The sequence below is a fragment of the Hypanus sabinus genome, chromosome 16, assembly GCF_030144855.1.
Source record: "Hypanus sabinus isolate sHypSab1 chromosome 16, sHypSab1.hap1, whole genome shotgun sequence".
NCBI lineage: Eukaryota > Metazoa > Chordata > Chondrichthyes > Myliobatiformes > Dasyatidae > Hypanus > Hypanus sabinus.
Window position 1 is genome coordinate 25475358 of NC_082721.1, and position 124454 is coordinate 25599811.

At 45.5% G+C, this 124454-nt stretch overlaps 1 protein-coding gene and 3 long non-coding RNA genes across 6 annotated transcripts; 3 read left to right on the top strand and 1 right to left on the bottom strand.

The window, feature by feature from the left end:
• The first annotated feature begins 33387 nt into the window (after window positions 1-33387).
• Window positions 33388-36142, top strand: LOC132406109 (uncharacterized). 2 transcript variants are annotated; one of them, XR_009516061.1, is made up of 3 exons: window positions 33388-33456; window positions 35551-35719; window positions 35886-36142. It is a non-coding gene; the product is annotated as an uncharacterized LOC132406109 (long non-coding RNA). The 2 variants fall into 2 exon arrangements; XR_009516060.1 differs by having other exon boundaries at window positions 33420-33484.
• A 4170-nt stretch (window positions 36143-40312) lies between these two features.
• LOC132406110 (uncharacterized) lies at window positions 40313-43083 on the top strand. Its single transcript, XR_009516062.1, has 3 exons — window positions 40313-40425; window positions 42492-42660; window positions 42827-43083. It is a non-coding gene; the product is annotated as an uncharacterized LOC132406110 (long non-coding RNA).
• A 14649-nt stretch (window positions 43084-57732) lies between these two features.
• LOC132406112 (uncharacterized) lies at window positions 57733-82924 on the bottom strand. The gene is made up of 3 exons (XR_009516063.1): window positions 82702-82924; window positions 78653-78828; window positions 57733-61216 (listed from the first exon to the last, which is right to left on the bottom strand). It is a non-coding gene; the product is annotated as an uncharacterized LOC132406112 (long non-coding RNA).
• Window positions 80201-98449, top strand: LOC132406111 (protein S100-A1-like). Of its 2 annotated transcripts, none has more exons than XM_059991336.1 (3): window positions 80201-82354; window positions 83378-83540; window positions 98200-98449. In XM_059991336.1, exons 2-3 carry the CDS (start codon window positions 83400-83402, stop codon window positions 98359-98361), a joined length of 303 nt encoding a protein of 100 aa, XP_059847319.1. In that variant the 5' UTR covers window positions 80201-82354; window positions 83378-83399; the 3' UTR covers window positions 98362-98449. The 2 variants fall into 2 exon arrangements, with proteins under 2 accessions (XP_059847319.1, XP_059847320.1); XM_059991337.1 differs by lacking the exon at window positions 80201-82354 and adding an exon at window positions 83055-83145.
• Window positions 98450-124454: the final 26005 nt, after the last annotated feature.

Sequence of the window (124454 nt, forward strand, 5' to 3'; positions counted from 1 at the left end):
GTGCACCATGATCTCAATGTGCACCACGATCTCAATGTGCACACGATCACAATGTGCACCACGATCTCAATGTGCACCACGATCTCAATGTGCACCACGATCACAATGTGCACCACGATCACAATGTGCACCACGATCTCAATGTGCACCATGATCTCAATGTGCATCACGATCTCAATGTGCACCACGATCACAATGTGCACCACGATCTCAATGTGCACCACGATCTCAATGTGCACCACGATCACAATGTGCACCATGATCTCAATGTGCACCATGATCTCAATGTGCATCACAATCTCAATGTGCACCATGATCTCAATGTGCACCACAATCTCAATGTGCACCACAATCTCAATGTGCACCATGATCACAATGTGCACCACGATCTCAGTGCACCACGATCTGAATGTGCACCACAATCTCAATGTGCACCATGATCTGAATGTGCACCACGATCTCAATGTGCACCACGATCACAATGTGCACCACGATCTGAATGTGCACCGCGATCTCAATGTGCACCACGATCACAATGTGCACCATGATCTCAATGCGCACCACGATCTCAATGTGCACCATGATCTCAATGTGCACCATGATCTCAATGTGCATCACGATCTCAATGTGCACCACGATCACAATGTGCACCACGATCTCAATGTGCACCATGATTTCAATGTGCACCACGATCTCAATGTGCACCATGATCTGAAAGTGCACCATGATCTGAATGAGCACCATGATCTCAATGTGCACCACGATCTCAATGTGCACCATGATCTGAATGTGCACCACAATCTCAATGTGCACCACAATCTCAATGTGCACCATGATCTGAATGTGCACCACGATCTCAATGTGCACCACGATCACAACGTGCACCATGATCTCAGTGCACCACGATCTGAATGTGCACCACAATCTCAATGTGCACCACGATCTCAATGTGCACCACGATCACAATGTGCACCATGATCTCAATGTGCACCATGATCTCAATGTGCACCACGATCACAATGTGCACCATGATCACAATGTGCACCACGATCTCAGTGCACCACGATCTGAATGTGCACCACAATCTCAATGTGCACCATGATCTGAATGTGCACCACGATCTCAATGTGCTCCACGATCACAATGTGCACCATGATCTCAATGTGCACCATGATCTGAATGTGTACCACGATCTGAATGTGCACCACGATCTCAATGTGCACCACGATCACAATGTGCACCATGATCTGAATGTGCACCACGATCTCAATGTGCACCACGATCACAATGTGCACCATGATCTCAATGTGCACCATGATCTCAATGTGCACCACAATCACAATGTGCACCATGATCACAATGTGCACCACGATCTCAGTGCACCACGATCTGAATGTGCACCACAATCTCAATGTGCACCATGATCTGAATGTGCACCACGATCTCAATGTGCACCACGATCACAATGTGCACCACGATCTCAATGTGCACCACGATCTCAATGTGCACCACGATTACAATGTGCACCATCTGAATGTGCACCATGATCACAATGTGCACCACGATCTCAGTGCACCACGATCTCAATGTGCACCACGATCACAATGTGCACTATGATCTCAATGTGCACCATGATCTCAACGTGCACCACGATCACAATGTGCACCATAATCTCAATGTGCACCACGATCTCAATGTGCACCACAATCACAATGTGCACCATGATCTCAATGTGCACCACGATCTCAATGTGCACCACGATCACAATGTGCACCATGATCTCAATGTGCACCACGATCTCAATGTGCACCACGATCACAACGTGCACCATGATCTCAGTGCACCACGATCTGAATGTGCACCACAATCTCAATGTGCACCACGATCTCAATGTGCACCACGATCACAATGTGCACCATGATCTCAATGTGCACCATGATCTCAATGTGCACCACGATCACAATGTGCACCATGATCACAATGTGCACCACGATCTCAGTGCACCACGATCTGAATGTGCACCACAATCTCAATGTGCACCATGATCTGAATGTGCACCACGATCTCAATGTGCTCCACGATCACAATGTGCACCATGATCTCAATGTGCACCATGATCTGAATGTGTACCACGATCTGAATGTGCACCACGATCTCAATGTGCACCACGATCACAATGTGCACCATGATCTCAATGTGCACCACGATCTCAATGTGCACCACTATCACCATGTGCAACATGATCTCAATGTGCACCATGATCTCAATGTGCACCACAATCACAATGTGCACCATGATCACAATGTGCACCACGATCTCAGTGCACCACGATCTGAATGTGCACCACAATCTCAATGTGCACCATGATCTGAATGTGCACCACGATCTCAATGTGCACCACGAACACAATGTGCACCACGATCTCAATGTGCACCACGATCTCAATGTGCACCACGATCACAATGTGCACCACGATCTCAATGTGCACCACGATCACAATGTGCACCAGGATCTCAATGTGCACCACGATCTCAATGTGCACCACGATCTCAATGTGCAACATGATCTCAATGTACACCACGATCTCAATGTGCACCACGATCACAATGTGCACCATGATCTCAATGTGCACCACGATCTCAATGTGCACCACGATCACAATGTGCACGACGATCACAATGTGCACCACAATCTCAATGTGCACCATGATCTGAATGTGCACCACGATCTCAATGTGCACCACGATCACAATGTGCACCATGATCTAAATGTGCACCACGATCTCAATGTGCACCACAATCACAATGTGCACCATGATCTCAATGTGCACCACGATCTCAATGTGCACCACGATCACAATGTGCAGCATGATCTCAATTTGCACCACAATCTCAATGTGCACCACGATCACAATGTGCACCATGATCTCAATGTGCACCATGATCTCAATGTGCACAACAATCACAATGTGCACCATGATCACAATGTGCACCACGATCTCAGTGCACCACGATCTGAATGTGCACCACAATCTCAATGTGCACCATGATCTGAATGTGCACCACGATCTCAATGTGCACCCCGATAACAATGTGCACCACGATCTCAATGTGCACCACGATCTCAATGTGCGCCACGATCTCAATGTGCACCACAATCACAATGTGCACCATGATCTCCATGTGCACCACGATCTCAATGTGCACCACGATCACAACGTGCACCATGATCTCAGTGCACTACGATCTGAATGTGCACCACAATCTCAATGTGCACCATGATCTGCATGTGCACCACGATCTCAATGTGCACCACGTTCACAATGTGCACCATGATCTCAATGTGAACCACGATCTCAATGTGCACCACAATCACATTGTGCACCATGATCTCAATGTGCACCACGATCTCAATGTGCACCACGATCACAATGTGCACCATGATCTCAATGTGCACCATGATCTCAATGTGCACCACGATCTCAATGTGCACCACGATCACAATGTGCACCATGATCTCAATGTGCACCATGATCTCAATGTGCACCACGATCTCAATGTGCACCATCATCTGAGTGTGCACCATGATCTGAATGTGCACCACGATCTCAATGTGCACCACGATCTCAATGTGCACCATGATCTGAGTGTGCACCATGAACTGAATGTGCACCACGATCTCAATGTGCACCACGATCACAATGTGCACCACGATCACAATGTGCACCATGATCTCAATGTGCACCATGATCTCAATGTGCATCACGATCTCAATGTGCACCACGATCACAATGTGCACCACGATCTCAATGTGCACCATGATTTCAATGTGCACCACGATCTCAATGTGCACCATGATCTGAAAGTGCACCATGATCTGAATGAGCACCATGATCTCAATGTGCACCACGATCTCAATGTGCACCATGATCTGAATGTGCACCACAATCTCAATGTGCACCACAATCTCAATGTGCACCATGATCTGAATGTGCACCGCGATCACAACGTGCACCATGATCTCAGTGCAACACGATCTGAATGTGCACCACAATCTCAATGTGCACCACGATCTCAATGTGCACCACGATCACAATGTGCACCATGATCTCAATGTGCACCATGATCTCAATGTGCACCACGATCACAATGTGCACCATGATCACAATGTGCACCACGATCTCAGTGCACCACGATCTGAATGTGCACCACAATCTCAATGTGCACCATGATCTGAATGTGCACCACGATCTCAATGTGCTCCACGATCACAATGTGCACCATGATCTCAATGTGCACCATGATCTGAATGTGTACCACGATCTGAATGTGCACCACGATCTCAATGTGCACCACGATCACAATGTGCACCATGATCTCAATGTGCACCACAATCTCAATGTGCACCACGATCACAATGTGCACCATGATCTCAATGTGCACCATGATCTCAATGTGCACCACAATCACAATGTGCACCACGATCTCAATGTGCACCACGATCTCAGTGCACCACGATCTGAATGTGCACCACAATCTCAATGTGCACCATGATCTGAATGTGCACCACGATCTCAATGTGCACCACGATCACAATGTGCACCACGATCTCAATGTGCACCACGATCTCAATGTGCACCACGATCACAATGTGCACCAGGATCTCAATGTGCACCACGATCTCAATGTGCACCACGATCACAATGTGCAACATGATCTGAATGTGCACCACGATCTCAATGTGCACCACGATCACAATGTGCACCATGATCTCAATGTGCACCACAATCTCAATGTGCACCACGATCACAATGTGCACCATGATCTCAATGTGCACCACGATCTCAGTGCACCACGATCTGAATGTGCACCACAATCTCAATGTGCACCATGATCTGAATGTGCACCATGATCTCAATGTGCACCAGGATCTGAATGTGTACCACGATCTGAATGTGCACCACGATCTCAATGTGCACCATGATCTCAATGTGAACCACGATCTCAATGTGCACCACAATCACATTGTGCACCATGATCTCAATGTGCACCACGATCTCAATGTGCACCACTATCACAATGTGCACCATGATCTCAATGTGCACCATGATCTCAATGTGCACCACGATCTCAATGTGCACCACGATCACAATGTGCACCATGATCTCAATGTGCACCATGATCTCAATGTGCACCACGATCTCAATGTGCACCATCATCTGAGTGTGCACCATGATCTGAATGTGCACCACGATCTCAATGTGCACCACGATCTCAATGTGCACCATGATCTGAGTGTGCACCATGAACTGAATGTGCACCACGATCTCAATGTGCACCACGATCACAATGTGCACCACGATCACAATGTGCACCATGATCTCAATGTGCACCATGATCTCAATGTGCATCACGATCTCAATGTGCACCACGATCACAATGTGCACCACGATCTCAATGTGCACCATGATTTCAATGTGCACCACGATCTCAATGTGCACCATGATCTGAAAGTGCACCATGATCTGAATGAGCACCATGATCTCAATGTGCACCATGATCTCAATGTGCACCACGATCACAATGTGCACCATGATCACAATGTGCACCACGATCTCAGTGCACCACGATCTGAATGTGCACCACAATCTCAATGTGCACCATGATCTGAATGTGCACCACGATCTCAATGTGCTCCACGATCACAATGTGCACCATGATCTCAATGTGCACCATGATCTGAATGTGTACCACGATCTGAATGTGCACCACGATCTCAATGTGCACCACGATCACAATGTGCACCATGATCTCAATGTGCACCACAATCTCAATGTGCACCACGATCACAATGTGCACCATGATCTCAATGTGCACCATGATCTCAATGTGCACCACAATCACAATGTGCACCACGATCTCAATGTGCACCACGATCTGAATGTGCACCACAATCTCAATGTGCACCATGATCTGAATGTGCACCACGATCTCAATGTGCACCACGATCACAATGTGCACCACGATCTCAATGTGCACCACAATCTCAATGTGCACCACGATCACAATGTGCACCATGATCTCAATGTGCACCACGATCTCAGTGCACCACGATCTGAATGTGCACCACAATCTCAATGTGCACCATGATCTGAATGTGCACCATGATCTCAATGTGCACCAGGATCTGAATGTGTACCACGATCTGAATGTGCACCACGATCTCAATGTGCACCATGATCTCAATGTGAACCACGATCTCAATGTGCACCACAATCACATTGTGCACCATGATCTCAATGTGCACCACGATCTCAATGTGCACCACTATCACAATGTGCACCATGATCTCAATGTGCACCATGATCTCAATGTGCACCACGATCTCAATGTGCACCACGATCACAATGTGCACCATGATCTCAATGTGCACCATGATCTCAATGTGCACCACGATCTCAATGTGCACCATCATCTGAGTGTGCACCATGATCTGAATGTGCACCACGATCTCAATGTGCACCACGATCTCAATGTGCACCATGATCTGAGTGTGCACCATGAACTGAATGTGCACCACGATCTCAATGTGCACCACGATCACAATGTGCACCACGATCACAATGTGCACCATGATCTCAATGTGCACCATGATCTCAATGTGCATCACGATCTCAATGTGCACCACGATCACAATGTGCACCACGATCTCAATGTGCACCATGATTTCAATGTGCACCACGATCTCAATGTGCACCATGATCTGAAAGTGCACCATGATCTGAATGAGCACCATGATCTCAATGTGCACCATGATCTCAATGTGCACCACGATCACAATGTGCACCATGATCACAATGTGCACCACGATCTCAGTGCACCACGATCTGAATGTGCACCACAATCTCAATGTGCACCATGATCTGAATGTGCACCACGATCTCAATGTGCTCCACGATCACAATGTGCACCATGATCTCAATGTGCACCATGATCTGAATGTGTACCACGATCTGAATGTGCACCACGATCTCAATGTGCACCACGATCACAATGTGCACCATGATCTCAATGTGCACCACAATCTCAATGTGCACCACGATCACAATGTGCACCATGATCTCAATGTGCACCATGATCTCAATGTGCACCACAATCACAATGTGCACCACGATCTCAATGTGCACCACGATCTCAGTGCACCACGATCTGAATGTGCACCACAATCTCAATGTGCACCATGATCTGAATGTGCACCACGATCTCAATGTGCACCACGATCACAATGTGCACCACGATCTCAATGTGCACCACGATCTCAATGTGCACCACGATCACAATGTGCACCACGATCTCAATGTGCACCACGATCACAATGTGCACCAGGATCTCAATGTGCACCACGATCTCAATGTGCACCACGATCACAATGTGCAACATGATCTCAATGTACACCACGATCTCAATGTGCACCACGATCACAATGTGCACCATGATCTCAATGTGCACCACGATCTCAATGTGCACCACGATCACAATGTGCACGACGATCACAATGTGCACCACAATCTCAATGTGCACCATGATCTGAATGTGCACCACGATCTCAATGTGCACCACGATCACAATGTGCACCATGATCTCAATGTGCACCACGATCTCAATGTGCACCACAATCACAATGTGCACCATGATCTCAATGTGCACCACGATCTCAATGTGCACCACGATCACAATGTGCAGCATGATCTCAATGTGCACCACGATCTCAATGTCCACCATGATCTGAATGTGCACCATGATCTCAATGTGCACCACGATCACAATGTGCACCATGATCTCAATGTGCACCACGATCTCAATGTGCACCACGATCACAATGTGCAGCATGATCTCAATGTGCACCACAATCTCAATGTGCACCACGATCACAATGTGCACCATGATCTCAATGTGCACCACGATCTCAGTGCACCACGATCTGAATGTGCACCACAATCTCAATGTGCACCATGATCTGAATGTGCACCATGATCTCAATGTGCACCAGGATCTGAATGTGTACCACGATCTGAATGTGCACCACGATCTCAATGTGCACCATGATCTCAATGTGAACCACGATCTCAATGTGCACCACAATCACATTGTGCACCATGATCTCAATGTGCACCACGATCTCAATGTGCACCACTATCACAATGTGCACCATGATCTCAATGTGCACCATGATCTCAATGTGCACCACGATCTCAATGTGCACCACGATCACAATGTGCACCATGATCTCAATGTGCACCATGATCTCAATGTGCACCACGATCTCAATGTGCACCATCATCTGAGTGTGCACCATGATCTGAATGTGCACCACGATCTCAATGTGCACCACGATCTCAATGTGCACCATGATCTGAGTGTGCACCATGAACTGAATGTGCACCACGATCTCAATGTGCACCACGATCACAATGTGCACCACGATCACAATGTGCACCATGATCTCAATGTGCACCATGATCTCAATGTGCATCACGATCTCAATGTGCACCACGATCACAATGTGCACCACGATCTCAATGTGCACCATGATTTCAATGTGCACCACGATCTCAATGTGCACCATGATCTGAAAGTGCACCATGATCTGAATGAGCACCATGATCTCAATGTGCACCACGATCTCAATGTGCACCATGATCTGAATGTGCACCACAATCTCAATGTGCACCACAATCTCAATGTGCACCATGATCTGAATGTGCACCACGATCACAACGTGCACCATGATCTCAGTGCAACACGATCTGAATGTGCACCACAATCTCAATGTGCACCACGATCTCAATGTGCACCACGATCACAATGTGCACCATGATCTCAATGTGCACCATGATCTCAATGTGCACCACAATCTCAATGTGCACCATGATCTGAATGTGCACCACGATCTCAATGTGCTCCACGATCACAATGTGCACCATGATCTCAATGTGCACCATGATCTGAATGTGTACCACGATCTGAATGTGCACCACGATCTCAATGTGCACCACGATCACAATGTGCACCATGATCTCAATGTGCACCACGATCTCAATGTGCACCACGATCACAATGTGCACCATGATCTCAATGTGCACCATGATCTCAATGTGCACCACAATCACAATGTGCACCACGATCTCAATGTGCACCACGATCTCAGTGCACCACGATCTGAATGTGCACCACAATCTCAATGTGCACCATGATCTGAATGTGCACCACGATCTCAATGTGCACCACGATCACAATGTGCACCACGATCTCAATGTGCACCACGATCACAATGTGCACCACGATCTCAATGTGCACCACGATCACAATGTGCACCAGGATCTCAATGTGCACCACGATCTCAATGTGCACCACGATCACAATGTGCAACATGATCTCAATGTACACCACGATCTCAATGTGCACCACGATCACAATGTGCACCATGATCTCAATGTGCACCACGATCTCAATGTGCACCACGATCACAATGTGCACGACGATCACAATGTGCACCACAATCTCAATGTGCACCATGATCTGAATGTGCACCACGATCTCAATGTGCACCACGATCACAATGTGCACCATGATCGCAATGTGCACCACGATCTCAATGTGCACCACAATCACAATGTGCACCATGATCTCAATGTGCACCACGATCTCAATGTGCACCACGATCACAATGTGCAGCATGATCTCAATGTGCACCACGATCTCAATGTCCACCATGATCTGAATGTGCACCATGATCTCAATGTGCACCACGATCACAATGTGCACCATGATCTCAATGTGCACCACAATCTCAATGTGCACCACGATCACAATGTGCAGCATGATCTCAATGTGCACCACAATCTCAATGTGCACCACGATCACAATGTGCACCATGATCTCAATGTGCACCACGATCTCAGTGCACCACGATCTGAATGTGCACCACAATCTCAATGTGCACCATGATCTGAATGTGCACCATGATCTCAATGTGCACCAGGATCTGAATGTGTACCACGATCTGAATGTGCACCACGATCTCAATGTGCACCACGATCACAATGTGCACCATGATCTCAATGTGCACCACGATCTCAATGTGCACCACGATCACAATGTGCACCATGATCTCAATGTGCACCATGATCTCAATGTGCACCACAATCACAATGTGCACCATGATCACAATGTGCACCACGATCTCAGTGCACCACGATCTGAATGTGCACCACAATCTCAATGTGCACCATGATCTGAATGTGCACCACGATCTCAATGTGCACCACGATCACAATGTGCACCACGATCTCAATGTGCACCACGATCTCAATGTGCACCACGATCACAATGTGCACCACGATCTCAATGTGCACCACGATCACAATGTGCACCAGGATCTCAATGTGCACCACGATCTCAATGTGCACCACGATCACAATGTGCAACATGATCTCAATGTACACCACGATCTCAATGTGCACCACGATCACAATGTGCACCATGATCTCAATGTGCACCACGATCTCAATGTGCACCACGATCACAATGTGCACGACGATCACAATGTGCACCACAATCTCAATGTGCACCATGATCTGAATGTGCACCACGATCTCAATGTGCACCACGATCACAATGTGCACCATGATCTCAATGTGCACCACGATCTCAATGTGCACCACAATCACAATGTGCACCATGATCTCAATGTGCACCACGATCTCAATGTGCACCACGATCACAATGTGCAGCATGATCTCAATGTGCACCACGATCTCAATGTCCACCATGATCTGAATGTGCACCATGCTCTCAATGTGCACCACGATCACAATGTGCACCACGATCTCAATGTGCACCACGATCTGAATGTGCACCAGAATCTCAATGTGCACCATGATCTGAATGTGCACCACGATCTCAATGTGCACCACAATCTCAATGTGCACCACGATCACAATGTGCACCATGATCTCAATGTGCACCACGATCTCAGTGCACCACGATCTGAATGTGCACCATGATCTCAATGTGCACCACAATCTCAATGTGCATCACGATCTGAATGTGCACCACAATCTCAATGTGCACCATGATCTCAATGTGCACCACGATCTCAATGTGCACCACGATCTCAATGTGCACCACGATCTCAATGTACACCATGATCTCAATGTGCACCATGATCTCAATGTACTCCATGATCTCAATGTGCACCATGATCTCAATGTGCACCACGATCACAATGTGCACCATGATCACAATGTGCGCCACGATCTCAGTGCACCACGATCTGAATGTGCACCACAATCTCAATGTGCACCATGATCTCAATGTGCTCCACGATCACAATGTGCACCATGATCTGAATGTGCACCATGATCTGAATGTGCACCACGATCTGAATTTGCTCCACGATCTCAATGTGCACCACGATCACAATGTGCACCATGATCTCAATGTGCACCACAATCTCAATGTGCACCACGATCGCAATGTGCACCATGATCTCAATGTGCACCATGATCTCAATGTGCACAACAATCACAATGTGCACCATGATCACAATGTGCACCACGATCTCAGTGCACCACGATCTGAATGTGCACCACAATCTCAATGTGCACCATGATCTGAATGTGCACCACGATCTCAATGTGCACCCCGATCACAATGTGCACCACGATCTCAATGTGCACCACGATCTCAATGTGCACCACTATCACAATGTGCACCATGATCTCAATGTGCGCCACGATCTCAATGTGCACCACAATCACAATGTGCACCATGATCACAATGTGCACCACGATCTCAGTGCACCACGATCTGAATGTGCACCACAATCTCAATGTGCACCGTGATCTGAATGTGCACCACGATCACAACGTGCACCATGATCTCAGTGCACCACGATCTGAATGTGCAACACAATCTCAATGTGCACCATGATCTGAATGTGCACCACGATCTCAATGTGCACCACGATCACAATGTGCACCATGATCTCAATGTGAACCACGATCTCAATGTGCACCACAATCAAAATGTGCACCATGATCTCAATGTGCACCACGATCTCAATGTGCACCACTATCACCATGTGCACCATGATCTCAATGTGCACCATGATCTCAATGTGCACCACGATCTCAATGTGCACCATGATCTGAGTGTGCACCATGATCTGAATGTGCACCACGATCTCAATGTGCGCCACGATCACAATGTGCACCACGATCACAATGTGCACCATGATCTCAATGTGCACCATGATCTCAATGTGCATCACGATCTCAATGTGCACCACGATCACAATGTGCACCATGATCTCAATGTGCACCACGATCTCAATGTGCACCACGATCACAATGTGCAGCATGATCTCAATGTGCACCACGATCTCAATGTCCACCATGATCTGAATGTGCACCATGATCTCAATGTGCACCACGATCACAATGTGCACCATGATCTCAATGTGCACCACGATCTCAATGTGCACCACGATCACAATGTGCAGCATGATCTCAATGTGCACCACAATCTCAATGTGCACCATGATCACAATGTGCACCATGATCTCAATGTGCACCACGATCTCAGTGCACCACGATCTGAATGTGCACCACAATCTCAATGTGCACCATGATCTGAATGTGCACCATGATCTCAATGTGCACCAGGATCTGAATGTGTACCACGATCTGAATGTGCACCACGATCTCAATGTGCACCACGATCACAATGTGCACCATGATCTCAAAGTGCACCACGATCTCAATGTGCACCACGATCACAATGTGCACCATGATCTCAATGTGCACCATGATCTCAATGTGCACCACAATCACAATGTGCACCATGATCACAATGTGCACCACGATCTCAGTGCACCACGATCTGAATGTGCACCACAATCTCAATGTGCACCATGATCTGAATGTGCACCACGATCTCAATGTGCACCACGATCACAATGTGCACCACGATCTCAATGTGCACCACGATCTCAATGTGCACCACGATCACAATGTGCACCACGATCTCAATGTGCACCACGATCACAATGTGCACCAGGATCTCAATGTGCACCACGATCTCAATGTGCACCACGATCACAATGTGCAACATGATCTCAATGTACACCACGATCTCAATGTGCACCACGATCACAATGTGCACCATGATCTCAATGTGCACCACGATCTCAATGTGCACCACGATCACAATGTGCACGACGATCACAATGTGCACCACAATCTCAATGTGCACCATGATCTGAATGTGCAACATGATCTCAATGTGCACCACGATCACAATGTGCACCATGATCTCAATGTGCACCACGATCTCAATGTGCACCACAATCACAATGTGCACCATGATCTCAATGTGCACCACGATCTCAATGTGCACCACGATCACAATGTGCAGCATGTTCTCAATGTGCACCACGATCTCAATGTCCACCATGATCTGAATGTGCACCATGATCTCAATGTGCACCACGATCACAATGTGCACCATGATCTCAATGTGCACCACGATCTCAATGTGCACCACAATCACAATGTGCACCATGATCTCAATGTGCACCACGATCTCAATGTGCACCACGATCACAATGTGCAGCATGATCTCAATGTGCACCACAATCTCAATGTGCACCACGATCACAATGTGCACCATGATCTCAATGTGCACCACGATCTCAGTGCACCACGATCTGAATGTGCACCAGAATCTCAATGTGCACCATGATCTGAATGTGCACCACGATCTCAATGAGCACCATGATCTCAATGTGCACCATGATCTCAATGTGCACCACAATCTCAATGTGCACCATGATCTGAATGTGCACCACAATCTCAATGTGCACCATGATCTCAATGTGCACCATGATCTCAATGTGCACCACGATTTCAATGTGCACCACGATCTCAATGTACACCATGATCTCAATGTGCACCATGATCTCAATGTACTCCATGATCTCAATGTGCACCATGATCTCAATGTGCACCACGATCACAATGTGCACCATGATCACAATGTGCACCACGATCTCAGTGCACCACGATCTGAATGTGCACCACAATCTCAATGTGCACCATGATCTCAATGTGCTCCACGATCACAATGTGCACCATGATCTGAATGTGCACCATGATCTGAATGTGCACCACGATCTGAATTTGCACCACGATCTCAATGCGCACCACGATCACAATGTGCACCATGATCTCAATGTGCACCACAATCTCAATGTGCACCACGATCACAATGTGCACCATGATCTCAATGTGCACCATGATCTCAATGTGCACAACAATCACAATGTGCACCATGATCACAATGTGCACCACGATCTCAGTGCACCACGATCTGAATGTGCACCACAATCTCAATGTGCACCATGATCTGAATGTGCACCACGATCTCAATGTGCACCCCGATCACAATGTGCACCACGATCTCAATGTGCACCACGATCTCAATGTGCACCACTATCACAATGTGCACCATGATCTCAATGTGCGCCACGATCTCAATGTGCACCACAATCACAATGTGCACCATGATCACAATGTGCACCACGATCTCAGTGCACCACGATCTGAATGTGCACCACAATCTCAATGTGCACCGTGATCTGAATGTGCACCACGATCACAACGTGCACCATGATCTCAGTGCACCACGATCTGAATGTGCAACACAATCTCAATGTGCACCATGATCTGAATGTGCACCACGATCTCAATGTGCACCACGATCACAATGTGCACCATGATCTCAATGTGAAACACGATCTCAATGTGCACCACAATCAAAATGTGCACCATGATCTCAATGTGCACCACGATCTCAATGTGCACCACTATCACCATGTGCACCATGATCTCAATGTGCACCATGATCTCAATGTGCACCACGATCTCAATGTGCACCATGATCTGAGTGTGCACCATGATCTGAATGTGCACCACGATCTCAATGTGCACCACGATCACAATGTGCACCACGATCACAATGTGCACCATGATCTCAATGTGCACCATGATCTCAATGTGCATCACGATCTCAATGTGCACCACGATCACAATGTGCACCATGATCTCAATGTGCACCACGATCTCAATGTGCACCACAATCACAATGTGCACCATGATCACAATGTGCACCACGATCTCAGTGCACCACGATCTGAATGTGCACCACAATCTCAATGTGCACCATGATCTGAACGTGCACCACGATCTCAATGTGCACCACGATCACAATGTGCCCCACGATCTGAATGTGCACCGCGATCTCAATGAGCACCACGATCACAATGTGCACCATGATCTCAATGTGCACCATGATCTCAATGTGCACCACGATCACAATGTGCACCATGATCTCAATGTGCACCACGATCTCAATGTGCACCACGATCACAATGTGCACCATGATCTCAATGTGCACCACGATATCAATGTGCACCGCGATCACAATGTGCACCATGATCTCAATGTGCACCACGATCTCAATGTGCACCACGATCACAACGTGCACCACGATCTCAGTGCACCACGATCTGAATGTGCACCACAATCTCAATGTGCACCATGATCTGAACGTGCACCACGATCTCAATGTGCACCACGATCACAATGTGCCCCACGATCTGAATGTGCACCGCGATCTCAATGAGCACCACGATCACAATGTGCACCATGATCTCAATGTGCACCATGATCTCAATGTGCACCACGATCACAATGTGCACCATGATCTCAATGTGCACCACGATCTCAATGTGCACCACGATCACAATGTGCACCATGATCTCAATGTGCACCACGATATCAATGTGCACCGCGATCACAATGTGCACCATGATCTCAATGTGCACCACGATCTCAATGTGCACCACGATCACAACGTGCACCATGATCTCAATGCACCACGATCTCAATGTGCACCACAATCACAATGTCCACCATGATCACAATGTGCACCACGATCTCAGTGCACCACGATCTGAATGTGCACCACAATCTCAATGTGAACCGTGATCTGAATGTGCACCACGATCACAACGTGCACCATGATCTCAGTGCACCACGATCTGAATGTGCAACACAATCTCAATGTGCACCATGATCTGAATGTGCACCACGATCTCAATGTGCACCACGATCACAATGTGCACCATGATCTCAATGTGAACCACGATCTCAATGTGCACCACAATCACAATGTGCACCATGATCTCAATGTGCACCACGATCTCAATGTGCACCACTATCACCATGTGCACCATGATCTCAATGTGCACCATGATCTCAATGTGCACCACGATCTCAATGTGCACCATGATCTGAGTGTGCACCATGATCTGAATGTGCACCACGATCTCAATGTGCACCACGATCACAATGTGCACCACGATCACAATGTGCACCATGATCTCAATGTGCACCATGATCTCAATGTGCATCACGATCTCAATGTGCACCACGATCACAATGTGCACCATGATCTCAATGTGCACCACGATCTCAATGTGCACCACAATCACAATGTGCACCATGATCACAATGTGCACCACGATCTCAGTGCACCACGATCTGAATGTGCACCACAATCTCAATGTGCACCATGATCTGAACGTGCACCACGATCTCAATGTGCATCACGATCATAATGTGCCCCACGATCTGAATGTGCACCGCGATCTCAATGTGCACCACCATCACAATGTGCGCCATTATCTCAATGTGCACCACGATCTCAAGGTGCACCACGATCACAATGTGCACCATGATCTCAATGTGCACCACGATCTCAATGTGCACCACGATCACAATGTGCACTATGATCTCAATGTGCACCACGATCTCAATGTGCACCACGATCACAATGTGCACCATGATCTCAATGTGCACCACGATCTCAATGTGCACCACGATCACAATGTGCACCATGATCTCAATGTGCACCACGATATTAATGTGCACCGCGATCACAATGTGCACCATGATCTCAATGTGCACCACGATCTCAATGTGCACCACGATCACAACGTGCACCATGATCTCAATGCACCACGATCTGAATGTGCACCACAATCTCAATGTGCACCATGATCTGAATGTGCACCATGATCTCAATGTGCACCATGATCTCAATGTGCACCACAATCACAATGTGCACCATGATCTCAATGTGCAACACGATCTCAATGTGCACCATGATCTCAATGTGCACCGTGATCTGAATGTGCACCATGATCTGAATGAGCACCATGATCTCAATGTGCACCACGATCTCAATGTGCACCATGATCTGAATTTGCACCACAATCTCAATGTGCACCACGATCTCAATGTGCACCATGATCTGAATGTGCACCACGATCTCAATGAGCACCATGATCTCAATGTGCACCATGATCTCAATGTGCACCACGATCTCAATGTGCACCACGATTTCAATGTGCACCATGATCTCAATGTGCACCACGATCTCAATGTGCACCATGATCTAAATGTGCACCATGATCTCAATGTGCACCACGATCACAATGTGCACCACGATCTCAATGTGCACCACGATCTCAATGTGCACCACGATCACAATGTGCACCATGATCTCAATGTGCACCACGATCTCAATGTACACCATGCTCTCAATGTGCACCACGATCTCAATGTGCACCACGATCACAATGTGCACCATGATCTCAATGTGCACCACGATCTCAATGTGCACCACAATCACAATGTGCACCATGATCTCAATGTGCACCACGATCTCAATGTGCACCACAATCACAATGTGCACCATGATCTGAATGTGCACCACGATCTCAATGTGCACCACGATCACAATGTGCACCATGATCTCAATGTGAACCACGATCTCAATGTGCACCACAATCACAATGTGCACCATGATCTCAATGTGCACCACGATCTCAATGTGCACCACGATCACATTGTGCACCATGATCTCAATGTGCACCATGATCTCAATCTGCACCACGATCTCAATGTGCACCATGATCTGAATGTGCACCATGATCAGAATGTGCACCACGATCTCAATGTGCACCACGATCACAATGTGCACTATGATCTCAATGTGCACCATGATCTCAATGTGCACCATGATCTCAATGTGCACCACGATCTCAATGTACACCATGCTCTCAATGTGCACCACGATCTCAATGTGCACCACGATCACAATGTGCACCATGATCTCAATGTGCACCACGATCTCAATGTGCACCACAATCACAATGTGCACCATGATCTCAATGTGCACCACAATCACAATGTGCACCATGATCTGAATGTGCACCATGATCTCAATGTGCACCACGATCACAATGTGCACCATGATCTCAATGTGAACCACGATCTCAATGTGCACCACAATCACAATGTGCACCATGATCTCAATGTGCACCACGATCTCAATGTGCACCACGATCACAATGTGCACCATGATCTCAATGTGCACCATGATCTCAATGTGCACCACTATCTCAATGTGCACCACGATCTCAATGTGCACCACAATCACAATGTGCACCACAATCACAATGTGCACCACGATCTCAGTGCACCACGATCTGAATGTGCACCACAATCTCAATGTGCACCATGATCTGAATGTGCACCACGATCTCAATGTGCACCACGATCACAATGTGCACCACGATCTCAATGTGCACCACGATCACAATGTGCACCATGATCACTATGTGCACCACGATCTCAATGCACCACGATCTGAATGTGCACCACAATCTCAATGTGCACCATGATCTGAATGTGCACCACGATCTGAATGTGCACCATGATCTGAATGTGCACCACAATCTCAATGTGCACCATGATCTGAATGTGCACCACGATCTCAATGTGCACCACGATCACAATGTGCACCATGATCTGAATGTGCACCACGATCTCAATGTGTACCACGATCACAATGTGCACCATGATCTCAATGTGCACCACGATCTCAATGTGCACCACGATCACAATGTGCACCACGATCTGAATGTGCACCACGATCACAATGTGCACCATGATCTCAATGTGCACCACGATCTCAATGTGCACCACAATCACAATGTGCACCACAATCACAATGTGCACCACGATCTCAATGTGCACCACGATCTCAATGTGCACCACGATCACAATGTGCACCATGATCTCAATGTGCACCACGATCTCAATGTGCACCACGATCACAATGTGCACCATGATCTCAATGTGAACCACGATCTCAATGTGCACCACAATCACAATGTGCACCATGATCTCAATGTGCACCACGATCTCAATGTGCACCACGATCACAATGTGCACCATGATCACAATGTGCACCATGATCTCAATGTGCACCACTATCTCAATGTGCACCACGATCTCAATGTGCACCACAATCACAATGTGCACCACAATCACAATGTGCACCACGATCTCAGTGCACCACGATCTGAATGTGCACCACAATCTCAATGTGCACCATGATCTGAATGTGCACCACGATCTCAATGTGCACCACGATCACAATGTGCACCACGATCTCAATGAGCACCACGATCACAATGTGCACCATGATCACAATGTGCACCACGATCTCAGTGCACCACGATCTGAATGTGCACCACAATCTCAATGTGCACCATGATCTGAATGTGCACCACGATCTGAATGTGCACCATGATCTGAATGTGCACCACAATCTCAATGTGCACCATGATCTGAATGTGCACCACGATCTCAATGTGCACCACGATCACAATGTGCACCATGATCTGAATGTGCACCACGATCTCAATGTGCACCACGATCACAATGTGCACTATGATCTCAATGTGCACCACGATCTCAATGTGTACCACGATCACAATGTGCACCATGATCTCAATGTGCACCACGATCTCAATGTGCACCACGATCACAATGTGCACCACGAACTCAATGTGCACCACGATCACAATGTGCACCATGATCTCAATGTGCACCACGATCTCAATGAGCACCACAATCACAATGTGCACCACAATCACAATGTGCACCACGATCTCAGTGCACCACGATCTGAAATTGCACCACAATCTCAATATGCACCACGATCTCAATGTGCACCACAATCACAATGTGCACCATGATCTCAATGTGCACCATGATCTGATTGTGCACCACGATCACAATGTGCACCATGATCTCAATGTGCACCATGATCTCAATGTGCACCACGATCTCAATGTGCACCATGATCTGAATGTGCACCATGATCTCAATGAGCACCATGATCTCAATGTGCACCACAATCTCAATGTGCACCACGATCTCAATGTGCACCATGATCTGAATGTGCACCACGATCTCAATGAGCACCATGATCTCAATGTGCACCATGATCTCAATGTGCACCACAATCTCAATGTGCACCATGATCTGAATGTGCACCATGATCTCAATGAGCACCATGATCTCAATGTGCACCACAATCTCAATGTGCACCACGATCTCAATGTGCACCATGATCTGAATGTGCACCACGATCTCAATGAGCACCATGATCTCAATGTGCACCATGATCTCAATGTGCACCACAATCTCAATGTGCACCATGATCTGAATGTGCACCACAATCTCAATGTGCACCATGATCTCAATGTGCACCACAATCACAATGTGCACCACGATCTCAGTGCACCACGATCTGAAATTGCACCACAATCTCAATATGCACCACGATCTCAATGTGCACCACAATCACAATGTGCACCATGATCTCAATGTGCACCATGATCTGATTGTGCACCACGATCACAATGTGCACCATGATCTCAATGTGCACCATGATCTCAATGTGCACCACGATCTCAATGTGCACCATGATCTGAATGTGCACCATGATCTCAATGAGCACCATGATCTCAATGTGCACCACAATCTCAATGTGCACCACGATCTCAATGTGCACCATGATCTGATTGTGCACCACGATCACAATGTGCACCATGATCTCAATGTGCACCATGATCTCAATGTGCACCACGATCTCAATGTGCACCATGATCTGAATGTGCACCATGATCTCAATGAGCACCATGATCTCAATGTGCACCACAATCTCAATGTGCACCACGATCTCAATGTGCACCATGATCTGAATGTGCACCACGATCTCAATGAGCACCATGATCTCAATGTGCACCATGATCTCAATGTGCACCACAATCTCAATGTGCACCATGATCTGAATGTGCACCACAATCTCAATGTGCACCATGATCTCAATGTGCACCACGATCACAATGTGCACCACGATCTCAATGTGCACCACGATCTCAATGTGCACCACGATCACAATGTGCACCATGATCTCAATGTGCACCACGATCTGAATGTGCACCACAATCTCAATGTGCACCACGATCACAATGTGCACCATGATCTCAATGTGAACCACGATCTCAATGTGCACCATGATCTGAATGTGCACCATGATCTCAATGAGCACCATGATCTCAATGTGCACCACAATCTCAATGTGCACCACGATCTCAATGTGCACCATGATCTGAATGTGCACCACGATCTCAATGAGCACCATGATCTCAATGTGCACCATGATCTCAATGTGCACCACAATCTCAATGTGCACCATGATCTGAATGTGCACCACAATCTCAATGTGCACCATGATCTCAATGTGCACCACGATCACAATGTGCACCACGATCTCAATGTGCACCACGATCTCAATGTGCACCACGATCACAATGTGCACCATGATCTCAATGTGCACCACGATCTGAATGTGCACCACAATCTCAATGTGCACCACGATCACAATGTGCACCATGATCTCAATGTGAACCACGATCTCAATGTGCACCACAATCACAATGTGCACCATGATCTCAATGTGCACCACGATCTCAATGTGCACCATGATCACAATGTGCACCATGATCTCAATGTGCACCATGATCTCAATGTGCACCACGATCTCAATGTGCACCACAATCACAATGTGCACCACAATCACAATGTGCACCACGATCTCAGTGCACCACGATCTGAATGTGCACCACAATCTCAATGTGCACCATGATCTGAATGTGCACCACGATCTCAATGTGCACCACGATCACAATGTGCACCACTATCTCAATGTGCACCACGATCACAATGTGCACCATGATCACAATGTGCACCACGATCTCAGTGCACCACGATCTGAATGTGCACCACAATCTCAATGTGCACCATGATCTGAATGTGCACCACAATCTCAATGTGCACCATGATCTCAATGTGCACCACGATCACAATGTGCACCACGATCTCAATGTGCACCACGATCTCAATGTGCACCACGATCACAATGTGCACCATGATCTCAATGTGCACCACGATCTGAATGTGCACCACAATCTCAATGTGCACCACGATCACAATGTGCACCATTATCTGAATGTGCACCACGATCTCAATGAGCACCATGATCTCAATGTGCACCATGATCTCAATGTGCACCACAATCTCAATGTGCACCATGATCTGAATGTGCACCACAATCTCAATGTGCACCATGATCTCAATGTGCACCACGATCACAATGTGCACCACGATCTCAATGTGCACCACGATCTCAATGTGCACCACGATCACAATGTGCACCATGATCTCAATGTGCACCACGATCTGAATGTGCACCACAATCTCAATGTGCACCACGATCACAATGTGCACCATGATCTCAATGTGAACCACGATCTCAATGTGCACCACAATCACAATGTGCACCATGATCTCAATGTGCACCACGATCTCAATGTGCACCATGATCACAATGTGCACCATGATCTCAATGTGCACCATGATCTCAATGTGCACCACGATCTCAATGTGCACCACAATCACAATGTGCACCACAATCACAATGTGCACCACGATCTCAGTGCACCACGATCTGAATGTGCACCACAATCTCAATGTGCACCATGATCTGAATGTGCACCACGATCTCAATGTGCACCACGATCACAATGTGCACCACGATCTCAATGTGCACCACGATCACAATGTGCACCATGATCACAATGTGCACCACGATCTCAGTGCACCACGATCTGAATGTGCACCACAATCTCAATGTGCACCATGATCTGAATGTGCACCACAATCTCAATGTGCACCATGATCTCAATGTGCACCACGATCACAATGTGCACCACGATCTCAATGTGCACCACGATCTCAATGTGCACCACGATCACAATGTGCACCATGATCTCAATGTGCACCACGATCTGAATGTGCACCACAATCTCAATGTGCACCACGATCACAATGTGCACCATGATCTCAATGTGAACCACGATCTCAATGTGCACCACAATCACAATGTGCACCATGATCTCAATGTGCACCACGATCTCAATGTGCACCATGATCACAATGTGCACCATGATCTCAATGTGCACCATGATCTCAATGTGCACCACGATCTCAATGTGCACCACAATCACAATGTGCACCACAATCACAATGTGCACCACGATCTCAGTGCACCACGATCTGAATGTGCACCACAATCTCAATGTGCACCATGATCTGAATGTGCACCACGATCTCAATGTGCACCACGATCACAATGTGCACCACGATCTCAATGTGCACCACGATCACAATGTGCACCATGATCACAATGTGCACCACGATCTCAGTGCACCACGATCTGAATGTGCACCACAATCTCAATGTGCACCATGATCTGAATGTGCACCACGATCTGAATGTGCACCATGATCTGAATGTGCACCACAATCTCAATGTGCACCATGATCTGAATGTGCACCACGATCTCAATGTGCACCACGATCACAATGTGCACCATGATCTGAATGTGCACCACGATCTCAATGTGCACTACGATCACAATGTGCACTATGATCTCAATGTGCACCACGATCTCAATGTGTACCACGATCACAATGTGCACCATGATCTCAATGTGCACCACGATCTCAATGTGCACCACGATCACAATGTGCACCACGATCTCAATGTGCACCACGATCACAATGTGCACCATGATCTCAATGTGCACCACGATCTCAATGTGCACCACAATCACAATGTGCACCACGATCACAATGTGCACCATGATCTCAATGTGAACCACGATCTCAATGTGCACCACAATCACAATGTGCACCATGATCTCAATGTGCACCACGCTCTCAATGTGCACCATGATCACAATGTGCACCATGATCTCAATGTGCACCATGATCTCAATGTGCACCACGATCTCAATGTGCACCACAATCACAATGTGCACCACAATCACAATGTGCACCACGATCTCAGTGCACCACGATCTGAATGTGCACCACAATCTCAAAGTGCACCATGATCTGAATGTGCACCACGATCTCAATGTGCACCACGATCACAATGTGCACCACGATCTCAATGTGCACCACGATCACAATGTGCACCATGATCACAATGTGCACCACGATCTCAGTGCACCACGATCTGAATGTGCACCACAATCTCAATGTGCACCATGATCTGAATGTGCACCACAATCTCAATGTGCACCATGATCTCAATGTGCACCACGATCACAATGTGCACCACGATCTCAATGTGCACCACGATCTCAATGTGCACCACGATCACAATGTGCACCATGATCTCAATGTGCACCACGATCTGAATGTGCACCACAATCTCAATGTGCACCACGATCACAATGTGCACCATGATCTCAATGTGAACCACGATCTCAATGTGCACCACAATCACAATGTGCACCATGATCTCAATGTGCACCACGATCTCAATGTGCACCATGATCACAATGTGCACCATGATCTCAATGTGCACCATGATCTCAATGTGCACCACGATCTCAATGTGCACCACAATCACAATGTGCACCACAATCACAATGTGCACCACGATCTCAGTGCACCACGATCTGAATGTGCACCACAATCTCAATGTGCACCATGATCTGAATGTGCACCACGATCTCAATGTGCACCACGATCACAATGTGCACCACGATCTCAATGTGCACCACGATCACAATGTGCACCATGATCACAATGTGCACCACGATCTCAGTGCACCACGATCTGAATGTGCACCATGATCTGAATGTGCACCACGATCTGAATGTGCACCATGATCTGAATGTGCACCACGATCTGAATGTGCACCACGATCTCAATGTGCACCACGATCACAATGTGCACCAGGATCTGAATGTGCACCACGATCTCAATGTGCACCACGATCACAATGTGCACTATGATCTCAATGTGCACCACGATCTCAATGTGTACCACGATCACAATGTGCACCATGATCTCAATGTGCACCACAATCTCAATGTGCACCACGATCACAATGTGCACCACGATCTCAATGTGCACCACGATCACAATGTGCACCATGATCTCAATGTGCACCACGATCTCAATGTGCACCACAATCACAATGTGCACCACAATCACAATGTGCACCACGATCTCAGTGCACCACGATCTGAAATTGCACCACAATCTCAATATGCACCACGATCTCAATGTGCACCACAATCACAATGTGCACCATGATCTCAATGTGCACCATGATCTGATTGTGCACCACGATCACAATGTGCACCATGATCTCAATGTGCACCACGATCTCAATGTGCACCATGATCTGAATGTGCACCATGATCTCAATGAGCACCATGATCTCAATGTGCACCACAATCTCAATGTGCACCACGATCTCAATGTGCACCATGATCTGAATGTGCACCACGATCTCAATGTGCACCACAATCTCAATGTGCACCATGATCTGAATGTGCACCACAATCTCAATGTGCACCATGATCTCAATGTGCACCACGATCACAATGTGCACCACGATCTCAATGTGCACCACGATCTCAATGTGCACCACGATCACAATGTGCACCATGATCTCAATGTGCACCACGATCTGAATGTGCACCACAATCTCAATGTGCACCACGATCACAATGTGCACCATGATCTCAATGTGAACCACGATCTCAATGTGCACCACAATCACAATGTGCACCATGATCTCAATGTGCACCACGATCTCAATGTGCACCATGATCACAATGTGCACCATGATCTCAATGTGCACCATGATCTCAATGTGCACCACGATCTCAATGTGCACCACGATCTCAATGTGCACCACAATCACAATGTGCACCACGATCTCAGTGCACCACGATCTGAATGTGCACCACAATCTCAATGTGCACCATGATCTGAATGTGCACCACGATCTCAATGTGCACCACGATCACAATGTGCACCACGATCTCAATGTGCACCACGATCACAATGTGCACCATGATCACAATGTGCACCACGATCTCAGTGCACCACGATCTGAATGTGCACCACAATCTCAATGTGCACCATGATCTGAATGTGCACCACGATCTGAATGTGCACCATGATCTGAATGTGCACCACAATCTCAATGTGCACCATGATCTGAATGTGCACCACGATCTCAATGTGCACCACGATCACAATGTGCACCATGATCTGAATGTGCACCACGATCTCAATGTGCACTACGATCACAATGTGCACTATGATCTCAATGTGCACCACGATCTCAATGTGTACCACGATCACAATGTGCACCATGATCTCAATGTGCACCATGATCTCAATGTGCACCACGATCACAATGTGCACCACGATCTCAATGTGCACCACGATCACAATGTGCACCATGATCTCAATGTGCACCACGATCTCAATGTGCACCACAATCACAATGTGCACCACAATCACAATGTGCACCACGATCTCAGTGCACCACGATCTGAATGTGCACCACAATCTCAATATGCACCACGATCTCAATGTGCACCACAATCACAATGTGCACCATGATCTCAATGTGCACCATGATCTGATTGTGCACCACGATCACAATGTGCATCATGATCTCAATGTGCACCATGATCTCAATGTGCACCACGATCTCAATGTGCACCATGATCTGAATGTGCACCATGATCTCAATGAGCACCATGATCTCAATGTGCACCACAATCTCAATGTGCACCACGATCTCAATGTGCACCATGATCTGAATGTGCACCACGATCTCAATGAGCACCATGATCTCAATGTGCACCATGATCTCAATGTGCACCACAATCTCAATGTGCACCATGATCTGAATGTGCACCACAATCTCAATGTGCACCATGATCTCAATGTGCACCATGATCTCAATGTGCACCACGATCTCAATGTGCACCACGATCTCAATGTACACCATGATCTCAATGTACACCACGATCTGAATGTGCACCACGATCTGAATGTACACCATGATCTCAATGTACACCACGATCTCAATGTGCACCACGATCTCAATGTGCACCACGATCTCAATGTGTACCACGATCTCAATGTGCACCATGATCTCAATGTACACCACGATCTCAATGTACACCACGATCTCAATGTACACCACAATCTCAATGTGCACCACGATCTCAATGTGCACCACGGCCTCAGGCTGCTCACCCTCCACTTAAGAACCTCCTGCAGCCACTCTGAGACATCCTGGACCCCAGTGCCTGGGAGGCAGCTCATCATCCTGGCATCTCTTCTGTCATTACAGAATCTCCTTATCTAGCTAGTCTCCTATCAGTATCATTCTCCCTGACTTTACCCTTTCCTGCTGAGCCGGGCGGAGAGGCTGCTGTTGAAGTGTTCTGATACTCCCAGCAGGATCTGAAGGGGTATATTTGCTGCTGAGAGGCAGGGCCACAGGGGAACCCTGCCCTGACTGCTGACTCCTTTTACTTCTCTCGCTGAAGCCTGAACTCTGGGTGTGACCACTCGGAAAAGTTTTCATGGCTGAGGTTTTCAGCCACACGGATGGTCCGGAGCACACCCAGCTCTAGCTCCCGTTCGCCGGCCGTGTCAGTCAGGAGCTGAAGTTGGGTGCATTTTCCGCAGACGTGGTCATCGGGGACACCGTTAGGTATCCTGTGATCTTTCATTTCCTGAAGGAGCATTCCACTGCCTTAACCATCATCCTGTTTTACCCTTGACTTGCGCCTTCTCACGCTTAAGGTCTATAATCAAATAAATGACTTTCAATGACTCAACATCCTTAGTCACTGCCTATTCTCCACAAAGCCTGTGAGCCTCTTAGTCTCCTTCCCCTCTTCCCTCTCCCTCCCTATCTCCAGCTTCATCCTTCTCTCCCTCCTCCCTCCCTCCCTCTCTCCCCATCTCTCTCCATCCCTCTCACTCTATCTCTCTCCCTTCCTCCCTCTCTCTCATTCTCCTTCCCTCCCTCCTTCCTTCCCCTCTCTCATTCCCTCCCCTCGCACTTTTTCTCTCCCTCCCCTCTCCCTTACCCTTTCTTTCACTCCCCTCTGTCTCTAGCTCCTTCACTTCCCTACCCTCTGTCCTTCCCTCCCTCTCCCTTTATCCTTCAACTCTGTCTCCTTCACTTCCTGGACCTCTCTTTCACTCCCTCCCCTCCTCTCTCTCCTTCTCTTCTTCCCTCCTCTCTTTCCCTTCCACCTCTCCTTCACTCCTTCCCCTTCTTTGTCTTTCACTCCCTCCCTTTCTGTCACCCACTCACTCTCTCTCTTTCCTTTGCTCCCTCACCCACCTTTCTCTCTCCCCCCCCCCCCTTTCTCTCTATGAAATCATGGATATTTAATTGCATCTTTAGAGGAATAGAGTCACCTTTGACCTCCTTTTCTTGCTTCAATGATATCTGTGCTTAATTAGTGCCGATTGATGCTTGGTAATTGTTTTATACAAACACTTGTTAGCCACATAGAAGGAATGTCTGCTACCAAGAATGCAGAAAGACAAATCAGACATCAGATCATTAAAACTTCCAGAGGAACAAGGCAGGGGAAAGCTGCATCAGGTTTGTGAATGTTTTGCAAGTCCAAACCTGACCACAGCCCAAACCATGTGCACAGTACAGTATCACAATGGTTTCCTTGTTATTAAGCAATAAGGTTATGTACTTAGAATTGGGGAAGTAAACAGGCATGGATTGGGGAATAATTAACAGACGAAAATCAGACTGCTGGAAGAAATCAACAGGCCAGGCAGCAACTATGGAGAGCAATGAACGGTTGAAGTTTTGCACCAAGATCCTTCATACATCCTGAACTGCTAACTTCCTCCAGCACCTTCTCTGAGTTCCTGAGGACCTCCAGCATCTGCAGAATCTCTCGTGTCTCAGAATAAGTGAGCTATATGTGGGTCACCTGAGGTCACTACTCAGGGCCTGTGGATGTCAGTGATATTAAACCTGATTTTGTTTCTGATTTAGTCATGCAAAACATTCAAAAATCTTGTAAACACAAAGTACACTGCAGATGCTGTGGTCAAATCAACACAAACAAACAAGCAGGTCGAAACTCAGCAGGTCGGGCAGCATCCATGGAAACGAGCAGTCAACGTTTTGGGCCGAGACCCTTCGTTTGGACTGAAGAGGGAGGGGCAGGGGCCCTATAAAGAAGGTATAAAGAGGGAAGGAGAAGTCTGGTAGTTCCCAGGTGAAAAACCAATCAGATGAAAGATCAAGGGGTGGGGGAGGGGAAGCAGGGAGGGGATAGGCTGGAGATGTTTAGAAGGAATGTAAGAGGAAAGCACTATGGGTAGTAGAAGAGGGCAGAATCATGAGGGAGGTGATAGGCAGCTGGAAGAGGAGGCAGAGTGAAACTGGGATGGGGGAAGGGAGAGGGAGGGAATTACCGGAAACTGGGAACGTCAATGTTCATACCAAGGGGCTGGAGACTACCCAGACGGTATATGAGGTGTTGCTCCTTCAACCTGAGTTTGGCCTCATCATGGCAGTAGAGGAGGCCATGTATGGACATATCCGAATGGGAATGTGAAGCAGAGTTGAAGTGGGTGGCAACCGGGAGATCCTGTCTGTTGTGGCGGGCGGAGCGGAGGTTCTCGACGAAGTGGTCCCCAATCTGTGCCAGGTCTTGCCGATGTAGAGGAGGCTGCACCGGATGCAATAGATGACCCCAACAGACTCACAAGTGAAGTGTTGCCTCAGCTGGAAGGACTGTTTGGGGCCCTGAATGGTGGTAAGAGAGGAGGTGTAGGGACAGGTGTAGCACTTACGCTTGCAGGGATAAGTACCGGGTGGGAGATCTGTGGGGAGGGACGTGTGGACCAGGTAGTTGTGGAGGGAATGATCCCTGCGAAAAGCTGAGAGGGGTAGGGAGGGAAAGATGTGCTTAGTGGTGGGATCCTGTTGAAGGTGGCAGAAGTTGTGGAGGATAATATGCTGGATCTGGAGGCTGGTGGGGTGGTAGGTGAGGTCAAGGGGAACTCGGTCCCTGTTGTGGTGATGGGAGGATGGGGCGAGGGCCGAAGTGCGGGAAATGGAGTATATGCAGGTGAGGGCATCATTGATGATGGCAGAAGGGAAACCACGATTCTTAAAGAAAGAGGACATTTGAGGTGTCCTGGAACAGAAAGCCTCATCCTTGGAGACAGAGGAATTAGGAATAGGGAATAGCATTTTTGCATTTGGCAGGGTGGCAAGAGGTATGGTCGAGGTAGTTATGAGAGTCAGTGGGTTTATAGAAGATGTCAGTGGACAGTCTGTCACCAGAGATGGAGACCGAGAGATTGAGAAAGGGGAGAGAAGTGTCCGAGATGGACCAAGTGAATTTGAGGGCTGGGTGAAAGTTAGAGGCAAAATTGTTGAAATTGACAAGCTCAGCATGGGTGCAGGAAGCAGTACCAATGTAGCTGTCAACGTATCGAAGGAAAAGTTGGGGAGTGGTACCAGTATAGATTTGGAGCATAGACTGTTCCACATAACCCACGAAGATGCAGGCATAGCTGGGGCCCATATGAGTGCCCATAAATATACTCTTGGTCTGAAGAAAGTGGGAAGAGCCAAAAGAGAAGTTATTAAGTATTAGTACCAGTTGCTCCAACCAGAGGAGTCTGGCGGTGTTGGGGAACTGGTGAGGTCTATTGTCCAGAAATTAGCAGAGGGCTTTGAGGCCTTCTTGATGGGGAATGGAAGTGTATAAAGATTGGACATCCATAGTGAAAATGCAGCGGTCGGGAACGACGAATTGGAAGTTATTGAAGAGGTGGAGGTCATGGGATGTATCCCGGAGGTAGGTGGGGAAGGACAGAACTATGGGTGACAAAATGGAGTCCAATTAGGCAGGTACAAGTTCAGTGGGGCAGGAGCAGGCCGAAACTATGGGCCTACCGGGGCAGTTAGGCTTGTGGATCCTGGGGAGGAGGTAAAACCGAGCAGTGCTGGGTGTGGGAATGATAAGTTTTTTGGCTGAGGATGGAAGGTCTCCAGAGTTGGTGCGGGAGACAATGGTTTGATGTTTTTTGGTGGGGTCCTGTTCCAGGGGTAAGTAAGAGGACGTGTCTGAGAGCTGTCGTTTGGCCTCAGTGAGGTAGAGGTCCGTCCGCCAGACTACTACGGCAGCACCTTTGTCTGCAGGTACTCAAACCGTCCAGTCCTTACGCAGGAACTTGGCCTGGAACGTCAACTATTTCTTCCCCTCCATGAATGCTGCCTGACCTCCTGAGCTCCACCGGCCTGATTTCAAGCACCTGCAGAATCTCTCCATTGTAGGAGCATTGCAGACAGCGGCCTTTCTCAAGGAATGGAACATAACTAGCAGATGAACATTAACACTGAGGAGAGTTAGGTGGTTGAGGGATGGAATAGGCAATACTTACTCCTGACACTATTCTAAAGAGTATTCTAAGTGAGGACAGAGAGACCAGAGTCTTCGAGTTGTTATGAATGTACCACAGCTCTGAGGGGCCGAAGGGTGCGGGGTAGCCCCCTCCTTTGTGAGAATCGCAAGATCACTATTGATTTGGGTCAGGAGCCCCAGGAAATGAGAGAGAGACGTGCGGAATGTCTCGTTCCCCGGCGATATAAAGCTACGGGACACGGCCATTGTCTCTTGAAGACGAACTTGTGTATTGCAATACTTGGAAGCCCTCAGGCAAAGTGGGCTGGTTGAGGGGGGGACTGCATCAACCCCAACCTGACTGACATCTGAGACCCTGTGAGTCAGGATAAAAGAGGGTCTGTGGGAACAGCCCCTCAGACGCACCAGAAGAAACATTAGCAATCCTGTAATAGCGGAAGCCAATGGGAGGAGGCCACGTGCGTTCGGTTCCATTTTGCCCTGGAACCGGTGGCTTTTACCACGGAAGAAAGGCTTTTAGCTAACCACAGGGAAACCAACTCCCAAAGACGACTCGAAGGATTAACATCATAAAAGGATTGGGCAGGTTTCAAACCCGTCTTTCTCTCAACCCAAAACGCTGCAGCGTGAACGAACTAACAGTGACTTTTATATTTCCATCGGACAATACATTATCCCCTAGACAACGATAGAGCTATTTCTTATTGATTATTATTATACCCACGCATTTAGATTGAGTATTGATGACATATATTATCTGTATGGTTGCATTGATATTATTTTGTATATTTTTATCAATAAATACTGCTAAAAATAGTACCATCAGACATCAACGGATCTCTCTATCTTTGCTGGTAAGTGACACAGTTACGGGGTTCGTAACAGTGTGGATAATTCTAAGAAGGTTACAGGTCATTAAAAGAGGAGGCAGTAAAGGAAAATTGATCTTGGTAGCATCGAATTCAGAAGAAAGGAAATCTGACTAAACATTTCATAAGCTTTGGTTAGGACACACTAGAATACGGCACCAAGTTCCAGTCACAGCACTTTAGGGAGGGCGTGAAGGAGTTGGTGGGAGAATAATAACAATGTATGAAGCAGGGGCAAGAGAAAGGCATTTGGCTCTTTGAACTTGCTCCCCCATTCATCCATTTCAGCTAATCCTCCACCTCAGAATATCCAGTCCACACTTTAATAATGTTGAGAAATTTGTAATCTGCAAAACTGTTTTAATAACATTAGTTTGAGAGCGTATTTATATCTTTAACAACCAGTAAATGATTGACCCGTGTGGGTCTATTCTTGTTTAAAATCTGGTTCCTTCAGTAAATGATTCATCCATCAAACATCCACCCAAATGGGTGGGGTCAATGCATGGGTGTGGAATGAAGGTAAATTTCTGACAGAGCAACCTATCAAATTGATTCAGCAATTCAGGAGGTTGGAATTTAATCTTTAATTGGGGGATTTTGAGGAGCTAAGCCAGTGAAAACTGGAGGGTGGGGTTGACTGCAGTGATTGACAATCATGCTACATAAATGGAGAAGGGAGCTGGTGAATAGGGTCTTCTTGCGTTTGCAGAGCTGGAAAGGTGAGTTTTGTAGTGACACAGACGGCAGGTAAATGATTGCAAGTTAATGAAAATGGTCTTAGTTGTATAATTGTTAACTAAATTTAGAATTTATTCATTTTGAACTTTTTGATGTTTGCTTTCTGTATTTTAAGGTTTCAGTTAACATTTACTTTAACATAATCTTGCTGGTTTAATTAGCTAAGTTATCAAATTAATCTTGCTCTATTTTATTGTATCATTATGGTGCAACTTCTTAAATTTCATGATGTTAGTGACTAGAACTTTTCAAAAACACAATGTCATCCGTAAAGTCAACCATTTTTAAGCTGTAGTTAACTAAAATCTAGTTCATAATGAAGACACTGGAACTGGGCAAACTGCCCAGGCGCCATGATACATTTGGACTAGGATAGTTATGATCTGGTTTGGGGTGGGAAAAAGTCCAATGGTTTTATAATTTTCCTAGTACATAAAAATACTAGTATTTGCCAAAAGACCACTACAGACATAAGGTTGTGGTCTGTTATTTGTAATACTGGATTTAAAGAAAAAAGTTCAGCTTGTCCAACCTTACTGGTAATATAGGTGGGGAACTGTGCTGTTTGGGGTGTGGGAGGGGGAGGTCTTTGTAACAAGACAAGAATAAGTAGAGAAGGCAAATGGTATGGAAATGGGTTTTCACTGGTAGAATGAAGTACTCTAAATTGGAACACTAATTGGATCTGGGCATCATTCGAGTACAAAGTTAATGTTCAGATCATAGAGAACAATTTAAGGCCTCAAATAAAAGCTTTGCTGACATTGTCCCCGAGTCCTGTACGGCTGGAATACAGTACTGCTTTTGTTGGAAGTATTTACCTTTTTATAATATAAGATGAGATCACACCCACAGACCTCTTTTGTACTTCATGTAAATAATATATCCAATGGAGTATAATAAATATTTAATTGATCTCTAAGATTTTGTACTCTGATTACGAGTTCTGTTTCAGTTTTCCACTCTTGTGGGAACGTTAGTTTCCCTAATTTGAAGTCTTGGTCCTTTTACTGTACTCTTGTCCCTATCCTTAGCCTACTCCTTTGAAATATTCAACCCTACTTATCCAGTCTTCTACCGTGCTCAATTTTCCAATTGTGGCCATATCTTGCAACTCTTCTGTGCAAGTGCATTTTGCCTTTGTGGCAGCCAAAATGTACTTGAACTAATTTTGGGTTCAATCTTTGCACGTCACAGTCTTGGCCGAGAAAGGTAAGAATTGCAAATGCCTTCTGCAGTGCATTTAGAAATGAGGCAAGGGCCTTTTGAGGTGGGCTTGTTAAAATTCATTTGCCATATATAGACATTACTACTTGTTCATTCCTTGTGCTACACTATTGGGTTTGGAGTTTGTGAACTTCTATAGGTTTCCTGAAGGCATTTAAGGAATTAAAACATGTAATAAGTGAGAGATATTTATTTAATTCCATATATTTCATTTTGCCAGGGTCTGAAACTCTGATCTTCTTTTAAACTCTGGAACGCTGTGGTTGCATAGTCACAATCTTGATTAAGTGCCAAGACTAACTTCATGTCATTATGGAAATTGATTGGGATCAGTTGGGGCAAGAAGATCTAATGGCAAAGTGAACTCAAGGTCTTGATTGACTTGCATTTTCATTGTGCTAAAGCCATTAGACATGGGAACATAATTTGTCCCAACAAGTCTGCTGTCATTCAATCATGGCTGACTTATTTCCCCACTCAACCTATTCTCCTGTCTTCTGCCCGTAACTGTTGATACCCCTGGTAATCAAGAGCCAATCAGCATCTGCTTTAAGTATACTCGTAACTTGGCCTCCACAGCTGTCTGAGGAAATGACTGCTTTGGAGCACGTCATTGGGTGTATTTCCAGGAGTATCTTTAAACAGCGCATGAGCTGGAACAGCACAACTGATGATGCAGTTGCTGCATTCTGAGAGCAGTGTATTGCTCACTAAAGTAAATGTAGAGACATTTTATTCTAACCTTTTGTTTGGGATTGTATTCAGACAGTAACGTTATACTTGTGTAATACTTTCATTGCATCACTAACTGCACTTTTCTTCACCCCTGTCCCTGCCCCCACCCCAAGTTGATTTGCTTTCAGATCTGCTAATCCAACCATGACTGAACTGGAAAATTGTATCTCTACATTGATTAGTGTCTTCCAAAACTATGCCAAAAAAGGGGGTGACCCATATACACTGAGCAGGGAAGAAGCGAGAGAACTTGTGAAGAGTCAGCTGCCAAGTCTGGTGAAGGTATGTTCTGATGAGGATGGGTTAGAGTAAATTGCCAAACGTCTAATGTGGGAGATCTTTCATCCTGGGGCTGAGGTTTCTTTTTAAAAGGATGAATACAAACTATCAAAGTGCATGCACACTGAACAAGTTTGTAAACTGATTTATTGTGTTCTGTCACCTCCAGAACCCACATGACAAAGCGGGCTTGGACAAGTTAATGGTAGACCTGGACAGTGATGGGCAGGTGGATTTTCAAGAGTTTGCAATAATGGTTATTTCAATCAGTGCGTGCTGCCATGATCTCCTTAAAGGTGCATCAAAGAAAAAATGAAAGGCCTGAACGACCAAAAATTTGCAGCCTGCAGCTCCATTGTCAAGGAAATGTTTAATTTCTTAAGCTTGTATTTTGCTGCACTTAAATAAAGTATCTCATGAATTGTGTTTTATTTTGCCTTGGTTGTGGTTGAAAATTGGAGTCTTGGGCATTGGTGTGTCCAAAATGAATTTATTAAAGTATGTATACCATATAGAACACTGAAATACAATTTGCTACACAAAACAAAGAACCACAATAGAATTCAGTGAAGACTAACAAACATCCAATATGCAAAAGAGGGCAATTTATGCAAATAATATAAAAATAAACAAGTAAACAAATAAACAAGTAATAAACAAGCGGCAGAGTCGCGGACTGGAAACAGTTCAGCGCTGAGGTGAGTGAAGCTGGTCCAGGATGCCTGATGGTTGCTGGGTGACGGCTGCTCTGCTGGAGGCGGACGGGATCGGAAACGTTATTTATCCAGATTCTGCACTTACAATTAACCTGTGCTGGTTGGGAGATGCAATGCTGAACTACTACAGTCCATTGGGTTAAGAAAATGCCAAAGAACTGTTGTGAAGTTAATTTAAAGATTTCAACTCTAATGTTTTGGGTTGATGGGTGGTGCAGGAGCGGAAGTGCCTTTCTCAATTGGGATGGTGTATAATAACGGGTGGGAGTCGGGTGTTCCACGCACCGGCCGCTTTCCGCCTTTGTTCTGGAGATTGAAAGCTTGGAAATGATGTCTGAGTAGACACGAGTGTTTAATTGTAGAGAAACAGTAAAGGGAACACGACTTTTGATCCTGATGCTCTATCTTGGCTGTTCAAGCCAGGGTCATCCTTGCGTAATGAAATCAAAACTGGAGGCAGATATTGACTGTTTTCATAAGTAATGGCAGCCCACACACAAAATGCAGGAGGAACGCAGAATGTCAGGCAGCATCTACGGAGGAATAATCAGTTGATATATTGGGCAGGACACTCCACCAGTCTGGCCAGTACGCAGCAACATGTACAACAAGCTGAAGAAACTCAGCAGGTTGGGCAGCATCCATAGAAACGAGCAGCCAACGTTTTGGGCCGAGACCCTTCGTCAGGACTGAAGGAGGGACAGGCGCCCTATAAAGAAGGAAGGGGGAAGGGGGGAGGGTGGGAAGGAGAAGGCTGGTAGTTCCCAGGTGAAAAACCAATCAGATGAAAGATCAAGGGGTGGGGGAGGGGAAGCAGGGAGGGGATAGGCAGGAAAGGTGAAGAAGGAATGCAAGAGGAAAGCACTATGGGTAGTAGAAGAAGGCAGAATCATGAGAGAGGTGATAGGTAACTGGAAGAGGAGGCAGAGTAAAACTGGGATGGGGGAAGGGAGGGGGAGGGAATTACCGGAAATTGGAGAATTCAATGTTCATACCAAGGGGCTGGAGACTACCCAGACTACCCAGACTACTCAGGGCTCCTCCAACCTGAGTTTGGCCTCATCATGGCAGTAGAGGAGGCCATGTATGGACATATCCGAATGGGAATGTGAAGCAGAGTTGAAGTGGGTGGCAACCAGGAGATCCTGTCTGTTGTGACGGACGGAGTGGAGGTGCTCGACGAAGCGGTCCCCCAATCTGCGTCGGGTCTCGCCGATGTAGAGGAGGCTGCACCGCATGCAATAGACGACCCCAACAGACTCACAAGTGAAGTGTTGCCTCACCTGGAAGGACTGTTTGTGGCTCTGGATGGTGGTAAGAGAGGAGGTGTAGGGACAGGTGTAGCATTTATGCTTGCAGGGATAAGTACCAGGTGGGAGATCTGTGGGGAAAGACGTGTGGACCAGGCAGAAGCGGAGGGAACGATCCCTGCGAAAAGCTGAGAGGGGTAGTGAGAGAAAGATGTGCTGGGTGGTGGGGTCCTGTTGAAGGTGGCGTAAGTTGTGGAGGATAATATGTTGGATCCAGAGGCTGGTGGGGTGGTAGGTGAGGACAAGGGGAACTCGGTCCCTGTTGTGGTAATGGGAGGATGGGGTGAGGGCCGAATTGTGGGAAATGAAGGAGATGCGGGTGAGGGCATCATTGATGGTGGAAGAAGGGAAACCACGATTCTTAAAGAAAGAGGACATTTGAGATTTCCTGGAACGGAAAGCCTCATCCTTGGAGCAGATGCGGCGGAGACAGAGGAACTGGGGAGCGGCGAATTGGAAGTTACTGAAGAGGTGGAGGTCATGGGATGTATCCCGGAGGTAGGTGGGGAAGGACAGAACTATGGGTGACAAAATGGAGTCCAAGTAGGCAGGTACAAGTTCAGTGGGGCAGGAGCATGCCGAAACTATGGGCCTACCGGGGCAGTCAGGCTGGTGGATCCTGGGGAGGAGGTAAAACCGAGCAGTGCTGGGTGTGGGAATGATAAGTTTTTTGGCTGAGGATGGAAGGTCTCCAGAGTTGGTGCGGGAGACAATGGTTTGATGTTTTTTGGTGGGGTCCTGTTCCAGGGGTAAGTAAGAGGACGTGTCTGAGAGCTGCCGTTTGGCCTCAGTGAGGTAGAGGTCCGTCCGCCAGACTACTACGGCATCACCTTTGTCTGCAGGTACTCAAACCGTCCAGTCCTTATGCAGGAACTTGGCCTGGAACGTCAACTATTTCTTCCCCTCCAGGAATGCTGCCTGACCTCCTGAGCTCCACCGGCCTGATTTCAAGCACCTGCAGAATCTCTCCATTGCAGGAGCATTGCAGACAGCGGCCTTTCTCAAGGAATGGAACATAACTAGCAGATGAACATTAACACCGAGGAGAGTTAGGTGGTTGAGGGATGGAATAGGCAATACTTACTCCTGACACTATTCTAAAGAGTATTCTAAGTGAGGACAGAGAGACCAGAGTCTTCGAGTTGTTATGAATGTACCACAGCTCTGAGGGGCCGAAGGGTGCGGGGTAGCCCCCTCCTTTGTGAGAATCGCAAGATCACTATTGATTTGGGTCAGGAGCCCCAGGAAATGAGAGAGAGACGTGCGGAATGTCTCGTTCCCCGGCGATATAAAGCTACGGGACACGGCCATTGTCTCTTGAAGACGAACTTGTGTATTGCAATACTTGGAAGCCCTCAGGCAAAGTGGGCTGGTTGAGGGGGGGCTGCATCAACCCCAACCTGACTGACATCTGAGACCCTGTGAGTCAGGATAAAAGAGGGTCTGTGGGAGCAGCCCCTCAGACGCACCAGAAGAAACACTAGCAATCCTGTAATAGCGGAAGCCAATGGGAGGAGGCCACGTGCGTTCGGTTCCATTTTGCCCTGGAACCGGTGGCTTTTACCACGGAAGAACGGCTTTTAGCTAACCACAGGGAAACCAACTCCCAAAGACGACTCGAAGGATTAACATCAAAAAAGGATTGGGCAGGTTTCAAACCCGTCTTTCTCTCAACCCAAAACGCTGCAGCGTAAACGAACTAACAGTGACTTTTATATTTCCATCGGACAATACATTATCCCCTAGACAACGATAGAGCTATTTCTTATTGATTATTATTATACCCACGCGTTTAGATTGAGTATTGATGACATATATTATCTGTATGGTTGCATTGATATTATTTTGTATATTTTTATCAATAAATACTGCTAAAAATAGTACCATCAGACATCAACGGATCTCTCTATCTTTGCTGGTAAGTGACACAGTTACGGGGTTCGTAACAGTGTGGATAATTCTAAGAAGGTTACAGGTCATTAAAAGAGGAGGCAGTAAAGGAAAATTGATCTTGGTAGCATCGAATACAGAAGAAAGGAAATCTGACTAAACATTTCATAAGCTTTGGTTAGGACACACTAGAATACGGCACCAAGTTCCAGTCACAGCACTTTAGGGAGGGCGTGAAGGAGTTGGTGGGAGAATAATAACAATGTATGAAGCAGGGGCAAGAGAAAGGCATTTGGTTCTTTGAACTTGCTCCCTCATTCATCCATTTCAGCTAATCCTCCACCTCAGAATATCCAGTCCACACTTTAATAATGTTGAGAAATTTGTAATCTGCAAAACTGTTTTAATAACATTAGTTTGAGAGCGTATTTATATCTTTAACAACCAGTAAATGATTGACCCGTGTGGGTCTATTCTTGTTTAAAATCTGGTTCCTTCAGTAAATGATTCATCCATCAAACATCCACCCAAATGGGTGGGGTCAATGCATGGGTGTGGAATGAAGGTAAATTTCTGACAGAGCAACCTATCAAATTGATTCAGCAATTCAGGAAGTTGGAATTTAATCTTTAATTGGGGGATTTTGAGGAGCTAAGCCAGTGAAAACTGGAGGGTGGGGTTGACTGCAGTGATTGACAATCATGCTATATAAATGGAGAAGGGAGCAGGTGAATAGGGTCTTCTTGCGTTTGCAGAGCTGGTAAGGCAAGTTTTGTAGTGACACAGACGGCAGGTAAATGATTGCAAGTTAATGAAAATGGTCTTAGTTGTATAATTGTTAACTAAATTTAGAATTTATTCATTTTGAACTTTTTGATGTTTGCTTTCTGTATTTTAAGGTTTCAGTTAACATTTACTTTAACATAATCTTGCTGGTTTAATTAGCTAAGTTATCAAATTAATCTTGCTCTATTTTATTGTATCATTATGGTGCAACTTCTTAAATTTCATGATGTTAGTGACTAGAACTTTTCAAAAACACAATGTCATCCGTAAAGTCATCCATTTTTAAGCTGTAGTTAACTAAAATCTAGTTCATAATGAAGACACTGGAACTGGGCAAACTGCCCAGGCGCCATGATACATTTGGACTAGGATAGTTATGATCTGGTTTGGGGTGGGAAAAAGTCCAATGGTTTTATAATTTTCCTAGTACATAAAAATACTAGTATTTGTCAAAAGACCACTACAGACATAAGGTTGTGGTCTGTTATTTGTAATACTGGATTTAAAGAAAAAAGTTCAGCTTGTCCAACCTTACTGGTAATATAGGTGGGGAACTGTGCAGTTTGGGGTGTGGGAGGGGGAGGTCTTTGTAACAAGACAAGAATAAGTAGAGAAGGCAAATGGTATGGAAATGGGTTTTCACTGGTAGAATGAAGTACTCTAAATTGGAACACTAATTGGATCTGGGCATCATTCGAGTACAAAGTTAATGTTCAGATCATAGAGAACAATTTAAGGCCTCAAATAAAAGCTTTGCTGACATTGTCCCCGAGTCCTGTACGGCTGGAATACAGTACTGCTTTTGTTGGAAGTATTTACCTTTTTATAATATAAGATGAGATCACACCCACAGACCTCTTTTGTACTTCATGTAAATAATATATCCAATGGAGTATAATAAATATTTAATTGATCTCTAAGATTTTGTACTCTGATTACGAGTTCTGTTTCAGTTTTCCACTCTTGTGGGAACGTTAGTTTCCCTAATTTGAAGTCTTGGTCCTTTTACTGTACTCTTGTCCCTATCCTTAGCCTACTCCTTTGAAATATTCAACCCTACTTATCCAGTCTTCTACCGTGCTCAATTTTCCAATTGTGGCCATATCTTGCAACTCTTCTGTGCAAGTGCATTTTGCCTTTGTGGCAGCCAAAATGTACTTGAACTAATTTTGGGTTCAATCTTTGCACGTCACAGTCTTGGCCGAGAAAGGTAAGAATTGCAAATGCCTTCTGCAGTGCATTTAGAAATGAGGCAAGGGCCTTTTGAGGTGGGCTTGTTAAAATTCATTTGCCATATATAGACATTACTACTTGTTCATTCCTTGTGCTACACTATTGGGTTTGGAGTTTGTGAACTTCTATAGGTTTCCTGAAGGCATTTAAGGAATTAAAACATGTAATAAGTGAGAGATATTTATTTAATTCCATATATTTCATTTTGCCAGGGTCTGAAACTCTGATCTTCTTTTAAACTCTGGAACGCTGTGGTTGCATAGTCACAATCTTGATTAAGTGCCAAGACTAACTTCATGTCATTATGGAAATTGATTGGGATCAGTTGGGGCAAGAAGATCTAATGGCAAAGTGAACTCAAGGTCTTGATTGACTTGCATTTTCATTGTGCTAAAGCCATTAGACATGGGAACATAATTTGTCCCAACAAGTCTGCTGTCATTCAATCATGGCTGACTTATTTCCCCACTCAACCTATTCTCCTGTCTTCTGCCCGTAACTGTTGATACCCCTGGTAATCAAGAGCCAATCAGCATCTGCTTTAAGTATACTCGTAACTTGGCCTCCACAGCTGTCTGAGGAAATGACTGCTTTGGAGCACGTCATTGGGTGTATTTCCAGGAGTATCTTTAAACAGCGCATGAGCTGGAACAGCACAACTGATGATGCAGTTGCTGCATTCTGAGAGCAGTGTATTGCTCACTAAAGTAAATGTAGAGACATTTTATTCTAACCTTTTGTTTGGGATTGTATTCAGACAGTAACGTTATACTTGTGTAATACTTTCATTGCATCACTAACTGCACTTTTCTTCACCCCTGTCCCTGCCCCCACCCCAAGTTGATTTGCTTTCAGATCTGCTAATCCAACCATGACTGAACTGGAAAATTGTATCTCTACATTGATTAGTGTCTTCCAAAACTATGCCAAAAAAGGGGGTGACCCATATACACTGAGCAGGGAAGAAGCGAGAGAACTTGTGAAGAGTCAGCTGCCAAGTCTGGTGAAGGTATGTTCTGATGAGGATGGGTTAGAGTAAATTGCCAAACGTCTAATGTGGGAGATCTTTCATCCTGGGGCTGAGGTTTCTTTTTAAAAGGATGAATACAAACTATCAAAGTGCATGCACACTGAACAAGTTTGTAAACTGATTTATTGTGTTCTGTCACCTCCAGAACCCACATGACAAAGCGGGCTTGGACAAGTTAATGGTAGACCTGGACAGTGATGGGCAGGTGGATTTTCAAGAGTTTGCAATAATGGTTATTTCAATCAGTGCGTGCTGCCATGATCTCCTTAAAGGTGCATCAAAGAAAAAATGAAAGGCCTGAACGACCAAAAATTTGCAGCCTGCAGCTCCATTGTCAAGGAAATGTTTAATTTCTTAAGCTTGTATTTTGCTGCACTTAAATAAAGTATCTCATGAATTGTGTTTTATTTTGCCTTGGTTGTGGTTGAAAATTGGAGTCTTGGGCATTGGTGTGTCCAAAATGAATTTATTAAAGTATGTATACCATATAGAACACTGAAATACAATTTGCTACACAAAACAAAGAACCACAATAGAATTCAGTGAAGACTAACAAACATCCAATATGCAAAAGAGGGCAATTTATGCAAATAATATAAAAATAAACAAGTAAACAAATAAACAAGTAATAAACAAGCGGCAGAGTCGCGGACTGGAAACAGTTCAGCGCTGAGGTGAGTGAAGCTGGTCCAGGATGCCTGATGGTTGCTGGGTGACGGCTGCTCTGCTGGAGGCGGACGGGATCGGAAACGTTATTTATCCAGATTCTGCACTTACAATTAACCTGTGCTGGTTGGGAGATGCAATGCTGAACTACTACAGTCCATTGGGTTAAGAAAATGCCAAAGAACTGTTGTGAAGTTAATTTAAAGATTTCAACTCTAATGTTTTGGGTTGATGGGTGGTGCAGGAGCGGAAGTGCCTTTCTCAATTGGGATGGTGTATAATAACGGGTGGGAGTCGGGTGTTCCACGCACCGGCCGCTTTCCGCCTTTGTTCTGGAGATTGAAAGCTTGGAAATGATGTCTGAGTAGACACGAGTGTTTAATTGTAGAGAAACAGTAAAGGGAACACGACTTTTGATCCTGATGCTCTATCTTGGCTGTTCAAGCCAGGGTCATCCTTGCGTAATGAAATCAAAACTGGAGGCAGATATTGACTGTTTTCATAAGTAATGGCAGCCCACACACAAAATGCAGGAGGAACGCAGAATGTCAGGCAGCATCTACGGAGGAATAATCAGTTGATATATTGGGCAGGACACTCCACCAGTCTGGCCAGTACGCAGCAACATGTACAACAAGCTGAAGAAACTCAGCAGGTTGGGCAGCATCCATAGAAACGAGCAGCCAACGTTTTGGGCCGAGACCCTTCGTCAGGACTGAAGGAGGGACAGGCGCCCTATAAAGAAGGAAGGGGGAAGGGGGGAGGGTGGGAAGGAGAAGGCTGGTAGTTCCCAGGTGAAAAACCAATCAGATGAAAGATCAAGGGGTGGGGGAGGGGAAGCAGGGAGGGGATAGGCAGGAAAGGTGAAGAAGGAATGCAAGAGGAAAGCACTATGGGTAGTAGAAGAAGGCAGAATCATGAGAGAGGTGATAGGTAACTGGAAGAGGAGGCAGAGTAAAACTGGGATGGGGGAAGGGAGGGGGAGGGAATTACCGGAAATTGGAGAATTCAATGTTCATACCAAGGGGCTGGAGACTACCCAGACTACCCAGACTACTCAGGGCTCCTCCAACCTGAGTTTGGCCTCATCATGGCAGTAGAGGAGGCCATGTATGGACATATCCGAATGGGAATGTGAAGCAGAGTTGAAGTGGGTGGCAACCAGGAGATCCTGTCTGTTGTGACGGACGGAGTGGAGGTGCTCGACGAAGCGGTCCCCCAATCTGCGTCGGGTCTCGCCGATGTAGAGGAGGCTGCACCGCATGCAATAGACGACCCCAACAGACTCACAAGTGAAGTGTTGCCTCACCTGGAAGGACTGTTTGTGGCTCTGGATGGTGGTAAGAGAGGAGGTGTAGGGACAGGTGTAGCATTTATGCTTGTAGGGATAAGTACCAGGTGGGAGATCTGTGGGGAAAGACGTGTGGACCAGGCAGAAGCGGAGGGAACGATCCCTGCGAAAAGCTGAGAGGGGTAGTGAGAGAAAGATGTGCTGGGTGGTGGGGTCCTGTTGAAGGTGGCGTAAGTTGTGGAGGATAATATGTTGGATCCAGAGGCTGGTGGGGTGGTAGGTGAGGACAAGGGGAACTCGGTCCCTGTTGTGGTAATGGGAGGATGGGGTGAGGGCCGAATTGTGGGAAATGAAGGAGATGCGGGTGAGGGCATCATTGATGGTGGAAGAAGGGAAACCACGATTCTTAAAGAAAGAGGACATTTGAGATTTCCTGGAACGGAAAGCCTCATCCTTGGAGCAGATGCGGCGGAGACAGAGGAACTGGGGAGCGGCGAATTGGAAGTTACTGAAGAGGTGGAGGTCATGGGATGTATCCCGGAGGTAGGTGGGGAAGGACAGAACTATGGGTGACAAAATGGAGTCCAAGTAGGCAGGTACAAGTTCAGTGGGGCAGGAGCATGCCGAAACTATGGGCCTACCGGGGCAGTCAGGCTGGTGGATCCTGGGGAGGAGGTAAAACCGAGCAGTGCTGGGTGTGGGAATGATAAGTTTTTTGGCTGAGGATGGAAGGTCTCCAGAGTTGGTGCGGGAGACAATGGTTTGATGTTTTTTGGTGGGGTCCTGTTCCAGGGGTAAGTAAGAGGACGTGTCTGAGAGCTGCCGTTTGGCCTCAGTGAGGTAGAGGTCCGTCCGCCAGACTACTACGGCATCACCTTTGTCTGCAGGTACTCAAACCGTCCAGTCCTTATGCAGGAACTTGGCCTGGAACGTCAACTATTTCTTCCCCTCCAGGAATGCTGCCTGACCTCCTGAGCTCCACCGGCCTGATTTCAAGCACCTGCAGAATCTCTCCATTGCAGGAGCATTGCAGACAGCGGCCTTTCTCAAGGAATGGAACATAACTAGCAGATGAACATTAACACCGAGGAGAGTTAGGTGGTTGAGGGATGGAATAGGCAATACTTACTCCTGACACTATTCTAAAGAGTATTCTAAGTGAGGACAGAGAGACCAGAGTCTTCGAGTTGTTATGAATGTACCACAGCTCTGAGGGGCCGAAGGGTGCGGGGTAGCCCCCTCCTTTGTGAGAATCGCAAGATCACTATTGATTTGGGTCAGGAGCCCCAGGAAATGAGAGAGAGACGTGCGGAATGTCTCGTTCCCCGGCGATATAAAGCTACGGGACACGGCCATTGTCTCTTGAAGACGAACTTGTGTATTGCAATACTTGGAAGCCCTCAGGCAAAGTGGGCTGGTTGAGGGGGGGCTGCATCAACCCCAACCTGACTGACATCTGAGACCCTGTGAGTCAGGATAAAAGAGGGTCTGTGGGAGCAGCCCCTCAGACGCACCAGAAGAAACACTAGCAATCCTGTAATAGCGGAAGCCAATGGGAGGAGGCCACGTGCGTTCGGTTCCATTTTGCCCTGGAACCGGTGGCTTTTACCACGGAAGAACGGCTTTTAGCTAACCACAGGGAAACCAACTCCCAAAGACGACTCGAAGGATTAACATCAAAAAAGGATTGGGCAGGTTTCAAACCCGTCTTTCTCTCAACCCAAAACGCTGCAGCGTAAACGAACTAACAGTGACTTTTATATTTCCATCGGACAATACATTATCCCCTAGACAACGATAGAGCTATTTCTTATTGATTATTATTATACCCACGCGTTTAGATTGAGTATTGATGACATATATTATCTGTATGGTTGCATTGATATTATTTTGTATATTTTTATCAATAAATACTGCTAAAAATAGTACCATCAGACATCAACGGATCTCTCTATCTTTGCTGGTAAGTGACACAGTTACGGGGTTCGTAACAGTGTGGATAATTCTAAGAAGGTTACAGGTCATTAAAAGAGGAGGCAGTAAAGGAAAATTGATCTTGGTAGCATCGAATACAGAAGAAAGGAAATCTGACTAAACATTTCATAAGCTTTGGTTAGGACACACTAGAATACGGCACCAAGTTCCAGTCACAGCACTTTAGGGAGGGCGTGAAGGAGTTGGTGGGAGAATAATAACAATGTATGAAGCAGGGGCAAGAGAAAGGCATTTGGTTCTTTGAACTTGCTCCCTCATTCATCCATTTCAGCTAATCCTCCACCTCAGAATATCCAGTCCACACTTTAATAATGTTGAGAAATTTGTAATCTGCAAAACTGTTTTAATAACATTAGTTTGAGAGCGTATTTATATCTTTAACAACCAGTAAATGATTGACCCGTGTGGGTCTATTCTTGTTTAAAATCTGGTTCCTTCAGTAAATGATTCATCCATCAAACATCCACCCAAATGGGTGGGGTCAATGCATGGGTGTGGAATGAAGGTAAATTTCTGACAGAGCAACCTATCAAATTGATTCAGCAATTCAGGAAGTTGGAATTTAATCTTTAATTGGGGGATTTTGAGGAGCTAAGCCAGTGAAAACTGGAGGGTGGGGTTGACTGCAGTGATTGACAATCATGCTATATAAATGGAGAAGGGAGCAGGTGAATAGGGTCTTCTTGCGTTTGCAGAGCTGGTAAGGCAAGTTTTGTAGTGACACAGACGGCAGGTAAATGATTGCAAGTTAATGAAAATGGTCTTAGTTGTATAATTGTTAACTAAATTTAGAATTTATTCATTTTGAACTTTTTGATGTTTGCTTTCTGTATTTTAAGGTTTCAGTTAACATTTACTTTAACATAATCTTGCTGGTTTAATTAGCTAAGTTATCAAATTAATCTTGCTCTATTTTATTGTATCATTATGGTGCAACTTCTTAAATTTCATGATGTTAGTGACTAGAACTTTTCAAAAACACAATGTCATCCGTAAAGTCATCCATTTTTAAGCTGTAGTTAACTAAAATCTAGTTCATAATGAAGACACTGGAACTGGGCAAACTGCCCAGGCGCCATGATACATTTGGACTAGGATAGTTATGATCTGGTTTGGGGTGGGAAAAAGTCCAATGGTTTTATAATTTTCCTAGTACATAAAAATACTAGTATTTGTCAAAAGACCACTACAGACATAAGGTTGTGGTCTGTTATTTGTAATACTGGATTTAAAGAAAAAAGTTCAGCTTGTCCAACCTTACTGGTAATATAGGTGGGGAACTGTGCAGTTTGGGGTGTGGGAGGGGGAGGTCTTTGTAACAAGACAAGAATAAGTAGAGAAGGCAAATGGTATGGAAATGGGTTTTCACTGGTAGAATGAAGTACTCTAAATTGGAACACTAATTGGATCTGGGCATCATTCGAGTACAAAGTTAATGTTCAGATCATAGAGAACAATTTAAGGCCTCAAATAAAAGCTTTGCTGACATTGTCCCCGAGTCCTGTACGGCTGGAATACAGTACTGCTTTTGTTGGAAGTATTTACCTTTTTATAATATAAGATGAGATCACACCCACAGACCTCTTTTGTACTTCATGTAAATAATATATCCAATGGAGTATAATAAATATTTAATTGATCTCTAAGATTTTGTACTCTGATTACGAGTTCTGTTTCAGTTTTCCACTCTTGTGGGAACGTTAGTTTCCCTAATTTGAAGTCTTGGTCCTTTTACTGTACTCTTGTCCCTATCCTTAGCCTACTCCTTTGAAATATTCAACCCTACTTATCCAGTCTTCTACCGTGCTCAATTTTCCAATTGTGGCCATATCTTGCAACTCTTCTGTGCAAGTGCATTTTGCCTTTGTGGCAGCCAAAATGTACTTGAACTAATTTTGGGTTCAATCTTTGCACGTCACAGTCTTGGCCGAGAAAGGTAAGAATTGCAAATGCCTTCTGCAGTGCATTTAGAAATGAGGCAAGGGCCTTTTGAGGTGGGCTTGTTAAAATTCATTTGCCATATATAGACATTACTACTTGTTCATTCCTTGTGCTACACTATTGGGTTTGGAGTTTGTGAACTTCTATAGGTTTCCTGAAGGCATTTAAGGAATTAAAACATGTAATAAGTGAGAGATATTTATTTAATTCCATATATTTCATTTTGCCAGGGTCTGAAACTCTGATCTTCTTTTAAACTCTGGAACGCTGTGGTTGCATAGTCACAATCTTGATTAAGTGCCAAGACTAACTTCATGTCATTATGGAAATTGATTGGGATCAGTTGGGGCAAGAAGATCTAATGGCAAAGTGAACTCAAGGTCTTGATTGACTTGCATTTTCATTGTGCTAAAGCCATTAGACATGGGAACATAATTTGTCCCAACAAGTCTGCTGTCATTCAATCATGGCTGACTTATTTCCCCACCCAACCTATTCTCCTGTCTTCTGCCCGTAACTGTTGATACCCCTGGTAATCAAGAGCCAATCAGCATCTGCTTTAAGTATACTCGTAACTTGGCCTCCACAGCTGTCTGAGGAAATGACTGCTTTGGAGCACGTCATTGGGTGTATTTCCAGGAGTATCTTTAAACAGCGCATGAGCTGGAACAGCACAACTGATGATGCAGTTGCTGCATTCTGAGAGCAGTGTATTGCTCACTAAAGTAAATGTAGAGACATTTTATTCTAACCTTTTGTTTGGGATTGTATTCAGACAGTAACGTTATACTTGTGTAATACTTTCATTGCATCACTAACTGCACTTTTCTTCACCCCTGTCCCTGCCCTCACCCCAAGTTGATTTGCTTTCAGATCTGCTAATCCAACCATGACTGAACTGGAAAATTGTATCTCTACATTGATTAGTGTCTTCCAAAACTATGCCAAAAAAGGGGGTGACCCATATACACTGAGCAGGGAAGAAGCGAGAGAACTTGTGAAGAGTCAGCTGCCAAGTCTGGTGAAGGTATGTTCTGATGAGGATGGGTTAGAGTAAATTGCCAAACGTCTAATGTGGGAGATCTTTCATCCTGGGGCTGAGGTTTCTTTTTAAAAGGATGAATACAAACTATCAAAGTGCATGCACACTGAACAAGTTTGTAAACTGATTTATTGTGTTCTGTCACCTCCAGAACCCACATGACAAAGCGGGCTTGGACAAGTTAATGGTAGACCTGGACGGTGATGGGCATGTGGATTTTCAAGAGTTTGCAATAATGGTTATTTCAATCAGTGCGTGCTGCCATGAGTTCCTTAAAGGTGCATCAAAGAAAAAATGAAAGGCCTGAACGACCAAAAATTTGCAGCCTGCAGCTCCATTGTCAAGGAAATGTTTAATTTCTTAAGCTTGTATTTTGCTGCACTTAAATAAAGTATCTCATGAATTGTGTTTTATTTTGCCTTGGTTGTGGTTGAAAATTGGAGTCTTGGGCATTGGTGTGTCCAAAATGAATTTATTAAAGTATGTATACCATATAGAACACTGAAATACAATTTGCTACACAAAACAAAGAACCACAATAGAATTCAGTGAAGACTAACAAACATCCAATATGCAAAAGAGGGCAATTTATGCAAATAATATAAAAATAAACAAGTAAACAAATAAACAAGTAATAAACAAGCGGCAGAGTCGCGGACTGGAAACAGTTCAGCGCTGAGGTGAGTGAAGCTGGTCCAGGATGCCTGATGGTTGCTGGGTGACGGCTGCTCTGCTGGAGGCGGACGGGATCGGAAACGTTATTTATCCAGATTCTGCACTTACAATTAACCTGTGCTGGTTGGGAGATGCAATGCTGAACTACTACAGTCCATTGGGTTAAGAAAATGCCAAAGAACTGTTGTGAAGTTAATTTAAAGATTTCAACTCTAATGTTTTGGGTTGATGGGTGGTGCAGGAGCGGAAGTGCCTTTCTCAATTGGGATGGTGTATAATAACGGGTGGGAGTCGGGTGTTCCACGCACCGGCCGCTTTCCGCCTTTGTTCTGGAGATTGAAAGCTTGGAAATGATGTCTGAGTAGACACGAGTGTTTAATTGTAGAGAAACAGTAAAGGGAACACGACTTTTGATCCTGATGCTCTATCTTGGCTGTTCAAGCCAGGGTCATCCTTGCGTAATGAAATCAAAACTGGAGGCAGATATTGACTGTTTTCATAAGTAATGGCAGCCCACACACAAAATGCAGGAGGAACGCAGAATGTCAGGCAGCATCTACGGAGGAATAATCAGTTGATATATTGGGCAGGACACTCCACCAGTCTGGCCAGTACGCAGCAACATGTACAACAAGCTGAAGAAACTCAGCAGGTTGGGCAGCATCCATAGAAACGAGCAGCCAACGTTTTGGGCCGAGACCCTTCGTCAGGACTGAAGGAGGGACAGGCGCCCTATAAAGAAGGAAGGGGGAAGGGGGGAGGGTGGGAAGGAGAAGGCTGGTAGTTCCCAGGTGAAAAACCAATCAGATGAAAGATCAAGGGGTGGGGGAGGGGAAGCAGGGAGGGGATAGGCAGGAGAGGTGAAGAAGGAATGCAAGAGGAAAGCACTATGGGTAGTAGAAGAAGGCAGAATCATGAGAGAGGTGATAGGTAACTGGAAGAGGAGGCAGAGTGAAACTGGGATGGGGGAAGGGAGAGGGATTGAATTACCGGAAATTGGAGAATTCAATGTTCATACCAAGGGGTTGGAGACTACCCAGACGGTATATGAGGTGTTGCTCCTCCAACCTGAGTTTGGCCTCATCATGGCAGTAGAGGAGGCCATGTATGGACATATCCGAATGGGAATGTGAAGCAGAGTTGAAGTGGGTGGCAACCGGGAGGTCCTGTCTGTTGTGACGGACGGAGTGGAGGTGCTCGATGAAGCAGTCCCCCAATCTGCGTCGGGTCTCGCCAATGTAGAGGAGGCCGCACCGGATGCAATAGACGACCCCAACAGACTCACAAGTGAAGTGTTGCCTCACCTGGAAGGACTGTTTGTGGCTCTGGATGGTGGTAAGAGAGGAGGTGTAGGGACAGGTGTAGCATTTACGCTTGCAGGGATAAGTGCCGGACGGGAGACCCATGGGGAGGGACGCATGGACCAGGGAGTAGCCAAGGGAACGATCCCTGTGAAAAGCAGAGAGGGGTAGCGAGGGAAAGATGTGTTTAGTGGCAGGGTCCTGTTGAAGGTGGCAGAAGTTGCGGAGGATAATATACTGGATCCAGAGGCTGGTGGGGTGGTAGGTGAGGACAAGGGGAACACGGTCCCTGTTGTGATGACGGGAGGATGGGGTGAGGGCCAAAGTTCGGGAAATGCACAGCTTTACCGAGCCTTGTTCAGCTTGAAGATTTAAATATTGGAAGCCTTATTTGTTCTTCTGCCATTTTCGGATGGTTATAGCAGATGATTAAATTCAGCCATGCCTTCCCCTCCATAGAGAAACTTGCTGAGTTTCTTTAACTCAGATGGCTGCGATTCTCCAATGGTGCACCAGGTGGCAGTAGCGGGCCACAAATTGTTGGGATGAGGAAGTGAATTGAATGAGTTTGGAGAAAGCGTGAAAGAATTTGGTGTAGGTTTTCACTAAGATAATGGCGCAAGGCATTCTAAGTTTAAGTAAATCCGTAACAACTCATTTATTGTACTCCAAAGCGTGGTATTGATGGCATTGATGGTAGCCCCTAACTAAATCCACTGTGAAAATTATTAACATTCCAGCTAAACGTGCCAAAAAGTCTTGGATGTGTGGGACCAGGTAACAATCGGAGGTGGTGGCCTCGAAACATCATCAGTAATTGCCACATGGGTGGCAACCATCATCGGACTGAGGGACCATATGGAGGGGCAATGCCCAATGGTTATTTGACTGGCATACAATGCCAAGTCTTTCCATTTTGGCAAAAACAGCCTTCGCACTTACCAGCTTTTCTGGGTCCAGTCTACGTGCACGGGTGTGGACCAGTGGGCCAGTTAGAAACATAGAAAACCTACAGCACAACACAGGCCCTTCGGCCCACAAAATTGTGCTGAACATGTCCTTACCTTAGAAATTACTAGGCTTACCCACAACCCTCTATTTTTCTAAGCTCCGTGTACATATCCAAAAACTTCCTAAAAGGCCCTATCGTATCCACCTCCACCACATTGCTGGCAGCCTATTCCACGCACTCACCACTCTGAGTAAAAAACTTACCCCTAACATCTCCTCTGTACCTACTCCCCAGCACCTTAAACCTGTATCCTCTTGTGACAACCATTTCAGCCCTGGGAAAAAGCCTCTGACTATCCACACAATCAATACCTCTCATCATCTTATACTCCTCTATCAGGTCACTTCTCATCCTCCGTCGCTCCAAGGAGAGAAGGCCGAGTTCACTCAACCTATTCTCATAAGGCATGCTCCCAAATCCAGGCAAATCCTTGAAAATCTCCTCTTCACCCTGTTGTAGAAATGTGGTGCTCGACCCCATGTTTGTAGTGGAGAATGTGAGCTTGGTGAGGTTTGGGAATTCAACCAGCAGTCGAGTGAACTCACATGAGGTGGTGCATGCGCTTGACAGCATCGTTGTGGAAAACTTACTGGGGGAGCAGGGTATTGCCTTTGACATCCACAAGCAGGCAGTTGTTAAGATCGACAGACAGTCCTCGGGCACCCAGGAAGTCTGCATCGAGCAGAGGTCTAGCCACTTTAGCCAAGACAAAGTCCCGTGAGTAACATCAGCCACTGAAGCAGAGTGTTACCCGTCATATCCCATAAGTCTGGATCCTGCTGCCATTGGCATTCTCCAGCGAGGTTTCATCACTCTTCATCTTCTCATCAACTGGTGACCATGGCAACACACTCACTTGAGCACCCTTGTCACCCTGAGTGGGTGCTGATAATGAACAGTAGAAATCTCTGGCAGCTGGAACCCCTGGTGTCCACAGGCCTCTGATGTCCCAATGCTCTGGCACTGTCGAAGCTGCAAGTTGGTCGGCATTTTCCTGCATTTGTACCAGAGTGAACGTGGTAAAAACACAGGCTCGGCATCACCTGTTTTGCAGCTGCAAGTGTCCTCATGCTGGAGGCGTTGCTGACTGGGCTTAGTGAGGTAGACAAAGAAGCAGGAATGGTAGATCATCAGCCATTTTAGCAAGCTCCCTGTAGTGTTTCATGGGTGTGTTAGTGAGGGTTCTAATGCCCTTCCCTTGGGCAATATCGGCGGCATGGAGAGGGGAGACTTGCAGCTTGGGCAACTGCCGGTCTTCCATTAAAAAAAACCCTGCCCAGGCTTGCGCACTGAAAACTTTCCAAGGTGCAAATCCATGGTCTATCGAGACTAACGGAGGCCTACACACACACACACACACACACACACACACACACACACACACACACACACACACACACACACACACACACACACACACTCACACACACACACACACACACACACACACACACACACACACACACAGTGAGGGCTACGCAAACTTGATCAGGGATTTGCTGCATGAAGAGTTCTTTAAAAATTTCCCAGGAGAAACAGAACATCTATTAGCTTAGATGGTTTAGCATTACTGAGGCCAGGCAAGAAGAACAACAGTTGGTTGCGTTCAGGCTCCTATAGTCCAAAAGTCTGTAAAAGGGGAGTTTTCAGTGATAGGTATTTTTCGTGTTAAGCAGGTGTTCGAGTAGACTCACCACTCTGACAGCCGTGGAGTTAATGAATGACGCTACCATATAGAAATATTTGGTGTTGTCAGCGGAGATTTCTCACATTGTGAATTGGGCCTCAGCTTATACAAACCAAGCGATGGCATTTTGCTCCCAAAACTCCAGCAGTTTCAAAGCGACTGCATTGACCAACATGTTCAATAACTCTGGAATTGTCCTTTAGTGTCAGATCACCAATGTAGATTTTTGCAAATAAAACGGCGTGAGGCACCTTATGTTTAAGAAAAACCAGGACAATTCATTTATTGTACTCCAAACACTAAACATAGAGCGCAAAATGGCTGTTGAATGTGCCAGGCTTTAGATGTTTCAAAAATGACAGGGAAGGTGGCAAAATAGGTAGGGGTGTGGCATTGCTAATCATGGATAGTGTCACAGCTGCAGAAAAGGAGGAAGTCATGGAGGGATAGTAACAGGGACATCAACGAGCAGATAATTAGGCAGATTCTGGAACAATGCAATAATAATAGGGTTCTTGGGATAGAAGATTTTAACTTTCTTAATATTGACTGGCATCTCCTTAGAGCAAGGGGTTTAGATGGGGTGGAGTTTTTTAGGTGTTCAGGAAGTTTTCCTGACGCAATACATAGATACGCCAACTAGAGGAGAAACTGTACTTGATCTGGTATTGGAAAATGAACCTGGTCAGGTGTGAGATCTCTCGGTGGGAGAGCATTTTGGAGGTAGTGATCACAACTCTGTCTCCTTTACCTTAGCACTGGGAAGGGATAGGAACAGACAATTTGGGAAATATTTAATTGGGGTGGGGGGAAATCTGATGCTATTAGGCAGGAACATGAGAGCATAAATGGGGAGCAGATGTTCTCAGGGAAATGCATGGCAGAGATGTAGCAAATATTCAGGGAACATTTGCATGGAGTTCTGCAATAGGTGTGTTCCATTAGGGCAGGGAATGGATGGTAGGGTAAAAGAACCATGGTGTACAAAGGATGTAGAAAATCTAGTTAAGAAGAAAAGAGAAGTTTACGAAAAGTTCTAGAAACTAGGTATTGATAGAGTTCTAGAAAATTACAAGGTTGCTAGGAAGGAGTTTAAGAATGAAATCAGGAGAGCAAGAAAGGACTATGACAACGCCTTGCGAGCAGGATTAAGGAAAACCCCAAGGCATTCTACAACTACGTGAAGAGTGAAAGGATGAGTCATGTGAGAATAGGACCAATCAGGTGCGATAGTGGAAACGTGTGGATGGAATCAGAGAAGGTAGTGAATACTTTGCTTTAGTATTCACCGGGGAAAAAGACCTTGGCAATTGTGGGGATGACTTACAACAGACTGAAACACTTGAGCATATAGACATTAAGAAAGAGGATGTGTTGGAGCTTTTGAAAAGCATTGCTAGATAAGTCACTGGGACCATATAAGATATACCCCAGGCTACTGTGGGAGGCGAGGGAGGAGATTGCTGAGCCTCTGGTGATGATCTTTGCATCATCAATAGGGACAGGAGAAGTACCAGAGGATTGGAGGGTTGCACATTGATGAAGGTAGAGCAGTGGATGTAATGTATAATGATTTCAGTAAGGCATTTGATAAGGTTCCCTATACAAGGCTCATTCAGAAAGCAAGGAGGCATGGGATCCAATGAGATCTTGCTTTGTGGATCCAGAATTGGCTTGCCCCCCAGAAGGCAAAAGGTGGTTTTAGATGGTTTGTATTCTGCATGGAGGTCAGTGACCAGTGGTGTTCCTCAGGGATCTGTTCTGGGACCCCTCCTCTTTGTGATTTTTATAAATGACCTGGATGAAGAAGTAGAATGGTGGGTTAGTAAGTTTGCTGATGACACAAAGGTTGGGGTGTTGTGGATAGTCTGGAGGGTTGTCAGAGGTTACAGTGGGACATCGATAAGATGCAGAACTGGGCTGAGAAGTGGCAGATGGAGTTCAACACAAATAAGTGTGGAGTGGTTAATTTTGGTAGGTCAAATTTGAAGACAGAATATAGTATTAATGGTAAGACTATTGGCAGTGTGGAGGATCAGAGGGATCTTAGGGTCTTGTGACAATAGGACACTCAGAGCTGCTGCGCAGGTCGTCTGTGCAGTTAAGAAGGCATACGGTGTATTGGCATTCATCAACTGTGGGATTGAGTTCAAGATCCGTGAGGTAATGTTACAGTTATATAAGACGTTGGTCAGACCCCACTTGGATTACCGTGTTCATTTCTGGTCACCTCACTACAGGAAGGATGTGGATACTATAGAGAGAGTGCAGAGGAGATTTACAAGGATTTTGCCTGGATTGGAGAGAATGCTTTATGAGAATAGGTTGAGCAAAATCTTGCCTGACAAGTCTGTTTGAGTTCTTCAAGGAAGTAACAAGCAGGGTGGGCAGTGGTAGTGGATCTCATTTACTTGGATTTTCAGAAGGCACACAAGGCTGTTTAAAAGATAAAATCCCATGGCATTACAGGAAAGATACTGGCATGGATGGAGGAACAGTTGACAGCAGGAGGCAGCGACTGGGAATAGAAGGGGCCTTTTCTGGTTGGCTGTCGGTGACTAGAGGTGTTCCTTGGTGAAAATTATATGCGAGATTTATTTTTCACTCTAACTTTGTACATGTGGCAAAATAAACCAATTTATCAATTTGCTGTCAAGTATCAAGTATGACTGGCTGTACTGGTTATGAAAAAATCTTGGCAGAAAGCACACAAGGTAATGGTGGAAACCAAAAGAAAGATCAACATTTGTACATCTGCTCTCAGTGTTCAATTTCCGTTTTGTTTAAGGAATGACCAGCACAATCATTTGGGTTGCTACCACTTTTAACGTGCAGACAGTCTCTCTGGCAAATTGTGAATGTTGCCATAAGATTGTCCCAGCAGTCAGAAAGTTGTCCATCATTTCGAGAACATAGCCGGCGACACTAGTGCTTGCATAATTCACTTGTGTATCATAACTGTGTAAATTATCTTTTCATTTAGATCTTTCAAAGTGTAACACCTCAAACTTGCCCAGATTAAATTACAATTACAATTTTTCCACCTGCAGGATAACAGTACTGTGCAGAAGGCAGGCACATTTATACAGCTTGGGTGCCTAAGCCTTTTGCACAGCACTGAATTTGTAAACACGGAGCGGAGAGCATTCGTAAATCTGGTGGGAGCAAAAGCTGCCGGGAATAGTGAGGGCAGAGTGCTGTGGGAGTGGTGTGGGACAGGTGGCAGAGAAGGAGTGACGGGGTGGGGGGGGGGTGGTTAGCGGGGGTGCAGACACACCCATCCCTGAGACACCAGGCAAAGTCATTTGATTCCAAACAGTTGGTTTATTGATCATTAAAGAATACCTCTGCTCCCTCTCCTCTCCCTTCCCCACGATTCCCCTCCCCCTGCACCCTTCCCACCCTAGTCAACAATAGAGACCCATATCAGAATCAGGTTTATCTCACTCACATGTGCCGTGATTATTTTTCTAAGCTGCAGCAGTACAGTGCAACACATAAAATAACTACAGTACTGTGCAAATGCCTTTGGCTCCCCAGCTATATATATAAGTGCCTAAGACTTTCATCTTGGGTGTGCTACTAGTTAACGAAATGAAACATTTCACTGTATATGTGATAAATTAATCTGAATCTCTAAACTCACTAACCCACCCATCCACATTTTCATCCAAGTCATTTATACATATCATCAACAGCAAAGGTCTCTGTATGGATCCCTGCAGAATACCACGAGTCATGGACCTACCTACAACCAGAATAAATCCCATCAGCTGCCTTTCCCTGTCGCCAATTCTGAATCCAAACAGTTGCCACAGATCTCATGCATCTTAATCTTTTGGACGAACCTACCATGAGGGTCCTTGTCAAACACCTTACTAAAATCCCCGTAGACAACATACAGCACACTGCTCTACCTTCATCAATCATCTTCGTTGTCACCTCAGAAAACTCATTCAAGTCAGTAAGATGTGACTTGCCCCACACAAAGCCGTGCTGGCTGTTCTTAATTAAGCCATGCTCATAAACCCTGACCCTAAGAATTCACTCCGACAGCTTCCCTGTCACTGACGTGAGACTCACTGGTCTAAGACTTCCAGGATTATCCCTACTTCCCTTCTTGAGCAAAGGAGCAACACTGGCTATGTGCTAGTCCTTAGGTCCTCACCTGAGGGCACAGAGATCATGGCCCAAGTGCCAGCAATCTCATATCTTACTAATCGCAATAACCTGGGATATATCCCATCAGGCTCTGGGGATCTATCCATCTGAAGATCCCACTGCAGACCCAACACCACCTCTTCTTTTATCTCAAAACGCCCTCGCATTTTGCCACGTTCCACACTGATCTGACTGCTCTCCATGTCCTTCTCCTTGGCAAATGCTGATACAAAGCATTCATTCAGGGCTTCACTCACATAATCTGCCTCCGTGTTCGCTTCGTTATCCTTGAGTGATCCTACCCTCTATCTAGTTATCTTTTTGTTCTTGATGTATGTCTAAAATGCCTTTAGTCATACCTTCAAAGGACTTTCCATGGCCCCGCCTGACACTCCAAGTTCCCTTCTTGAGTTCTTTTCTGACTTATTTATACATCTCAAGGGTTCTGTTCAATTTTACCTTCCTAAGTCTTACAGGCAAAGGAAGTTATCCACTTTGACTAACTTCATAATCTCCCAATTCATCCACGGTCACCCTACTTTACCATCCTTGTCTTTCCTTCTTATTGGAACATACCTATCCTGTATTTTGTGCCATTTGTCTTCAGACAACTTTCACATGTCAGATGCGGACTTCGCTCAAAATGGCTGTTCCTAATTCATTCTCCATAGCTCCTGCCTAATGCTCTCACCACCTGTCCTTCCCCAATTTAATACTTTATGTAAGATCTATTATTATCCTTGTTCACAGCTACCTTAAAACTTAGACAGTTGTGATCACTCTTCGCAAATGTTTTTCCCATGAAAGGTCAATCATCTGGCCGGGTAGGTTGTGGTGTAATAACTTTTGTAAAACATTGGAAGGTAGTCTGAGCAGCTCCACGTGACACTTTAACTCTTTGGGCTCACAGCATTAAAGGTGTCAAGATGTATGTCCAAGTCTGTCCACTGTAGGGTTGTTAATGTCCAATGTTCAATGATAGTGGCTGGAGTCTTTCCTGGCTAAAAGGCATCAGTCTGTTGATGAACACATGAGTTGTGAGAATGAAAGAAACCATGGTGAGTTAATGGCCTGAGAACAAAAGATTAAAGAGTTATTCTGTGTCTCTGTGTGCCCCACTATGCTTGTGGAACTCCCTATTTATTGGGGCACTTCTCGCCCGGTTTTTGGGACTTCATCTAGACTGAAGTATCGCAATGGTTCCGTGGCTGGGACAGACCCAGAGTGATTTCACGAGTTGGTATTTGGAGTGCCCCAACAACCATGACAATCAAGTCCCCCAACGACAGCAACGATCAAGAGGAGAGGAAGAATCATGAGCCTTGAAACCTTTGTGGAAATCTTTGTAACTTACTATATAGTATTTTGAGTGGTTTATTTGTGCTTTTCTGTTTTATGATAATAAATTGTAAAAGTTACTTTGTTGTGCTTGTATGCTGATTGCCACATTTCCTACACACTCAAATTGTCTTGGGTCTTATTGACCCACTTGACACTGAGCTCATTGCCCAATCCAAGGTCCAAATCAGTCCCTCCTCTCACTAGACTATCCACATTCTGTTTTAAGAAACTTTCTTGGATGCACCTCACAAATTCCTTTCCAAACATCTCTTTACCTTTCCCTGTTCTTTAAAATCTGCCTATAACCATATAACAATTACGGCACAGAAACAGGCCATCTCGGCCCTTCTAGTCTGTGCCGAATGCTTACTCTCACCTAGTCCCACCGATCAGCACTCAGCCCATAACCCTCCATTCCTTTCCTGTCCACATACCGATCCAGTTTTACTTTAAATGACAATACCGAACCTGCCTCTACCACTTCTTCTGGAAGGTTATTCCACACAGTTACCACTCTGAGTAAAGAAATTCCCTCTCGTGTTACCCCTAAACTTTTGCCCCTTAACTCTCAACTCATGTCCTCTTGTTTGAATCTCCCCTACTCTCAATGGAAAAAAGCTTATCCACATCAACTCTTTCTATCCCCTTCGTAATTTTAAATCCCCCCTCAACCTTCTACGCTCCAAAGAATAAAGACCTAACTTGTTCAACCTTTCTCTGTAACTTGCTGCTGAAACCCAGGTAACATTCTAGTAAATCTCCTCTGTACTCTCTCTATTTTGTTGACATCGGTCCTATAATTTGGTGACCAGAACTGTACACAATACTCCAAATTTGGCCTTACCAATGCCTTGTACAATTTTAACATTACATCCCAACTCCTATACTCAATGTTCTGATTTATAAAGGCCAGTATACCAAAAGCTTTCTTCACCACCCTGTCCACATGAGATTCCACCTTCAGGGAACGGTGCACCATTATTCCTGGATCACTCTGTACTACTGCATTCTTCAATGCCCTACCATGTATGTCCAAGATTTTGATCACTTGCCCTACTATCTCCATGTGTATCTATTTATCAGATATTGCTTGATGGCTCTCCTGCAAATCATTTGGTTCATTGTCAGAGCCGCAAGATAGAGTGAAAAGCTTGCCATGCATAATGTTTATACAGACCTGATGCACCATCAATAACTCTCTCTGAGACGTAAAGGTGAGATATCGGCTTTTAGTGACTGGAAGAAGGAACAAGCAGTGATTGACCACCATACTACATCCTGGAGACTGAGAGGCCGGGCTCAGGCCTCAATCGCCTTTATACAGGGGTCTGTGGGAGGAGCCACAGGAGCAGTCAGCAGGGGGCATGTCCAGACAGGTATATGTAGTTCACCACAAGATCAAATCATTGCACAGTGCATCGAGCTAGAATAAAGTAAAACAATAACAATGAAGAATGAAGTGTAAAGACATCGCCTGTAAACAATAACGTGCAAGAGGTAGATAAGCCAAGTCCATCTTATCATACAAGAGGTCTATTTTAGAGTCTGGTAACTACAAGACAGAAGCTGTACTTGAGCCTGGTCATACATACTATCAGGCTTTTGAATCTTCTGTCTGATTGGACTACTTATTTTTAACTTTATTATTTAATAGACATAAATACACTATTATTTTTCTCTATTTATTTATCATGTAATTCATGTGAAGTTAACGAATTTCATGATATCTGCTGGTGATATTAAACCTGATTCTGATTCTGGGTGCCCGGGGTTATGCCGGCTGTTTTACCAAGGCAGCAAGTACAGACAGAGTTGGTGGAGGGAAGGCTGGTTCCTGGGGTGTGCTTTTAATGTTAAAGGTGCTTTTTAATTGCAGTAAATGAGGATATTACACAGGAAATGCCCACCGACTGTAATGTGAGACGGCCTGTCCCTGGTAATAAACCCTAACACCACAGGTTGTGTAGATTTATGAATTAAGTGCCCAGCAACAATGACTTAGGAGGGCCCATTTTGTTGGGATTGTGATGGGGGCCTTCTCCGTAAAATTTAGCCACTTGTTGCTGCCAAAATCTCTGTCGGCTGAGAGGAGGGAATAAAACAGCAATGGTGTAGGCGCGGCGAGGAATATTGGGTGTAAACAGAACATGGTGAATTCTGCACCTGCTCCCTGGCAACCCTGGGACAATAAGAGGAATGGGTGGGTGGTAGTTTGCATTGGCAGTTTGGTGTTTTGTTTTAATGCAAAGTTTCCCTTCGAACCATGCCCTTGGGCTGTTTTAATTCGGCAGTGCGTGCATGTGGGGGCCATTCAGAGTCACTCAGGCAGCTGAGCACCTTTTTCCAGTTAACGAGAGAAACATTTAACGAGGGTACTGTGTTAACTACTCCAGCTCACACCCACTTGGCAGTCCCAGCTCCTCAATCCTGCCTGTAGCAGGAGGCGTGGAAATTATGTGGCACACAGAATTGAACTGAATTGACTTTTTTTCTGACGTCCTCCACGTACACGAGGAGTAAAAATCTTTACATTCCGTCTAAATGTGCAACTTATAGTAATTTGTGATAAATAGTATGTACGACAGGACAGTCAATATAGCTTAGAAGTGCAATTGTATCAGCGTGAATTGAGCAGTCTGATGGCCTGGTGGAAGAGACTCTCCCGGAATCTGTTGGTCCTGGCTTTTATGCTGCGGTACCGTTTCCCGGGTGGGAGCAGCTGGAACAGATTGTGGTCGGGGTGACTCGGGTCCCCAGGGAGCCCTAAATATGCAGGAGAAACTCAGCAGGTCAGACAGCATCTAAGGAGTGGAATTAACAGGCAATATTTCAGCCTTAGGCCCTTTACTGCAGTGTCTAAACACGTAAGATGATGGGTGATGTACTAATCAGACAAATTGCTTTTTCCTGAATGATACCAAACTTCTCGAGTGTGGTCAGAGTTGCACTCATCCGGCCAAACAGAAGATATTCTCTCACGGTCCCAGGAAGAGGAGTAAACAGTCAACATTTTGGTCTGAGATTCTTCATCAGGGCTGAATCTCGAAAACGTCGACTGTTTATTTTTCTCCATAAATGCTACTTGACCAGTTCCCCCAGCATTTTGTGGGCTGCTCTGCTCCGGATTTCCAACTTCAGCAAAGTCTCTTGTGTCCATCACAGTTTTGGGACTAATGGCGTCATGACATCATACAACACACCTAAACCAAGGCCATTGTGATGTCAAATGTAGCGGCTGAAACCAAAGTGGGGTACACTGAGCAGGTCATTGGTGAGGAGGTGCCACTCAGTGTGTGTGGGGACGATACTTCACATCTCTTCACCTGGCAGGTGCTAAAGAGCTGGACTAGACTGGTGTTTTAATCGCTGCATGTTAAGCTGTACTCAGACAGCCTGGTTATGGGTCAGGATAGGATTGGAGCACAGATCTTCACCATTATAGCCAAGTTGTTGTCTGGTCTGGTTACACTACCTCGATATCATGTGAAATGAATCAAACTGGCTTGTGATGGTGACGTGGGAGTGTTACAAATGGTTTGTTCTTCTCTTTGGTTCTCACCTTCACCCCCTCCTCGCCTCCCCTCCAGTGCTAAGCTTAGAGGTGCTTACCGTGTTTCCCATTGTTTGATTGCCCACCACTGAAGGTGTCCGGTCTGCAGGTCTTCAGTCCAATACGATCTCAGCCTGCACTGCTGTTACACCCTCCCCATCGTCTTCAGTGGTCCTCCGGCACTGAGGGTGCCTTGCTTCCACCTCAGTGACGTTCCCAGGGTGTTTGTTTTAACTGAGGTGGCAACTATCACATACAGTAGCTGCTTCACATGCTCCTGACAGGGCACACTTTTTGATTCATTGCCAGGACAGTTCAATAGGGATTGTAACACAGACTCTACCACACTGTGGCGTGGATTGTGGACTTATCCACACAGGTACACACACGTAGATGACTACTATGCCAAAAAACGTACGTGTGTGTGTTGTGTGTGTGTGTCTGGTTTTGTGTGTGTTGTGTGTGTGTGGTTTTGTGTGTGTTGTGTGTGTGCGTGCGTGTGTGTGTGTTGTGTGTGTGTGTTGTGTGTATGTGTGTGTGTGTGTGTTGTGTGTGTGTGTGTGTGTGTTGTGTGTGTGTGTTGTGTGTATGTGTGTGTGAGTGTTGTGTGTGTGTGTCTGGGGTTGTGTGTGTGTGTGTGTATGTGTGTGTGTGTGTGTGTGTCTGGTTTTGTGTGTGTGTTTGTGTCTGGTTTTGTGTGTGTGTGTGTTGTGTGTGTGTGCGTGCGTGTTGTGTGTGTGTGTGCGTGTGTGTTTGTGTGTGTGTGTGCGTGCGTGCGTGCTGTATGTGTGTGTGTGTTGTGTGTGTGTGTTGTGTGTATGTGTGTGTGTGTGTGTGTGTGTGTGTGTGTTGTGTGTGTGTGTTGTGTGTATGTGTGTGTGTTACTGCGTGTCTGGGGTTGTGTAGATAGAGCCTGGTTTGGCTCTAGCAGGTGAAGATGATTCCGCTGAAGTTTTATACACACACACGCACGCCCACATATGCATCACGCAAGCATGCAGTGAAGGAAAAGATACAGAGGCATAAAGGCTGATGTTTTTTGCAAGTGCACTGTGTGAGAACAGCAATCCACACTACATCAGAGCAGATCATTACTATCAGATTGCAGAAATGCCGGTGTTTTCAAGATTTGCATAATTTCACCTCCAGGCAATTATAAAACAATGCAACTAAAAAAGCTTTTTTATCTCTTTAATTTGAATGTCCAAAACCTGGAATTAAAGAAAGCATCGCTTTATTTCAATGTTTCATTGTTGGGATGAGGCCAGTATTCGCTGCCTAATGCTAACCGCACTGAATGGTGATCTACCCTCTTGGTCCGCTGTTCTGCTAAAATGCTGTTGGGAAGGGAGTTACAGTGCTTACGCCCAGTGATGGATTAGTGACATACGCTCACCGGCCACTTAATTAGAAAACTCCTGTACCTAATAAAGTGGCCTCTGGGTGTATGTTCGTGATTTCTGCTGCTGTGGTCCGTCCACTTCAAGGTTCAATGCATTGTGTGTTCAGAGATGCCATTTGGTACACCACTGTTGTAACGCCTGGTTATTTGAGTCACTGTTACCTCCCTATCAGCTTGAACCCACCTGGCCATTCCCCTGGTCAGACCCCACTTGGAGTACTCTGCTCAATTCTTGTCGCCTCACTACAGGAAGGATGTGGAAGCCGTAGAAAGGGCGCAGAGGAGATTTACAAGGATGTTGCCTGGATTGGGGAACATGCCCTATGAGAATAGGTTGAGTGAACTCGGCCTTTTCTCCTTGGAGCGACAGAAGATGAGAGGTGAACTGATAGAGGTGTATAAGATGATGAGAGGCATTGATCATGTGGATAGTCAGAGGCTTTTCCCCAGGGATGAAATGACTAGCACAAGAGGGCACAGTTTTAAGGAAGTAGGTACAGAAGAGATGTCAGGGGTAAGTTTTTTTATGCAGAGAGTGGTAAGTGTGTGGAATGGGCTGCCAGTGACGGTGGTGGAGGTTGGTATGATACGGTCTTTTAAGAGACTCCTGGATAGGTACATGGAGCTCAGAAAAATAGAGGGCTATGAGTAACCCCAGGTAATTTCTAAGGTAAGGACATGTTCAGTCTAGCTTTGTTGGCCAAAGGGCCTGTATTGTGCTGTAGGCTTTCTATGTTTCTATGTTACTTAAATACTTTAAAATATTTCTTATTGTAACTTATAGTAACTTTTTAATGTATTGCACTGTACTGGTGCCACAGAACAACAAACTTCACAACATATGTCAGTGATAGTTAGTAGCGTAGTGGTTAACACAATCCTTTACAGTACCAGTGACCCAGGTTCAATTCCCACTGCTGCCTGTAAGGTGTTTGTATATTCTCCCTGTGAACGGTTGGGAGTCCTCCGGGTGCTGCTGTGTCCTCCCACAGTCCAAAGACGTACCAGTTGGTGGGTTAACTGGTCATTGTAAATTGTCCTATAATTAGGCTGGGGTTAAATCAGGGGGTTGCTGGGCAGCACAGCTCGAAGGGCAGAAAGGGTCTATAATCATCTTATACGCCTCAATCAAGACATCTCTTGTCCTCTTTCATTCCAAAGAGATAAGCGGTAGCTCGCTACTTTCTCCTTCTGCAGACGTTGCCTGACTGGCTGGAATCTCTTTCCACAGACGCTGCCTGACTGGCTGGAATCTCTTTCCACAGACGCTGCCTGACTGGCTGGAATCTCATTCCACAGACGCTGCCTGACTGGCTGGAATCTCTTTCCACAGACGCTGCCTGACTGGCTGGTTTCTTCCAGCATTTCTGTTTTATTTCAGATTCCAACAAGAAGGTGGAGTTTGGGAGGGCCAATGGCGCCTAATGGTGACTCCTTAGCTTGCATCTTGGGAAACAGCTCTATTTCCATCTTTATTTTTCCCCTTCAGAATTACACTCTGACTATGGGAATGACACCCGCTGACTATGGGAATGACGCCCACTGACTATGGGAATGACGCCCACTGACTATGGGAATGGCACCCGCTGACTATGGGAATGGCGCCCACTGACTATGGGAATGGCACCCGCTGACTATGCGAATGACACCCGCTGACTATGGGAATGACACCGGCTGACTATGGGAATGACACCGGCTGACTATGGGAATGACACCCACTGACTATGCGAATGGCACCCGCTGACTATGGGAATGACACCGGCTGACTATGGGAATGACACCCGCTGACTATGGGATGACACCGGCTGACTATGGGAATGGCACCGGCGGACTATGGGAATGACACCCGCTGACTATGGGATGACACCGGCTGACTATGGAATGACACCCGCTGACTATGGGAATGGCACCCGCTGACTATGCGAATGGCACCCGCTGACTATGCGAATGGCACCCGCTGACTATGGGAATGACACCGGATAACTATGGGAATGACACCGGCTGACTATGGGAATGGCACCGGCTGACTATGGGAATGGCACCCGCTGACTATGGGAATGGCACCCGCTGACTATGGGAATGACACCCGCTGACTATGGGAATGGCACCCGCTGACTATGGGAATGACACCCGCTGACTATGGGAATGGCACCCGCTGACTATGGGAATGACACCCGCTGACTATGGGAATGACACCCGCTGACTATGGGAATGACACCCGCTGACTATGGGAATGGCACCCGCTGACTATGGGAATGACACCGGCTGACTATGGGAATGACACCCGCTGACTATGGGAATGGCACCCGCTGACTATGGGAATGACACCCGCTGACTATGGGAATGGCACCCGCTGACTATGGGAATGACACCCGCTGACTAGAGGAATGACACCCGCTGACTATGGGAATGGCACCCGCTGACTATGGGAATGACACCGGCTGACTATGGGAATGACACCCGCTGACTATGGGAATGGCACCGGCTGACTATGGGAATGGCACCCGCTGACTATGGGAATGACACCCGCTGACTATGGGATGACACCGGCTGACTATGGGAATGACACCCGCTGACTATGGGAATGGCACCCGCTGACTATGCGAATGGCACCCGCTGACTATGGGAATGGCACCCGCTGACTATGGGAATGGCACCCGCTGACTATGGGAATGACACCCGCTGACTATGGGAATGACACCCGCTGACTATGGGAATGGCACCCGCTGACTATGCGAATGGCACCCGCTGACTATGGGAATGGCACCCGCTGACTATGGGAATGGCACCCGCTGACTATGGGAATGACACCCGCTGACTATGGGAAAGACACCCGCTGACTATGGGAATGGCACCCGCTGACTATGGGAATGACACCGGCTGACTATGGGAATGACACCGGCTGACTATGGGAATGGCACCCGCTGACTATGGGAATGGCACCCGCTGACTATGGGAATGGCACCCGCTGACTATGGGAATGACACCCGCTGACTATGGGAATGACACCCGCTGACTATGGGAATGGCACCCGCTGACTATGGGAATGACACCGGCTGACTATGGGAATGACACCCGCTGACTATGGGAATGGCACCCGCTGACTATGGGAATGGCACCCGCTGACTATGGGAATGACACCCGCTGACTATGGGAATGGCACCCGCTGACTATGGGAATGGCACCCGCTGACTATGGGAATGGCACCCGCTGACTATGGGAATGACACCCGCTGACTATGGGAATGGCACCCGCTGACTATGGGATGACACCGGCTGACTATGGGAATGACACCCGCTGACTATGGGAATGGCACCCGCTGACTATGCGAATGGCACCCGCTGACTATGGGAATGGCACCCGCTGACTATGGGAATGACACCCGCTGACTATGGGAATGGCACCCGCTGACTATGCGAATGGCACCCGCTGACTATGCGAATGGCACCCGCTGACTATGGGAATGGCACCCGCTGACTATGGGAATGACACCGGCTGACTATGGGAATGACACCGGCTGACTATGGGAATGGCACCCGCTGACTATGGGAATGGCACCCGCTGACTATGGGAATGGCACCCGCTGACTATGGGAATGACACCCGCTGACTATGGGAATGACACCCGCTGACTATGGGAATGACACCCGCTGACTATGGGATGACACCGGCTGACTATGGGAATGGCACCCGCTGACTATGGGAATGGCACCCGCTGACTATGGGAATGACACCGGCTGACTATGGGAATGACACCCGCTGACTATGGGATGACACCGGCTGACTATGGGAATGACACCCGCTGACTATGGGATGACACCGGCTGACTATGGGAATGGCACCCGCTGACTATGGGAATGGCACCCGCTGACTATGGGAATGACACCGGCTGACTATGGGAATGACACCCGCTGACTATGGGATGACACCGGCTGACTATGGGAATGGCACCGGCTGACTATGGGAATGACACCCGCTGACTATGGGATGACACCGGCTGACTATGGGAATGACACCCGCTGACTATGGGAATGGCACCCGCTGACTATGCGAATGGCACCCGCTGACTATGGGAATGACACCGGCTGACTATGGGAATGGCACCCGCTGACTATGGGAATGGCACCCGCTGACTATGGGAATGGCACCCGCTGACTATGGGAATGACACCCGCTGACTATGGGAATGGCACCCGCTGACTATGGGAATGACACCCGCTGACTATGGGAATGGCACCCGCTGACTATGGGAATGACACCCGCTGACTATGGGAATGGCACCCGCTGACTATGGGAATGACACCCGCTGACTATGGGAATAGCACCCGCTGACTATGGGAATGACACCGGCTGACTATGGGAATGACACCCGCTGACTATGGGAATGGCACCCGCTGACTATGGGAATGACACCCGCTGACTATGGGAATGACACCCGCTGACTATGGGAATGGCACCCGCTGACTGTGGGAATGACACCCGCTGACTATGGGAATGACACCCGCTGACTATGGGAATGGCACCCGCTGACTATGGGAATGACACCGGCTGACTATGGGAATGACACCCGCTGACTATGGGAATGGCACCGGCTGACTATGGGAATGGCACCCGCTGACTATGGGAATGACACCCGCTGACTATGGGAATGACACCCGCTGACTATGGGATGACACCGGCTGACTATGGGAATGACACCCGCTGACTATGGGAATGGCACCCGCTGACTATGCGAATGGCACCCGCTGACTATGGGAATGGCACCCGCTGACTATGGGAATGACACCCGCTGACTATGGGAATGACACACGCTGACTATGGGAATGGCACCCGCTGACTATGCGAATGGCACCCGCTGACTATGGGAATGGCACCCGCTGACTATGGGAATGACACCGGCTGACTATGGGAATGACACCGGCTGACTATGGGAATGGCACCCGCTGACTATGGGAATGACACCCGCTGACTATGGGAATGACACCGGCTGACTATGGGAATGGCACCGGCTGACTATGGGAATGGCACCCGCTGACTATGGGAATGGCACCCGCTGACTATGGGAATGACACCCGCTGACTATGGGAATGACACCCGCTGACTATGGGAATGGCACCCGCTGACTATGGGAATGGCACCCGCTGACTATGGGAATGGCACCCGCTGACTATGGGAATGACACCCGCTGACTATGGGAATGACACCCGCTGACTATGGGAATGGCACCCGCTGACTATGGGAATGACACCGGCTGACTATGGGAATGACACCCGCTGACTATGGGAATGGCACCGGCTGACTATGGGAATGGCACCCGCTGACTATGGGAATGACACCCGCTGACTATGGGATGACACCGGCTGACTATGGGAATGACACCCGCTGACTATGGGAATGGCACCCGCTGACTATGCGAATGGCACCCGCTGACTATGGGAATGGCACCCGCTGACTATGGGAATGACACCCGCTGACTATGGGAATGGCACCCGCTGACTATGCGAATGGCACCCGCTGACTATGGGAATGGCACCCGCTGACTATGGGAATGACACCGGCTGACTATGGGAATGGCACCCGCTGACTATGCGAATGGCACCCGCTGACTATGGGAATGGCACCCGCTGACTATGCGAATGGCACCCGCTGACGATGGGAATGGCACCCGCTGACTATGGGAATGGCACCGGCTGACTATGGGAATGACACCGGCTGACTATGGGAATGACACCCGCTGACTATGGGAATGACACCCGCTGACTATGGGAATGGCACCCGCTGACTATGGGAATGACACCCGCTGACTATGGGAATGACACCCGCTGACTATGGGATGACACCCGCTGACTATGGGAATGGCACCCGCTGACTATGGGAATGGCACCCGCTGACTATGGGAATGGCACCCGCTGACTATGGGAATGACACCGGCTGACTATGGGATGACACCCGCTGACTATGGGATGACACCCGCTGACTATGGGATGACACCGGCTGACTATGGGAATGACACCCGCTGACTATGGGAATGACACCCGCTGACTATGGGAATGACACCCGCTGACTATGGGATGACACCCGCTGACTATGGGAATGGCACCCGCTGACTATGGGAATGGCACCCGCTGACTATGGGAATGACACCGGCTGACTATGGGAATGACACCCGCTGACTATGCGATGACACCGGCTGACTATGCGATGACACCGGCTGACTATGGGAATGGCACCCGCTGACTATGGGGATGACACCCGCTGACTATGGGAATGACACCGGCTGACTATGGGAATGACACCCGCTGACTATGGGAATGGCACCCGCTGACTATGGGAATGACACCCGCTGACTATGGGAATGGCACCGGCTGACTATGGGAATGGCACCCGCTGACTATGGGAATGGCACCCGCTGACTATGGGAATGACACCCGCTGACTATGGGAATGGCACCCGCTGACTATGGGAATGACACCCGCTGACTATGGGAATGACACCGGCTGACTATGGGAATGACACCGGCTGACTATGGGAATGACACCCGCTGACTATGGGAATGACACCCGCTGACTATGGGAATGGCACCCGCTGACTATGGGAATGACACCCGCTGACTATGGGAATGGCACCCGCTGACTATGGGAATGACACCGGCTGAATATGGGAATGACACCCGCTGACTATGGGAATGGCACCCGCTGACTATGGGAATGACACCCGCTGACTATGGGAATGACACCGGCTGACTATGGGAATGACACCGGCTGACTATGGGAATGGCACCCGCTGACTATGGGAATGGCACCCGCTGACTATGGGAATGGCACCCGCTGACTATGGGAATGACACCGGCTGACTATGGGAATGACACCGGCTGACTATGGGAATGACACCGGCTGACTATGGGAATGACACCCGCTGACTATGGGAATGGCACCCGCTGACTATGGGAATGACACCCGCTGACTATGGGGATGACACCCGCTGACTATGGGAATGACACCGGCTGACTATGGGAATGGCACCCGCTGACTATGGGAATGGCACCCGCTGACTATGGGAATGGCACCCGCTGACTATGGGAATGGCACCCGCTGACTATGGGAATGACACCCGCTGACTATGGGAATGACACCCGCTGACTATGGGAATGGCACCCGCTGACTATGGGAATGGCACCCGCTGACTATGGGAATGGCACCCGCTGACTATGGGAATGACACCCGCTGACTATGGGAATGGCACCCGCTGACTATGGGAATGGCACCCGCTGACTATGGGAATGACACCCGCTGACTATGGGAATGACACCGGCTGACTATGGGAATGACACCGGCTGACTATGGGAATGGCACCCGCTGACTATGGGAATGGCACCCGCTGACTATGGGAATGACACCCGCTGACTATGGGAATGACACCCGCTGACTATGGGAATGACACCCGCTGACTATGGGAATGGCACCCGCTGTCTATGGGAATGACACCCGCTGACTATGGGAATGGCACCCGCTGACTATGGGAATGACGCCCGCTGACTATGGGAATGACACCCGCTGACTATGGGAATGACACCGGCTGACTATGGGAATGGCACCCGCTGACTATGGGAATGACACCCGCTGACTATGGGAATGACACCCGCTGACTATGGGAATGACACCCGCTGACTATGGGAATGACACCCGCTGTCTATGGGAATGGCACCCGCTGACTATGGGAATGGCACCCGCTGACTATGGGAATGACACCCGCTGACTATGGGAATGACACCCGCTGACTATGGGAATGACACCCGCTGACTATGGGAATGGCACCCGCTCTCGGGGTTTCACGACTGTCCGTTTTTCGGCACGCCAAGGGCTCAGCACAAGAGCTCCCCTCTCCTTCGGGGGAACAAGTTTCCGTGGCTCTGGAGATGGGAGGGGGGGAATTGGAGGTCAGTGTCTGGGCAGAAGACCAGTATGTCAGGGGAGACAGAAGATCTCCGGCTGTGTACCCAGGGACCCGAGATCTTCGGGCACAGAGCTCGGAAAAAGCGACACAATGGACTTTTAACGTTGTAAACCAGCGAGTTGTTTGTTACGTCTCCCCTCTCGCTGTGAAACGGAGAACCCTTTTTCTCCCTTATTAGGGAGAGAGAGCCTGTGGTAGGTTGAATGCCGGGTGAAGTCTTTGGGGTAACTGCAAGTCTGTGTCTTCGCTATCACTTTGCTCACACTCGAGTGCTCGGTGGCGGGTGCTGATGCTTTTTTTGCCGGTGGGGGGAGGGGGGATTTTTGCTCGCTGCCACTTACACGCGGGAGGGAGGGGAGCTGGAGGGGGTGGACTTTGGGGTTTTAATATTTAACTGTTGTCCATTCTTTGGGGATACTCCTCTGTTTTCATTGATGTTTGCGAAGCAAAAGCATTTCAGGATGTATATCGTATACATTTCTCTGACATTAAATGTGACTTTGAAACCTACAGTTTTAGTTGTTTCATAATTTTACACATTGATATCTATTCTCACGATTCCTCTCAACCTAATGCCCCGAAAGGCCATGTCTTCAGCAGTTGCCACGCTCCCTAACCGTTCATGACTGTGCGGCCAAATTCTACTCTGACTTCATTTATAGGTTTGCAGAGGGCCAGATCTCAAAATCAATGAGACAAGAGCACAGGAAGGAGATAGAGAGTTTAATGGCATGGGATCAAGACAACATTTCCCTTGATGTTAGCAAATGAAGTCATTGACTTCAGGAAGTGAGGTGGAGTTCATGCCCCTACCTGTATCAATGGTGCTGAGAAAGACAAGGTTTAGAGCTTAAGTCCCCAGGTGTAAGTAAGCATCACCAACAACTTGTCCTGATCCAGCCACAACCAAAATAAAAACACACTAGTGCCTCCACGTGGCTCAATGAATGGAGGTGGTCCTCAGTTGGACAGAGAGAACATCCATGAAATCTTAAACATTTTACAGGATAGAAGGAGACCCTTCTGTCAATTGAGTCTCTGCCAGCACTTGGTACACTCTTCCCATTAGTCCAACTCCTCTTAGACCCCCCTACAAATTATTCTCTCTTGACTGCCTTACCTTTTCAATTTCCTTATTGTTTCTGTTTTAATTTGCCCCACAGAGAATGAATTTCATGTCATAAGCATTCTCTGCATAAATAAGTTTCTTTTTCTCATGTTCCTCTGGTAACTTCTCCCAGCATTTTAGACCTGTGCCATTCTTCCCTCAAACATGCGTTAAAGGGAGTCGTTGACGTCTACCCAGCAAACTATGACTAGTCATGACCTTGTCCACATGTTACCTTTTAGGGTCATAGAATCACAGAGCAATACAACATGGATCCAGGCCTTTTGGCCCCAATGATTCCACTGAAACGCAGAGCCAACCCAGTTAGTCCCAATCTCCCGCGTTCGGCCTGTATCCCTCTAACCCATGCCCTTCCATGGACCTATCCAGTGCTTCTTAAATGATACTATTGTACCTGCCTCAACCACTTCTTCCAGCAGCTTGCTCCATATAACTCAACACCCTCTGTGTGAAAAAATTGCCCCTCATATCCTTTTTGATCTTCCCCCTCTCACTCTAATTCTATGCCCTGTGGTTTTGGTGTCTCCTGGCCTGGGGAAAAGACTGTTACCGTCCATCTTACCTACACCATTCAGAATTTAAAATTTTTCTCTAAGGTCGGCAACCTGTTACCTATGTTCCAAGGAAAAAAAGACCTAGTCTGACCAATCGTTCCCTCTAGTCCTATCAACATCCTCCTAATCTTTTCTGCACTCTTTCCAGCTTAACCATGTATTTCCTATGACAGAATGAGCAAAACTGTAAGATTTCCAGAACCAACAAGATTTCCAGCACCTGCAGGATCTGTCAAGAGGCTTAGTGAACATGGACTTCATCATGTAACAACCTCATGGGAAATACAGTGAACACCATCAAACTACCATACAGAGCCTAAATACAAGAGATTCTGCAGATGCTGGAAACTCAGAGTGATGCACCATCAATAACTCTCGGAGACGGGAGGTGAACGATAGGCTTTTATTAGCTGCAAGAGACCACGATTAGCAGCAAGAGACCACCGCACAACATCCTGGAAACTGAGGGAGGAGCAATGCCTCCAATCGCCTTTATACCGGGGTCAGTGGGAGGAGCCACAGGAGCAGTCAGCGGGGGGGGGGGGGGGGGGGGAGGGTGGTGTCCAGACAGGTATATGTAGTTCACCACACAGAGTAAGGCACACAAACTGCTGGGGGAGCTTAGCAGGTCAGACAGCATCGATGGAGAGGAATAAACAATCAACGTCTCAGGACAAGACCATTCATCAAGTCCTGATAAAGGGTCTTGATGCGAAACGTCGACTGTTCTTTCCTTTCCATAGTGCTGCCTGAACTGCTGAATTCCTCCAGCATTTTATGTGTGTTACCATACCTTTATTGAACTCACAAAAGCCTTTGACTCTGTAAATCAAGATGAAAAATGGACCACCTTCTTCAAATTTGCCTGCCACAGAGATTAGTCTTCATCTCCATCTGCATCACAATGGAGCAAGCTTTGATTCTTCTGCAATCAGTGATCCAGTTGGTCAATGGGCAGTTTGCTCTCTTGCTCCATCTGCATATTTTCTCACATCTTGTTTATTTTTTATCTCTATATGGGCTTGTTCCTCCAATGTGGATTTTTAAAAATCTCTTGTGGTTGTACAAGTCCCGTTGGTGGCTATTTTAAACGCGTCAGACTACTGAACACAACACTACTTTGCCTTTAGTTAATCAAATGTCCCAAGGAACACCAACACAAAGCTACATGAGGACACACAGAGCAGGTGACCAGAAGTTTGTTTAAAGGAACATCTTAGCGCAGAAAAGGGAGAGCAGCAAAGAGATTTTTCCAAATGGAAATACTCAAATACTTGATAATCAATAGATGATGCAAAACTTAGACTGATCGAGATCTCCTGTCGTAGTGGCCCAGTGTGGGGAGGCGGTTGGAGGTGGGGGGAGGTTGGGAACAGTGCAGTGTTTCTGGGGCAGAGGCACAGGGGAACACTGTTCTAGAATCAACCCTACAATACAGTTCTTGGTAAAATTGGGATCCCTCAAAAGCAAGGTTCTGCGAATATTGGAGCAAATAATAATTAAAATGTTGGTTTCTACCTGCGCTGAGTTCAAAATTGAAATCCTTCAAAGGGGGAGAAAACACTTAATATGAAAATTTACCTGCATTCTTCATTTAGCTCCAGATTTAACCTCCCTTCCTTGCCCCCCGAGACTCCACTACAATTAAGTCATTACTAGCCCTAAGCCTGAAGTTTAATTAACGAAAAGGTAAAAACAAAATGTGTTCTCACACACAACTTTCCAACAACACCCTGAAACAATATTTTGGTTCTGGTCCCCTGCTGAATTACTTGCTTTCCATTTATCCCTTCAGTCTTGTTGTTCCTTATAGTGCAAAGCCTCTCCATTGGTCAGACTCGGGAGATGCACTCACACTGGCAGTTGCATAAGCCGTGGTGCCTTGGGAAGAGGAACTGCACTGGCTTTACACAAACCATTCCCTGCGTTATAAAATACATTTAAACTGTGGAGTATACAAATTCTACCCATTGACTATCTCCATTCTCCAACATACTAGCGTCAAAGCATTTCCTTCCTTTTATTTCATACACACACTGCCAAGTTGCATAGAGACATTTCAATTTGCTATTTTATCACCATTACTGCACACACTTCTGGTCACCGCAGTGCTGGAAAGTCTTCAGAAGCATTAGAGAGGATTCATGAGGATGTTGTCAAAATTAAATGTGGCCAAACATCAGCGAAACTAAGAAGAGACTGAGTTTGATAAAATTAGGTGAGACTTCAGTGTTGTGAATGGTGAGGACTATTTCCCCTAGAAAGTGAAATTAGACGGAAGATAACTACTAACCCCTAAACCCGAGGGGGATCGATATCCCCTTGTAGGCAGCTTCGCTAGAACTGTTAGGAAGGGTTTAAACTGATTTGGCAGGGGGGTGGGAAATTGAGTGCTAGGACTGGGGACGGGGCAGTTAGTATACAAGCAGATGCAGTGTGTAATGAGCCTATCAGGAAGGACAGGCAGGCAATGGGGCAAAATTGCAGTCAGATGAGTTGCAGGGTAACATGGGGACAAATTCGAAAAGGGTAATGAATGCAAGACTGAAGGAGTTATATTTGAATGCATGCAGTATATGGAATAAGGTAGATGATCTTGTAGCATTGATAGAGATGCAGGTACGATGCTGTGGATGTCTCCGAGTTGTAGCTGGAAGAAGATTATAGTTGAAATCTTAACATCCAAGGACACATATTGTATCAACAGGAAAGGCAAGTAGGCAGAGGGGTGATGTGGCCCTGTTGGTAAAAAATTAAATCAAGTCCTTAGGAAGAGGTGACAGAGGATCAGAAGATGTAAAGTCCTTCTAGGTGGGGTTAGGAGTCTGCGAGGGTAAAAAGACCCTGATGGAAGCTATATACAGGCCTTTGAACAGTAGCCAGGATGTGAGCTACAAATTACAATGGGAGATAGAAAAGGTATGTCAAAAGGGCAATATTGAGACAGTCCTGGTGGATTTCAATATGCAGGCAGATTGGTAAAGTTCAGTTGGTGCTGATTTGTATCCCAAGAGAGAGTTTGTAGAAGGCCTATAAAATGACTTTTCAGAGAAGCTTGTGATTGAGCCCACCAGGGCATCAGTTATTCTGGAATGTGTGTTGTGTAATGAATCAGATTTGATTAGGGAACTTAAGATAAAGGAGACAGTGACCATAATATAATTCACCCTGCATTTTGAGAGGGTGAAGCTAAAGTCACATGAATCAGCATTACAGTGGTGAAAAGGAAATTACAGAGACACAAGAGAGGAGCTGGTCAAAGTTGATTGGAAGGGAACACTAGCAGGGATGATGGCAGAGCAGCAATGGCTGGAGTTTCTGGGAGCAATTTGGAAGGCAAAGGATAGATACTCCCAAAGAGGAAATAGTACTTTAAAGGAAGGATAATGTCACCGTGGCCAACAAGGGAAGTTAAAACAAACATAAAAAGCCAAAGAGAAGGCATATAAAAGTGTAAAAATTAGTTGGAAGTTAGAGGATGGGGAAGCTTTTAAAAACCAACAGAAGGCAAGTAAAAAGCCACACAGAGGGAATAGAAGAAACATGAAGGTAAGCTAGCTAATAATGTCAAAGAGGATACCAAAAGTTTTTCCAGGTATATAAAAGGTAAAAGGAAAGTGAGAGTAGATATTGGATTATTGGAAAAAACTTGCAGCTTTCCACAGGGATTGTTCCCTATGTGACTCCCTTGTTCATTCGTCACTCTCCACTGATCTCCCTCCTGGCACTTCTCCTTGCAAGCAGAACAAGTGCTACATTTGCCACTAAAGCTCCTCCCACACTACCATTCAGGGCCCTAAACAGTCCTTCCAGGTGAGGTGACACTTTACCCGTGAGTCATATACTGTGTTTGGTGCTCCCGGTGTGGCCTCCCATATATCAGTGAGACCCAACGTAGACTAGGAGACTGCTTTGCCAAGCACCTACGCTCCATCCACCAGAAAAAGCAGGATCTCCCAGTGGCCCCCATTTTAATTCCACTTCCCATTCCCATATGACCATGCATGGCCTCCTCCACTGTTGTGATGAGGCCACACTTAGGCTGGAGGAACAAGTCCTTAGATTCTGTTTGGGTAGCCTCCAACCTGAAGGCATGAACATCGATTTCTCAAACTTCCAGTAATGCCCCTAACCTCCCCCCCCACTTCTCCATTTCCCATCCCCTTTTCCCTCTCTCACCTCATCTCACCAATCAACTTCCCAGCTCTTTATATTATCCCCCACCCTCCAGGTTTTACTTATCCCCTGGTGGTTCTCTCTCTCCTCCCCTCACCTTTTAAAACTACTCCTCCGCTTTTTTCTCCTGAAGGGTGGACTGTACTCTTTTTCCACGGATGCTGCCTGGCCTCCATGCTGAGTTCCTCCAGCATTTTGTGCCTGTTGATCCTCTTTCACTCTCTTTCTTCCAACCTTCAGTAGGACTCCGACACCAACACTGCGCCTGGGCTGCTGAGGAAAAGTCCGGATTTAACAGAAGCTGCTTCTTTTATATTCGCACTCCAACTTTTGGTAGGCCTCTGACACTAACACTTACCACACCTGAGCCTCAAAACAAGGGAATAAAAGTCCAGGCTATTTTCTAAATGGGCAGGAATTTCAAAGGGAGTTGGAATCATGCAGGATTTGCTAAAGGTTAATTGCAGGTTGAATTGGTAGTGAGAAAACAAGGATGCAATGCTGAGGCTTTATAAGACTCTGGTGAGGCCTCACCTGGAATATTGTGAACAGTTTTGGGCCGTTTATCTAAGAAAGGATGTGTTGACATTGGATAGTGTTCAAAGGAGATTCACAAAAATGATTCCAAGAATGAAAGGCTTATCATATGAGGAGAATTTGATGACCCTAGACTTGAACTAGCTGGAATTTAGAATAATGGAGGGGGAATCTCATTGAAACCTATCGAATGTTGAAAGGACTGGATAGAATGGATGTGGAGAGGATATTTCCCATATTGGAGGAATCTAGGACCAGAGGGCACAACCTCAGATTAGAGGGATGCCCATTTAGAACAGATGAGGAGGAATTTCTTTAGCCAGAGGGTGATGAATCTGTGGAATTTGTGGCCACAGGCAGCTGTGGAGGCCAGGTCTCTGGATGTAGTTAAGGTTAATAGATTCTGGATTAGTCAGGCATGAAAGTTTATAGGGAGAATGCAGGAAAATGGGGTTGAGAGGGAAATGGATCAGCCATGATGAAATGATGAAGCAGTCTTGATGGGCCGAATGGTCTAATTCTGCTCTTATGTTTTATGGTTTTATAGTCTAAAAAGATTAGAATGGAAGTTGAGAAAATACCCTTCACTCAAAGAATGCAGGAGCTTTGAACACTCTGCCTGAAGATGAGAGGAAAGCGGAAACCTTATTTCATTCGAAAAGGACCTCAATGAGAACCTGAAGATACTTAATGCTGGTCCAGGCCTGGGTAGTGGGGTTTAGGTAGAAGACCCTATTCATAAGACCATAAGACATAGGAGCAGAATTAAGCTATATGGCCCATCGAGTCTGCTCCTCCATTCAATCATGGCTGATCCTTTTTTCTTTCTTCTCCTCGACCCCATTTCTTGGCCTTCTACCTGTAACCTTTGATGCAATGTCCAATCAAGAACCTATCAATCTCTGCCTTAAATTCACCCAGTGCCCTGGCCTCCACAGCTGCATGTGGCAACAATTCCACAAATTTACCACCCTTTGGCTAATGGAATTTCTCCACGTCTCTATTTTGAATGAACGCCCCTCTATCCTGAGGCTGTGTCCTCTTGTCCTAGACTCTCCCACCATGGGAAACATCCTTTCCACATCTACTCTGTCTGGGCCTTTCAACATTCGAAAGGTTTCAATGAGATCTCCCCTCACCCTTCTAAATTCCAGCAAGTGTAGACCGAGAGTAATCAAGTGTTCCTCATATGGCAACCCTTCCATTCCTAGAATCATCCTTATGAACCTCCTCTGGACCCTCACCAATTCCAGCACATCTCTTCTAAGATGAGGAGCCCAATACTCAAGATGAGGTCTCACCAGTGCATTATAAAGCCTCAACACCATATCCTTGCTCTTGTATACCAGACCCCTTGAAGTGAATGCTGGCATTGCAGTTGTCTTCCTCACCATCGACTCAACCTGCTAGTTAACCTTTAGGATGTTCTGCACAAGGTCTCCCAAGTCCCTTGGCAGCCCAGGTTTTTGGATTTTCTCCCCGTTTAGAAAATAGTCTGCACATTTATTTCTACTACCAAAGTTCATGACCATGCATTTTTCAACAGTATATTTCATTTGCCACTTTCTTGCCCATTCTCCTAATCTGTCTAAGTCCTTCTGCATCCTACCTGTTTCCTCAACACTACCTGCCCCTCCACCAATCTTCGTGTCATCTGCAAATGTAGCAACAAAGCCATCTATTTGATCATTTAAATCATTCATATACAGCTTAAAAAGAAGTGGTCCCAACACTGACCCCTGCAGAACACTACTAGTCACTGGCAGCCAACCATAAGATATAGGAGAAGAAGTAGGCCATTCAGCCCATCGAGTCTGCTCTACCATTCAATCATGGGCTGATTCAATTCTTCCAGTCATCCCCACTCCCTCGTTTTCACCCCACACCCTCTGATGCCCTGGCTAATCAAGAACCTATCTACCTCTGCCTTAAATACACCCAATGAGTTGGCCTCCACAGCCGCTTGTGGCAACAAATTCCACAGATTTACCACCCTCCGACTAAAGTAATTTCTCTGCATCTCAGTTCTAAAAGGCCGTCCTTCAATCCTGAATTCATGCCCTGTTGTCCTAGGCTCCCCTACCATGGGAAATAACTTTGCCATATCTAATCTGTTCAGGCCTTTTAACATTCGGAATGTTTCTATGAAAACCCCTCTTCATTCTCCTGAACTTTAGGGAATACAGTCCAAGAGTTGTCAGACATTCCTCATACGGTAACCCTTTCATTCCTGGAATCATTCTTGTGAATCTTCTCTGAACCCTCTCCAATGTCAGTATATCCTTTCTAAAATATGAAGCCCAAAACTGCACACAGTACTCCAAGTGTGGTCTCACGAGTGCCTTATAGAGCCTCAACATCACATTCCTGCTCTTATACTCTATACCTCTAGAAATGAATGCCAACATTGCATTTATCTTCTTCACAACTGGCTCAACCCAGAGGTTAACCTTTAGAGTATCTTGCACAAGGACTCCCAAGTCCCTTTGCATCTCTGCATTTTAAATTCTCTCCCCATCTAAATAATAGTCTGCCCGTTTATTTCTTCCACCAAAGTGCTTGACCATATACTTTCCAGCATTGTATTTCATTTGCCACTTCTTTGCCCATTCTCCTAAACTATCTAAGTCTCTCTGCAGGCTCTCTGTTTCCTCAACACTACCCGCTCCTCCACCTGTCTTTGCATCATCGGCAAATTTAGCCACAAATCCATTAATCCCATAGTCCAAATCATTGATATACATCGGAAAAAGCAGCAGTCCCAACACCGACCCCTGTGGAACTCCACTGGTAACCAGCAGCCAGCCAGAATAGGATCCCTTTATTCCCACTCTCTGTTTTCTGCCAATCCACCAATGCTTCACCCATGCTAGTAACTTCCCTGTAATTCCATGGGCTCTTAACTTGGTAAGCAGCCTCATGTATGGCACTCTGTCAAAGGCCTTCTGAAAATCCACTACACCATGTCTGGACATATCTAGATGCCCTTCAAGCATGATCGGTCTCAGGAATGAGAATGCACGTCAGACGAAATTTTCATGACCTCATACTCTGTAGATCAACAGAAATGTGTCTCTTTTGTTGTGACACTCATTTAGGCATACACACACACAAACCCTTAATCCTCCCCAAATGAATCCCACAGCCCCCACACACCCAATCCTCTGCTACGCCAAGGGACAGGCTGTTGTCAGAGGGACACTGCTGGGAGAGCACCACACTGTCTTGGGGCAGCACTGACAGAGTGCCTCACTGTCAGAGGGTCAGTACTGGTGGGAGTCCTACACAGTGTGGGGGGGTGGCAGTACTGAGGTAGAACTACACTGCTGAATTGCGGTGCCTGGAGAGTGCTGCATTATTGGAGGGGCTATACTAAGGGAGTGCAACACTGTCAACGTGCCATTACTAAAGGGGGTCAGGGGAGGGGCGCTTCATTGTAGGAGAGGCAGCGCAAATAGTGTCAGATAATGTTAGGAATATTTCTTCTGTGAAATGGCCGCCTCTAGCCCGAGAGAAGAGCCCCTTGCGTCTGAATTTGGGACCTCCAGCCGTGGGGGATAGATTCCAACCAAGAATCCTATCGAGACAGTAATGACTGGGCTGAGATACCTCCGGGAAAAAGTCGAGTTTCTTGTAGTCCCCACGGCACTTGCCCTCTTCTCCGCGAATCCGGCAGCACGAAGTGTTCGGGAGGGTTGTCCTCCTGGGAAGTCGGCGCCTGGGCTAGAGATTCCTCCCCGGGGAACGCTGCTCCGCGACAGGGATTCCCCGGGAGTTCGCCGCTTGTTTTCTGATCGACTGTTCCCTTCGGACAGGCGCAGGGAAGTCGGCACCTGCCGTTCCGCCAGTAGACAGCCACCCTATTGGTGTGGATAACGCGAATTTGGTTGGCCGAGAGGCCAATGAACAGAGACGGGGCGGGTTTAATCGTTGTGATTGACAGTTGTTCTGTATAAAGCCCTGGTCCCGTTATGTATCCCTAAAATCTGCCGATTGGTGAGAGGAAGGAAGAGTTGTAGTAAACTGAACAGCGGGTTCAATTGTACAAGTGAAGTATGAAACTATGTTTAACCTTTAAATTCTTAAGCGATAAAATGACTTGTTTTGTTAAATATGACAATTCCACTCATTGGCAGATAACGAATCTGGGATTGGGATCTGGTGCGGGACTTAAGATGCTTTTTGAAAATTTCCTGTGATGTGGATCGATAAATGTGCGCGATCTTACACTAACCTCACGCTTTCCCCCAACTGTTCTTTGCCCTTATTTTTCCCTCCTTCACAGCCGGCCTGCGTTCGACAGCAAAATGCTATCTCAACTGGAAACCGCCATGGATACAATCATCAAAGTCTTCTACCAATACTCAGGGGTAGAGGGAGACAAGTACACGTTGACCAACGCTGAACTCAAGAACCTATTGCAAGGGGAGCTTGGAGCCTTCCTGAAGGTAGGTTATAGAATCGTGGGGGTGCTATTGGGTCAGGCTCTATGGAGCTAGCTGAAGAGGATGAATGGCATCAAGTGATACAGAGAGTTATGAATAGCTTATGGGAGGGTACGGCTATGCCTGCGACCCTTAGCGAAGAATGGGTGGGTGAGGACGCGGGTGGATGATGTTCGGGGGTTTGTGTGGAGGGTATTTTCTCTCTCTTCTGCCAATGAGTTCTAGTTATCACTCACAGCCAAAAGGGGGTGTGGTTTGATGCAATGCGAGTTACGAACTGCGAACAAAGCTTCCCTTTCCACAAGAGCTTCAGAAGGTCCCGCGGTGATGCTAATATGTAAGGGAAGCCGCCGTAAGCTCACGCACAGTAAAACCGCGTAGACAGACATGTGAGAGCGAAGAGAGAGAGAAAAAAACAAACTCTAGATGTTGAACATCTTAGTTTGGTCCATTCGTCCTCCAGCCTCTGTTTTCTCCCCGCAGACGCTGCGCTGACCGCTGAATATTTCCAGCATTTACTGGTTGTATCAGTGAGATACCCAGCAGATCTAGAGATGGGTGCAGAGGGACTGCTTAGTCGCGAAACTCGGGAGAATTCCTGTTACGTTTGGAAACAGTGCCAGGCTGCATTTATTTGATTTGTCTGGCCACCTGGGAGGGTAGACAAGGCTCTTATTTAATTGTTTCAGTCACAGGAAAGGTTTGCACCTACAAGTTATTGTCAACGCTGTAGATCCACCGTAAAAGGCACAGCGACGGGGATAGGACTGAGGGTAGGTTATCTTGTAAGACGTCAGCTCACATGAGAGAAGTAGGAACGGGCACTGTTCTTCTTTCTTTTCTTCGTTACTTTATCCAAAGAAGTCCACAAATTCCTTTCCCTCTCTCCCTGCTGTCTTGAAGCTGAAATTAATATATCCTACAGTCTCCTGGATGACAAAGGCACAGAAAGTAGATTAAACAAAAAAGAGAAACGTTGTGAGTTTAACTTCACAGAAAGCCCAAGTGGGTAATAAATAGTGGTGTACTGGGGACATTGCTGGCACACTCGGGGTATGAAATATTAATTTGAAATAAGATCATAAAACAATCCAATTATGTTTTATAATAATATTTTTAAACAATTGAGTATCTGAAGAAAGAATATCACTTGGTAGGGACTGGACAGCCAAACTGTGCATGGAGGCATTGGAGGTGGAATGATATGGAGGATAGGAGAACCCTATTGGTAGGTTTTGCAGAGCAGAGATTGGTTGGACCTTTATTTTAAGCCTATTTTCTTCTATGCTTCAGTGAAACAGTCAGTGAGATTGTGCTCTGTCTACTCAAGTAAGTTCTATTGAACACAGTTCACAGACTTGAACTCCAGAGTGAAGGTAGATGGTCCATGTGTGCATCCAGAATATATACGCAGATCCTAAAAGGTGGGTTAGCAGATCAATGAGGTGGTAAAAAAAAGCCCAGGGTGGTTTCCTTTAACGGCAGAGGCATAGAATACGAGAACGTGAAGGTTATTCTAGAACTCTATACATTAGATTGACTGCAGCTTAATTACACATATAGTTTTGGCTAACACATTAAGGAAAAAACAGGACTAATGAAGAAGCCAACAGAATTGGAAAAATGTAGCATTCAAAGAGATTTGAATATATCCTACTTCCAGGTCCCTCTGATGCTTGATCCCAGATTAGGACTTTAGAATGACAGAAAATTTAAAATTTATTATATTGAAGTAGGTTCATGCAGTCAAATAAAAGGCCACCCAGTCTCCAGCTTCTCTTTCAACACTATCTTCCACCCACTGTTCTTCAAGTTCACACCCTAGTTCTGTTTAATTATGATGAAGATTTCTGACCACACCGCCTTTGTAGACATGGAGATCAGGATCTCTGTCACTCATTGGGTGAAAACTTCATTCTTATCTTTCCCCTTTGACCACTACCCAAGTTAACAAAGTAATAAATCTAAACCAAAGACCAGAAGTTATTCAAAAAAATCATTAAACAGCAGGGACTTTGGATTGTGCATTGTATCAAATCTTGATGAGAGCTCACTTGATTGAACTTTGTCCAACCCTGACTACCATTTTATCTATTTATGATGTGAGATTCAGTGTGGAATAGACCCTTTCAGCCCCTTGAGCCAAGCTGCTCAGCAACCCCTGACATAGCCCAAGGTCACAGGACAATCTACAATGACCAATTAACCTACCAACTGTACATCTTTGGAATGTGACAGGAAACCCACACAATCACAGGGAGAATGTACAAACTCCTTACAGACATGATGTACCCTGTGCCCCCCCAGGATTTTGACCCCTCTGGTAAACAAACCAGGTCTTTCCCTTTTACTCTGTCAAGGTCCCTCATCATTTTATGACCTCAATTAAATTCCTTCAGCTCCTCTATTCCAAAGGACACAACTCCAACTTCTCCAAATTTTCTTCACTCTATATTGTGCTTCATCTATAGATTTAATTATTCCCCCCCATAGTTATCCAATGGTACTCTCAGTACAATTTTACTTTGAGAGTTCAGTGGAGTCACAGAGTCGTAGAGCACTACAGCACACTCTCCTCATAACTCAGGTTCTCAAGTCCCAGCAACATTCCTAGAAATTGTACTTTTTCAATCTTACTGATATATTTCCTTATGATAGTTAATAATGGATCCTTATACGATGTCCTTCCGCTGATCTTGCTAGCTTTTAGACCCCTACTCAAGTACTCCCAGTGCACCAGGAAACATTTGCAGAACCTCAGCACCCAACTTTCACCCAATGCTCTATTCTTTCATTTTTGCTGAAATTGCAGTGTCAAGAGATAAGTTAAACCCAGAGCCCAGAAGTTTAGTGTACACCACCAGTCCTCCCGATCCACAATCATCCACCTAGGTTCAAGACTCCCATTCCCACACTGCAATGTGTTTAAGACACCCACTGAGTTTCTGGAGCATTTACACTTTTACTAACATCAAACTCATTCTGTTACCAAGACTCATGTAGGTATCTAGTGGACGCCACCATCACACTTGAGGAAGGGGAGATGCACTAGTGCCAACACCATCTTCCCAACACAGTTATTTAAGGAATGTGGGAACCTACCCTTCAGTCTTCATCAATCACCTTCTGGCTATCCTTCTACCCTCCCAACCCCCCCCCCCCCCAACCTTTTATTCTGGCGTCTTCCCCCTTCATTTCCAGTCCAGAAGAAGGGTCTTGGCCTGAAATGTCAACTGTTTATGCATTTCCATTGATGCTGCCTGCCCTGCTGAGTTCCTCCAGCATTTTGAGCATGTCTTGTTCGGGATTTCTGAGGGTACGTAAGGGGTGAGGGGTGAGATGGGGGATGGGGAAGGCTGGAAGGAATTAGGAGGAGAGGTGATGGATGAAGTTGGGTGTTCATTTTCATACGAGGGTGTCAGATCAGCACAATTTTTTATGTAAAAGTCTGACTCACCCTGCCCTGTTGATATGGAAATAATTTGTAAGTGGTTGCTCAAAGTAATTGTCTTATTTATGTTTCCATATTGTCTCCAAGGAAAATACACTGTGGGTAGGGAGAGAGAAAATCTTATTAATTTGAGCTCATGAACGTCTGGGGAATCTTTGTAGTGGGAGCAGGAGATCAGAAGGACTGTATAACATTTGATATATTTAAGGAACTGTTCCCTGGAGTGGCAGAGCTTGAATGACAGAAGGTGAGGCTGTCTGTTCAGGAATACACATGTACTTAGAAACACAGAAACACTGAAAACCTACAGCACAATACAGGCCTTTTGACCTACAATGCTGTGCCCAACATGTACTTACTTTAGAAATTACCTAGGGTTACCCATAGCCCTCTATTTTTCTAAGCTCCATGTACCTAAAAAGACCCGATTGTATCTGCCTCCACCAACATTGTCAGCAGCCCATTCCATGCACTCGCCACTCTCTGCATAAAAAACTTAGCCGACATCCCCTCTGTACCTACTTCCAAGCATTTTAAAACTATGCCCTCTCATGTTAGCTATTTCAGCCCTGGGAAAAAGCCCCTGACAATCTACACAATCAATGCCTCTCATCTTCTAATTCACCTCTATCAGGTCACCGCTCATGCTCCATCACTCCAAGGAGAAAAGGCCAAGTTCACTCAACCTACTTTTATAAGGCATCCTCCCCTATCCGGGCAACATCCTTGTAAATCTCCTCTGCACCCTTTCTATAGCTTCCACATCTTTCCTGTAATGAGGTGAACAGAACTGAGCACAACACAGTGGGGTCTGACCAGGGTCCTATAGAGCTGTGACATTACCTCTCAGCTCTTGAACTCAATCCCATGGTTGATGAAGGCCAATACACTGTATGCCTTCTTAACCGCACAGTCAACCTGCATAGCAGCTCTGAGTATCCTATGGACCCAGACTTCAAGATCCCTCTGATCACCCAATCTGCCAAGAGTCTTACCATTAATACTATATTCTGCCATCATATTTGACCTGTCAAAATGAACCACCTCACACTTATCTGGGTTGAACTCCATCTGCCACTTCTCAGCCCAGATATGCATCCTATTGACATCCCGCTGTAACCTCTGACAGCCCTCCACACTGTCAACAACACACCAGTTCTGGATCCACAAAGCAATGTCCCCTTGGATCCCATGCCTCCTTACTTTCTCAATAAGCTTTGCATGGGGTACCTTATCAAATGCCTTGCTGAAATCCATATACACTACATCCACTGCTCTACCTTCATCAATGCATTTAATCACATCCTCAAAAAATTCATTCAGGCTCGTAAGGCACAACCTGCCTTTGACAAAGCTATGCTGAGTATTTCTAATCATATTATACCTCTCCAAATGTTCATAAATCCTGCCTCTCAGGATCTTCTCTGTCAACTTACCAACCACTGAAGTAAGACTCACTGGTCTATGATTTCCTGTGTTATCTCTACTCCCTTTCTTGAATAAGGAAACAACATCTGCAACCCTCCAATCCTCCGGAACCTCTCCCGTCCCCATTGATGACGCAGAGATCATTGTCAGAGGCTCAGCAATCTCTACTCTCACCTCTCACATTAGCCTGGGGTATATCTCATCCAGTTCCGGTGAATGATCCAACTTGATGCTTTCCAAAAGCTCCAGCACATTTTCTTCCTTAATGTCTGTATGCTAAAACTTTTCAATCCACTGTAAGTCATCACTACAATCACCAAGATCCTTTTCCGTAGTGAATACTGAATTCATTAAGTACCTTTGCTACCTCCTCCAGTTCCATACACACTTTCCCATTGTCACACTTGATAGGTCCTATTCTCTCACATCTTATCCTCTTGCTCTTCACATAATTGTAGAATGCCTTGGGGTTTTCTTTAATCCTGTCTGCCAAGGCCTTCTCATGGCCCCTTCTGGCTCTCCTAATTTCCTTTTTAAGCTCCCTTCCGCTAGCCTTATAATTTTCTAGATCTCTATCATTACCTAGTTTTTTGAACCTTCTGTAAGCTTTTCTTTTCTTCTTGACTAGATTTTCAACAGCCTTTGAGCACCATGGTTCCTGTACCCTAACATCCTTTCCCTGTCTCATTGGAACTTAACTTTGCAGAATGCCAAATAAATATCCATTGAACATTTGCCACATTTCTGCCATGCATTTCCCAGAGAACATCTGCTCCCAATTTATACTTCCATGTTTCTGCCTGATAGCTTCATATTTCCCTTTACTCCAATTAAACACTTTTCTAACTTGTCTGTTCCTATCCCTCTCCAATGCTATGGTAAAGGAGATAGAATTGTGATCACTATCTCCAAAATGCTCTCCCACTGAGAGACCTGACACCTGACCAGGTTCATTTCCCAATACCAGATCAAGTACAGCCTCTCCTCTTGTAGGCTTATCTATATACTGTGTCAGGAATCCTTCCTGAACGCACCTAACAAACTCCACCCCATCTAAACCCCTTGCTCTAGGGAGATGCCAATCAATATTTGGGAAATTAAAATCTCCCACCATGACAACCCTGTTATTAATATACCTTTCCAGGATCTGTCTCCCTATCTGTACCTCAATGTCCCTGTTACTGTTGGGCAGTCTATAAAAAAACAAGAGTTATTGACCCCTTCCTATTCCTAACCTCCACCCACACAGAGACTCAGTAGACAAACCCTCCATGACTTCCTTCTTTTCTGTAGCTGTGACACTAACTCTGATGAGCAGTACCATACCCCCACCACTTTTGCCTCTCTCCCTGTCCTTTCTGAAATGTCTAAAGCCTGGCACTTGAACAATCCAAGTCTCTGCAATGGCCAAAACATCATAGCTCCAAGTACTGATCCATGCTCTAAGCTCATCCACTTTGTTCATGATACTCCTTGCATTAAAATAGACACATCTCAAACCATCAGTCTGAGTGCATTCCTTCTCTATCACCTGCCTATCCTCCCTCTCACACAGTCTCCAAGCTTTCTCTATTTGTGAGCCAACTTCCCCTTCCTCCATCTCTTCAGTTTGGTTCCCAACCCTCCAGCATTTCTAGTTTAAACTCTCCCCAGCAGCCTTAGCAAAGTTAGATATGGCCCTTGTGGCTAAAGGGATTGGGGGTATGGAGAGAAAGCAGGTACAGGGTTCTGAGTTGGATGATCAGCCATGATCATACTGAATGGCGGTGCAGGCTCGAAGGGCCAAATGGCCTACTCCTGCACCTATTTTCTATGTTTCGATGTTTCTAAGCCTCCCTGCCAGGATATTGGTCCCCCTGGGATTCAAGTGCAATCCATCCTTATTGTACAGGTCATGCCTGCCCCAAAAGAGGTACTTTATTTTAAGTAAATCTTTATACATAGCCTAGTAAATTTGAGTGTAAAAGATGAACAGTTAGTGGCAATGGAATGAGCTTACTGACAGAAGCCGGAGGTGTGTTTCAAGTTTACAGCAGTCAAGGGTAGGTCCGCTGCAGATATGTACCGCTGTTTGGCTTAGGCATTGAGCAAGAACTACAAGTGACAATCTTCATAAATATTAGAGAATTACCACTTGGAGCTTTAGTGAATCTTTGAAGTATAAATGATCCATGTGGAAATATTCCCCCAACAGAAGATATCAGTACAGATTGTTTATGCAGTTTTGCATGCACTGAAGGGAGGGTTGGAAAGTGGTCTGGGTGGTGAAGAGTACAGGACCCCTGTCTAAAACTATGCCCAGAAGTCCAATGTTTATCAGTGAACTGAGCAAGTTTAAGCGTTGGAGCATAACTGCTTGATCGAAATTAAGAATTCGGTAGCAGAGTGGTCCGCACAACACTTTACAGTACCAGCGACCCGGGTTCAGTTCCTGCCACTGTCTATAAAGAGTTCACAGTTCTCCCGGCGACTGTGTAGGTTTCCTCCCTCGATCCAAAGACGTACCGGTTGATAGGGTCATTGGTCATTGTAAATTGTCCTGTGATTAGGCTAGGATTAAATCGGGGGATTGCTCAAAGGGACTGAATGGTCTATTCTATTCTGTATCTCAATAAATAAATGTTTTTTTAAAAACAGAATTTGGGAAATGCTTACGTGGAGCCCCCAAATCAAGACCAAAATCCAAGCCAATGTTGAAAGGCAAAAGGGAGGAGAGGTCTGATCTCTATGCTCTAGATGACTCAGTGAGGTTTTATGTATCCTGTCAGCAGTGTAATGTGAATTTACTGAACAATCTCAAAGCATTAGACTTGCCAAACCATTATTCTCACTGCATTCACAATGCTCTAGTTACCTTGCTGTTAATGCTTCTACCCACCTACCAATTATGCAACCATGATTCACCGGTTGCAGTTCCTGTCTTTGAGTCAGAATGTGGTAGCTTCAGGCCACGCTCCAAGTATTTGAACCAACTTAGACACAGGTTAGTTCATTATGTTACGAACCCCGTAACTGGGTCACTTACCAGCAAAGATAGAGAGGTCCGTTGAAGTCTGATGGTACTATTTTTAACAGTATTTATTGATAAAATACACAAAAATAATATCAATGCAAACATACAGATAATATATGTCGTCAATACTAAATCTAAAAGCGCGGGTATAATAATAATCAATAAGAAATAGCTCTATCATTGTCTAGGGGATAACGTATTGTCCGATGGAAATATAAAAGTCACTCAAGTTCATTCAAGCTGCAGGCTGCAGCCTTTGGTTGGAGTCGAGAGAGAGTTTAAACTTGCCCATTCCTTTTATGATGTCAATCCTTCGAGAGTCGTTGGGGGCTGATTTCCCCGTTGTTGTTAGCTAAAGCCGTTCTTCCATGTCAAGGCCCATCAATTCCGAGGCAAATGGAAAAGGAGGCACCTGGACCTTCCACCTGCTTTTGCTATTTCACTGTTACAGGATTTCTAGCGTTTCTTCTGGTGCGCCTAAAGGGGCTGTTCCCCAGACCCCCTTTTATCCTGACTCACAGGGTCTCAGATGTCAAACAGGTTGGGATGATGCCATCCCTCCACCAACCCCCCTCGGTTCATTGCCTGGGGGCCTCGATGAATCGTACAGTACTCAATACACAATTCCGTCTCCAAGAGATAATGGCCGCTATCTGTGGCTTTGTCTCTCGGAGGCTCAGGACACATTCCAAACATTGAGGAATCTGTGTGTCTCTCCCTCATTTCCTGGGTCTCCTGACCCAAATCATTAGTGATCCCGCAATTCTCAAAAAGGAGGGGGTCACGGGCGTAACGCCATCGGTAAAAACGGAGTAATACAGAGTCTTACAGGATTTTAGAATCTAACACAATACAAAAGTTTTTTTTCACTACAGAGTAATACAGTTATACATTCAATTCAGCATCTAGATAGTTACCGATTACATTGTCACTTCCGTTAATATCTTAACATCTTGTACCTTACTAAAGTCTTGTAGCATCAGACTCCAATTTAATAACCACCTATTTTTATTTCTTATTTTCTTTAGCAAACAAAACTAAAGAGTTGTCTTTATTATTCACATGCTTTGTCAAAATCCCTTAAAACCGGCTTCTGCTATTTAAAAATGGCATCCCCATTAACCCTCGCCTCTTTTCCGGTTAATTCTCACGTGGGGAGCTTGGGCACCCTGGCGAAATAGGCTTTCGTCCGCTCCTTCCATAGGAGTTATTTTATCAACAATATGTTCCAAACTTAGACCATCTTCTGAATTTCCACCCAATTCTTTAACTTTACAACTTTAGCAACTTAAGTTGCTAGTTTTCTCTTCAGGACCCTTCAGGCTATTAGTTTTCAGTTTAAACTCTTTGTTCAAACAGCATTTCAAATTCTGCCTTTTCACACCACACTCTGGAATAACAATAGCGTGTGGGGCCCCTTTACCTTCCAACTCAACCTGTAATTGATTCACAGGCTTTCTGGTACCAAGTCATTGTCTCTGTAGCCGGGTTGCTGCTTCTGATATCAATCCAGCCTTTAAATTTTCTTCATTCAATTTGGGAACTACATATTTCCCTTTTCCTTCAATAATAATATTCATCTCACCACCTTTGATCTCCTCACTAACTTTTAACACACCTTCGAGCACAAACACCTGGGAACTCTCACTTCCCACTATTACCAAGGTTAACCCTTTCTTCACTGAACCAAGTCTATCTGACCCACAAGGACTGCATTCCTTTTCAACTGAATCAAATACCTCAGACTTTTTCTGAGCTCCATTACTAGGTTCAGTACCACGTGCATCCACATCTTGGACACACTCAAACGGGACATTTGTCTCTTCCAGGCTTTCAATACCCGTACCCGGTCCAAATTCTAAGTTCCCCTGATTCTCCCAGCTACTCTCTGGGCAACTCCCTTCCGGAGTAAACTCAACCCTGCGGGCTGAAACAACCTCATCTGCCAACCCAGCAGACTTCTTCAAGGTAAAGGCATCCTTTTCATCTAGGACTGCCCTCATTTCATTATCGGGAACACCTTTAGAATTTTCAACTTCTTCAAACAGTTCTGCCAAACCAGACAGATCATCCATGTCCAACTCTGGACCTTTTAACAACTCTTATCTGTTTCTCGTCTTTATTTCGTGCCTCTAGAACTTTTCTCCTCGCTAAGGGCAGGTCTACCTCCTCTACCTTACTCTCTTTTACTTTACTACTCTTAGTTTTACCACCGTCTAAACCCTCGTGGTACAGGGTCGGTAAAAATGTCTCGGCCAAATCGAAACGGGCCGGATTTAAACTGCTCCCTTTCTCAGCTGCCTTTCTCGACATGCTGCGAGTGATCCCGCATGCAGGATAGATCTTGGAATCTAGGGGTGCAGCCTCCACCGGCTGTCTCGTTAGCTTCATTGCTGCCCAAACCTTACCACCGGCTAAATCATTACCCAGAAGGACGTCCGCGTCAGTTCTCGGGAATTCTGATCGCACCCCCACTTCAACTGGTCCAGAGACTAGCTCACAATTCAGAATGATCCTATGCAAGAACACCGTTTCCATCGTTTTTTCTATTCCTTTCACAGCTACCATTCCCGTCTTGCGACCAAAATCCAGTACCTCACCGCTAATCAATGACAGTTCAGCCCCCGTATCTCTCCAGATCCGTACTGGAACTGGTGTGTCTCCCTCCCTCACAGACATAGTTCCATTTGACATACAAGTCTCAGATCCTTCTCGTACTCTGTCTACCCGGGCTCTCTTGTCGATTTACTGATCACCACGGCACATCCAATAGGGACAGTTGCTTTCCCTTTTCCTGTCTCCTTCCTCAGAGCAAAGCACCTAGATGCAATATGTCCCCCTTTTCCACAATTAAAACAGGTCAAGCCCGGAAATCTCTGGCCGTCTTGCCTTAACTTCTCCATCTCCAAGTCATGTTTCCTCTGTTTCTCTGCCTCCCTCTCCTTCTCGGCTCTTTCCTTTTCTTTCTCAGCTCTCTCCCTCTCTTTCTCAGCCCTCTCTCTCTCCTTTTTTGCTGCTTCCAGCTGTTTTAACTGAATTTCATGCTCCCTTTGTTTCTCAGCCCTGTCCTGCTCCCGTTTCACCTCCAACTCCTTTAGCTGGAGCTCATGCTCCCTTTGTCTCTCCGCCCTTTCTTTCTCCTTCTCAGCTGCTTCCAGCTGCTTTAACTTAATTGCATGTTCCGACCTTAATTTCTCCAACTCTAACTGAGCCATCCCACTAGCTGGTACCTTCTCAGGGATATTTTCCAATACCTCAGCTGCAAACACATTCTTCTCAATATAATACTGAGTTATGGCCCTTCGCACCTCCCGCTTTTTCATTGACAACCTCACCTCTGCGAGGTTTAGCCCTTTTGCCAGATTTATCAAGTCCGATTTGGTGGCCGCCTCTCGTGCCTCCAGAGTCGGGTTTTCTATAAATTCACCCACGTCCATCTTTGCTGGTTTCCAGTCTGGCTACCCGCGTAACCAGATCCAAGTTTGGACTTACAAGCCCGATTCACTGGCCTGCCAATTTGGTGTCAAATCCTGAGACGAGAACCCTAATTGTTATGTACCCCGTAACTGGGTAACTTACCAGCAAAGATAGAGAGGTCCGTTGAAGTCTGATGGTACTATTTTTAACAGTATTTATTGATAAAATACACAAAAATAATATCAATGCAAACATACAGATAATATACGTCGTCAATACTAAATCTAAAAGCGCGGGTATAATGATAATCAATAAGAAATAGCTCTATCGTTGTCTAGGGGATAATGTATTGTCCGATGGAAATATAAATGTCTCTCAAGTTCATTCAAGCTGCAGCCTTTGGTTGTAGTCAAGAGAGAGAGTTTAAACTTGCCCATTCCTTTTATGATGTCAATCCTTCGAAAGCCGGTGAGGGCTGATTTCTCCTTTGGGTTAGCTAAAGCCGTTCTTCCATGGCAAGGCCCGCCAATTCCGAGGCAAATGGAAAAGGACGCACATGGACCTTCCACCGGCTTTCGCTATTACGCTGTTTCAGGATTTCTAGCGTTTCTTCTGGTGCGTCTGAGGGGCTGTTCCCACAGACCCTCTTTTATCCTGACTCACAGGGTCTCAGATGTCAATCAGGTTGGGATGATACAATCCCTCCACCAACCCCCCCCCCCCCCGGTTCATTGCCTGGGGGCTTCGATGAATCGTACAGTACTCAATACACAATTCTGTCTCCAAGAGACCGTTATCAGTAGCTTTGTCTCTCGGAGGCCCAGGACACACTCCAAACATTGAGGAATCTGCGTGTCTCTCCCTCATTTCCTGGGTCTCCTGACCCGAATTAATAGCGATCCTGCGATTCTCAAAAAGGAGGGGGCCACAGGCATAACAATTAAAAACATAAATTTTCAGTGTTTTGCAACCTTTATACTTAGAATGAATTTTGGAATCTACAATAGCTGGACGTGACTTCTTTTGGATGAGAGGTTTTGATTGGATGTAAAGGTTTGCAAGAAATACTATGGAACACCTCTGTGCTCAGAAGCCAGTACTCACCCCAAACTCCCTAAGTCTTGCCTGGTTATATTGAATCTGTACAGAACACTGAATAAGCCACAGCTGGATTATTGCATCAAGTTCCAGTCGGTATATTTTGGCATGTGCAGGTCCTAGAGAGGACACTGACTTAATGGAAACAAGGGAAAATAAAAACAGGTGCTGGCCAAGCACCTACGTTCTGTCCACCAGAAAAACCAGGATCACCTGGTGGCTGCCCGTTTCAGTTCTTCTTTCCATTCCCATTCCAACATATCAGTCCATGGACTTCTCTATTGCTGCAAAGAGGCCAAACTCAGGTTGGAGAAGCAACACCTTATATTCCATGGGTAGCCTCCTACCTAATGGCATTAACATCAATGCCCCCATCTTCTTCAACTTTCTCTATTCCCATTTCCCCACTCTCCCCTTATCTCCTTACCTGCCTATCACCTCCTTCTGGTGCTCCTTCCCCCTTCCCTTTCTTCCATGGCCGTCCGTCCTCCCCTATCAGATTCCTGCTTTTCCAGGCCTTTATCTCTCACCAATTGATTTCCCAGCTCTCTACTAACACCTTCCCATCTCCTGATTTCACCTATCACCTACTACCCTGTACTTCTTCCTCTCGCTCCTCCCCCACTTTCTTACTCTGACTTCTAATCTCTTTTTTGGCAGTCCTAATGTAGGGTCTTGGGCCAAAATGTTGACTAGATACTCTTTTCTATAGATGCCTGGCCTGCCGAGTCCCTCTTGCATTTTGTATGTATTGATTTGATTTCCAGCATCAGCAGATTTTCTTGTTTGTGATAAAAACAGGAGTTGGCCATTTGTCCCTTTGAACTTACCCCATCATTCAGTACAACCATGGCTGACCCTTTATCTCCATTCCAACTCTAGACTGACACTTGATTCTAAACCTCCCAATAATGGGCAACATCCTGTCCAGACATCACGGTTGGAGCTTTGAATGTTTCAATGAGAACTCTCAGTCTAAACTCCGGTGAATACAGGTGCAAGTCAACCAGAGAGTCACAGAAGAGGGTTATCATTTAAAGGTTACAGTGAGAAGCCAAAATAGTCCTCATTAGAAAAAAGAAGTTTGAGAAGAACTTTCAGAATGTGTATGTTCAATATTGGTTTAGGTAGGAAAACAGAAGGGAGTTATTTCTGTTAGTGAATGGTTCAAAGACCCATTTTGGGTCATCCAATCATCCTCTGGTTAAAAGGGATGGAGAGATGTGAGGAGGATGTTTTTCACACAATAGTTTCTGATTTGGAACTCTGACCATACACAATGGAAGCAAAATCAAATACAGCTTTCAAGAGGAGATTGAGTAGGCAGTGCAGGGCTGAGAACTTTAGGCTATTGGAGAAGTGCAAGGGGAAATGGCTGCCAGAGTACCTCTATGTGAATCCCTAGAGGGGCTGAATGTCTTATTTCGATTTCATGGTCCTCTGTGGTCACTGTCACTTTGAAGCTTGTGGGCACACAGCAGCAAGATTTCTAATATTCCAACAGCAATCACTGGCTCTGTTTATAGACCACAAGTCATGGGAGCAGAGTTAGGTCATTGAACCCATCAAACCTGTTCCACCATTTCATCATGGCTCATCATTTCCCTTTTAACCCCATTCTCCTGCCTCTCCCCATAATGTTTCATGCCCTGGCTTATCAGGAACCTATCAACCTCCACCTTAAATGCACCAGGTAACCTGGCCTCTACAATGACAATTCACAGATTCACCACCCTTTGGCTAAAGGAATCCCTCCTCATCTTTGTGCTAAATGACATCCCTCTATTTCAAAGCTGTGCCCTCTGGTCCTACTCTCCCCCACCAAAGGAAATAACTTCTTCACATACATTCTATCTAGGCCTTTCAACATTTGATAGGTTTCAATGAGATCCCTCATTCTTCTAAATTCCAACGAGTACAGTCCCAGAGCCTTCAAATCACTGCTCATATGATACCCCTTTAATCATAATTGGAGAAATTAGCTCTAAAGAGCTTTGGGATAAGTTTATTCCAGAAGAGATGTAAATGCAATTTTTTTCTTAACAATCTGACTTGAACAAGAAACATTGCATAATGAAGTTTTTGTGTTTGGATCTGAGCTCCTGAGGGCATTCTTTGCTTGCAAAAAGTGACTGCTCATGAATCTTTCCACAGATATAAGGCAGCCAACTACAAGGTGTTTTTCTTCTAAATAATTCCTAAATGGCAAGGAACTTTGAAGCTAGCTTTTCTTTTAATCTGTTCTTTTCCTGCAGTATCAGAAAGACCCCAACTCTGTGGATGGCATCATGAGAGACCTGGACGTGAATCGTGATGGTCAGGTAGATTTCCAGGAGTTCATTCACTTGGTGACAGCCGTCACCATCGCCTGCAATGAATTCTTCGTCGAACTTCTGAAGAAACAAGGAAAGTTGTGAAAGTGAACACAGGATCTTGGATTGGGCTTAGAGTTTTGGGACACGTCTACAAATGCACAGAGAATCTTGCGCAGAAAACACACAGACTGTGGACATTGATAATCATCAATAAATGTGATGGGCAGGTTGCAACTGCCTAGTTTCTGATTCCATTCATTATTTTAGTGCTTTCTAACAGTTTGAGTTGAATCAGCAATAATAACTTGCATTTGCATGAACATTTCTTGGTGTGGTGAAACATCCCAAAGCACATCAGAGGCATGATTGTCAGAGTTTGATCCATATTGGGACTGGTGGCCGAAAGCGTGGTGGGTTTTAAGGAGGAGAGGGAGGTCTCTGGTGAGGAGAGTTGCATAGCAGGACAAATGGAATTATGACACCTAAGGATGAAGTGATGTAAACTGGCAATGATCAGGAAGACAGGTGCAAAAGAGTGCAAGGACTCAAGGGTTTTACACTGCAGCAGGTCATAAAAAAAGGAAAGTGACCAAAGCAGATTTAGCTTCATGTGGGAAATGTATAGAACAACCAGTGTTCCAACCTCTATTGCAACATTGTGAAATTGTGATTTTGTACCAAGTTCAGATTGGCTCAGATTCTATGGGAACCCAAGCCAGATAAACACGATGCCAGCATGCTATGCTTGATTTGAATGACAGTTGAAAGATTTTAGGCACCCACTAAACCAGCTGTAGGGATGGACAGGCAGTGGATGTGTTTGTGCAAATCTGTTTCTCAGGAACAGGTTTTAAATTACTGACAGTATGTCACAAAGTTTGTTGGTTTGTGGTGCAATACAGAAAAAAAGAGTACACCGTGGGTGGTGAAGGTCTTTCTTAACAGGTACTTTTAATGTCAGAGAAATATATACAATATACTTCCTGAAATTCTTCTTCTTCACAAACACCCATGAAAACAGAGGAGTGCCCCAAGGAATGAATGACAGTTAAATGTTAGAACTCAAAATCTATCCCCCTCCACGCATAAGCAGCAGAAAGACAACAAACTCCCTCCCCACCAGCAAATAAGCATCAGCAACCCCACCACCCTCCCCCCCCCCACCACTAGGCACAAAAGTGTGCCGGAAAACATCAATAAAGACTTGCAGTATCTCAAAGACTACTCATTCACCCGGTAAGTCGACGTATCACAGGGTCTCTCTCAAGTAAGGGAAAAAGAGGTGTCCCCATTTCACAGCAAGAGGGGAGATACAACAAAGCAACTCGCTGCTCATGATCTTCCGTCTCCCACGACACATCAGGCAGCGGCACGAGCCTTGAATCCGCCCACCTCCAGGGTCATGAAAATCCAGCAAGGCCTTGGCCCATCGAATAGCGGCTGGTCATGAGGCCCTGAGAGCAGATCCCATTTCCACAAAGTCAGTGTGTAACTCCAAGTCAGGGTCTGACAGATTTTTGAATATTAAGGGAATAAATGTCCTTCGTGCTGGACAGAATTGACAGGAACAGCACAGAAACAGACCCTTCAGCCCATCTAGTCCATGCCAAACTGTTACCCTGCCTAGTCCCATTGACCCACACCTGGACCATAGCCCTCTAGACCCCTGCCACCCAGGCAGGGGGGACTGAGTGTTACATTCTATTTCTTAAGTTCGTAAGTTGTTTGGAGCTGCACCAATAATCCAGAGTACCCGTCATGGTACTGTACATCAGGAAATTAAATTCTTAATGTAAGGAAAATATCTATAAAAATTGGTTTACTGAAAGCAGACCAAAAGTAGTGTGATTATGTCTTAACTGTCCTCTGAAATTAGTCAGCAAGCCATTCAGTGTTAGGGTAGGATGGCCATTTAATGCTGGCCTTGTCAGCTATATCTACATCCTAGTGATGGTTAACACTACTCAGAATAATTTCCTCACCACTCTGCATCCCTTTCAACCTTCCTAACCATCAGTTAAAAATTACTTGAGTGGCCTTCTAGTTTCACCGTAAAATGCCTGTGGTCAGAAAGGAAAATGGTAGTCAGAGCCTCTGTTATTTCCTCCTTGCAGCTTGGGATATATTTTCACTCAAAATTATTGCTTTATTTTATCCAGTCATTTAATTTTTATCCTGTTCTTCCATACATCCACTATGCTCTGTGTGAAAAATCCTATCGTTTAAATCTTTTTCCTCTCTCTTTAAACCTCTCCTCTATATATAACCACATAACAATTACAGCATAGAAACAGGCCATCTCGGCCCTTCTAGTCCATGCCCAACACTTACTCTCACCTAGTCCCACCGACCTGCACTCAGCCCATAACCCTCCATTCCTTCCTGTCCATATACCTATCCAATTTTACTTTAATGACAATACGGAACCAGCCTCTACCATTTCTACAGCTACCACTCTCTGAGTAAATAAATTCCCCCTCATGTTACCCCTAAACTTTTGCCCCCAGCTCTCAACTCATGTCCTCTCGTTTGAATCTCCCCTACTCTCAATGGAAAAAGCCTATCCACGTCAACCCTATCTATCCCCCTCATAATTTTAAATACCTCTATCAAGTCCCCCCTCAACCTCCTATGCTCCAAAGAATAAAGACCTAACTTGTTCAACCTTTCTCTGTAACTTAGGTGCTGAAACCCAGGTAACATTCTAGTATTAAAATTAGACGTGGGAAAAAAAGATTTCACTAAACTATTTCACAAAAACTATTCACTCTACCTATGCTCCTCATAATGTAGAAACTGCCAGAAGATCACCACTCATCCTTTTCATTCCAAGGGAACCAGTCTCCCCCATCGACATAACTAAGTTTAGGTATCCCGACAACATCCTTGTGAACCTGCCCTATGTTCTCTCAGAGCAACCACATTGTTTTTGCAATGTGATGTCCAGAACTGCACACTGTGGTTTAATCTGTGTTTTCATAGGCGTTTTATACAGCTCTGGCATGACCAGCTTGTTTGTATATTTGCTGCATGGTCCACAAAAAGGAAAATATCCTCCAATCCTCACAAGTAATTATACCTAAAATACCTATCCACCTATTTTCAGTGATCCCTGAACTGCACTCTGAGATTCCAGCGTCTCTCCCCTTTCCTCCCTCATTCCAAAGATGTGCAGGTTAGGATTAGCAAGGTGTGAGCATGCTATCTTTGCCACGCTTGCGGGCTGCCCCCAGCACACCCTCACACTAGGTTAGTCATTTACACAAACTACGTATTTCACTGTCCTTTTCATGTTTGGATGGCCATGTGGCAATGAAAGCCAACCTTTAATTTTTAGTATCAATTGAGAACAGTGCTCACGGTTTCCAGCGCTGCAAATATACCATTTTGGTCTTCTCTTGCTTCAGGTTTACTTATCACATGTATATCGAAGCACACTGTGAAACGTGTCACTTGTGTGAACCACCAACACATCCGAGGTTGTGCTGGGGGTAGCCTGCAAAAGTTGCCACACATTCCAGCACCAGTCTAGCACACCCGCAGTGCCCAGCGAGCCGTGAGCTTCATCAATGACAACAACAGAACAATACAAGACAAAACTGGCAGAACATCCTCCTGGCACACTTACTTGAGGAAGAATGTACTGGCTTTGAAGGAGGAAATTCACCAGGCTGATTCCAGAGATGAGGGGGTTAGACCATGAGGACAGATTGAGTCACCTGGGACTGTACTTGTTGGAATTCAGAAGAATGTGACGAGATCTTATAGAAACTTATAAAATTATGAAAGGTATAGATAAGATTGAGGCAGGAATGTTGTTTCCACTGACAGGTGAGATTAGAACTAGGGGCCTCAAGATTCGGGGAAGTAGAGTTAGGATGGTGATGAGGAGGAACTGCTTCTCTCAGAGACTGGTGAATCTGTGGAATTCTCTGCCCAATGAAGCAGTGGAGACTACCTCAGTAAATATACTTAAGACAAGGTTGGAGAGATTTTAGCACAGTAGGGGAATTAAGGATTATGGGAAAAGGCAGGCAGGTAGAGATGAGTCCATGGTCAGATGGACAAGATGAATGAATCCATTCCCTTCCAGGGAAGGTGGAACCTATACAAAAGGAATGGTGGGAAATCATGGTGGGAAAGTCTGTTAGTACTGCACAGTGGAGTTTAAACTAGAACTGAGGGGGATGGGAACCAGAGTGCCAGAACAGATCGTTGGAGAGGTTGTGGAGGCAGATGTTGGTAAGACCTCAGGCAAAGTCAGGAATCAAGGGGTTGATAATGGTGCAACTCATGTCCTGAGCTGGGTGCACTTCAATGCAAGGAGTATCACAGGAAAGGCAGATGAGCTCAGGCCATGGATCAACACCTGGAATTATGACTTTGTAGCCATTAGTGACACTTGGTTGCAGGAGGGGCAGGACTGGCAGCTTAACATTCTGGGATTCCGTCGTTTTAGAAGTGACAGAGCGGGAGGGATTAAAGGAGAGGGGTGGAGTTACTTGTCAGGGAAAATGTCATTGCAGTGCTCAGTCAAGACTGACTGGAGAACTGAACTAGTGAGGTGTTATGGGTGGGACTGAGAAAGAAGAAAGGTATGACCACGTTAAAGGGGCTATATTGCGGACCACCCAACAGTCCCAGGGATTTAGGGGAACAACTTTGTAAAGAGGTCACAGACTGTTGTAAGAAACAAAGGTTGTTATAGTAGATGAGTTTCATTTTTCACATATTGACTGGGAATCCCATACTGTAAAAGGACTAGCTGGGATAGAATTTATCAAAGTTTCCTTCATCAGTACATAGAAGTCTCAATGAGAGAGTGTGCGATACTTGATCTCCTGTTAGGGAATGAGACAAGGCAGGTGACAGAAGTTTGTTTAGGGAACATTTTGCATCTAATGATCGTAATGCCATTAGTTTCAAAGTAAATATGGAAAAGGATAGGTCTGGCCCATGGGTTGAGATTCGGAATGAGAGAAAGGCCAGTCTTGTTGGTATCAGAAATGATCTGGCAAGTATGGACTGGAACAGGCAATTTTCTGGCAAAGGTGTACTTGGAAACTGGGAAGCCTTCAAAAATGAAATTTTGAGAGTAAAAAGCTTGTATGTGCCTGTCAGAATAAAAAGTAAAGATAACATGTGCAAGGAACCTTGAATTTCGAAAGATATTAAGGCCTGGTTAAGAGGGAAAAAAAGACGCATAGCAGGTATAGGCAGGGAGAAGCAAATAAGGTGTTTATGGAGTACAAGAAATACAAGAGAACACTTCATAAAGAAATCAGGAGGGCTAAAAGAAGACATGAGGTTGTCCAAGCAGACAAGGTGAAGGAGAATCCTAAGGGATTCTATAGAAATGTTAAGAGCAATGGATTGCAAGGGACGAAATTGTCATCTGGAAAACCAGAAAGGTAATGCACGTAGGGAGCCAAAACAGATGAGAGAGATCTTAAATGAATTCATTGCATCCGTATTCACTCATGAGACAGACACAGAATCTATAGAAGTGAGGCAAAGTGGCATCAACTTCATGGACTCTATACAGATTACAGAGGAGGCGTTTGTTATCCTGAGGCAAATCAGGGTGGATAGATCCCCAGGGCCTGATAGGTGTTCCCTTGGACCCTGCAGGAGGCAAATGCAGAAATTGTGAAGATACTTACATCATCCTTAATGACGGGTGAGATACCAGAGGAATGGAGGATAGTCAATGTTGTTTTGCTGTTTTAAAAAGGCTCTAAACATAAAGCAGGAAATTATAGGCCAGTGAGTCTGACATCAGCTGTTGTTCGCTTCAATTGTTTGCATGATTTTTTTTTTCTTTCTCTTGCACATCGGGTGTTGGTCTTTTATTATTTATTTTTATTCTAATTTGCTTCTTTAATTGTGTTCCTTCGGGTTTCTTGCTTTGTGGCTACCTGTGAGCAAGCAAATCTCTAGGTTGTACAGTTTATACATCCTTTGATAATAAATGAATCTTGAATTAATTGTAAGAAAGTTATTGGAAGGTATTCTAAGGGACTGGATATGTAAGTATTTGGATAGACAGGGACTGATTAAGGATAGTTAGCATGGCTTCATGTGTGGTAGGTCATATCTAACCAATCTTCTAGAGTTTTTTGAGGACATTACCAGGGAAGTGGATGAAGGCAAGGCTGTGGATGTTGCCTACACGGACTTTAGCAAGAAATTCGACAAGGTCTGCATGGAAGTCTGGTCGAGAAGGTTCAGTCACTCAGTATTCAGGATGAGTTAGTAAACCAGATTAGACATTGGCTTTGTGGGAGAAGCCAGAGAGTGGTCATAGAGGGTAGCCCCTCCCACTGGAGGCTTGTGCTGCAGGGAGTGGTGCTGGGTCTTTCATTATTTCTCATCTGTATCAAAGATCTGGATGATAATGCGGTTACCTGGATCAGCAAATTTGCAGATGACACCAAGATTGGGGGGGGGGGGGAGGTAGTGGACAGTGAGGAAGGTTATTACGGCTTGTAGAGGATCTATGTCAGCTAGAAAAATGGGCTGAAAAATAGCGGATGGGAATTAATGCAGATAAGTGCAAGGTTTTGCACTCCAGTAGGACCAACCAGGGTTGGTCTTACACAGTGAATGTTAGGGCACTGAGGAGTGTGGTGGAACAAAGGAATCTGGAATACAGGGTCATAATTCATTGAAAGTTGCGTCACAGGTAATAGATAGGATTGCAAAGAAAACTTTTGGCACATTAGCCTTCATAAGTTAATGTATTGTGTACAGGAGATGGGATGTTTAGTTGAAGTTGTATGAGACATTGGTGAGGCTTAATTTGGAGAGTTGTGTACAGTTTTGGTCACCTACCTACAGGAAAGATGTAAACAAGGTTGAAAGAGTACAGAAAAAATTTACAAGGATGTTGCCGGATCTGGAGGATCTGAGTTATAAGGAAAGATTGAATAGGTTAGGACTGTACTCTTTACAATGTAGAAGATTATCAAATCTCCTCTCAAAGTATATAAAATTATGATGGGTATGATAGGGTAAATGCAAGCAGGCTTTTTCCACTGAGGTTGGGTGGGACTACAACCAGAGATTATGGGTTAAGAGTGAAAGGTGAAAAGTTTAAGGAAAAAATGAGGGGAAGCTTTTTCACTCAGAGGGTTGTGAGAGTGTGGAATGAGCTGGCAGCGCAAGTGGTCCATGTGAGCTTCATTTTAATATTTAAGAGACTCTTGGACAGGTAAATGGATATTAGGGATATGGAGTGCTATGTTCCTGATGCTGGTCGATGGGAGGGGGCAGTTTAAATGGTTTCATAACAGGCGAGGTGGGCTGAAGGGCTTGCATCTGTGCTGTACTTCTCTAGGACTCAAATACTCTGAATGCTGATTCATCACCACCTTTGATTTGACCTACCACAGCGGTGTTATCAGCAAACTGAAATATGACATTGGAGTTCTTTACACAGTCATGTGTAAAGAAAGTAGAGCAGGGACTAAGCACACAGCCCTGTGGTGCACCTATGAGATGTCATCGCCAATCCAGACTGACTGAGGTTTGCAGGTAAGGAAATCAAGGATCCAATTGCACAAGGAGGTATTGAGGCCAAGGTCTTGGAGCTTATTGATTATATATGAGGGGCTGATGGTATTGAATGCTAATCTGTAGTAGATAAAGAGTATCCATCTTTGCTGTCTAAATGTTCCAGGGTTGAGGGAAGAACCAATGAGATGACATCTGCTGTGGACCTGTTGCTCCAGTAGGCAAAGTGGAGCAGGTCACTTCTCATTTGATCAGTTGATACATTTAATCACCAGTCTCTCAAAACACTTCATCACTGTGGCAGTAAGTGCTACTGGATGACAGTCATTGAGGCAGGTTACCACATTCTTAGTTGCCGGTATAAGTGAAATCTGCTTAAAGCAGGTAGGTACCTCAGACTGCTGAATCGAGAGGTGAAAGATCTGAGTGAACTCTCCAGCTGGTTGCTCAGTGCAGGTCTGTAATACGTGGTCTGTTACCTCCATCCGGGCCAGACGCTTTTCATGGATTGTAAGAAGTACTATTCAAGCCCTGCCACAACTATCGAGCACCCTTCGTTGATCCAAGCTTAGTCTGGAATTGCCACTTCGCCCATGCGAAGGCTTTCCAGAGATCGTACCTGGACCCCTTGTAACTTCCTTGGTGACCAGACTTCAGTGCCTCCGAGCTGGCCCTCAGCAGATTGCAGATCTCATGGCTCATCATGGTTTCTGGTTGGGCAAGACTCTGAATGATTTTGTTGGGACACTCATCTACTGCTCTTTAAATAAAGTCTGTGACAACCATGGTGTATTCATTCAGATCCACAGACAAGTCCTTGAACACGGCCCAGTCCATCAACTCAAAGTAGTCCTGTAGCCTGTCTTCTGCCTCCCGTGACCTCCTCTTTGTTGTCCTAATCTCTGTAGCTTTGCTCTTTAGCTTCTGCCTTATGCAGGTTGAAGGACGGCCAAGTGAACCAATCTACCAAAATGCACTCTGGGCATGGAAAGTCCTTATCTTAGTATAACTATAGTCTAGTGGATTTGGATCTCAGGTGCTATACATTATATCCTGATGGTAATTGGGTAGGATTTTCTTCGAACAAGCCTGTTTGAAGTCCCCAAATACAATTTGAAATACACCGGGAAGGGTACCTTCATTTTTTGTAGATGGCATCATGCAGTATCTCAAGTGCTTGATTAAAGTTGATAATGATGTTCTGAGAATAGATGTAAGCTACCAGCATATATGGAGCTTTCATTCTATAGATCTGTCACTCTATAGACAGTGTTCAGCCATGCTAAAAACAGATTTGTCCTATACAAAACTAAATACAGGATCTACCTTTAATAGGGTGATGCATTGAGTCTGTTCAGTGAGGGTAAGTCACTTGGGATCCGGGTAAAGCTAGCTAGCTAGATACAGAATTGATGATGGTATGGAGCAAAGTATGACAGTAAAACACTGTTTCCTAGACCGGGAGCCCGTGACTAATGGGTCAGTGCTGGACTCTCAGTTGTTTATCATTTACATCAATGATTTGAATGAGAAAATACAAGGCTTAAGTCCATAAGACATAGGAGCAAAATTAGGCCATTCAGCCCATCAAGACTGCTCTGCCATTCCATCAAGGTTAATCCCGGATCCCACTCAGCCCCATACACCTACCTGCTCGCCATATCCTCTGATGCCCTGACAGATGAGGAAACAATCAACATCCGCCTTAAATATACCCATGGACTTGGCTTCCACTGCAGTCTGTGGCAGAGCATTCCACAGATTCACTGCACTCTGGCTAAAAGAATTCCTCCTTACCTCTGCTCTAAAGGGTTGCCCCTCAATTTTGAGTCTACGCCCTCTAGTTCTGAATACCCCCACCAGAAGAAGCACCCTCTCCATATCCACATTAGCTAGTCCTTTCGACATTCAGTAGGTTTCAATGAGATCCCCCTGCATTCTTCTAAATTTCAGTGAGTACAGGCCCAAAGCTGTCAAACAGTCCTCTTATGTTAACCCCTTCATTCCCAGAATAATCTTTGTAAACTTCCTCTGGACTCTTCCATGATAACACATCCTTTCTGAGATATGGGGCCCAAAACTGTTGATAATACTCCAAGTGCAGCCTGACCAGTGTCAGGCTCAGCATTATCTCCTTGTTTCTGTATTCTATTCCCCTTGAAATAAATGCCAACATTGCATTTGCCTTCATTACCACAGACTCAACCTGTAAATTAACCTTCTGGGAGTCTTGCATGAGGATTCCTAAGTCCCTCTGCACCTCCGATGTTTGAATCTTCTCCCCATTTAGATAACAGTCTGCACTATTGTTCCTTTACCAAAATGCATTATCATACATTTCCCAACTCTGTATTCCATCTGCCATTTTTTGCCCATTCTTCCAATTTGTCTAAGCTCTGCTACAATTACATTGTCTCCTCAGCACTACCTACCCCTGCTCCTGTCTTCGTATCATCCACAGACTTTGCCACAAAGCCATCAATTCCATTATCTAAATTATTGACAAACAATGTGAAAGGTAGAAGAACACCACTACTCACCAGCAGCCAACCAGAAAAGGCACCTTTTATTCCTTCGCGTTGCCTCCTACCTGTCAGCCATTCCTTTATCCATGCTGGTACTTTTCCTGGAATGTCATAGGATTTTATCTTGTTAAGTAGTCTCATGTGTGGCACCTTATCAATGGCTTCTGACAATCCAAGTAATTAGCATCCACTGCCTCTCCTATGTCCATCCTGGTTGTTACTTCCTCAAAAAAACTCTTTAGAGGTTTGTCAGGCAAGATTTCCCTTTACAGAAACCATGCTGAATTAGACTTGTTTTATCATTAGTCTGTAAGTACCCCAAAATCTCATCCTTAAGAATAGACTCCAACACTTTCCCAACTATTGAAGTTAGGCTAACTTTCCTATAATTTCCTTTCTTTTGCCTTTCTATCTTCTTTAAGAGCAGAGTGACATTTGCAATTTTCCAGTCCTCCAGGACCATGACAGAATTGAGTGATTCTTAAAAGATATTGACCGAAAAATCCATTATCTGTTCTGCAACCTCTCTCGGGGCTCTGAGATGTTGTCCATCTGGTCCAGGCGACTTATCCACCTTTAAGATCTTCCAGTTTGCGTAGCACTTTTTCCTTTGTAATAGCAATGGCACTCACTCCTGCTCCCTGGCATTCACAGACCTCTGGCACATTGCTAGTATCTTGCACAGTAAAGACAGATGCAAAGTACCCATTAAGTTCATCTGCCATTTCTTTGTCCCCCACTAACTCACTAGCATCAGTTTCCAGTGGTCCAATATCAACTCTCACCTCTATTTTACTCTTCATATAACTGAAAAAAAAACTTTGGTATCCTGCTTTATGTTATTGGCTAGACTGCCCTTTTATTTAATTTTTTCCTTTCTTATAGCTTTTTTTAGCTGCCTTTTGTTGGATTTTAAAAGCTTCCAATCATCCAACTTTCCACTTACTTTTGCTACCTTATATGCCCTTTCCTTGGCTTTTATGCAGCCCTTAACTTGTTTGTCAGCAACAGTTGCCTAGCCCTGCCATTTGAGAACTTCTTCCTCTGTTGGACATATCCATCCTGCTTCTTGTGAACTATTCCCAGAAACTTCAGCCGTCTCTGCTCTGCTGTCACCCTCGCCAGTATCCTCCTCCAATCCACCCGGGTAGCTCCTCTCTCATGCCTCTAATTCCCCTTGTTCTATTGCGATACTGATACATATGACTATGTTTCTCCCTCTCAAATTGCAGTATGAATTCAATTATATTATGATCACTGCCTCCTAAGGGTTCCTTTATGTTAAGCTCCCTAATAAGATCTAGGTTGTTACACAACCCCCAATCTAAGATAGCCTTTCTCCGAGTTGGCTCAAGTACAAGCTGCTCTAAAAAGCCATCTCGTAGGCATTCAACAAATTCTCTTTCTTACGATCTGACACCAACCTGATTTTCCCAATCCCCTTGCATATTGAATTCCCTCATTACCCTTATTACATGCCTTTTCCAGCTCCCCTTGCAATCTCAGCCCCACATCTTGGCTACTATTTGGAGCCCTATATCTTATTCCTGTAATGGATTTTTTATCGTTGCATGGTTAGTCAGTTTGCAGATGACTCTAAAGCATGTGGTATCATAGACATTGACTAAGGTTATTTGGAATTACAGTGGATCTTGGCGGGCTGAGTAAGTGGACCGAGGAATAACAAATTGAGTTGAATTCAGACAAGTGCACGATCTGGGAAGTCACATCACTGTAGGAAGGTAAACATTTGATCTGGGTGATGTTGAAGAATGGAGGGACCGAGCAGGACAGGTACATAGTTGCCTGAAAGTAACACTACCGGTAGATAGGATTGTGAAGGAGGTTTTTGTCAGAGCATTGAACACAGGAGTTGAGATATTATGTTGCAGTTGTAGAAGATACTTGGGAATATTGTGTTTATTTTTGATCATCCTGCAATAGGAAGAATTCCATCAAGCAAGAAAAATTTATGAGGATACTGCTAGGACTTGACATTCCGGGTTATAGAAAGAGGTGTTCCTTGGAGAGTAGCAGGTTGAGAGGTAATTTTATTTGGGGGGGGGGGGTGTTTTTAACTCCTGCTGGAGTCGTCAGGGCGCCATCACAACAAGCTTCTTGCACCAATCTTTCTAGATTGCTCATCATACGGCATGTCTTGGGCAACTGAAACCTGGTGGAGCACCCAGTCTATTTCCCAGGGCTGAGGAATCAAAAATGAAAGGGCATAAGTGTGAGATAAGGGGAGAAAGATTTAACAGGAATATAAGAGGCAACTTTTACCACTCAGAGGATTATACATATATGGGAAAAATACTGCCAGAAGAAGTGGGTGAGGCAGGTATAATAGTAACAATTAAAAACATTTTGACAGACGCAGAGATAAAGTTCAGGGGGTTCAGGTCATACATAAGTAAATTAGTTTGTACAGGCATCTTGGTTGACATAAACGTCTATTTCTAAGCTGATGACTCTACGAATGGTGAAATAAATTCCACACCCATGTTATTCACAAGGCTTATTTACTCTTTCCACATATCACTTCCCAATTACAGGTTTCAACAAAAGCCTTCAGGCACAGAAGGATGAAATTTCTCAGGGTCCTCACCTCCCTCCAAGATTTTATTCAGATATACACTCAGTGGCCATTTCATTAGGTCCACCTGCTCATTAATGCAAATATTCATTCAGCCAATCTTGTGACAGCAACTCAATGCATAAAAGCATGCAGGCATGGTCAAGAGGTTCAGTTGCTATTCAGACCAGACATCAGAACGGGGAAGAACTGTGATCCAACTGACTTTATCCGTGGGGCAGATTGTTGGTTGAATATCTCTGAAACTGATGATCTCCTGAGATTGCCATGCAGAGCATTCTCTGGAGTTTACAGAGAAAGGTCCAAAAAATAAAAACAAAATCCAGTGGACTGCAGTTCTGTGGGTGAAAATGCCTTGTTAATGAGAGAGGCCAGAGGAGCACACACAAAACGCTGGGGGAACTCAGCAGGCCAGGCGGTATCTATGCAAAAGAGTAAATAGTCAACACTTCAGACTGAGACCCTTCATCAGGACTGGAAAAGAAGACAAGAAGTCAGAGTAAGAAGGTGGGGGAAGGGAAGGAAGAGGTACAAGGTGGTAGGTGATGGGTGAAACAACCCAAGAGAGAGGGAGGGTGAAGAGCTGGAGAAGGAGGAATCTGATAGCAGAAGACAGAAAACCATGGAAGAAAGATGAGGAGGAGCACTGGGGGAGGTGGTGGGCACGTAAGGAGATAAGGTGAGAGAGGGAAATGGGAATGGGGAATGGTGAAGGGGGTGGGGTACAATTACCGGAAGTTCAAGAAATCAGTACTCCTGCCAATATAGGTGTCCTCCACCCACCCACCCTTACAAAGGGAGAGCATTCCTATGAAACCTTTCTTAAGCCAAAATGGCATAAAGCAAAGAACCATTAACCTATTTGGGAAAAATTTTCGTAAAAGCAAAATTCCTTTTGGTAATGCGAAAACAGGTTACTAATGTAGGTCTTTTGTAAGAGCGAAGTGGCATAAAGCGAACATTTGTAAAGCGGGGGACACCTGTAGGTTAGAGGCTACCCAGACAGAATATAGGGTGTTGCTCCTCCAACTTAAGTTCCTCCAGTGGTGGAGGCCATGGGCTGACATGCCAGAATGGGAATGGGCAGAGGAATTAAAATGGGGGGCCACGAGAAGATCCCACTTATTTTGGTGGATGGAGCATAGATGCTTGGTGAAGCAGTCTCCCAGTCTATGATCTCACCGATATATAGGCCACATCAGGAACCCTGAATGGTAGTGAGGGAGGTGGTATAGGGGCAGGGTGTAGCACTTGATCCGCTTGCAAGGATAAGTACCAGGAGGGAGATCAGTGGAGAGGGACAAGTCGACAAGGGAGTTGTGTAGGGAGCAATCCCTGCAGAAAGTGAGGGGGGAATGGGAGGATCCCGTTGGAGACAGTGAAAGTTATGGAGAATTATGTGCTGGACGCGGAGACTAGTGGGGTGGTGGGTGAGAACAAGAGAAACCCTATCCCTGGTGTGGTGGTGGGAGGATGGGTGGGGGCAGACATGCATGCTATGGAAGAGATGCTGTTGAGGGCAGCACTGATGGTGGAGGAAGGGAGGACCCTTTCTTTGAAGGAGGACATCTTAATAGTTTTGGAATAAAAAGCCTCATCCTGCGAGCAGGTGCAGAAAAGATGGAGGAACTGAGAGAAGGGGATGGCATTTTTTCAAGTGACAGGGTGGGAAGAGGTGTAGTCCAGGTAGCTGTGAGAGTCAGTGTGTTTATAAAAGATATCAGTAGATAGACTGTGTCCAGAGATGGAGACAGAAAGATTGAGAAAGGGGAAAGAGGTGCTGGAAATGGACCAATTAAATTTGAGGGCAGGGTGGAGATAAAGCTGATAACCAACATGTTATTGTGTTTGTTACATTGATAGCTAGGAGGGCCATCTTGTTGAAATGGAAGGATATATCAGCTCCTTCTTTGTCGCAATGGTTCTCTCAAGTGATGCTTTGTCTTAGCTTGGATTAGATTAGAAGTCAACCCTTTGAACCTTTATTTGATTTTGAGAAGAGATGGGGCTCATTTGTTCATTATCATTTCAGTTAACTGATAGATTTCCTCCACGATCTAAATGTAAATTTTTTTTTGATATATCTTTTTCTCTTGTTGGCAGTTTGATGTTTGTTTTTAGAAGCTTCCTGTATGACGCATGGCTCCGGGGTTGTACCCCCAATGGGTTTCTTTTTTCCCCCCTCACTTTCCTTGCTTAGTAGGGTTTTTTTTTATTCATTAAATTTTCAATCCTTAAGATAATTTCCTCTTTTATGAGGCATTGTAAGTGTTGTTACTTTGATGTACTTGTGCTATTTTTGAATAATAATAATAATAAAAAGATTTGAAAAAAGAAGTTGATGAAGCTTTTAAGCTCAGCATGGGCACAGGAAGCAGCACCAATGCAGTCATCGATGTAGCGTAGAAAGTGTTAGGAGTGATGCCAACGTAGGCTTGGAACATGGACTGATCCATGTAACATTACAACAGTGGAGTGCAAAAGAGCATCTCTGAATGCACAGCACATTGAACCTCATGTACATGTACATGATAAGGTGGCCAATGAGCCTATTGCTGACTTCACTTTGCTAGGTCGAAATCCTGCAATTGTCTCACAGCAGTAATGTAGAATTATCTTCATCAAAAGGAATACATTGTTCAAGAAGATGGTTCACCACAACCTTCTCGAGGTCAGTTTGAGCTGAGCAAAGAATACCAGCCTTGCCAGCCACAGCTAGACCCCAAGAGTGAACGCAAATAAATAAAAAGCTAAATCTATCATTCATGCTGTGTAGAGGAAGAGGTAGACAGGAAGGAAATGGGTATGTTTCTTCTTGCAAAGAACAGTATGGAAACTGTGCGTGAACCAACTCATACAAAATGCTAGAGGAACTCAGCAGGTTTACGAGCATCAAGGAGGGAAATGTACAGGCAGCACTTTGTGATGAGGCTTTTCATCAACACTCATTTCATTTCCTTCCATAGATGCTGAGTTCCTCCAGCATATTGCTCCAGATTGAAGCCCAAAGGTCAATCAGAAGTCCTGTCAAGGCTCAAGGACCAGAGCCCCAAGTTTGTGGATCTCTGCAAGTCCTCCGGGGTCATTGGGACCCAGGGTCTGTGAGTCCTCTAGAGGCTGGAGGCTGAAGACAGCCTGGCCTTGGGTTAGAGGACTGTGTATGTGTGTGTGTGGGAGAAAGGGAAAAATGGGGCAGACTTCACAGTTGTTGTTTTATTTGGTATGTCCTGTTTCGTAGTGTACTGCGTTGCTCTGCTGAACATTGTCTGAGCGTGGTATGTTGGCGACTCCTGTTGGCTGCCCCAGAACCTGTTTGGGTGTGTTGGTTGTTCACGCAAATGACACATTGCACTGTATGTTCCGCTGTACACGTGACAAGTAAAACTGAATCAGATTTGCAGCTTCTGCAATCTGTACGTCTGCTCTGACTCTGTACAGTCTGAACTTTTTTAAACAAATAAAACATAGCTTTTATGCATTTTTCAGAATGCATTCCTCGTGATTGATCTTCAGAAAGTATTTGAACTGTGTGTCCAGTCCTCCCGCTAAAAAGCTGTGCCACGCTCTTTGTCAAGAACAATATGTTCCAGTTTTCTAAGAGCAAAGATGAAAGGGAGATCAGATAAACAGTTTCAAGAGAGTAACTAGAGAAATATGACAGAGTACAGATGTGTTAGGGATGTACAGAGTACAGATGTTTCCATAATGTGTTCCATACATTATGGAAATCAGAAATGATCCACAGAAAAGATCAATGTGATAAATTGGAAGGCATTGAGAGAGCGGAAGTATAGATTCTGAAGTAACTATGAAAGGATAAATAATTGGAGGAAGATCATTTCAATGGTTAAGGGGATTACTTTAATTGCACCATGAAAGGAAAACTTGTTCTAATCTGTAGAGCAACAGCAGGAGTTGTAGAGACATGCCCTTCCTACTGGTTGCAGCTTTGAAAATGCAGTAAGCATGTCCCTAATTATCCTTCAGAAAATTTATTAGCCAAAACATCTTAGAATCCAAATTTGCTGTAACCTGAGCCTTTGACAATTGCTCAGGATTTGCTGTGATGATCTTCAGTTAAGCAAGAAAGTTAAGTAACACAGTGTATTTTTAGGCCCTTTGGTAATCACAGTTCACAGATTCTCCACTTGGTGGGTGTTTAAGGTATTTGCACTATTTCAGAACTGAGAAGGCAGATGAGTGACTTGTTGGAGGTCTTTAGGACATGATGGGTTGTGCATAGAGACACTGTTTCTACATGACAACACCAGAAGCAAGGGCCACAAATACGAAATGGTTATTACACCTACATCCACCACACCCCTCATTCCCTCGATCTCCTCAGTGACTTTCAAATCGCTGGCCCTCACCGCCTCACCTTCAGCATGGACGTTCATCTCTTTACACTTCTGTCCCCCATCAAGAAGGCCTCAAAGCCCTCCGCTTCTTTCTTGACAAAAGAACCAACCAATCCTCCTCCAGCACCACCCTCCTCCGTCTGTCAGAACTGGCTCTCATCCTGAACAATCTTTCCTCCGGCTTCTCTCACTTTCTCCAAAAGCAAGGGGTGACCATGGGCACTCGCAGGGGCCCCAGCTATGCCTGTCTCTTCGTTGCCTTTGCAGAAAAATCTATATTCAAAGCCGTCCCCAACTCTTCCTGCACTACACTGACGACTGCTTCCTGCTGAGCTCATCAATTTAATCAACTTTGCCTCTAATTCTACCCTGCTCTTAAATTCACTTGGTCCATCTCGGACACGTCCCTCCCCTTTCTCGATCTCTCTGTCTCTATCTCTGGAGACAAACCGTCTTTTCTAAACTTACTAATTACCATAGTTACTTTGACGATACCTCTTCCCACCCTATCTCCTGTAAAAATGCTGTTCTCTTTTCTCAGTTTCTTCGCCTCCGCCACATCTGTTCTCAGAATGAAGCTTTCCTTTCCAGGACATCAGAAAGGAATGTCCTTTCTGACATTCTCCTTTAAAGAATGGGCTTTCCCTCCCTCCACTTTTGATGCTGCTCTCACCCACATCTCCTCCAGTTCCCAAACACCTGCACTCACCCCGTCTTTCCGCCATCAAATTTTGTCCTTACCTACCACCCTATCAGCCTCCAATTCAAACACATTATCCGCCACAGCTTCCACCACCTCCAGAGGGATCCACCCACTAAATACACCTTTACCTCCCCCCCTTTCCACAGGGATCCCCCCCCCCTCTGTGATACCCTTGTCCATTTGTCCCTCCCCACTAATCTCCCTCCTGGCATTTATCCCAGCCTAGTGTTACACCTGCCCATACATCTCCTTCAGCGCCATTCAAGGCTCCAAACAGTCCTTCCAGGTGAGGCAACACTTCACTCATGAATCTGCTGGGGTTGGCTGGTGTCCGGTGCTCCCTATGCTGCCTCTTCTACATTGGTGAGGCCCGTCTAAACTGGAGCATCCCCTTCATCAAACGCCTCCACACCATCTGCCAAAAATCGGGTCATCCCGGTGGCCAGACATTTTAAATCCAATTCCCATTCCCGTCCCCACGTGTCAATCCGTGGCCTCCTCCTGTGCCAAGGCGAGGCTGCCCTCAGGTGGAGAAGCAATACCTTATATTCTGCCTGGGTATCCTCCAACCTGATGACATGAATACTGACCATTCCTATTGGTAAACAAATCCTCCCCACTCTGACTCGCTCTCCTCACCTGCCTATCATTTCCCCCTGGGTCCCCTCTTCCTTCCCTTTCTCCATGTCCTCTCCTATCACAACATCAGATTTGTTTTATCTCCAGCCCTTGATGTTTCCCACCCATGTGACTTCACCGATCACCTTCCAGCCGGCTGCTTCCCCCACCCCACAACACCTTTTTATTCTGACACCTCCCCCTTCCTTCTCAGTCCTGAAGGCAATTGGAGGCAATTGCATTGCAATTGATTATTGGTGGGTAAGTGTAAAGATGGAGCTGAAAAACAGACTAGCCCATCTGACTGAATGCTTGATAGACTGAATGGCCTCCTACAGTTCCAAAGTTATATAATCTAGAGTAAGTGCTTCAGGGTCACTACCCTCAAAGACTGCAATCCAACCATCAACAATATAGACTTTATTAGGTAAACCCACTCATTAATGCAACCTAATCAGCCAACCATGTAGTCCTGACATTTTTTACTCAGGGTACTCTTCTGTTTTACTGGATGTCTGCTAAGACAGAACTTGAAGATGTATATTGTATACATTCCCTGCTATTAAATGGAATTATGGAACTATTTTAAAAAACATGATCTAAATGATTTGCTAATAAAATGTTATTAGATAAAGTATTGTTTAATAAAGTGGCGACTGACTGTACGTTTGGGTGGGTGCTCAAAACACAAAGTAGGTTGGGGGATAAAAAGAGCTGAGACCAACAGAAGGCTGAGGCACACAGAGGAACAGCTAGACGGAGGTGAAGTTGTGTTTACAATTGATTTTCAATTCATCTGGGTTTATTTTAACAGGTGAAATATTATGTTAGATCCTTTACTGTTCAGAAATAAGAATCTTTAGTCAGCTGCTTTCAGGCTAATATTTATCTCCAATTCACTATCAAAATAATTCTGAAACAATATTACTTCATTGGCCTGGTCACAATAGTAATGACTAACCTCTAAATAAATCAGAAGAATGCTGGAGACAAATAGCAAGTCAGATAGAACTAATGCCAAAGGAACAGAGTTAACCCTTCCTCAAACTGGGAGAAAAAAGAAGCCAGTTTTCAGAAGCAAGGAAGCAGAAACAGGCCCTTTGGCCCATCTAGTCCATGCCAGAAACTATTTGAATTGCTGGGACCATAGCACTCCATATCCCTATTAACCATGTACCTGTCAAAACTTCTCTTGAAGTCGAGCTTGCATGGACCACTTGTGCTGGCAGCTCATTCCACACTCTCATGACCCTCTGAGTGAAGTAGTTTCCCCTAATGTTGCCTTAAGCTTCTCACCTTTCACCCTTAACCCATGACCTCTGGTTGTAGTCCCACCCAACCTCAGTGGAAAAAGCCTGCTTGCATCAGTTCTCCTCTCAGCCTTCCATGTTCTAACCTATTCAATCTTTCTTCACAATTCAGGTCTTCCAGACCTGGCAACATCCTTGTAAATTTTCTCTGCACTCTTTCAACCCTGTTTACATCTTTCATGTAGGTAGGTGACCAGAACTGCACACAGTACTCCAAAGTAGGCATCATCAACATCTTATACAACTTCAACAGACTCCTCAGTGCCCTAGTGTAAGACCTACCCTGGTTGGTCTTCGTTCTTGTCTGCATTAAACTCCATCTGCCATTTCCCAGCTGATGCAGATCCCTCTGCAAGCCATGATAGCCTTCCTCACTGTCAGCTACACCCCCAGTCTTTGTGTCATCTGCAAATTTGGTGATCCAGTTAAATACATTATCATAGATATAGATGACAAACAACAACAGACCCAGCACCAATCCCTATGGCGCACCACTAGTCACAAGCCTCCAGTCAGAGAGGCAACCCTCTACCACCACTTATGGCTTCTCCCACAAAGCCAATGTCAAACCAAATTTACTACCTCATCCTGAATGCCAAGCAACTGGACCTTCTTGACCAGCCCCTCACTCGAGGCCTTGTCAAATGACTTACTAAAGTTCATGCAGACAACATCCACTTTCCTTGTAACTTTCTCAAAAAACTCTATTGGATTGGCTAGACATGACCTACCACAAACGAAGCCATGCTGACTGTCCTTAATTGGTCAATGTCTATACTTGCATATACTTGCATATCTGGTCCCTTAGAACACCTTCCAATAATTTTAACCATAACTGACATCAGACTCACTGGTCTATAACTTCCTGGTTTATGTTTAGAGCCTTTTTAAAACAGTGGAACAACATTTGCTATTAGCCAATTTGCTGCTACCTCTCCTGTTGCTAAGGATTTTTTTTTAGTAGCTCTGCTAGGGCCCTGGCAATTTCTGCACTTGTCCCCCCAGAGGGTCTGAAGATTTACCCATCCTGATTTGCCTCAGGGTAGCAAACACCTCCTGCTCTGTAATCTGTACAGAGTCTTGCATGTTTACGTTCTGAAAGATTTTGATCCTGCATATTGATTGTGGGGCTGAGGGGTAAATGGATCAGCGATGATGAAATGGCGGAGCTGATTCGATGGGTCATATGGCCTAGTTGTGTTTCTATATCTTATAGAAACATAGAAAACCACAAAGCTGTGCCAAACAGGTTCTTACCTTAGAACTAGCTAGGCTTACCCATACCCTTCTATCTTTCTAAGCTCCATGTATCCATCCAGGACCCTATCGTTTCTGCCTCCACCACTGCACCTGGCAGCTCATTCCAGGCACTCACCACTCTCTGTGTAAAAAACTTACCCCTGACATCTCCTCTGTACCCACTTCCAAGCACCTTAAAACTATGCTCTCTCATGCTGGCCATTTCTGCCCTGGGAAAAAGCCTCCGACTATCCACATGATCAATGCTTCTCATTATCTTGTACACCTTCATCAGGTCACCTCTCATCCTTTGTCGCTCCAAGGAGAAAAGGCTGAGTTCACTCAAGCTATTCTCATAAGGCATGCTCCCCAATCCAGGCAACATCCTTGTAAATTTCCTCTGAACCCTTTCTATGGTTTCCACATCCTTCCTGTAGTGAGGTGACCAGAATTGAGCACAGTACTCCAAGTGGGGTCTGACCAGGATTCTATACAGCTGCAACATTACCTCTCAGCTCTTAAACTCAATCCCAAGAGTGACGAAGACCAATGCACTGTATGTCTTCTTAACCACAGAGCCATAATGCATAACAGCTTTGAGTGACCTATGGACTCGACTCTCAAAATCCCTCTGATCCTCCACACTGACAAAAGTCTTGCCATTAATGTTATATTCTGCCATCATATTTGACCTACCAAATGAACCACCTCACACTTATCTGGGTTGAACGCCATCTGCCACTTCTCAGCCCAGTTTTACATCCTTTCAATGCCCCGTTGTAACCTCAGACAGCCCTCCACACTGTCCACAACACCCCCAACCTTTGTGTTTACTAACAAATTTACTAACCCATCCCTCCACTTCCTCATCCAGGTCATTTATAAAAATCACGAAGAATAGGGGTCCCAGAACAGATCCCTGAGGAACACCACTGATTACTGGCCTCCATGCAGAATATGACCCGTCTAAAACCACTCTTTGCCTTCTGTGGGCAAGCCAATTTTGGATCCACAAAGCAATGTCCCTTTGGATTCCATGCTTCTTACTTTCTCAATAAGCCTTGCATGGGGTACCTTATCAAATGCCTTGCTGAAATCCATATACACTACATCTACTGCTCTTCCTTCAACAATGTGTTTAGCCACATCCTCAAAAAATTCAATCAGGTTCATAAGGCATGACCTGCCTTTGACAAAGCTATGTTGACTATTCCTAATCATATTATACCTCTCCAAATGTTCATAAATCCTGCCTCTCAGGATCTGCTCCATCAACTTAGCAATCACTGAAGTAAGACTCACTGGTCTATAATTTCCTGGGCCTATCTCTACTCCCCTTCTTGAATAAGGGAACAACATCCACAACCCTCCAATCCTCCAGAACCTCTCCCATCCTCATTAATGAAGCAAAGATCATTGCCAGAGACTCAGCAATCTCCTCCCTTGCTTCCCACAGTAGCCTGGGGTACATCCTGTCTGGTCCCGGCGACTTATCCAACTTGATGCTTTCAAAAAGCTCCAGCACAGCCTCATTCTTAATATCTATATGCTCAAACTTTTCAGTCTGCTGCAAGTCATCCCTACAATTGCCCAGATCCACTTCCACAGTGAATACTGAAGCAAAGTATTCATTAAGTACCTTTGCCATTTCCTCTGGTTCCTTACACACTTTTCCACTATCACACTTGATTGGTCCTATTCTCTCACATCTTATCCTCTTGCTCTTCACATACTGTAGAATGCTTTGGGGTTTTCCTTAATCCTGTCCACCAAGGCCTTCTCATGGCCCCTTCTGGCTCTCCTAATTTCATTCTTAAGCTCCTTCCTGCTAGCCTTATAATCTTCTAGATCTCTATGATTACCTAGTTTTTTAAATCTTTCATAAGCTCTTCTCTTCTTCTTGACTAGACTTACAACAGCCTTTGTACACCACAGTTCCCGTACCCTACCATCCTTTCCCTGTCTCACTGGAACATATCTACACAGAACCCCATGCATATATCCCCTGAACATTTGCCACATTTCTTCCGTACGTTACTCTGAGAACATCAGTTTCCAATTTATGCTTCCAAGTTCCTGTCTGATAGCCTTATATTTCCCTAACTTGTCTGTTCCTATCCCTCTCCAATGCTATGGTAAAGGAGATAGAATTGTGATCAGTATCTCCAAAATGCTCTCCCACTGAGAGACCTGACACCTGACCAGGTTCATTTGTAGCCTCTCCTCTTGTAGGCTTATCTGCACATTGTGTCCAGAAACCTTCCTGAACACACATAATGAACTCCATCCCATCTAAACCCCTCATTCTAGGGAGATGTCAATCAGTGTTTGGGAAATTAAAATTCCCCAACACAACAACCCTGTTATTATTATACCTTTTCAGAATCTGTCTCCCTATCTGCTCCTCGATGTCCCTGTTACTATTGGGTGGTCTATGAAAAACACCAAGTAGTGTTATTGACTCTTGCCTATTCCACCCACAGAGACTCCATAGACAGCCCCTCCATGACTTCCTCCTTTTCTGCAGCCATGACATCTAAAACCTGGCACTTGAAGTAGACATTCCTGCCCCTGCACCATCCAAGTCTCTGTAATGGCCACAATATCATAGCTCGAAGTGCTGATCCACGCTTTAAGCTCATCTGTTTTATTCATAATACTCCTCATATTAAAATAGACCTCAAACCATCGATCTGAGTGCATCCTTTTTCTATCACCTACCTATCCTCCCTTTCAGACCGTCTCCAAGCTTTCTCTATTTTTGAGCCAACCTCCCTTTCTTCTGTCACTTCAGTTTGGTTCCCACCCACCCCCCCCCCAGCAATTCTAGTTAAACTCTGCCCAATAGCCTTTGCAAATCTCCCCGCCAGGATATTGGTCCCTCTCAGATTCAAGTGCAACCCGTCCTTTTTGTACAGTTACCCCAGAAGAGGTCTCAATGATCTTATGGTCTTATATTGAAGCTAACTTTTCTCCAAGCTCACTGTACTCTGGTGAGTAGTACGGTACCACCTTTGTTTCTGTAGCTTGGGATATTAAGAGAGATGAACAGAAAAATTCTACTTACGTTTGCTTGAATTTCCCCAGAACTAAATGCTTGCAAGTTAAAAATATTTGCATCAACAAATGCATAAATCAAGGTTCAGGGTTCTCAGAAGGGTGTCCTATTTGACCCAAAAAGTTTTGAAGGACAAATCTGAAATCTGTTTTTAGGGGAAAATACTCTTCTGGATGAAAATCCTGCTGCTTGTTTGAATTGGGAAAATGACAAATATACTTTTATGATGTTCTATTATTGAAATGGGAGAAAATTCTTCACTAATTCATACTCCTTTAATTTTCATACACTTGAGCACTGATTACACAGATCTCTTACTGAGGTGCGTCTGTTGTTCGTGTGGCAGCAGTGGTTCGTATTGGAGCAAACAGGAAGTTTGTGACATGTCTCACAGTCCTGATGAAGGATCTTGGCCTAAAATGCTGACTTTATATTAATTTCCATAGACCCTGCCTGACTGCTGAGTTTCCCCATTTTGTATGTGTTGGTGTGCTCAGAGCAATGTTCCTCGGGCTTGTACTGAACTTTGCTGTAACCGTACAATAGGCCAAGTCAGATAGGTCACAGTGAAAATAGGATGAGAAGTTAAAGTGGCAGGTAACAAGATTATTCTTCAAAGTGATCAACCATTCTGTGCTTGGTCTCTCCAATATGGGAGATCATGCTGTTCACATGCTGCGTTTCAGAAGCTAAAGTCACACCACCATCATTGGAGCTACTAAACCAATGACCTCCATTCCCAAACGTCAATATTCATTCCCACGTGCAGTTCTCTCCTCATGTCCATCCACCAAAGTGAGAGATCTTTCCACCGGCAGGCATTATACAAAGCTGTGAATTGACCTTGGCAAGATCCTGAAATATACACTGGCCATCCTGGAGCAGTGGCAAATGAAACGTGCATCTCACATGTCACAGGCAATTTCACAGAACCCTGCTTCAGCATGTTGGTCTTGACTTGCTGACCTGGGTGAAGGACGCCCTGTAGTTCCTATCTTTAATCTCCTCAGTTTCCCATATGAGCAGAAGCCAAGTGATAATAAATCTGATTCTGAGAAACTGATAGGAAAGTGCATTTAAGGTTACAGTCCAATCAACTGAGATCATATTAAACGGTTGAGTAGCAAGCGCCACATTCCCTCTTCTAATTCATGTGTTTGTATACACTTGTCCGAGCATCGGCACCCTGTAATGGTGATCCTCAGAGCGACGCCATCTGCACCTTAGTAGGGTCACCCATGGCGGTAAGATCGAGGGGGAAGTTCCAGACAGACAGCGATCCAAACAAAACCTCAGCAGACGAGCTGCGAAAGATGATGACATATTCACAACAGCAGTGAAATCAGAGGAAGGCTGCAGCCACGCCAGGGGATCCTGACCCCGATCTATCAAGGCTGCCAGTGCATCAGCCTCTCCACGTTAAATAAAGTTACGCACAAGTGTTTTTTAATTCCCCCATTAAGAGGTTTACTCCTTAAGATCATAATTGACTCGAGTATCGCAGTACTATTACTATACATTGAGAGGACAAGGGCAAAGATTCTAATCGTGAATAGGCATATCTCCAAATTTGAAAGCTGGATCTTCGAGTATGGCAAAAGAAGCACAGCCAGATTTTTAAAGGCAACACGAGTGAATCTGCAGGTGCTGGAAATAAATAAAAACACAAAATGCTGGTTTGGGAGGGGGCTTGTTTAAATTTAGGGACCACATTCCAGTAGAGGAAGGCGAAAGTTCTTTCGGGGAAGTGGCGCAAAGTAACAATTGGGTTTATTCCTGAAGACGCAGATCAAAGGGATGGGGGGTGGGGAACAACTGGTGGTGCTCGGGGATAAGAGATAACCTGTTGGGAATGCTGAGCTATTAGAAGCGGGTGAATCAGTGGGGTGAGCTACGTGATGCAAGACAACCCGAGTGCACGTTGTGGCTTGTGGCTCCGTCTGATTGGTAAGAGGCTCAGAGGCTGGGTTTTACGTGTGACCAATCAATTGCAAGATCTGATGTTACTGACAAATGAATAGCAAACTGTCAGCACATAATTAAGCCCGAAATTCAGCATTCGTTCACCCGTTCCTACACGTCTTTCAGATGAGTGAATATCAGAGGAAATCGGGAATTTGAGGCTGAGACCGGAATGGAAACAAACACTGGGGAGAAACAGTGCTGATATGGGGTTTTGGGGGAGAGAAATATTGGTTGGTTGGTTGGATCAGTCAGCTGCTTGCCTAAGAGTTAAAATACTTGAAATAGTCGAATCAGAAACAGATTTAACA

Excerpts from the sequence above, each read along its gene's own strand:
- LOC132406111 (XM_059991336.1), top strand. The coding sequence starts at position 83,400 with ATGCTATCTCAACTGGAAACCGCCATGGATACAATCATCAAAGTCTTC. Across the intron at positions 83,541-98,199 it reads AGCTTGGAGCCTTCCTGAAG|TATCAGAAAGACCCCAACTC; the intron begins GTAGGTTATAGA and ends CTTTTCCTGCAG.